The following is a 144179-nucleotide window of genomic DNA, read 5'->3' as shown; positions in this document are numbered from 1 at the left end:
CCTCTTTTCTTCCTTCCTTCCTCCCTCCCTCCCTCTCTCTCTTTCTCTCTTTCTCTCTTTCTCTCTTTCTTTCTTTCTTTCAAGACAGAGTCTTTCTCTGTTACCCAGGCTGGAGTGCACTCGCACCATCTCAGCTCACTACAACCTCTGCCTCCCAGGTTCAAGTGATTCTCCTGGCTCAGCCTCCCAAGTAGCTGGGATTACAGGTGTGTGCCACCACACCCAGCTAATTTTTACATTTTTACTAGAGACGGGTTTTCACCATGTTGTCCAGGCTGGTCTCCTGACCTCAAGTGATCCACCTGCCTCAGCCTCCCAAAGTGCTGGGATTACAGGCATGAGCCACCATGCCCAGCGTTAGCCTATTGTTATAGCAGAAAATTCTTAGACTGACCCCCTATTTTTTTCTACTCCTTTGTCAGAGATGCCTGAAATTTCTTTCACTGAATAAAAAGGTTCTTGGTTCATGATAAGAGATAACACTTAAAATACAATTGCCTGGTCACCATCATCACTTGTAATGGTCAGAGTCCTTAGTTGCAGGCAACAGTGTCCATTCTAGCTTAGATTAGGTAGAAAGGGATTTATTGAAAAATATTTGACAACACTAGAATCTCCAGGAGAACTAGCCAACTAGGCTGTGTGTTCATATGGTCACTACAATGAAACCAGAACAAAATGCCTAGTTCTCGTTCTAGTGAAAATGCTGCTGCCTCCACTGCCTGCCAACTGTGATGTCACAAACTCGGCCTTGACTGCTTGGGAGGACCTGACTCCTCTGCCACTGTGCTTGCTGGAAGGCCCAGTTCTTCTACAGAAGAATGGTCCTGTAGTTTGCTTCTACATCCAGGTCTCACAGGCGTGCACATGATTGGGAGGTTCGAGGTCATATGTTTGCATCATAGCTGCATAGGAGTCTAGAAAAGATCATATTGCACACTCTCACCTCTATGACATAGGCAGACAAATCCTATAGGGATTGAAATAGGAATGTGAGTTGAGCTGGCAAACCTAACAATAGCTGCCGAACTCCTGGACTGAAACTCAAGCTGAAATATAAACAATGAATCAAGAAGCATAAATAGGCCGGGCACGATGGCTCACGCCTGTGATCCCAACACTTTGGGAGGCCGAGGTGGGAGGTTCACTTGAGCATGGGAGTTTGAGACCAGCCTGGGCAAAATAGTGAGACCCTGTCTCTACAAAAATAAATAAGCTGGGTGTGGTGGTCCGAGGTATTGGAAGGCTGAGGTAGGAGGATCACTTGGACCTGGGAGATTAAGGCTGCAACCACTGCACTCCAGACTTCACAATAGAGCAAGACTCCGTCTCAAACAAAAATCAAAAAGAAGAGGAAGAAGAAGAAGATGAAGAGGAAGAAGAAGGAGGAGGAGAAGGAGAGAGAGGAGGGGGAGGGGGAGGAAGAGGAGGAGGAGGAAGAAAGAGAAGAAGGAGAAGGAGGAGGAGAAGGAGAAGAAGAAGGCGTAAATATAATAGTTAACTTTATATCTTTCTCAACTTCAGTAAGACAGGGTCCCAAGAAGAGACTAGGGTTTCTTGGATATCTGAAGTGAAGGAAGCATCAACCTTAGAGGAAGAAAAGGAACCAGACAAAACAGGGGACTAAGGCTGGAATAGACAAAACCTCCCCATTCATCATTTGTTATAGGAGAGTCTGTTATCTTTAGCAAGATAGGACAAATAGGAGTTGTCATCCATTCTAAATCCAAGCTCTGCCAAGTCTGCATTATGAAGTTTTCCCTCAGTTTTTAAGGGAGATTTACTTATACATTGACTTCATTCCCAAAGGATTCATTGAATGAATCACACAAGGAGTACAGCATATAATCTTCTTATCAGGTTGGTGTAAAAGTAATTGTGGTTTTTGGCAATAAAAATGGCAAAAACCACAATTACTTTTGCTCCAACCAAATACATTAGACACTTGTAGCTCAAGAGATATTTTTTCCCTGAAGATCTCTGATAATTTACAATATTTGGGCTCCATGAAGCCAGGTATCAAAGACATCTGCAGAAGTCACCACACACCCCACCACCTTGAAGACCTGTGGCATGACTTGGCCTCCAGAGAGATAGCTGACAGCTTTAAGTCAACTTCATAGAGGCACAATTTACATGTCATAAAATGCTCCATGTTAAGTGTACAGTTTTGATAAATGCATACACCCATGTGATCACCACCACAATTAAGAACAGCCAGCATGGGCTCTTAAAAAGAGAAGCAAGTATTTGTAATGTGTCTTCTCCATGTTCCCAGTCAGAGTATAAAATAGATTCATTTGGCATGGATATTCGGTTTAGTGGGGAGAAATGCACAAGGCCATCACAGAAATGCCACCCACTCATTCCCCTTGCTGCATTCTTGCTTGGCAAGTTATCTCCTGACTGTGGCTGGCTTCCCTTGTGGCCATCTTGGACTTCCTCAGAGCACGGTGGCTTCAAGGTAGCAAGACTTTCCATGTGGCGGCTCAGTCCTCCGAGAGCGAGAATTCCAAGAGGCCCAGCCAGAGCGGCAATGCTTCTTATGACCTAGCCTTGAAAGTCACTTCTGCTGCATTCCGCAGTTCAAGCAAGTCACTGGGACCAGCAAGGGGAGGAGGATGAGACCTCACCTCTTAATGGGTACAGTTGCATGTGTATACAACAGAAACTATCACAGAGCTGTATTTGGAGATTCTCTACAACAATAGGCCACAAAATGGCTTAAAGACTTTTTGGACAGAGCATTGGACAGACCCTAAGGATCTGGGCTTCAGGCTCTGCCAGGCGTACTTGGGTGACACTCACTAAGCCCATAGAACACATCAGGGTTTCCTCTCTCCAATCGCCTGGGGTCAGACGCAAATGAGGTGCATACAAATGGGGAGAGCCCTGTGAGCCTGAAGGAGGAGCCCGGGCCTCACCACTGTTCTTAATTGTGGTGGTGATCACATGGGTGTATGCATTTATCAAAACTGTACACTTAACATGGAGCATTTTATGACATGTAAATTGTGCCTGTATGAAGTTGACGTAAAAGTGGTCAGCTCCCCCACCAAAGCAGAGTGCGGGCATTTCCCATAGGAACTTGGCGTGCCACAGCAGAGAGTCTCAGAACTGGCCTGGCGACAGCAGCATGAACTCTGGATGAGAAAGCCACCGTGAGAGCAGGGCCTGGGCTTCCTCTGACTTCAGCCCTCTGAGGCCACCTGCTGCCTGGGACCCATCTGTTCCCTGCCCTGAGGGTTACTGTTGGGGACGTTCTGCTAAGGCTGAGTAGAGAGGCCTCAGCCATGCTGGATATTGAGACCAAAGTTGAAAAGGAGGATTGGATTCTGGAATAAACAAATCGGAAAGAAGAATTCTCTGGAAGACTCAAGGGTGAGATTCCAGAGGCCTGTGCATTTGGGGAAGCCTGAGAAGCAGGGAACAGAGGAGCAGAGCTGTTGGAACAGCCTGCAGGTGAGCAAATGGGGAGAAACGAAAAGATACCAGGCAGGCCCCAGCAACAGAAAAGAAATGTCTCCCAGGAGCGAGGCCAGAACCATCTGGAACTCGGGGAAGTTGTCCGCCTCAGCCCCAGCCTGGCCGCCACAGGAGGAATCTCTATGCACATACTGAAGGCGGCACCAGGGGGTGCACACGGGGGAGGAGCCCTTCGTCTGCAGCACATGCAGCAAGGCCTTCAGTCAGGGCTCCAGCCTCACTGTGCACCAGGTGTGCACACAGTGTGAAGCCATCCATGTGCCCTGAGTGCAGCAAGACCTCAACCACAGACAGCTCTTGCCTCCTGATGCACCAGAGGAACCACACAGGCAAGAGGCCCTGTGAGTGCTCTGAATGCAGCAAGGCCTTCACCTGCAGCTCTGACCTCCTAGTGCCCCAGCGGACGCACGGTGGGGAGAAACCCCATCGCTGCATCCAGTGCCCAGTGCCGGAAGACCTTTGGCCAGAGCTCCCACCTCATCTTTCACCAGACCACTCATGCCCAGAGGAAACACCAGCTGGCTTTCCTGATGAGAGCCCAGTGTTGATGCCCCAGGGCTTCAGGTCCAACACTGAATCCAAGTAAGAGCAAGCTGAGCCTTTGTCAGCAACCTAGCTCTGTGCCAGGGCTGCAGAACAAGGCTGGGGCAAGCTCCCCCAGGGTCTTTGGAGAGACAAGATACACGCACATGTAAACATACACAAGTGACCAAATGCACCAGGTGACAAGACAGGATAAAGGCTGATGCATGTGAGAGACAGCCAGATTGGCCTGGAGTTGGGTGCTGAGGTGAGGCCTCAGTGGGCTGGTTCTGAGAGAATGGCTTGGGACCAGGTTGACGGGAGGCAACCCAGGGAGGGGACCAAGCTAAGCACAAGGATGACTGCATGTGGGCCCCAGTGAAAGGAGAGACTGAATATGGAGTCTCAAGTCAGGCTTGAGATGCACATGGGGAAGTGGAGGATTCAGGTCAGAAGCCCTGGTGTGTGAGGGCTACAACCAAAGCCACAGTCCCACCCACACTACTGGGCTTCCTGTGCCAGGGTGACCCGAGATGAGCCACTGAGCATCACTGTCATAGCTGTCCAGGACAAAATGGATGTTGTGTGCTCTGATTCAATGCCCTGGGTCCTCCACTGACACTGCCATAAGCAAGCTTTCAGCCCCAGGAGCAGCGGCACAGCTCTGCCTGCTTCCCACTCTCCAAATCTCTTACAAGCACATCTGATTAGTAGGACCTACCTAGAGCACACCAGAACCCTAGCTGCAAGGGAGTCTAGGAAATGTAGTGATTTGCTTTCCATGCTCTGTAGTGTAGGTAGACATACCAGAAGGGGCTGGAATGGATGTGGAGTACCATTCTACCATATCCACCACAGAAATCTGCCGGTACTGGTCCTGGAATACATTTGAGAAGGATTGTTCTCGTCAGGGAATGAGGGGTAAATTCTGTGAGTTTGAAGCACTAAAATCGACCTCACTGAACCCTGTCCTTAGGGACCCATCCCTGCAACTCCCCAGCAGAGGCCAATCCAGGGTCTTCCATCAACATGGGAAAGCACACTTTCTCCAGGCATAAACACACCAAGGCAAATCTTGGTGGGTTTACCTTACCTCACACAGATGAGACCCATAAAATCTCCTGCATTCGCTACCACTGGGACTTGGCTATCCTTGAACTTTTCATTTCAATGAATTGCTTTTCTAAATTTACTATCTGTACTGCTCAAGTGAGCACAAGGAATTGTTTGCCTAATTTTGCCTCCATTTTAAAGGGTCACCATGCCCCTCTGTCCCCTGACTTTCCCCATTACCATGTGGTTTAATAGCTCAGCATGGACTTGTGTTACCAACACAAGATTTATTCAGGCCCCAGTTCTTTATTTGTAACAGCTAGTAAGCCGCCGCCTCCTTTTCCTCAACAAAAAAACAAGGAAACCAAACAACTACCAATCCTGACAGCTTTTATCCAATACTCAAGCTTTCGTCCACTCTCGATATTCCTGTCACTAACGGCTGTGTCATTGGCAGAGTTCTTCCACAACAATCAGATCTTGATGGCTCACACTGGCAGAAACACATTTAAAAACACTGCATTAATTCCAGCCCCAAATGCAAGTAGATAAGGATGATATGACTCAAGAATTTACCCCAAGTGACAGAAACTGAACTCCTCCTAAGGAAAGACTCTTTAGCATTCAGCAGCTGAAATTTCAAGTCTCACTGCTTTTGGTGGTGGTTTTTCAAAAATCACCTGGAAATCTCCAGCTCCTTAAGGTGGCTCCCTTTAAATCTTTTTGAATGACATGGTGTGTCGATTGCCTCCTTCCACTGACGTCTTCCATGTCCTCAGGCAGTCCAGCCACTGACACAGACTAGTATTTGGTGACAGATGGTTCCATGAGCTTCTGGGAAGGCCATATCTCACTTTTGGAATGCAAGTGATAGCCGAGTTCCTCCAGAGCCTTGTTTATTATACTATTACTGCACACAAACTCATTAGATGTAAAATCCTCTGCCAGTCAACTTGATCCTGCTCTTCCCCAGCTGTCCCACTGGCAGCCTGAAGATGATGACAGATGATGAGACTGACAGACAGCCCGACTGCCATCTTCTGCCTTCCCAAATTTAAAGCCAGGCATTACTCAAGAGAGGGATATGCCAGGGAAAAGAGCTAGAAAGCCTCTCTGGAGCACGCTGAGGTTTCATCACCATAGTAGTTCATGAAATGGTGTTCACAGGGTGCCACTGGCCAAGCCTTCCCGACATTTACAAGCACACTCATTGCCACTGTATGAAATCAACCAAAATCGGACGCATCTCTCCCTCCAGTCCCCTGGGAATGCTGTCAGTCTTGCTCCTGGTCCCAATTCTCACCAAGGACCAGTCTTTCTCTCTGTTCAGATATACCTGCATCTAGTCTCAATGCACAAACATTTCTCATTGGCATTTTTGCAGCAATATAAGAAGTAGCACTTTACTTATTCGCACATTCAACAGGAGCATCACTGGGGAGTACTTGCTGTGCCCCAGGCACCGTGTCAAGCTGGATACACGGAGAAATGAGTTTGGCATGATCCCTGACTTCAAGGACTTCATTGTCTTGTAGGGAAAAACCAGATCATCTCAAGGTGAATTGTTGAGGGCAATGTCTCAGCTGCTGTGACAAACAGGCCCTGAAATACAGTGGCTCAGAGAACAGGGAAGTTCATTTTGCTCTCATCCATTACCAGCCTCCAGTTTGGCAAGTGGCTCTGCTCCGCACGTTCTGAAGCCCTTCCATTTCATTCCATTTCATCCCTCCACCAACCCCAGGGGACCATCCTGGTCTGCATGGCCAAGTGAGTTCCAGGCACTGGAGAAGGGAGAGAGTGGAAGTCCTAGGAAAGAGATGTCCTTTTAAGGAGGACCATGGGAATTTCTCCAGTTCTACTGGTGAATGCTTGGCTACTTGGTCACACCTAGCCATGGGGTAGGTCAGGAAACATTTACCACCTGAACAGCCATAGTCTCAGGAAGAACAGCAATGCGAATTTTGGTGGAAAACTGGCAGTCTTTATCACACAATGCTATGTGCTAAATACTGGTAGGGGAACAGCTCAGGAGAGGCCAGACCATGCAATGGTTAAACAATCTGGTTCAGGAGTCAGACAAATCTACATTCAAATCCCAGTACTCAGCACAGTGTCATATACATAGTAAGTACCCAACAATTATTAGCTGACAGCATTGTTATTTACTATTCCATGGAAACGCACTTGGATTGGATAGACTGCTTGTGAGTGGTTCCTATTAGGCTTAGATAAGGAAGGAAACTTTGGGCTGAGTCTTGAAGGTCCAGTAAGAGTTCAACATGTGCACAATTGGGGGTTCAGTCATGCTGGGCATGGGTGTGCCAAGGGAAGTGTGTGACCACGATATTATTTTTACCTGTGAACAGTAAGAATTTTCTCATACCAAGGGAGCTCATATTAGGTTCCTGAGGTTCACATTCTCACCCTGTAATAACATCGAAGCTCAGCAAATCCCCTTGGGAGGATGGCAGAGAAGAGAGACTATCAACATACATCATGAGAATCAGTGAACAGGAATGTGCTGAAACTGAGGACAGACAGCAGAAAACCCAGGACTGTGATCTAATGAGAAACTCATCCTCCATGTCTTGGAGGATAAGAATCCAAACTGGAGTCTTTATAATCCTGATGTCTCAAATGACAGTCTTTTTTTAAAAAGTGTGCACTGCAGTCAGACAGGTTTGGCAAATGCTTTATTTTTTAAATTTTTATTTTAGAATTAAGATATTTTATTTTAGAATTTAGAATTAAAATATTTTATTTTAGAATTAAAATACATGGGCAGGCTTGCATATAGGTAAATTGCATGTCCTGGGGGTTTGGTGTACAGATTATTTTGTCGCCGAGGTAATAAGCATAGTAGCCAATAGGTAGTTTTTCAATCCTCTCCTTCCTCCCACCCTCCACCATCAAGTAGGTCCCAGTATCCGTTGTTCGGTTCTTTGCTACCATGTGTACTCCGTGTTCAGCTCCCACTTATAGGTGAGAACGTGCAGTATTTGGTTTTCTGTTCCTGCATTTGTTTTTTTGGGATAATGGCTTCCAGCTTCATCCATGTTGCTTCAAAGGACATGATCTTGTTCTTTGCTATTGTGAATGGTGCTGTGATGAACATACGTGTTCATGTGTCTTTATGGTAGAATGATTTCTATTCCTTTGGGTGTATATTCAATAATGGGATTGCTGGGTCGAATGGCAGTCCTACGTTCTTTGAGAAATTGTCACACTGCTTTCCACGTGGCTGAACTAATTTACATTTCCACTAGCAGCATCTAAGTGTTCCCTTTTCTCCACAACCTCTCCATTTTTTGACTTTGTAATAATCGTCATTTTGACTAGTGTGAGATGGTACCACATTGTGGTTTTGATTTGAATTTCTCTAATGATTAGTGGTGTAGAGCATTTTTTCATATGCTTGTTGGCTGCATGTGTGTCTTCTTCTGAAGAGCGTTCATGTCCTTTGACCAGTTTTTGATGGGGTTGTTTTCTGATTTTTAATAAGTTCCCTATAGATGCTGGATATTAGACCTTTGTTGGATGCATAGTTTGCAAATACCGTCTCCCATTCTGCAGGTTGTCTGTTTACTCTGTTGATAGTTCTTTTTGCTGCGCAGATGCTCTTTAGTTTAATTAAGTCCCAGTTGTCAATTTTTGTTTTTGTTGCAATTGCTTTTGGCATTTTCATCAGGAAATTTTTGCCAGGGCTTATGTTCACAATGATATTTCCTAGGTTATCTTCCAGAGTGTTTATAGATTTAGGTTTTACATTTAACTCTAATCCATCCTGAGTTGATTTTTGTTTATGGTGTAAGGAAGGAATCCAGTTTCAATCTTCTGCATATGGCCAGTAAGTTATCCAAGCACTATTTATTGAATAGGGAGTCCTTTCTTTATTGTACTCCCAATGTGTGTGAGCTTCTTAAATTCTTGGAGTAGTCCTGTAATAAGGAAACTCTTGTTTTCCCCATTTTTCACTGAATGGTTTGATCACTGCATTCAACTTAGGCGCCTTGGTAGGGCCAATGAGCAAATAATTTTGAGACACGGTCTTATCGAGTACCCTGTTCCTGTGGATGTTGGCCTACGGTAAATTTCCACTAACCATAGCTCCTCATCCCTATGTGTGGTTAACTGTCTGTTTAGTGACCCCCACCCGCATAAGCCTCTCCTTGTATCTAACTCCTTTGAAGCTGGCCCGGCTCTGTGACCGTGGCAGAAGTGACACAGTGCTTGTTCTAGGCCTAAGCCCTGTGAAGCTCTGGCAACTTCTATTTTTGCACTTTAGGGGAAGCCAGCTGTCGTATAAGAAGTCCAGCTACTCTGAGACCACCATGCTGTGTGGAAGCCCAAGCTCACCACATGGAGAGGACATGTGGAGAGAACCCAGGAACCCAGACAACAGCAAATGACTCCTTTCAGCCCCCAGCACTGGAGCACCAGAGGTGATGCCACAGGACCAGAGAGGAGCACCTGCCCGAAGTGCAGACTGGGAGCAAAGAAGCAATTGTTGTTTTTTATGCTCCATATTCTGGGCTGGTCTATTACACAGCAACAGATATTCATAACTGTGTTTTCCATCTAGCTGAGTGGAGTCCTGAGCAGACCAGCTAGGTCCTCTGATGCCTTCACTCTCCTTTCCTCTGTGGTCACTTCTTTCTTTATGGCCTAAATTCCCCAGCCAGCATCTCCAAAGAACAAGGATGGGTCCTTCCTAGTCACAACACGATCATGACATGAGGACCATTGACACTAATTCAAGAATGCCATCCAACATATAGTCCATTCACAATTCCCAATTTGCACAAAAATCTTCTATTCTAGTACTTTTTTTTAACTCAAGGAGCTACTTAAGGCTTCCTCATTGCATTTGGCTTTCATGAATGTGAAGAATTCCTGAAAGGCATTTATTTTACTAAAGAAAAAAGATCCTCACTAGAAGTCAGCTGGGAGTAGTGACTCACACCTGTAATTTCAGCACTTTAGGAGGCAGAAGTGGGAGGATGGCTTGAGCCCGGGAGTTTCAGACCAGCTTGGCCAATATGGTGAAACCCCGTCTCTATTAAAAATACACAAATGAACCAGGCATGGTGTCATGTGCCTGTAATCCCAGCTGCTCAGGAAGCTGAAGTGGGAGGATTGTCTGGGCCCAGGAGGTTGAGGCTGCGGTGGCTGTGATAGTGCCACTGCACTCCAGCCTGGGTGACAGAGCCAGACCTTGTCTCATGGTGTGATTGTTACCTGGGCAACTCTTTGCTGCTCTCTGAACTGGGAACAACACCTGTTCTACCTATTTCTCAGGTTATAAGTTTCAGTAAAAGTCATTTACTTGTGGCAAACACTATTCTAACTGGTCTTGTCTGGGTGAAAATGTGCTTTCACAGAAACTGTTTTCATTTCCCGTCACACATACACACCTGGTGTGCTCACTGTTTGGCATATTGGCTTCTTCATGGGCCTCATCCACATTCTCACTTTACTTCTTGATGGCTCACGTATTTCTCTGTATAGTAATTCCATGCTGTGCATTTCTCCTGTGGAAACATCTGGTTCCTTCAGTGGATCTTTTCTGGGTAGAGATGCATCACTCTGCAGGGGGTTGCTTAGAAGGAATGAGACCTCGAGTGGGAGAAGGGAAGAGGAAGGTAAAACAGTTTTTGCAGTGCAGTATCAGGAGAGAGGGATAGTAACTCAACACAGGGCTTTCCTGCCCCTGTTGGTGGAAGAGGCAGTAGGACATTTCCAGAAACCCGGAGGAGTCCAGGATACATGAGTCTAGAAACGCTATCATGGCATTGAAATCAATTTTTTGTTTGCATGAAGAACCAGGCATACACACACTAATTCTCCTTGGTTTGTGCATTATCTGCTCTGCTCCCAAGCTGAGTGAATTCACAAGCTTCTTATTGACATCGCAGAGGAGGACGCTGAAGCTTACCGGTGAGTTTACACTGCCTTTACATGGTGTGGAAGTCATTATTTTACTGTAATAAACATTAAACAGTTCACAAAGATATGCAAAGGTTGACTGGTGATCTCAATCCTTTTATGTTGTGAGTCCCCATTCTGCAGTCCTCTAAGGAGGAAAAGGAACCATCACCCTTGGTTTAGATGGCTTCCCTCCTCCATGCTCTCCCCCAGGAAACCATAAGTAAACAGAAGGCTGTGGGACCCCACTGGCTATAACTAGGACCTTGGGAGTCTGATGTAAATGTTTACCTATGTTTTCCCAAGGAAACAGTGTTGTCAGAACCGGGAAAGGAATTAGAGAAAAGAAGGCGAAAGGACAGATTGCAGTCTCCATCTTCTGTGTGGCCTCGGGGGACGAACCACTGATTAAAAACGGAAGGTCAATATCATCTCTGCTGGGTAAACTTGAGATCCTTGAAGAGCCTCTCAGCCCAGTAGGACTCTCAAGCCCTGCTCTGGAGTGAGCAGAAAGGAGACGCAGTGGTTTCCCCTTGAAGGCTGATCTTGGCCTGAGCTCATCATTAAATAAGAAGCACGTAGATCTTTACACTGCCCGTGCTGCCCTGGTCAGAAAGGCATTCGTCACAGCTCCAGGCTTTAATTTCCTAAAGAGGCTAAGGTGGAAGTCACTCCAAGGCTCTCTTTTCAGAAAATGGGAAGTGACATTGGCCCTGAGTCCAGAATAGCACATGGGTGCCTATTTGCATAGCTTGATCACAAGGCTTGTCTGTGACCACTCCTGACCCCTCCATGCAAACTCTGCCTCCATCTGCTGAACACAGCCAGTCCCTTTTCTAGGGCAGCCAAAGCTTTGTTCTGAGATTTCAAAATAGATGTCAAATATTATTATAGCTGCAGTTTGGGATCATGGCCATCTTAGTGGTTATAAACAGAAGTTCTGAGGTGGCCACATTCCCACTGTGGGGTGAGGGTCCAGGAGAAGCTCCTCCCTCTTTGCCCCCACCCACCATCCCTGAGCCCTTGAACGTCTCCCCATAAGGATGTTCTGCAGGACTTTGCATAGTTGTTTGCTCTGAATTCCCTGCTTCCTATTGTGCTTCCTGTCAGATGAGACACAATCAGGCAAAGAACCAATATCCCAACAAGATGGCTCTGAAAACAGAATCAGGTGTAGCATGGGGAACCACTGGAGACAGCAGATACCCACGCACCTTGGCTTGCCCCATCCCGTGTGAATTTTCTGTGAACATAACCGCTTCCTGGTGATTTCTCCTGCAGGTCCTGGGTCACCTGAACACTTGGCTCTGGGCACACCTGGGAGTGGCCAAGACCTGAGGCAGGAACAGTCCCCGTCCCCGTGGTAGAAGATTCTTCCCTTTCTAGATCCCTGGCTGGCTGCTTGCTGGGACGCTGGCTGGCTTTTTAGCGGGTGCAGCCCTGACTCTCCACCCTTCTTTGAGCAGCAGTTCCCAAACCTGAGTGACACTGGGGTCTCCTGGCGAGCATATTAAAACCTGGATCCCTGGGACCCACCCCAGAGATTCAAATCCAAAAGTCTGGTTTAGGGCCTGAGAATATGAATATCTCCTACAAGTTCCCAGGAAACACTAATGCTGGACAAGGGACCACACTTTGACAACCACTGCCTTAGATCTCCGTGGTATCGAGTAATTACCCTCTGTCTCGTTTTCTGAGCACATCCTCACACTGTGCACAAACTAGGACCCCAAACCATGGGACCCTTTTCTCTCCAGAGTTCATTTGACAGGTATTTTCTGAATTGACTCCTGGTGGAACGTGGAAAGGAATACAAGCGCCACCAACCGCAGAAGTTGACCTTTGAATTGGTTTCTGGTCAAAGGTAATAATAGATGAATAAAAGCAAAAGAATTTTATGGCCGGGCGTGGTGACTCACGCCTATAATCCCAGCACTTTGAGAAGCCAAGGCAGGCAGATCACTTGAGGTCAGGACCAGCCTAGCCAACACGGTGAAACCAGTCTCTACCAAAAATACAAAAACTAGCCGAGAGTGGTGGCGCATGCCTGTAATCCCAGTTGCTTGGGAAGGTGAGGCAGGAGAATCATTTGAACCTGGGAGGCTCAGGTTGCAGTGAGCCAAGATCATGCCACTGCAAAACACAGTAAGACTATGTTTCCAAAAAAAAAAAAAAGAATTTAGGAAAGAAGGAGAATTTAAACTTCACTGACTAGTTTAACCACCTGTGAGCCCATCTTATAAATATCCCATCTTCCAAAGTCCATTTATAAATTGGTTGTTTCATGCTCAGAACTCATCTCATGCAATCAGGATTCTACATGATGGCTAATTGAATGTTTAGATCAGTTCACAAAAGCTTAGTCACCCCATAACATGGCTACAATTACTAATTTTGCACAAAAACAAAAAGTAGGAAGATAAATTTTATTCTAACTTTCATAAGATGTTTAAACATATAGAGTAAATCAGAAGTTTATCTTCTAGGCAGGGAGTGGTGGCTCACGCCTGTAATCCTAGCACTTTGGGAGGCCGAGGGGGGTGGATCACCTGAGGTCAGAAGTTCGTGACCAACCTGACTAATATGGTGAAACACCTTCTCTACTAAAAGTACAAAAAAACAAAAAATTAGCTGGGCATGGTGGTAGGTGCCTGTAATCCCAGCTACTCATGAGACTGAGGCAGGATAATCGCTTCAACCCAGGAGGCGTAGGATACAGTGAGCCGAGATCGCGCCATTGCACTCTAGCCTGGGCGACAGAGCAAGACTGCACCTAAAAAAAAAAAAAAAAAAAAAAAAAAAAAGAGGCCAGGCGCGGTGGCTCACACCTGTAATCCCAACACTTTGGGAGGCTGAGGCAGGCGGATCGCGAGGTCAGGAGGTCGAGACCATCCTGGTTAACATGGTGAAACCCTGTCTCTACTAAAAATACCAAAATAAAAATTAGCCGGGTGTGGCGGTGGGCGCCTATAGTCCCAGCTACTCGGGAGATTGAGGCAGGAGAATGGTGTGAACCCGGGAGGCAGAGCTTGCAGTGAGCTGAGATCGTGCCACTGCACTCCAGCCTGGGCGACAGAGTGAGACTCCATCTCAAAAAAAAAAAAAGAAAAAAAGTTTCTCTGTTAATAAACAATCATTTTACAATGTGTCATATTACACATAATTAAGATACAATAAAATTAAATGAGATAAAATTTAATTTGATATGGCATGTTAGTGGGAAGCTCAGTGGATATCCCACCAGAGCAGCCAGCGCACTTTTGAGAGCTTTAGGCAGGGACTAACTTCATTTCTGAACATGTAGACTTCTAGGGCAACTTGGAGAAATGGCTGATTCCAGAGCTGGCACAGGGAAAGTTCAAGATGAGCCTGGAACATCTTATTGTGTCAGAAGAAAAGGGCAAACTCTAAAAAGGTTGGAAACATCGAAAGGATGCAGGAGCTAATTTGAAGGGGCTCCCACTGACCACATTTGAGACAATATGAACATTGACATAAGCCAAAATAAGACCGAGTTCAGTGGGTCATGCCTATAATCCCAGTACTTTGAGAGGTTGAGGCAGGAGGATCCCTTGAGGCCAGGAGTTTGAGACCAGCCTGGGCAACACAGACCCTGTCTCTACAAAAGAAAAAAATTTTTAACTAGCTAGGCATGGTGGTGCGTGCCTATAGTCCTAGCTACTGAGGAGGCTGAGGTGGGAAGATCTCTTGAGCCCAGGAGTTGGAGGCTGCAGTAGCTATGACTGCAGCACTGCACTCCAGCCTGGATGGCAGAGCAAGACCCTGTCTCTATTAAAAAAAAATAAAAAATAAAAAAAATCAAAATAAAAAATGACAGCAAAGGATTATAACCCATAAATAAAAGAAGAATCCATCTGTCCATGGTTATTATACACACATACACTCTTTGTGTGTGTGTGCGTGTGTGTATATGACAACTAATAACAAATACATATAACATATATATACATATACATTATTAGTATATTATGTATATTATTTATGTGTGTATAGTAGTATACATTAACATTCTGCATTATACTACATAGTATAATGTAGTCTATATATAAATGGTAAATATAAATATAATTTTTAGTATATTATATATGTGTGTATAATATTATACTACATAGTATAATGTGTTTTAGTATATTTAGTATATTACGAATATGTATATATGTGTGTTATTTTTGTATATTATGAATATGTATGTACGCATGCATATTTGTATATAGCAGTTATACATTATTAGTTGGCATTCTTCTATGAAGAACTTTCCCTTCTGGCCGGGTGCAGTGCCTCAAACCTGTAATTCCAGCACTTTGGGAGGACAAGGCAGGTGGATCACTTGAGGTCAGGAGTTTGAGACCAGCCTGGCCAATACGGTGAAGCCCCATCTCTACTAAAAATACAAAATTTAGCTGGGTGTGGTGGCAGCACCTGTCATCTCAGCTACATGGGAGGCTGAGGCAGGAGAATCACTTCAATTCAGGAGGCAGAGGTTGTGGTGAGCCGAGATAACACCACTGCAGTCAAGCCTGGGCAACAGAGCAAGACTCCATCTCAGAAAAACAAAACAAAACAAAACTTTCCTTTCTCTCCTATTTAGGTAACAAATGTAGAAGGAATGATGAAGTTAGAAACATCACCATTTTGGACCGGGTGCAGTGGCTCACGCCTATAATCCCAGAACTTTGGAAGCGGCCAGACCAGGAGTTCGAGACCAGTCTGGCCAACATTGCAAAATCCCGTCTCTACTGAAAAATACAAAAATTAGCCAGGCATGGTGGCACACACCTGTAATCCCAGCTACTTGGGAAACTGAGGCAGGAGACTCACTTGAACCTGGGAGGCAGAAGTCGCAGTGAGCTGAGATCTCGCCACTGCGCTCCAGTCTGGGTGACAGAGCGAGAGCGAGAACTCTATCTCAAAAAAAAAAAAAAAAGAAAAGAAAAGAAAAAGAAAAAAAGAGAGAAAGAAAAAGAAAGAGAGGGAGAGAGAAAGAAGAAAGAAAGAGAAAAGAAACATCATTTTGCAGCCATCATGATATTGAGTCACACAGGAATCATCAATGGATGTTAAAAGTAGTGCATGAACATATGATGAAGAACAGGACATTTACATATTCTCAAAATATTAACTCCCAAATTACTTATTAATTACTTATTAATTAATTACAAAGAGAAAAATAATGACCTTCCAGTGGAGAAACCTGGGGGTCAACACCTTACCCAAGAGATCAATGTTAGTGCCGCCAGCAATGGGACATATCGACCTTCAACACACTACACAGACAGCAGTGTACTGCTGTGCTGTTCCTCCCCAAAACGCATGATCTAAAATTAATCATGAGGAAATATCAGACAAGCTCACATTGAGGAACAGCCTACAAAAGAACTGTTCTGCACTTTTAAAAAACATTAAGGTCAAGAAAGGCAAAGAAGGAAGAAGGAGCAGTCCCAGATGGAGGTAGGGTAAAGAGTCCCAGCAGCTCAGTGCAAATGTGTGACCCTGGGGTCCCAGATTGGAAACACTGCTGTAGAGGGCATTATTAGGGGACAAAGGACAAACACTGAACATGGACTGTTTATTTAGTAGTAACAATGTATCAATAGTTTTCCTGATTTTTATCAAAATCAGGACAGAGGTTTAGAAAATGCTGTCAGATATTCAGGGATAAAGGGGAGCACGATCTCTCTGTCTTAGTCTGTTTAGAGTTGCTATAAAGGAATATTTGAGGCCAGGTAATTTTTTTTTTTGAGATGTGGTCCCAGTCTGTCACCCAGGATGGTGCAATTTCGGCTCACCGCAACCTCTGTCTCCTGGGCTCAAGTGATCCTCCCACCTCAGTCTCCTGAGTAGCTGGGACTACACACCGGGCTAATTTTTTTTTTTTTTTTTTTTTTTTTTTTTTTGTATTTTTAGTAGCGACAGAGTCTTACCATGTTGCCCAGGCTGGTCTCAAACTCCTGAGCTCAAGCAATCACCCACCTCAGTCTACCAAAGTGCTAGGATTACAGGTGTGAGCTATTGCACCTGACCAAGGCTGGGTCATTTGTAAAGAAAAAAGGTTTATTTGACTCTGTTCTGCAGGCTGTAGAAGAAGCATGGCATCAGCATCTGCTCAGCTTCTGGGAGGATCTCAAGCTGCTTCCACTCATGGCAGAAGGCAAAGGGGAGCTGGCTGTGTAGAGATCACCTGGCAGGAGAGGCAGCGAGAGAGAGTGAGAAGGGGAGGGGCCAGCTCTTTTTAGCAACCAGTGCTTGTGGAAACTAACAGTGAGAACTCGTTCACCCCCTCCCAGGGCATTAATCTATTAATGAGGGATCCTCCCTTGTGCATGACCCAAGCACCTCCTGTTTATTCCCACCTCCCACACTGGGGATCAAATTTTAACATGAAGTTTGGAGGGAAAAACATCCAAACTATAGCGCTAACTTTACTCAAATGGTTCAGAAAATATGTGTAATGTGTGTGTGAGAGAGACAGAATAACAAAACAAATGTGGCAAAGTGTTTACACGTCATCAAACTGAATAAAGAGTATATGGGCATTCTGTGCACCATTCTTGCAGTTTTTCTGAGAGTGTGAAATTACTCCAAAATAAACAAGTTTTTCAAAGCATAGGTTTTCTTTTTTCCTGATGTGGGACACCACTAACCCTCTTTTGTGCTCAGAGGTCACTGTCAGTGTCTCCTCACTCCCAAATAAAATCAATGTGTAAACTACTTTATTCAGATGGCAAAGCAATTTCTTTGCCTTCCCCCAGGGCACTGTTTATGCTCCTTCCACCTTGAATCTTTCTAGCCTTGAGGGCAAGCTCTCTTTTAATTCAGGATTTATTTCTTTTGGTCCCATCCAGGATCTTTGACTTGGATTGGAAACCAGGTCTTAACATATGGGTGTTAATGCTCAGACCTCACTTTCTGTTTACACTGTCCAGACACACCCCATAGTCGTGCACTCTCACCTTTGAGTACTACCAGGGTCCAAGGCCATTGGTCAATTAATGTGTAACCAGGACCATTAGAATCCAGAGGATGAGGCAACTAGAGATGGGAATGTGGAGGCCTGGACCCCAAACTAGTGCTAGTGAAAAAGTGGGCAGCCCTCACTCAAGGGAGGACATGGCTTTACTTCTCCTGATCTCAGAAGATCAGTATTATAAGAAGGGAACAGAGAGGGACAGAGCATGTCATCCCTGTGCAGGGGCAGGCAGTTCGCTGGCTTGCATAGCAACCCTGCCTGCTGAGCAGACAGGCAGGAATAGAAGCAGAGGGAGAAAGAAGGGAAACAGCAGCCTGGCAGTGGGTGGAGGTGCAACTCCATCTACAATAAGGTAGTGGTGTTGATCAGTCCTCCCTGTGGCCAACAGCTTTGCACTGAAGCAAGGCTGGTCCTAGCTACAGTTTATTGTCTGTGGAACCCCTGTTTTCTCTCTGGATCAAGACAACTAGTCCCACAGAGATGTTCCTACCACCTGGCCATATTAGGCTACTGTTCCAATTCTGAGTCCACAAAGAACAATGATTTCAGAGGCCCCTAGCCCCTTTTCCACCCCTGCTGCCTTATACAAACTCTCTGGGAAGGATTTATACTTAATGAGGAGAAGAGTCTAGAACACGCTCAGGAACTCTCACTGCACAATTTCATCTCCTTTAATGAGCATATCTTTCTTTTTTTTTTTTTTTTTTTTTTTGGTGGTCTTGTTTCTTGACCCATTATTATTTCACCACTGTCTTTTTTCCCATATAAATAATCATTCTAAAAATGTACTCAGTGGAAAAATAAAAACACAGGGGAAAATGAACACAAAAGTCTTACCTTTCCAAGCAGGCCCTATAAATATTTAGCTTCACTTTCTTCTAGTTTCTCTACCAAATTTTGTTTTAAATGCCCACATATTAAGTAGATTCTCGTTCTATAATATTCAAACCATAAATAGCTAAGTATCCTTAGAGATGTTTTGGTGTGCATTTACAAACATATGCTTACATTTAGGAATTTTAACTTTCATGGTTTGTTACAAAGGTGCTACAGATTACAAAATATTACTATCTATAGATCTACCTTGGTCTTTAAAAATTGCTAGAGTATTTCGATATTAACATACCATGTTGACCTAACCATTCCTCCTTTATTTTTGAGATAGAGTTTTATTCTGTTGCCCAGGCTGGAGTGCAGTGGTGCAATCAAAGCTCACTGCAGCCTTGAACTCCTGGGCTCAAGCGATCCTCCCACCTCAGCCTCCCTAAGTAGCTGGGATTACAGGTACACACCACCAAACCTAGCTAATTTTTATTTTTTAATTTTTATTTATTTATTGTTTTGAGACAGAATCTTGTTCTGTTGCCCCTGAGCTGGAGAGCAGTGGCGTGATCTCAGCTCACCACAACCTCTGTCTCCTGAGTTTAAGCGATTCTCCTGCCTCAGTCTCCTGAGCAACTAGCAACTGGGATTACAAGCACGTGCCACAATGCCCAGCTAATTTTTTTTTTTTTTTTTTTTTGTATTTTTAGTAGAGATAGGGTTTCACCATGTTGGCCAGGCTGATCTTGAACTCCTGACCTCAGGTGACCTGCCTGCCTTGGCCTCCCAAAGTACTGGGATTACAGGCATGAGCCACCGCGCCCGGCCTATTTTTTAATTTTTTTTAATAGAAACTGGGTCTCCCTATATTGCCCAGGCTGGTCTTGAATTCCTGACCTCAGGTGATCTACCTGCCTCGACCTCCAAAGGCACTGGGATTACAGACATGAGCTACCACACCCAGCCTACTCTCTTCTTGAAACATGTTCCTTCTCTTGGCCTCCAGGACACACTCTTGATTTCCCTCCCATCTCACAGGCTATCCTTCTCCGTCTCCTCTGAGATTTCTCCTTATCCTTTTTTTTTTTTTTTTTGAGATAGAGTTTTGCTCTTGTTGCCCAGGCTGGAGTGCACTGGCACAATCTCGGCTCACTGCAACCTCCGCCTCCCAGGTTCAAGCAATTCTCCTGCCTCAGCCTCCCGAACAACTGGGATTATAGGCGTGCGCCACCATGCCCAGCTCATTTTGTATTTTTAGTAGAGACAGGGTTTCTCCATGTTGGTCAGGCTAGTCTTGAACTCCCGACCTCAAGTGATTCACCCGCCTAGGCCTCCCAAAATGCTGGGATGACAGGCGTGAGCCACCGCGCCTGGCCTCTCCTTAACCTTTAGAGTTCACAATATTGGACTACCTTGGGGCTCAGTCTCCAGAACTCTTCTCTTCCTTTTTAACATGAAACCAAAGTAATTGCATCCATATTTGTAGCTTTAAATCCACTTATATGCTACTGACTTCCAAATTTAAGTGTCCAGCCCAGATTCCTCCCATGGATTTCAGATTCACAGATCCACCTGCCTACTCAGCATCTCCATTTGGAAGTTTAAGTTAAATGTCAGACTTAACAAGTCCTAATTTGAATCCCTGATTTCTCCCCCAAGGCTGTCCCTCTGTCATTCTTCCTGTCTCAGTAAATGACAACTTCATTCCTCCAAGTATCAAGACCTAAATTGTTGGTTTCATCCCTTTTTCTTTTTTTCGTATTCCACAGTTACAAATCCTGTCATCTTTTTCCTCACTGCCTCCACCCCTGCTAACCTAGTCCAAGCCACCATCATCTCCCACCCAAACTAACAGTCTCCTCACAGGTTGTTTCAGTTCTCTATTTCTGTGTAATGATTTGAAATTTAGTGGCTCAAAGCAACAGCCCTTCATTTATTATTTCCCATGATTCTGTGAGTTGATCAGGTAGTTACACAGCTTGATGTGATGTCATTTGGGGTACTAGGATGGCTGGAAGGATGAGTATGGTCCCACTTTCATGGCTGGGATTTGGGGATGACTATCAATGGAAGCTCAGCTATAGCAGTTGGCCAGGGGCCTTGATTCTTCACCTGGATCTCACCTTTCCACATAACTGCTTGGGCTTCCTCACAGCATGGTGGCTAGGTTCTAAGTGGGAGCATTCCAGGCACCGAAAGGGAAACTGCATATTTCTTAAATCACAGACTGGGGAACCACTTCTGCACATTCCTTTAATCAAAGCAGTCACAGAATCTGCCCAAAGTTAAGTAGTGAGAAATATTATCCAGCTTTCAATGGAAAGAGGCAAAGAATTTGTGGTCATCATTAGTCCACCACACAGGTCTCTCTGCTTCTACCATTACTCCACATAACTTCTAGAAACTTCCTTTTAAAATCATAAATCCCTGACTGGGTGTGGTGGCTCGTGCCTGTAATCTAATCCCAGTACTTGGGGAGGCCAAGGCAGGATGACCGTTTGAGCCTGGGAGTTTGAGACCAGCTTAGGCAACATAGTGAGACTCCGTTTCTACAATTTTTTTTTTTTAATTAGCCAGGCATGTTGGTGTACACCTATAATCCCAGCTACTCTGGAGACTGAGGCAGGAGGATCACTTGAGCCCAGGAGTTTGAGACTGCAGTGAACTCTGATCACACGACTCCACTGCAGCCCGGATGACAGAGCAAAACCCTGTCTCAAGAAAACAAACAAACAAACAAAAACCTACAAAAACAAAACATAAATCTTAGAGCTCATCAACAGCTTCTCCTCTCCTGGCTAATTAGACAACTTAATCTGACCCTTGCCCCTTCTCCTGGCCCCTCTCTCCTGCTTACTCCATGCAGTCCATGTTAGACTCCACTATTTCCCAACCTCGCCATTCACATTCCTGTCTGGAGGTCCTGGCAGTGGCTGTTTCCTCTGCCTGGATCCCATGGACCTTGGCACGCATAATCACTTCCTTACTTCCCATAGGCGTCTAATCAAAGAGCATTTCATTCAAAGGGGCTTTCCTCTCTAGAATAAGCAAAACTAGTTAATGCCAGTAGGAGAAGAATGTGGTGTCTCCAGGTGGAGGAGAAATTGCCTGGAAGGGGCGTGAGAGAACTTTCTGGGGTAATGAAAATGTTCTACATTTTATTTTGGGTGGTAATTACATGCATTTTTTTTTCTGTTGTCTATTGCTGCATAACAAATTGCTCCCAAATTTAGTTGAAGAAAACCATTATTTTTTACCTCTCGGGATTTCTGCAGTAGAGGAACTTGGACAGGGCACAGTGGGGACAGGGTGTTCTGTGATGTCTGGGGCCTCAGCTAGAAAACTTGAAGGCTACGAGCTGCTATTATCCAAAGGTTCATATTTGGTGGTTGGTGTTGGCTGTCGGCTGACCTCAGCTACGGCCAGAACACCTACTTACACATGGCCTGTCCAGGGCCACTAGGCTTCCTTACAGTGCAGTTGGGTGGGTTCTGAGGATAAACATGAGGTTGGTGGTGGTGCAGGTCGGGGGTAGGGGGGATGGATGGAGAGAGAGGAGGGGGTGGGGGAAACCCCAGGCAAGCATGTGCCAGATGGAAGCTGTCTTGCTTGTCTAACCTAGTCTCAGAAATCATACCATGTCCCTTCTGCTACATTGTATGCATTGACATCAAGTCACAAGGCCAGTCTAAAATCAAGGGATGGGGCCAGTATGGTGGCTCACGCCTTAATCCCAGCACTAAAGGAGGTCGATGCGGGTGGATTACTAGAGGTCAGGAGTTCAAGACCAGCCTGACCAATATGGTGAAACACCACCTCTACTAAAAATACAAAAAAGTTAGCCAGGAGTGGTGGTGTGTGCCTGTAATCCCAGCTACTCAGGAGACTGAGGCAGGAGAATTGCTTGAACCCGGTAGACAGCGGTTGCAGTAAGCCAAGATTGTGCCACTGCACTCCAGCCTGGGTGACAGAGCAAGACTCCATCTCAAAAAAAAATAAAAATAAAATCAAGGAATGGGATGGGAATAGTGGGAAAGATGGGAATAGTGTCATAGAATTTCAGTTCTGTACAACTGTCACAGCTTATCAACTGAACACATAACTGTGCATCATATGGTAGGTCAGTTACACTCCAATTTAAAAAATAGAAAAATGGGGCTGGGTGTGGTAGGTCATGCCTGTAATCCCAGCAGTTTGGGAGGCTGAAGCAGGTGAATCACTTGAGGTCATGAGTTTGAGACCAGCTTGACCAACATGTTGAAGCCCTATCTCTACTAAAAATACAAAAATTCACTGGGCAGGGTAGTAGGCACCTGTAGTCCCACCTACTCGGGAGGCTGAGGCAGGAGAATCACTTGACCCTGGGATGCAGAGGTTGCAGTGAGCTGGGATTGCGCCACTGCACTCTAGACTGGGTGACAGCATGAGACTCCATCTCTAAATAAATAAGTAAATAAATAAAAATAGAAAAATGGGCCAGGTACAGTGGCGTATACCTGAAATCCCAGCACTTTGGGAGGCTGAGGCAGGAAGATTGCTTGAGCCCAGGAGTTCGAGACCAGCCTGGGCAACAAAGCGAGACTTAATCTCTACAAAAAAAATTTTTTAAATTTACATTTTAAATTTAGAATTACATTTAAATTACATTACATTTTAAAATTACAAAAAAAATTTTTAAATGTAGTCAAGCATGGTGGTGCAAACCTGTAGTCCCAGCTACTCGGTAGGATTTGTCCCTACTCGGTAACTGGGACTACAGGATGGCTTGAGCCCAGGAGGTCAAGGCTGCTGTGAGCCGTGATTGCACCACTACACTCTAGTCTGGGTGACAGAGCAAGTCCCTGTCTCAAAAAAAAAAAAAAAAAAAAAGAAAAGAAAAGAAAAGAAAAAAGGCCTTTCCTGATCCCAAAATAGAGTCCCCAGCCCATGGTTATTCCGCGTCCCTTTGCCCTGTTTTATTTTAGTTCATAGCACCTATCACAACCCATCACAGCATGACATATTGTCTTTCCCACCTGTTCGCTGTCTCTCTCTCCCCCAACCTGCCACCCCAAGAAGACCGTAAAATCTAGATGAGCAGGCACTTTGTGCTGTCCACCCAGCACCTACAACCACATCTGGTGCACATCAGCTGCTTAGTCAGGATTTGTCGAAGGTAATTAAATGAATGGAGTAACTCCAGGAAGGGAGGCGGAGCCTACATAGCTGAAAACAAGTGGCAATCAGACCATTGATAACACAGTTATCAGTGTGTTAAATGCAGATCACCAGTGTCACAGGCATTCAGACAAGGGAGAGAGCATCTCATCCTGACTCATGAGAGCTGGAAGGCTCCTTAGAGGTGACTTGGTTTAGCTACTCATTTTCTGGGTGAGGGTAGTGAGATCTAAAGGAGATGAGAGGCTCTTTCAAGGACACATAGCAGCAGGCTTAGAAGGCAGGCCACGTGACATGGGTCACTAGCAAGAGCTCCAGGCTCTCGGTCTTCTGCAGCAGGGCTGCCTCCTCCGCCAAGTGCAGCATCTTTTAGGAAAGGAGTGTTCCTAGCCTAGCAGTGCAGTTAGGTAGAAACGAATGAGATGTCAGAAACAATATTGACTCTGAATTGGATGTTAAAAGTCAGGCTCATACTTTGAGGGTTCTCTTTGTACTAGACAGAAGGAAAATGCATTTTCTTTGGAGTTTTAGGTCTTTTGATTTACCTTTTGTGGTGGGATCAGCCACATAAAAATATTCCTCATCTTTGGGTGTCATAATATCCCCTTTCTTTCTAACCATACGCTAAAGTGCTCTCTGTAAAAGGTAGTGATTTCTAAGCTGGTTCTCTTTAAGCAAGTGATTCCATGATAAACAGATAGAAACGTGTTCCTGCCATTCACTGGAAGAAAAGCTTTTTGATCCTTAACTTTGTTACATTTCTGAGAGCACTAATTCAAGGCATTCTTCTATTATGCTGGACTAAATTCTACAGTATAAGCAGCTCCCACATTGTCAACCATAGCCAGATAATGACTCATTTTTGCATAACGCAAGTGTCCAATTCCCTGTTTTAGTTATTATTCAAGTTTATTGACTGATTCTATTTAAGTAACGTGTGTTAGGACAAAGAAATACACTAGTCCAGGTGGAAGACTCATTTCAGAAAAGAGTATGGGGATTCACAGAACAGTGCAAATCAGGTTTTAAAAAAAATAGAAGAAATGAGAAATGGTGGTTAAACACGTTGTACACTAAATTCCTAATGTATTTTCTCCTTCAAATTGATACCATTGTCTACTAAGCAAAATTGGCCATTGGTGATTTAAAAAACGCATAATTTTTCTCCCCTCACTCCCCTCCTATCTTGTTTTCATCTTCATGACTAGCATTACTTGAAGAAACCACAGCTGAACCCAGGAGACATTATGGAACCAAATCTTGCCCATGATGATGCTACTAACAGGCACAGACTTCATTCAAATTCAGTATCATCCAAATAGATGATTTAAGTTGTTTGCTTAAGCAATGAATGAATAATGAGACAGGGTGGGCTGCATTCTTCTTTTTCTTCCTCTTTGTAATTGTCATGAAACATACATTCCAATTTTCCAGTTTGTGCTTCAGTTAAAATCACATCAGTCCACTTAGTTTCTTCAGGCTCTCTATGAGCCTCTGCTGGTTTCAAAGGCAGTGACTCTCAGCCATCCTGCAGAGACAGCACATGTTTGTATCTCCCACGAAGTTTTGCTTATAGTAGATGCTCACCAAATGGTTGTTGAATGAATCTTTGAAGAGAGAATGCCCTCTATACTCCCCTCCTTTCAAAAAACAAGATTTCTGGCTGGGCGAGGTGGCTCACACCTGTAATCCTAGCACTTTGGGAGGCCAAGGCAGGTGGATCACCTGAGGTCAGGAGTTCAAGACCAGCCTGGCCAACATGGTGAATCCCTATCTTTACTAAAAATACAAAAAAAAAAATTAGCCAGGTGTGGTGGTGTGCACCTGTAATCCCAGCTACTTGGGAGGCTGAGGCAGGAGAATCGCTTGAACCTGGGAGGCAGAGGTTGCAGTGAGCTGAGATCACACCACTGTATGCCAGCCCGGGCGACAGAGTGAGACTCTGTCTCAAAAAAAAAAAAAAAAAAAAAAAAAAGAAAAAGAAAAAAAAAAGAAAAAGAAAAGGGGGATTTCTAAAATCCTAGAAATATGTTTGGTATGCCTCTCCTTAGAGACAAATAAAATTTCAAGATGGATAATGTCTGTGAAATTTGTCTTAAGAATATAGTGAGTCATATTGGCCGGGCGCGGTGGCTCAAGCCTGTAATCCCAGCACTTTGGGAGGCTGAGACGGGTGGATCACGAGGTCAGGAGATCGAGACCATCCTGGCTAACACGGTGAAACCCCATCTCTACTAAAAAAATACAAAAACGAGCCGGGCAAGGTGGCGGGCGCATGTAGTCCCAGCTACTCCGGAGGCTGAGGCCAGAGAATGGCGTAAACCTGGGGGGCGGAGCTTGCAGTGAGCCGAGATCCCGCCACTGCACTCCAGCCTGGGTGACAGAGCGAGCCTCAATCTCAAAAAAAAAAAAAGAATATAGTGAGTCACATACCCATGCTGATGCCTAACCTAGATCCTGTTGAGGATCCTGTTGATCTTAACCCTGACCTTTTGGTTGGTCATTCTGTGTCATTGGCCACGTGGAAAGTCAGGCAAAAAGCAGCACTGGGCCAGGCTAAGTCCACTTGCAGCCCTGGAAGCACTGTAATGTATGGCTCAGTTGTGGATAAGCAAGTGGTTCAATGGTGAGTGAGCAAGTGAAGCAAGCATTTACCAGGTCAGAGGAAGGCCAAGTCTGGAAAGTGAAATAAGGGCAGACAGTGGACAGCCAAGGATGCTAGACTTGGGAGTGTGAATTCCAGCCTACAGATAACCAGAGAGGCTTCCACAGTTTTTTGTTTTGTTTTGTTTTTTTGAGATGGAGTCTCCCTCTGTTGCCCAGGCTGGAGTGCAGTGGCACGATCTCAGCTCCCTGCAAGTTCCACCTCCCGGGTTCACACCATTCTCCTGCCTCAGCCTCCTGAGTAGCTGGGACTACAGGCGCCCGCCACCTCGCCCGGCTAATTGTTTGTATTTTTAGTAGAGATGAGGTTTCACCGTGTTAGCCAGGATGGTCTCCATCTCCTGACCTCGTAATCTGCCCGCCTCGGCCTTCCAAAGGGCTGGGATTACAGGCATGAGCCACCATGCCCGGTGGCTTCCAGAGTTTTTGACAATGGCAGTAATGCTCATGGAGGCCATTCCTATAATCACCAAGCAGATATTTAGGAAAAACGGCACGAGTACTTTGGAAAACAGTTTGGTAGTTTTTTACAAAGTTAAATATACACTATTATGCAACCTTTATTCCTAGGTATTTGTTCCAAAGAAACGAAAATGTATTTCTACAAAAAGACTTGTGCGTGAATATTCATACTAGCTTTATTCCAAGAAATCCAATAGCCCAAATATCCATCAATGGGTAACGGGGTAAACAAATTGTGTTACATCTATACGAGATACCACACAGCAAAAACAAACAAAAAACAAACCAAAACCAAAAAACTACCGATTCACACAACATGGGTGAATCTCAAAAACATTACACTTAATATAGCCAGATATAAGACTATAAATAGTATGACTTCATTTACATGAAACTCTAATGAAACTAATGTATAGGGGCAAGAAGCAGATCAATGGTTGCCTGAGACTAGGGCTAGGGAGGGAGTTTCTACCATAAAGAAGCAAAAGAGACCTTTGGGGGTTACAAAATTGTTATATATCATGATTGTAGTGGTGGTTGCCCAAGTGTATACATTTGTCAAACCTCATTGAACTGTACACTTCAAATGGATGCATTTTAATATCTGAAAATTACACCACAATGAAGTTGACGGGTTATAAACAAAGAGACCTATATTTGGGCATAGCTTTACACGAGGCCAAGGGGAGGAAACAGAAGAGACTTTCCTAAGGTGTTTATGGTTTAGTACGAAGCTGAGGTGCAGATCCATGGCACAAGGCCCTGTACTTAGGAGCAATGGGTGGCAGAATGGATTAAGCGGCCAAAGAAGCCTACTGACAAGAAGTAGAGAAGGAGGCAGAGAGAGAGAGAGAGAGAGAGAGAGAGAGAGAGAGAGAGAGAGAGAGAGAGAGAGAGAGAGAGAGAGAGAGAGGTGGGGGAGTAGATCCACCATGGCCTGGAGTTAAAGAATGATACATCATTTTAGAGAAGGTCTTATTTATTTCACTCGTCCATCAAGGCCTGTTCAAATCCCACATCGCAAATTCTTGCTTGAGTCCCGAACCAGAGCAACCTTTTCATCTTTCCCTCTTTTGTACTGTTATAGTAAGTTCTGTTTGTTTAATGTATGTGTAAATAGCTATGGCCTCTTTTCTCTTGAACTGCTATTCAAATTGCTTACTGCTAGTTAATTTCAAATGTGCTTATGGCTTATCTCATACATAGAACACAAGTTCCTTAAGAGAGTCCTGTACCCTGGATCTCCCCACAGTTCCTTAACTACAGCAGCTGGGCAGTTTTTGTAGATGTTCTTGATTCATCGATTTTCAGTTCCTAAAACTGGACTGGGTTAACATTTTGGGGTAAGGAAGAGAAACCTACAATTCTATTATGATTGTACCTAGGGACTAAGTAGGGGGGTATTGTGGTTTGTGAACCCCTTGGTAATTCATTCCACTCCTCCTTTAACTGACAGACCATACTTTCTATCACAAAGCCAAGACCCTCTTCAGTCAAAGACTTCTGTGAGGCAAACTGAAATTGAGTTGATATAGTTACCCCATCCCATGATTTTATATCTCAATTTTTTGTTTTGTTTTTCCAATCAGGAATTTCAGCCAGGGCAGTCATATTTGTATTCGAAGCCTGCCAACTCTGACCAGAAATCAGGTCTCCGTTTAAGACACAACTTGACAAGTGGATTACATGTTCTAGTGAAAGGCAGATAAATGTCACTCATGTCACTATAAATAAAAGTCTGGCCTGCTTATCAGCTTGTAGGGTTGAGGTCTTACCTTCAACACTTCTCAGAGTGCTTTATACTTTATTATCCTTTAAACAAGCTCTTTTCCATCCAGCTTCTTCCAGGGAATTATTACTGTTCAGCTCTTTGAAACATATGGCTCCTGTCAACTCCCTGTCTTTTCCTTTAAGGAACAATACAACCTGTGGCCTTAAACAGGAATCTGCCAGAATTTTCTTAAATGTCGTATTAGGGAATGAAATGTAGTAATGGATCTAGGACACCTTTCATAGTAATGGATCTAGGATCTTGTATCTGCTTTACAAGCAAATCATGTTCTAGCAGGCTTTGGTTGCTTGGGGTTATGGTTTAGAGCATGGGATTTGTCATCTAAATCCATGTGATAACAAGTATGGTTTGCAAAAAGGGATTGTCATGGTTAGAGAAATTTAGAAATGTGCAATCAAAAAGGCTCTAAGATGGTTGCAGAAATGTAGTCTGTTTAGCTCGATTTAAGCCAGAATTCTCAAAGTTATCTGACCACAGAACCTCCTTTTTACATATTTTTGGATACATTACTCACAAAAATGTTTTTGGGTGACTTAAGGCATGAACATAGATTGAGACAATTTAGAATTGAATTAAATAAATTTTCCTTTTTTTTTTTTTTAATTTGAGGCAGGGTCTTGCTCTGTTGCTCAGGCTGGAGTGCAGTGGCACAATCTCAGCTCACTGCAACCTTGACCTTCTGGGTTCAAGCTATCCTCCTGCCTCAGCCTTCCGAGTAGCTGGGACTACAGGCACGTGCCACCATGCCCAGCAATTTTTGCATTTTTTGTAGAGATAGGGTTTCGCCTGGTCTCAGGTGATCTACCCACCTCAGTCTCCTGAAGTGCTGGGATTATAGGCAGGAGCCACTGCACCAAGCCAGAATTAAATAATCTTTCTATATTTATCAATGTACACTTATTGAGGCCCTAAAAAGGCACATTTTTGTGTCTATGTATCTGTATTACATTTCCGTACTGACATTTCTGAGCTATATTCTAAAGTTCAATGAGGACAGAACTGGATATACACAAAAGTGTTTTGTACGTTTGCTCACCAATGTCTTGTTCATTTGTACCTGTGAATTACACTTGGTGATAATCACTGCAGACTGTTTTAGGTAACAAGGAACATTTGAGACAAGATCTGAATATAACAAAATCCTGGAAATGTGAAAAATTAGCTTTGGATGGGTTCTAGGAGGAGAAACTGGTACATTCCACTTCCAGTTTTACATTCTAAGACAGAGGTTCTCAAATTTTTGGTCTCAGGACTCGTTTACACTCAAAATCCCAAGGAGTTTTTGTTTAAGTGGATTATATCTATTAACTTTTATTGTGTTAGAAATCAAACCTGAGAAAATTTAAAAATACAAATTTATTCCCTTAAAAATAAGAAACCCATAAGATCTTACCATAAGCAACATTTTTGTGAAAATAGCTATATTTTCGCAAAAAGATCAGTGAGAATATCGGCATTGTTCTACATTTTTGGAAATCTTTTCAATGTCTGGTTTGATAGAATAAAACTGGATTGTCACATCTGCTCCTGATTCAATTTGCTGATATTGTATGTCACAGTCTCTGAAAATTTTCACTGTTACACTTAAGAATGGGAACAAAGAGGGTAAATAACATCCTAATATTATTATGAAAATAGTTTCGACCTCACAGACCCTCTGAGAGAGTCTCTGAGGCCCTTGGGGTCTCTGAAACACACTTTGAGTACTGCTCTAATAATTCCATTCAATAAAAGTATTATATTTATTGAGAACCTACTGGATGCCTACCACAAAATAAATACAAAGACACGTCCTCGCCTCCAAGGAACCTGCAGTGTCCCCTTCCACACTTCCTTATTTCCAACCAAATCTTAATATTCCAAGACTCAGTGTTATTCCATAATACTTCCTCCTTGTCATTTTTTTTATCCCATTAGATGACAAGAGCTCTACTTTTTTCCTAAGTGTCTGTAGCAATTATTATCTGTGCAATTCATTTGGGATTTTAATCATACACCACAGAGGGAGACTTGTTTATTATTGATCAAACTATGCTTATTAATAGTTCATATTTCATGGTTATATTTTGTCCTTGCTACTGATGGTAGACTCTTTCAGAGCAATAACTTATTTTACTTATGGTGCTCAAGGTAAGTAGTGAAGACTGTGGATCTTACACCGGTATTTAGTAGTTTCATTTGCAACTATTGAGTGTGGCAGAGACAAAGCTATGTGCTCACCAATCCTATTTCCTTTTCCTGTTTTTGAGCACTCAGACTCTTTCCCAGTCTCTCCTGCAATTGGGTTAGGGCCATGTGACTGGGTTTGGGCCAGCAGCATATAAGTCACCACGAAGCCTGGCCCTTAAAAACACCCAGTGTGGCCCTCCTGCCCTGTCTTCCCTTTCGGTAGTGACTGTGGTGGCCATGTTGAGGTGGCACAATCCCAGGAGGAAAGCAGCAGGATGCCTGAGTCACCACACGGAGGACAGCTCTGGAGAGTAGCCTGATATCACATAAACTAAGCTAATGAGGTTTCAGGCATTACTTGTTATGACAGCAAAGCCTACCTTATCCTGGAATATTAGTGGAAAAAGAATGTTCATAAATGAAATAGGAAATAATGTAAGACACAACACTATGTATGAAAAGAGTCAGGAGTGATGTGGAAGATGAGAGTAGGCAAGAGCCAGTTTGGGCTCATGTGCTGGGACAGACTTTCTGGAGAAGAGGGGAAGAGATAATTTGAATGAGTAGAATTTGAACTGTAAAAAAGGTGGTGGGAAGACTAGGAGTGTAAACTTAGCAAAGAGGGAATAAGCAGGAAATATAAGTGAGGGAAAATGAAGACAGAGTCAATATTAGAAAGTTAACACCATAGCAGTGTGGTGGCAAGCCTGTAGTCCAAGCTACTTGGGAGGCTGAGTTGGGAGGATTGTTTGAGTCTGGGAGATGGAGGCTGTGTTGCACCACTACACTTTCACCTGAGTTAGAGAAAGATCCTGTCTGAAAAAGAAGAAAGAATGAACGAACGAAAGAAAAAGAAAGAAAGAAGGAAATATAGAAAGAGGGAGAAAAAGAAGAGAGGAAGGAAGGAACGAAGGAAAGGAAGGAAGGAAAGTTAATACTAGCTGGGGAGTGGCAAAATGAGGCTCTGTTAGATTATTAAATTGTCCAAAATAAGTGAAACATGCTAATAAAATAGTGAGGCTTCTTCAAAGCAAACAGTGTGGAGCACAACAGATAGCCATACAATGGCTATCACTTCGTGGTTCTGGATCACAGCCCAGTTTGCGCTGTGCACTGGGCATGGTATCACTCAATTTCCACAGAAAACCTATGAGGTCTATGACCCTCATTTTACAGATGAAGAAACTGAAGCTTAGAGAGGTGAAGCATCTTGAAATTGCATTAGTCAGAATTCTCCTGAAAAACAGGACCGACAGGATGTGAGAAAGTTTTATTTGAAGAAATTGGCTCACACGATTGTGGGGGCTTGATGAGTCCAAAATCTGATGGGGGAGGCCAGCAGGCTGGAGACCCAGGGAAGAGGTGCTGCTGGCAGAATCCATTCTTGCTCAGGGAAGGTCAGTCTCAGGGGCTGTAACGCCACAGTGTCCACTTTCAGGTGGTACCTGCACATCACGCAGAACTACCAGTAAACCAGCCCTGAGCTTTCTCTTCTCTACATTAAACCCAAGTCGGCCTGGCATTTCTCACTTACTTACTGTGGTCCACCTTTTCTCCATGTTTCAGTCAACCAACCCATCAGTTATAGCACTAACTCCCTGAGTTGCAACATTAAATGCAGAAATCCTGCTCAATTGGCCCCTATCAATAAATTCAACCTGATTCAATTTTATGTTTCTTCCATCTTTATCCCACACCTTTAATTTCCATTCTCATACATATTCCCTGAATTTCTGGCTAAATTAGAAAACTCAAGTAGTTCTTTTGGAGTGTAGTATGCCTCGTGGATCACATTTTGTGCCTCACTTTTTGGGACTGCTAGGACTTGAGTCTAGCCGTAGTTCTAGAAGCCAAGCGGGGTCATGGGGGTGTGTCCTGAGGAGAATCAGCATTGTCTTGTGAGACAACTGCATCAGGGGAGGTCACGATAGATTCCTTAAGCAATGAAAGGTTAGTTCCCTCAGGTGGGGGTGGAGAGGATATATCTACTGGGATGGAGAAAATGCTTTTACGGGCAAAGATGACTCATTGGAATTTAGGAACTCAATGTCCCCAGTGCCATCAAGGTCTTTCCATATGCCCCCATTCCAACTTTCAGGATCCTATTAGTTCCCAATCAATGCCCTCAATTTAGAAGTAGACAACCTGCAAAGTCGAGAATTCAATCTGCATTTTAATTCAGCCACTTACAGGATGTGATTTGGAGTTGATTTTTAACAATCTTGGCTCTGCAGCTACCGGACATAAGGGTCTCTTTCAGGGCAGAAATAGAAAGTTTCAGGTCACTTATGTTACACTTGAGCGGGAATTTGAATTCCTGAGCTCATCCTTTTCTTTTCCCACTTTGTCCAGCAACATTAGGGGCAACTAATCTCATTATACTTGTTATTTTGGCAAATATGTTATAAAGTATCATACGCATGGTCACCCAGATCCTGCTTCTTTTTAGTTTTGGTAGTATTTTGTGCAATTCTATTACTTCATCATGCCATAGACTATCAGTGTTTTATTTACTACTAGAAAGTTATTCCTGTTTTTAATCTAATCAGACTAGAGAACCACTTCCAGAAACCTCAGAACCAATTGTGAAAATGCATTCCTAAGATTGTTTCATTTGAGCCACTTCTAGTACCAGAATCTGTAGCTGTCAGCATTCTCTAGAGACATGGAATCAACAGGTGGGTATATACAAAGACATTTATTATAAGGGATTTGGCTCACATAACTATACAGACTGGCAAATCCAAATCTGCAGTGTAGGCCAGCAGATTCAGGACTCAGGAGGCAGATTACATCTCAAGGCAGTTGGCTAGAGAAGTCCCTCTTGCTTGGGAGCCAGACTTTTTGTTCGATTCAGGCCTTCAACGGATGAAATGAGGTCTACCCACATTATGGAGGGCAATCTGCTTTACTCTACAGATTAAAAATGTTTATCTCAACCCAAAACGGCCACAATTTCTGTTTTAAATACATCAGGTTATTCACAATGAATATTTCAAGGATAAAGAGGGAAAGGAAGCACTGAATAGAGGGACCAACAGTAAGCAAAAAAAACTGAGATTTTTTTTTTCTACGATAATCACAATGTTAATGGGGCTTAAAAATGAATTGATGAATATTTTAAAAATCCTAGTTTCGGCCGGGCGCGGTGGCTCAAGCCTGTAATCCCAGCACTTTGGGAGGCCGAGACGGGCGGATCACGAGGTCAGGAGATCGAGACCATCCTGGCTAACACGGTGAAACCCCGTCTCTACTAAAAAATACAAAAAACTAGCCAGGCGAGGTGGCAGGCGCCTGTAGTCCCAGCTACTCGGAGGCTGAGGCAGGAGAATGGCATAAACCCGGGAGGCGGAGCTTGCAGTGAGCTGAGAACCGGCCACTGCACTCCAGCCTGGGCGACAGAGCGAGACTCCGTCTCAAAAAAAAAAAGAAAAAAAAAAATCCTAGTTTTTATATACTATATATTTGTCATATTGCTTTTCACATTAATGTAATCCAGGTACTAGCTGTGGCCTTCCTCTCTCCCTTGGAGATCTAGGCAAAAATGTTTCAAAACCTCTGGGTTCTCTGCCTGCATAAGTCCGAAGTCTGGTTCAGTATTTCTGCTAATTTCTTTTCTTTTTTTTTTTTGAGATGGAGTCTCGCTCTGTCGCCCAGGCTGGAGTGCAGTGGTGGGCAATCTCGGCTCACTGCAAGCTCTGCCTCTCGGGTTCATGCCATTCTCCCGCCTCAGCCTCCTGAGTAACTGGGACTACAGGCACCCGCCACAGCGCCCGGCTAATTTTTTGTATTTTTAGTAGAGATGCGGTTTCACCGTGATCTCGATCTCCTGACCTTGTGATCTGCCCGCCTCGGCCTCCCAAAGTGCTGGGATTACAGGCATGAGCCACCATGCCCGGCCTTCTTTTTTTTAAAGATAGCATCTCACTCTGTCACCCAGGCTGGAGTGCAGTGGTGCAATCATAGCACACTGCAGCCTTAAACTCTTGGGCTCAAGTGATCCTCCTGTCTTAGTCTCCCAATTTGCTAGGATTATAGAGGTGAACCACCACACCTGGCCTCCCTGCTAATTTCTAACACTAATAAATTCTCACCTCTTCTGCTTCTAGAGCTCTGTGTTGTCCAACCCGTGGTGGTTCCAGACCACAGTGGCCCCAACTGGAGACTTTTAATTTGACTTCTACAAGAAAAACCCATATCAAGCCTGAGTCTGACAGGCTTTACCAGACACATTGGGCCAGGGAAAGTGTTACAATACTTAGTCCATATCCTCCTGCCACCTTTCAAGTTTCTTCTCTCTTTTACCCGCCCCTTCTCTGAGTGCCAAAACTCCAATTTTTGTACTTCTATGCAAACCAATTTCACCACCCAGGTGAATTAGCTTGCACTCTCTAAATTTTGTTACTAGACTCTTTCCTTTGCAAGGGATAAGAATTTAGTCTAAACCAGCTTAGGGCAAAATGAAACTTTTGGCCGGGAGCGGTGGCTCAAACCTGGAATCCCAGCACTTTGGGAGGCCAAGGCGGGTGCATCACGAGGTCAAGAGATTGAGACCATACAGGCCAACATGGTAAAATCCCGTCTCTACTAAAAATACAAAAATTAGCCAGGTGTGGTGGCACACATTGGTAGTCCCTGCTACTCGGGAGGCTGAGGCGCTACTCAAAGGCTGAGGTGTGAGAATCGCTTGAACCCGATAGGTGGAGGTTGCAGAGAACCGAGATGGCGCCACTGCACTCCAGCCTGGCAACAGAGAGAGACCCTGTCTAAAAAAAAAAAAGAAAAGAAACTTTTTTGGCTCACAGAATCAAAGGACAGACTTAATCAAACTGCAGGAAGAGAGGGATTTAACTGGAACCAGGGAATTAACCCTGCTTCTCTCATTGTCTACTGGCAACATGTCCCAATTCTTATCTTTTAGCGTTCACGCACTGGAAAGATGCAGTCTTAAATTTCTTACGGTTCAAAGCTCAAAAATGCTGGTAAGGCTGGGCGCAGTGACTCACACCTATAATCCCAGCACTTTGGAAGGCCGAAGTGGGCAGATCACCTGAGGTTAGGAGTTCGAGACCAGCCTGGCCAACATGGTGAATCCCCGTCTCTACTAAAAACACAAAAACCATCAGGGTGTCACGGCAGGCGCCTGTAATCCCAGCTACTCGGGAAGCTGAGGCAAGAGAATCGCTTGAACCCGGTAGGTGGAGGTTGCAGTGAGCCAAGATCTTGCCACTGCACTCCAGCCTGGGTGACAGAGCGAGACTCCGTCTGAAAAAACAAAAACAAAACAATAACCACCCCCGCCACACACACACACACCAACATGCTGGTTGAGGATTCTAAATGGCTTAACTTGGCCAGCTATCCCTGAACTGCCTATGGTGTACATGTTCCTATAACGCACCTCCCAGAAAAACCAGAGGGGCTGTTTCCAGGTAAAAGGAGGCATTTCACCACAGACATAATACTTTGGAATAGTTTTGACTATCCTTAAGTAAAACACGGGATGACAATTTCTCTAATTTCCACACTAGTAGTTTAAACAAAGTAGTCATCAGACCACAGAGGAGGGGCAATAAATACTGCCTGCGAGGTAACTCGGAGAAATACTTTCACAGAGGCCTCTTGAGGTGAGCATTTAGCACTGTGTGTGCGCTGTGTGTCAAACCAAGAGGGGATTCTGGGAGACTTCCAGGTTTGAGCAAACGGACAAATAAACCTCCTCGTCTAGACCTCTCCTTACATATGAAAAAAATTCGTTTGAGACCACCAGAAAACAAAAGATAAAAGTATCGTGTTAGAACAAGGACGGATTAAGAATGACCTTTGCTTGAACTGAAACAGAAGCTATGTGCATAAGTGACTTAACCCTTCTATAACTTGGCTTTCTTATTTACACGAGGGTGCTAACAGTACCCTCACAAGGCTCAAGTGATGATTACATAGGGCAATCCCTTAGTCAATGTCTTGGTACACTGTAAACGCTCAGAAAATGCTGGAAAATCATATTAGCAATTAGTTTATACCCATAACTGTAGCTAGAAGGTTGTATTGGATGCTAAATGCCGGCTAGATTCCATTCGGCAATTATTATAATTATTTATTTGCATAAATAACAAGCAAATTGTTGGTGCAAACCAGCCATTATTACTGTAAAATACTTTAAAATGCTCCTTTCGATAGTCCAGGTACGTACTGTGGCACAAAACCAGGAGAAACCAGGAAATGGAAATAACGAGTGAGTTTTGATGCTTCGATTCTATCCTAGATAGAGATGGGTGAGAATGGAGGCAAAAGAAGACATGTTCTTCCAAACAAGAGGTAACCAAACGGGCAAGGGAGACCTCCCCCCGGGCAGGCAGAGTGCAGAGATTCTGTGCCCAGGGAGCCGGAGGGCTTGGGGCTGGGAGACCCCGGCGGAGCCGCGGCAGAGTAGTCGCCCATGAGCCCCCGCGACTCAGACGCGCTCAGCTTCGCGCTCCGTGGCTGGGACCACCGAGGGCGAGCTGCAGCCTTCGCCACCCAGTCCGCTGCCGGACCCCGCCTCCGACAAGCAGCCCGGCCAGGCCCTTTTCCGCCGCTCCCTCGCCCAGCCGAGCCTCCTTCCCACAGCGGCGGCGCCGTGACGTCACCTCCGGTCTCAGGGGCGCACGTGGGAGGAAGTGCTGGTGCCCTCAGCCGCCGCTCCCGTCTCTTTGGTTACGCTCGTCAGCCCGCCGGCCGCCGCCTCCAGCCGTGTGCAGCTATGGGAGTCCCGGCGTTCTTCCGCTGGCTCAGCCGCAAGTACCCGTCCATCATAGTCAACTGCGTGGAAGAGAAGGTGAGGAGGCTCCAGGCGGCCGCCACACTCGAGCCGGGGGTCCTGGCACGTCTAGGCCGCGGCCCTCGGGCTCCGCCGCCTGCCCCCCGGGAGCCTTGCCGGAGCTCGCGCCCTGCTGCCAGCCTCGTGAGCAGTCGCAGCCCCACACGCGGTGGGACGCGGGCTGTGGGATTCAGGACCCCGGGGCTGGGGATTCGGGACCCTCGGCTGGGCAAGGGCCTATCCGGTTCTGAACTCGCTGGAGGGCCGCTCCTCCCTTACCCGCTTTTTCCCGGCACCGGAAGACCCCGCCCACTGCTTTGTTTCCTCTCGAGACCGCGCATTTTGGGTCTAGGAAGAGCTCTTGTTCAGAGGCTGTTGAGCAATGCATGCCAGGTCGGCTGAGCTAGCGGGGTGTGGATGCACGAAATCGGAGGCCTGCTTTTTGACAACCTTTTAAAGGAATCCCTGGCGGCGAGCTTTTCGTTATCAGTCGTGCCTGAAAGGTTTTCTCCTAGTGTTCAGGACCATTTGTTGTTCTGGTTAGATTGGACGCTGAAAGCAGTATGTCAGGTCCAGGACGAGCGCTATAGAATTCTGAGAAGTTACCCTTCTCTGTGTGCCCCGACTACTAGACAGGGTGGATGCTAGTTGAAAATTTCAAGATTACTGGATATACTTGAGCAGTACAATTTTTGTTCTTAATATGTAAGTAGATTTTTGGCCATTATTGAGTTTTGTTTTTATTGTTTTCGTCATTTCGTGCGAATTCGATTTTGTACTCTTAATTAGAATTTCTGGATTGGAAATGTTCGGAGGCACATCATGCGTATCTCACTCATTGGTTTTTGAAGGCAGTGCTTGCCTGTCAGTGTGAACTTACTTTTGCTTTTTTTTTTTTTTTAACTTTCTTGGCTTCTATCCAAGGAGGAACCAAAAGGCTTGTTTTAGTGACATTCCCACTATTTCTTGTGTCTTTTTTTCAAAAAGCAACTGCTGAATTGAATGCTTGCTTCCTTTGTAAAATTTTAATCGAACTTTATTGAACTTTCACGTGGGTTAAACAAAAAGCAACAGTTTTTGCTCTACCCCTTCTCATCCCATTTCTCCACTTTTTAACTGTTTTGGTTCTAAGTATACTTATACTTTATCGCTTTTAGATCTGTTGAATTCTAGCTGGATAGGAGAGGATTTAGTCACTTATTCAGCCTCCCTCTATACTCTTAATGGAGTAAATCACTATATATATTTTATTGGTAAGCGTTGTAAAGAAGTAATTTGCCTTTTTCATTCCATCACCTGTGTAAAGTATCCCTTGACTTAATGCTTTCTAAGGTCGATCTTAGCTTTTCTTCCCTTTCACCTCAAGTTTGTCAGCTATACTTTGCGTTGTGAGCATCCCCAATTAAATGATCAGGGCTTTGACTATACAGATTTAAAAAGCTGAAAAATCAAATCGGATAGTTGAGTGTTGACACTGTGTGGATTCAAGTTATGTACTGCGATTTTGTTTTTTGTGCTGCTTTTGTCTTTTTACCTGGGTGTGCCTTTCTTTTTCCACTTTACATCTTTCTGCGCCCAAACTCTGTTTTACCAGGTAGTCTATCAAGAGTCATCTTTCTTCTTGAAGAGTCCTCCTTGGGGTCTTCTTTATTTTTGTTGCTGTCACACCTGGCTATTCTGTAGGCTTGCTGGAAAGTTGCATCTGGGATTTTGTTATTATTATTGCTGTCATATCTTTCTTCAGTGGGAGGTACTGTTTTCTGGATCAGCATCTTTCTTCATTTGTTTTAGAAACGGAGTCTTCCTCTGTCTCTTAGGCTGGAGTACAGTGGTGTGATAGTGGCTCACTGCAACCTCCGGCCTCCTGGGTTCAAGCCATTCTCCTGCCTCAGCCTCCGGAGCAGCTAGGACTACAGGTGTGCGCCACCACGCCCAGCTAAATTTTTTTTTTTTTTTTTTTTTTTTTTTTTTTTTTAGTAGAGACAGGGTTTTGCCATGTTGGTCAGGCTGGTCTCGAACTCCTTACCTCAGGTGATCCACCTGCCTCAGCCTCCCACATTGCTGAGATTACAGGCATGAGCCAACACACCTGGCTTTTTTTTTTTGTATTTTTAGTAGAGACGAGGTTTGCCATGTTGGCTATGCTGTTCTCTGTCCTGACTTCATGTGATCCGCCTGCCTGGGCCCCCTTGTGCTGGGATTACAGGCGTGAGCTATGGCACCTGGCCCATCTTTCTTCCTTTAAATCTTTTCTTAGTTTTTATTCTTAATTCTTGAGAAATGCTGTGTGGGATGTGAGATTTCCGAGTCATTGTAGGCCCCAAAATAGCTCCATTCTACCCTTATACACGTGAATGATCATTAGCTAGGCATGGATTTCGAGGTTTTTTTTTCTTTGAGACGGCGTCTAGCTCTGTCACCCAGGCTGGAGTGCAGTGGTGTGATCTTGGCTCACTGCAACCTCTGCCTCCCGGGTTCAAGCCGTTCTCCTGCCTCAGCCTCCCAAGTAGCTGGGACTACAGGTGCGCCACAATGCCCAGCTAATTTTTGTATTTTTAGTAGAGACGGGGTTTCACCATGTTGGGCAAGCTGATGTTGAACTCCTGACCTCAGGTGATCCACTAGCCTCTGCCTCCCAAAGTGCTGGGATTACAGGCATGAGCCACTGCACCTGGCCAGGAATTCGAGTTTTAGTATTAGGTTCCCTCAAAACTTTGAAAGAAATTGTTCTTTTGTACTCTCTCATCTAGTGGTGTTGATGACAAGTTCGGTGTTAATGTGATATATTTATTTAACCAGCAGTTATATAGCATTTACTGTTGTTTTAAGAACTTTATTAACTTGTTTGATCCTTACAACCACATGACTCCTACTGTTGTAATTATTTTTATTATGTACAAATAATAGAAGCATGATATTTAGAGACGACCAATATTGTTATTATGTTATGGTGGCTCACACCTGTAATCCCAGCACTTTGGGAGGCTGAGGTGGGTGGATCACGAGGTCAAGAGATCCAGACCCTCCTGGCTAACATGGTGAAACCTGTCTCTACTAAAAATACAAAAATTAGCTGCGTGTGGTGGCGTGCCAGTAGTCTCAGCTACTTGGGAGGCTGAGGCAGGAGAATCCCTTGAACCCGGGAGGCGGAGGTTGCAGTGAGCTGAGATCGGGCCACTGCACTCCAGCCTGGTGACAGCGCGAGACTCCGTCTCAGAAAAAGAATGATTATTATTGTTTATTATTATTACAGATGAGAAAATGGAAACACAGCAGGGTAGAGTATCATGACCAAGGTCACTCAGCTGATAAATGTCAGAGCTAGTGTGGAAACCAGAAGGACTTAATTTCTATGCTTGTATGCTTTCATTCTTTTGTGATCAGTTTTCCTTTCTAGATTTTAAAAAGATCTTTTTCTTCATAGTGTAAACTTTCATTATTAGGTACCTAGGTATAGATGTTATTTTAAATTCTGAGATCCGGCCACTGCACTCCAGCCAGGGCGACAGAGCAAGATTCCGTCTCAAAAAAAAAAAAAAAAAAAAAAATTAAATTCAAATTCATTTTGATCAGTACGTGGCTCACTCTTTGAGTCTGGGGTCTTATGTTCTTCGGTTTTAGGGAATGCTGTTTAATGATTTCTTCTTGACGTTTTTCTCTTCCCTTTCCAGACTCAGGATACTGGTCCTCCTTGACTCATGTGTTCTTATTTTTATTTTCTCTCTCATTCTCTGGCTTTCCTTGAAACCTCCACCAGCCTTTGGCCTTTTTGCAGCTTTGTTGAGGTATACTTGACATAGAATCAACTGCAGGTAATTAAAGTATACAATTTTTTTTTTTTTTTTTTTTTTTTTTTTTTTTTTTTTACTTTCTTTAAAGATGAGATCTTGCTCTGTCACCAGGCTGGAATGTAGTTTGCAATCACGGCTCACTGCAGCCTCAAACTCCTGGGCTTGAAGTGTATAATTTAATACAGTGCATACATCTGTGAAACCAGCATAACCAAGACAGTGAACGTGACCTCCAAAACATTCCTTCTGCCCTTTTGTAGTTCCTCTCTACCATCCCTCCCTGCCACCTGTCTTGTCAACCACTGACTGATTTGCTTTCTGATCCTATCGATAAGTTTTCATTTTCTATAATTTTTTATAAATGAGATTATATAGTATATACTCATTTTTTGCCTCAGTTACTTTCATTCGTCTTATTTACTTTGAAGTTCATCCATTATTGTATGTGTAAGTAGTTTCTTTTTTTTTTTTAACTTGTTTTTTGAGACGGAGTCTCACTCTGTTGCCCAGGCTGGACTGCAGTGGTGCGATCTGGGCTCACTGCAAACTCCACCTTCCGGGTTCAAGCAATTCTCCTGCCTCAGTCTCCCGAGCATCTGGGATTACAGGCGCATGCCACCACACCTGGCTAATTTTTGTATTTTTAGTTGAGACGGAGTTTCACCATGTTGGCCAGGCTGGTCTTGAACTCCTAACCTCAAGTGGTCTGCCTGCCTCATCTTTTAATTTTTGGATAGTATTCTGTGTGTAGATACACCACATTTTATTTATTTATTCAGATGATTGATGAACATTGGGATTGTTTCCAGTTTTTGACTTTCAGAAAAAGAAACCTATGAACATCTGTGTACAAGTCTTTGTAGGGACATACACTTTCGTTTATTTGGGGGAAAAAAGATTAGGAGTGAAATGGTTGGTTTGTATAGTAGGTGTGTGGTTACTTAAATAGAAAAACCTGCCAGACTTTTTTTTTTTTCATACTGGTTGTGCCATTTTACATTGGCATCAGCAGCATATCAGGGTTCCAGTTGCTCAACTTCCTCACCAACACTTGATATGGTTAGCCCTTTTAGTTTTAGGTATTCCAGTGTACTGTTACCTTATTGTGGTTTTAAGTTGCATTTCCCTCAGATGCTTGTTTGCTTTCTGTATATTATCACAGGTGAGGTGAGGCATCTCTTCAGATCTTTTGCCCATTTTTACCTTCGGTTGTCTTACTTAAATGTAGAGTTTGTTACAGATTCTGGATGGAAATCTTTAGTTTGATATATCTTTTGCTAATATTTTCTTTTAATCTGTAGCTTGTCTTTTTACTTCTTAACAATGTCTTGGGAGCAAACATTTAAAAATTTTAATGAAGTCTGATTAATTTTTTCCCTTTATATTTCTGCTTTTTGTATTTAAGAAATCCTTTGTCAAAGCCAAGGTCTCTTGTGTTTTCTTAGAGAAGTTTTGTAGTTTTAGTTCATTCTGTGGTTTCCATTTTTTGGTCTAATTATATGGTGAATTATCGGTCTTTAAATCCTAAAGCCACCTTGCATTCCTTGGATAAACCCCACTTGATCATGTTGTATTATTTTTATATACTGTTGAACTCAGTTTGCTAAAGTTTTCTTGAGAATTTTTATGTCTCTGGTCACAAAAGATATTTGTAGCACTCTTAATGTCTAGTTATAGATGTCAGAATAATGTTGACCTCAAATTGAGTTCCTTCAGTTTTTGGAAGAGTTTGTATAGAGTTAGTGTTGTTTCTTCCTAAAATATTTGATAGAATTTACCAGCGAAGCCATCTGGACTTGGAGTTTTGTGGGAAGGCTTTAAGCTGCAAATTAAGTTTCTTTAGTAGATCTAGAACTATTGAGATTACCTATTTATTTATTTTTGGATGAGCTTTTTTAGTTTGTATCTTTCACAGATTTTTTCCATTTCATCTAAGTCAAGCTTGTCCAACCTGTGGCCTGCAAGCTGCATGTGGCCCAGGATGCTTTGAATCCTGCCCAGCACAAATTCTTAAACTTTCTTAAAACATCATGAGATTTATGCACAGACCTTTTCTTTTTTTTCAGCTCATCAGCTATCGTTAGTATTAATGGCCCAAGACAGTTCTTCCAAAGTGGCCCAGGGAGGCCAAAAGATTGGACACCTCTAATCTAAGTAGTTGAATTGGCTGACATAAAGTTGTTCATAGTATTTTCTTACTATCCTTTTTTTTGTTATTAAAATGTTTTCACTCCTTCTGTTTTTACTTCTCTTTTGTTTTTTCTTCCTGACTATTAACTTATTATTATCCTTTTAATATTGTTAGAATCTGTAGTGGTGTTACCTCTTTCATTCCTGATACTTGTAATTCTACTCTCTTTGTTTTGTCCCATTATCAGTCTGGCTATACTGTTCTCAGATAACTAGCTTTTGGTTTCATTGATTTTCTTTATCGTTTTTCTGTTTTCTGTTTCTTTGATTCTGCTCTTATATTTATTTCTTTGTTATGTTTACTTTGGGTTTAACTTGTTTTTTCTCCTCCTTGTTTATTAAGGTAGAAGCTGAGGTCATTGTTTTGAGACATTTCTTCTTTGATACAGATCTTGAGTGCCATAAGTTGCCTTCTAGATATTGTTTAAACAGTGTGCCACAAATATTGACATGTTGTATTTTCATTTTCATCCACTTAGAAATATATTCTAGAACTCCCTTTGGCCCATTGGTTATTTAAGAGTGTTACTTAATTTTCACACACGGGAGATTTTGCAGGTATTTTTTCCTGATAGTGATTTTTAATTTAATTCACTTATCAGAGATCATACTTAATTTGAGTTCTGCTGAAGTTTATGAGACTGGTTCAGAATATGGTCTCTATAAACGTTTTATGTGCATTTGAAAAGGATAGATTTTCTGCTGCTGTGAAATTTTGACTATAACTTTTGGATTTTCCTGTTTCTCCTTTCAGTTCTATTGGTTTTTGCTCCGTGTATTTTGAAGCTCTTTTATTAGGTACATAAGTGCTTAACATTGTTCTAGTTTTTTGATGAATAATACGCTTATGAAATGACCTTCACTATTTTTGGTTAATATTTGCTCAGAAATCTATTTTATTCATCATTAATACAGCCAGTTATTCTGATTAGTGTTAGCATAGTGTATTTTTTTCTATCCTTTTATTTTAGTCTGTTTGCATCTTTATGTTTACAGTGGACATTTTTGTAGGTAACATAACAGTTGGGTCTGGCTTTTTAATACAATTTGAGAATCTCTGCCCCCTCTTTTTATTGGGATAAAACATACATAACATAAAATTACCTTTTTGACTGTTTTTAAGTGTACAATTCAATGGAACAAAGTATGTTCACGTTGTTGTGCAACTGTCACCAATGTCTTTTTCCAGAACAATTTTATCATCCCAAACAGAAATTCTACCCATTAAACAGTAACTCCTTGTCCTCCTCCCCACTTTCTGTCTTTATAAATTTGCCTATTCTAGCTACCTTATGTAAATGTAATCGTAATATTTTTCCTTTTGTGTCTGGCTTATATCTCTTAGCATAGTGTTTTCAAGGTTTGTCCATGTTGTTGCATGTCTCAGAATTTTATTCCTTTTTAAAGCTGAATGATACTCCCATTGTATGTGGGAGTATATGGGAGTATATGTCACACTCTGGACACTTTTGACTGGTTCTACCTTTAGGCTATTATGAATAACACTGCTGTACACATTGGTGTACAAGTATCTTTTTTAGTCCCTGCTTTCAATTCTTTTGAGTATGTACCTATGAGTGGAATCATTGGATCATGTAATTCTGTGTTTAGCATTTTGAGGAACCACCAAATTGTTTTTCTTTTTTTTTTGAGACGGAGTCTTGCTCTGTCGCCCAGGCTGGAGTGCAGTGGCCGGATCTCAGCTCACTGCAAGCTCCGCCTCCCAGGTTTACGCCATTCTCCTGCCTCAGCCTCCCGAGTAGCTGGGACTACAGATGCCCGCCACCTCGCCCGGCTAGTTTTTTTGTATTTTTTTTTTTTTAGTAGAGACGGGGTTTCACTGTGTTAGCCAGGATGGTCTCGATCTCCTGACCTCATGATCCGCCCGTCTCGGCCTCCCAAAGTGCTGGGATTACAGGCTTGAGCCACCGCGCCCGGCCTGTTTTTCTAGTCTGCTTTGTAATTGGGCCATTTAGAACATTTATATTTAAAATGATTATTAATGGCCAGGCACGTTGGCTCATGCCTGCAATCCCAGCACTTTGAGAAGCCAAGGAAGATGGATCATTTGAGGCCAGGAGTTTGAGAGCAGCCTGGACAGCATAGTGAAACCCTGTCTCTACTAAAAAAGTGACAAAAAAAAAAATTAGCCGGGCATAGTGGTACGACACCTGTAAACCCAGCTACTCAGGAGGCCGAGGCACAAGAATCACCTGAACCCGGGAGACTGAGGTTGTAGTGAGCTGAGATCCGGCCACTGTACTCCAGCCTGGGCGACAGAGCAAGACTCCGCCTCCTGGGTTCACGCCATTCTCCTGCCTCAGTAGCTGGGACTATAGGTGCCTGCCACCACACCCAGCTAATTTTTTGTATTTTTTTTTTTTTTTTTTTTTTTAGTAGAGACAGGGTTTCACCGCGTTAGCCAGGATGGTCTTGATCTCCTGACTTCCTGGGATTACAGGTGTGAGCCACTGCGCCCGGCTTTAGGTTGTGTTTTTATGATTTCATTTTATTCTCTTTGTTCACTTACTAAGTACTCATTACTGATTCAATCATCAGCTTCTTCACTTCATGTACTTTAACTGCTTGGCTCATGCAGTCTTCCATTTATCAGCTTTCTGACCATCGGAAAATGACTTTTTAAATGCCTAAACTCTGGAGAGCTGGAGCTTCTTGTTAAAACTAAACCCCAAGATAAATTTTTTTTTTTTTTGAAGATGGAGTCTTGCTCTGTTGCCCAGGCTGGAGTGCAGTGGCACAATCTCTGCTCACTGCAACCTCCGCCTCCTGGGTTCAAGCTATTCTCCTTCCTCAGCCTCCCAAGTAGCTGGGACTACCAATGTGCACCATGACGCCCGGCTAATTTTTGTGTTTTTAGTAGAGGTTTCACCACGTTGGCTAAGCTGATCTTGAACTCCTGACCTCAGGCGATCTGCCTGCCTCAGCCTCCCAGAGTGCTGGGATTACAGGCATAAGCCACCATGCCTGGGCCCTAGATAAATTAAATAACACAGTTTAATTGAGCAGTGAACAATTTGCCAATTGAGTGGCCCTCAGAACCAGAAGAGGTTTAGGGAGCTCTCAGAAACAGAAGTGAGATACAGAAACAGTTTGATCTTCGGCTTATTTGAATATGGCCAGGTAAGTTGGCAACCTGTGATTGACTGAAGCTCAACTGCTGTGATTGGCCGAGACTCTGCTTTCTGTTACAAAAGCATGCTCCTAAGTTAGGCTTTTCCTTAATGGACTTTATATAAGTAATATTGCAGTTCTTCAAGTGAAGAATCAGGAAGGAGCCATTCTCAGGCCAAAGTTGGTGTAAGTTATCACACTACGCTACACTGTGCTGCTCCCTACAGTTTTCCCCTCTGGTGATCTCTGTGCAAGGGCTGAAACCAGAAGGCTGTGTGTCCTCATTTTTATCAGCTGGGAATGTGTGTGTTGGGTGACTCAATTTTTTGCTGCTCTGTGCATGTCCACAAATGACTGCGAAAGTACCATGATTATTAATTTTGGGGTTAAAAATAAATTTCAGTGAGTAGACATATTTGCAAATACGGGATTCATGAATGGTGAAAGTTGGCTATGTGTGTATCACAGAGGGTGGTTGTGTGGATTAGATGTATTAATACCAGTTATACATTCCTAGTATAGAAGCATTTGCTAAATGGCAACTATTTGGGAAATCTGATTTCAGAATTTTATTTGGTGAATTAATTTTTAGTACTTTATGTGTCCAAGTAAAGGCAGAGATGTTTTTGAGTCTAACTCTTGGTGATACTGCGTTGTAGTGTACAGTGTGGTCTTACTGTGTTCATGTAATGAAATCCAGGTTTCCTCCACTGCCTCTTTTCTCTCTTCCATTTCATTGAGTACTACTTTTGTGATAGGCATCACTCTCAGGGAAGGGAGAAAAATAATAAGACGGACAATTTATCCTTACCCTACATTCTATTTTCTCCAATATGATTTTTTTTTGGAGCTGGTTACCACATTCTTTAAACAGCTTTGTTGAGATATGATTTGTATACAATAAAGTTCACCCATTTAAAGTGTACAACTCAATGATTTTTAGTATTTTCACAAATGTGCACATCCATCGCCACAGTCAATTTCAGAACATCTTAATCACCTTGAAAAGAAACTTGTACTCTTTAGCTATTGTCCCTCTATCTGCTGTCACCTTTTCTCCCAACCTTAAGCAACCACTAATCTACTTTATGTCTGTATAGATTTTTCCTAGTCTGGACTTTCACATGAGAGGAATCTATAGAATATGGTCGTTTCTGGCTGGCTTCTTTCACTTAACATTATGTTTTCAAAGTTCACCCATGTTGTAGCATGTTTCAGTACTTTATTATTTGCTTATGGCCAAATACTGTGACATTGTATGGATATACCACATTTTGTTCATCCATTTATCTGTTGATAAACATTTGAACAGTTTCTATCTTTTGGCTATTATGAATAATGCTGTTTTAAACATTCATGTTACGTTTCTATGTAGATATGTTTTCATTTTTCTTGGGTGTATACCTAGGGGTAGAGTTGCTGGATTACATGGTTTAATCATTTGAAGAACTGCCAGCCGCTTTCCCAGGTTCTCGCTCTGTTGCCCAGGCTGGAGTACAATGGCATGATCATAGCTCACTGCAGCCTTGAACTCCTGGGTTCAAGCGATTCTCCTGCCTCAGTCTCCCAAATGTCTTGGACTAGAGGCATGTGTCACTATGCTTGGCTCTTTTTTTTTTTTTTTTTTTTTTTTTAAAAGAGATGGAGTTTGCCTGTGTTGACTGGTCTTGAACTCCTAGCCTCAAGTGATTGCACTATTTTATATTCCCACCAGTAATGTATGAGGGTTCCAGTTTTTCCACATTTTTGATGTGAAGCATGTTTACTGTGTGCTGCTTACCAGCTTGTCTGAGTCTGATGAGATAAGGACATCCATGTACAGTGTTACAACAAGAGGGTTTATTATTTACAAATAGACACTAAAGGACAACAGAAGCCTAGGATTCATTCTGAATGGGTCCCCCATGGCTCAGGAAATGGGCCCAGGGCAGATAGAATCTTGACTGCAGGGGCCACACTTGCATGGTGGCAGAGGAACCCCAAAAGGCAGCCCACTCTGGGTTATACACCTCAGGGTTCATGTGACACACTGAGCTAATGCTTTGGAAAACGTCCTGCTTCCAGGGGTGAAAGGTACAAAGCCCACCTTGTCCCAGGCAGTAGTGCCATCACTCAAGATGTTACATTCCTGGGAGGGACAGGAGCAAGGCTGGACAAGGAGCAAGGCTGGACATTTTCAGGCAGTTCTTCCCTTTTTCAGGATATTGCATTCCCATCACATTCTAATTCCCATCACATTCTACAGTCACTTTTGAGAACTATGAGCAAGAAAAGGAACTGAGTTGGTCCAAGGCCAGCCAAAGAAGTATCCCACATTTGCCAACACTTGCTACCTGACTTGGCTTTAGCCATTCTAGTGGGTGTGTGACGTGGTATCTCCTGTGGTTTTGATTTGCATTTTCCTGATGACTAGTGGTATTGAGCATCTTTTCATGTGCTTACTGGCCGTCTGTGTATCTTTTGGAGAAATGTCTATTTAGGTTCTTTGTCTCCTCTTCCCCCTTTTTCTTTGAGACAGGGTCTCACTCTTGTTACCCAGGCTGGAGGATAGTGGCACAATCTCAGCACACTGTAACCTCCATCTCCTAGGGTCAAGTCATCCTCCCACCTCAGCCTCCTGAGTAGCTGGGACTACAGACAGGCACTACCACGCCTGGCTAACTTTTTGTATTTTGGGTTGAGACAGAGTTTTGCCATATTGCCCAGGCTGGTCTGAACTCCTGAGCTCAGATGATCCACCTGCCTCAGCCTCCCAGAGTGTTGGGATTACAGGCGTGAGCCGCCATACCCGGACTCTTTGCCCTTATAAAATTGGGTTGTCCTGTTATTGAATTGTAAGAGTTTTAAAGAATATATTCCGAATATAAGCCCCTTATGAGATAAATGATTTGCAAATATTTTCCCACATTCTGTGGATTGTCTTTCCACTTTCTTGATGGTGTCCTTTGAAGAATAAAAGTTTAAAATTTTGTCCGGGTGTAATCCCAGCACTTTGGGAGGCTGTAATCCCAGCACTTTGGGAGGCTGAGGTGGGCGGATCACTAGAGGACAGGAGTTTGAGACCAGCCTGGCCAACATGGTGAAACCCCATCTCTACTGAAAATACAGAAAAATAGCTGGGCATGGTGGCGGGCGCCCGTAATCCCAGTTACTCGGGAGGTTGAGGCAGGAGAATGGCTTGAACCCAGGAGGCAGAGGTTGCAGTGAGCCAGGATTGCGCCATTGCACTCCAGCCTGGGAAACAAGAGCACAACTCAGTCTCGAAAAATAAACAAAAAAGTTTAAAATTTTGATGATGAAGTGCAGTTCATCTGCTTTTTTCTTTTATCGTTTGTGCTTTTGGTGGCATATCTAAGAATTCCACTGCCGAATTCAAGGTCACAAAGTTTTACACCTGTTTTTTGGAAGAGTTTTATAGTTTTAGCTCTTAAATGTAGGTTCATGATCCATTTTGAGTTGTTTGAGTTGAGTTGAGTTAAGGTGTGAAGGTGTGTCCAGCTTCACTTTCTTGCATTGGCTCTCCAGTTGTCCTTTGCCATTTGTTGAAGACTGTTCTTTTCTCCATTAAATGATCTTGACACCACGTAAAAATCAGCTAATAATAGCTACGTGCATTTATTTCTGGACTCAGTTCCATTCCGTTGATCTAAATGTTTATCCTTGTCCCAGGACCACACTGCCTTGATTACTGTTGCTTTGTAGTAAGCTTTGAAATCAGGAAATAGAGTATGATTCCTACTTTATTCTTTTCCAGGATTATTTTGGCTATTATGGCTGCCTTGCAATTTTATATGAAATTTTATAAGCAACTTGTCAGGTTCTACAAATAAATCAGCTAGGATTCTGGTATAGATCACATTGAATTTGTCAATCAGTTTGAGGAGTATTGTCATCTTAATGTTGAGTCTTCTGTTCCATAAATATGGGATGTTTTCTATTTATTTAGAACTCTGTTGATTTCTGTCAACAATGTTTTATAGTTTTCAAAATATAAATTTTGCATTTCTTTGTTAGATTTAGCCCTAGTTTTTTGATACTATTTTGAGAATGTTTTAATTTTATTTTTGGAATACTCATTGCAGGTGTATAGATATTTAATTTATTTTTACATATTGATTTTGTATCCTATAACCTTGCCGAAGTCGTATATCCTAATAATTTTCTAGTAGATTCCTTAGGATTTTCTATATAGAAAATCATGTCATGTGCAAATGCAGTTTAATTTCTTTTTTTCTAATACCAATACGTTTTCTTTTTCCTGCCTAATTGCCCTGGCTGGAACCTCCAGAATAGAAGTGGCAAGAGCAGGCATCTTTGTCTTGTTCCTGATTTTAGAGGGAAAGCATTTAGGCTTTGACCACCAAGTGTGATGTTAACTGTTGGATTTTTTGTTTTGTTTTGTTTTGTTTTGCAGATGACCTTTATGTTAAGAATTTCCATTCTATTTCTAGTTGAGTATTTTTTTAATCATGAAAGTGTTAGGTTTTTCTAATGCTTTTTCTGTATAAAGATGATCATGTGATTTTGCTTTGCAATCTGTTCATATGATATGTTTCATTGATTGGTTTTTGGATGTTCAACCAACTTTGCATTTATAGGATAAATCCTACTTGGTTGTGGTATATAATATTTTAGTATATTGCTGACTTCTGTTTGCTAATCCAGTCATCTTGCAGTATCTGTGAGGGATTGGTTCCAGGACCTCCTTGGATGCCAAAATCAATAGAGGCCCAAATTTCTGATATATAATGGTTTAGTATTTGCATATAATCTATGCACATCTTCTCGTATATTCTAAATAATCTCTAGGTTACTTAAATACCTGGTACAATGTAAATGCTGTAGTTGTTGTATCGTTTAGGGAATAATGACAAGAAAAGGTCTGCACATGTTTAGTACCAACACAACTGTCCTTTTTTTTTCCTGAATATTTTCGATCCGTGATTGGCCTATTCCACAGAGTAGAATCAACAGATATGGAGGGCTGACTGTATTCTGTTGAGGATTTTTGCATCCATGCTCGTAAGAGACGCTGGTCTGCAGTTTTTTCTTTCATGTTTTTGTGTGGTCTTGGTATTGGTCATATTGGCCCAATAAAATGTGTTTAGAATTGTTCAGAAGAATTCATGAAGAATTCCTACTAATTCTTCTTTTGAATGTCTAATGTAATTCAGCCGTGAAGCCATTTAGGCTTGGTCTTTTCTTTGTGAATAGTTTGTGGATTACTGATTTAAACTCTTTAACTTGTTATGGGTTTATTCGGATTATCTCTTTTTGAATCATTTTTGGTAGTTTGTATCTTTCTAGTAATTTGTCCATTTCATCTAAGTTATCTAATTTGTTGGTGTATGACTATTTATAGTGTTTATTATGCTTTTTTTGTTTTTATAAGGTTAACTGTAATGTCCTCTCTCGTCTCTGATTCTAGTAATTTGAGTCTTCCTCCTTTTTTCCTTAATCAAACTAGCAGAAGGTTTGTCATTTTTGGTTGATCTTTTTAAAGAACTAGCTTTGTTGGTTTCACTGATTTTTCTCTATTTTTAAATTTTCTTTTTTTTTTTTTTTTTTTTTTGAGACGGAGTCTCGCTCTGTCACCCAGGCTGGAGTGCAGTGGCTGGATCTCAGGTCACTGCAAGCTCCGCCTCCCAGGTTTACGCCATTCTCTCGCCTCAGCCTCCCAAGTAGCTGGGACTACAGGCGCCCGCCATCTCACCCGCCTAATTTTTTTTGTATTTTTTTAGTAGAGACGGGGTTTCACCGTGTTAGCCAGGATGGTCTCGATCTCCTGACCCCGTGATCCGCCCATCTCAGCCTCCCAAAGTGCTGGGATTACAGGCTTGAGCCACCGCGCCCGGCCTAAATTTTCTTTTCGTTTATTTCTGCTCTAATCTTTTATTCTTTCTGCTTGCTTTAGGTTTAGTTTACTCTCTTTTGGTATCTTAGGTGGAAAGTTAGGTAATTGATTTGAGATTTTTTTTAATTAACTTTTTCAGAGCCAAATACTTCTGAATAAATATTTCTTAATCTAAGCATTTACAACTATAAATTTCCATCTGAACACTGCTTTATATGTATTCTGTAACATTTTGTATATTGTGTCTTCATTTGTATTGATCCCAAAGTATTTCCTGTTTGATTTCTTCCTAGACCCCTTGGTTATTTAGGACTGTGTTGTTTAATTTCCACATATTTGTGAATTTGACTTTTTTTTTCTCTTAGTGGTTTCTAATTTCATTGTGGTCAGAGGATATACTTTGTATTATTTCTATGCTTTTAATTTTTTCAAGAGCATATTTCATGTACACCTGCGAATATATATTCTGTTGTTAGGTGTAATGTGCTATAAACATCTGTTAGGTCTCTGTTGATAGTGTTGTTAAAGTTATCTGTTTTTATGTTGATCTTCTGTTTTGTTCTATTATTGAAGGTGGAGTATTGAAGTCTCCAACTATCATTGTTGAATTGCCATATGTCTTGTTTTGTGTATTTTGGTGCTGTTATTAGGTGCACCTGTATTTTTAATTGTTACATCTTTTTCTTGATGGATTTACTTTTTATCATTATAAAATGACCTTCTACCTCCAGTAACATTTTTTTATTTGTTTTAGTCTATTTTATCTGACATCAGTATAGCCACTCTAGTTTTCTTGTGGTTGCTGTCTGCATGATTATCTTTTCTCGTCGATTTACTTTTACTCTTTTGGGTCTTTGAATCTCAAGTATATCTCCTGTAAATAACACATAGTTGGATCATGTTTTAAAATCCGCTTTGACAAGCTACTTTTTCGTTGGATTGTTTGATCCATTCACATTTTAATGTAATGATTGATAGAGCTACGTTTTACTTTTTGTTTTTTGTATGTCTCATGCCATTTTTCTCTATTTCTCTTTCATGCTTTCTTTTGCATTGAGAGGCTATTTTCTAATATAGCATTCTAAGTTTTTTCTTTTCTTATTCAGCGGCCAGTTACTAGAAGGATTCTAATTTCATTAGTAATTTTTTCCCACTATATATATTTTTCAAAGTCATTGTTCTAGAGATTACCCTATGTTTCTTATCAGAATCAGATTCAGATTTATACTAGCTTAATTTCAGTAATATATGCTAAAATTTATTGAACTTTACTGCTATATAGTTCAATTCCCACCCCCCCTTTGTATATTATTGTTATTTGACGTAACCCAACAATACTTTTTTTTTTTTTTTTTTGAGGCGGAGTCTCGCTCTGTCGCCCAGGCTGGAGTGCAGCGGCCAGATCTCAGCTCACTGCAAGCTCCGCCTCCCGGGTTTACGCCATTCTCCTGCTTCAGCCTCCCGAGTAGCTGGGACTACAGGCACCCGCCACCTCGCCCGGCTAGTTTTTGTATTTTTAGTAGAGACGGGGTTTCACTGTGTTAGCCAGGATGGTCTCGATCTCCTGACCTCGTGATCCGCCCGTCTCGGCCTCCCAAAGTGCTGGGATTACAGGCTTGAGCCACCGCGCCGGGCCCCAACAATACTTTTTTTAAGTGTTACTTTACCATCTGCAGCCATTTCCTTAGCCCACTGCAACTTTGTTTCCATCCACCCCTTTTGTGCTATTAGGGCAAATATGTTACACATATATTACATTCTACCTTATAAGCTCAATATTATACTATATAATATTTACACATTTGCTTTTTAATTCAGTTAATAAAGGAGGGGAAAATATACTTGTGTTTATTGTTTGCATGGACTTGCATTACCGTCTGGAGTCACTTGCCTTAGTAACTTTAGTAAACTTTTTGTAACTTTATAGCTGGAATAACTTGGTTTAGTAGTTTTTGAAAGTGTGGTCTGTTAGCAACAATTCTGTCAGCTTTTTATTCATCTGAGTCTTTATGTCACCCCGGTTTTGAACCATAGCTTTCCTGGACTGAGAATTCTTGGTTGACAGGGTTCTTTTGTTGTTGTTTGTTTGTTTCTCCTTCTTCACTGCTTTTTATGTTATCCCACTACCTATTGGCCTTCTTTGTTTGTTTGTTTGTTTATTTATTTATTTATTTATTTTGAGATGGAGTCTCACTCTGTCATCCAGGCTGGAGTGCAGTGGCACGATCTTGGCTCACTGCAACCTCCATCTCCTGGGTTCAAGTGATTCTCCTGCCTCAGCCTCCCTAGTAGCTGGGGCTACAGGCATGCACCACCACACTTGGCTAATTTTTTATATTTTTAGTAGAGATAGGGTTCCACCATGTTGGCCAGGCTGAACTCGAACTCCTAAGTTGTAGATCTTTCTGGGGATTAGTTTCTGAGGTCAGTGTTTGGTATTTGTGCCAACCCCAGGAGGGCTCCTCCCAGCCATTTTAATGCCTAGTTTTCTTCTGCAAACTAGCTTGTAGTCCAGGCCTGTATCTTCATTAGATCCATTAGTCTCTTTCCAATTGCTTTTCACCATAGCTTGCACTGTTTTGGTTTGTTTGTTTGTATTTGAGACAGGGTCTCACTCTGTTGCCCAGCCTGGAGTGCAGTGGTAGTGGTGTGATCTTGGCCTACTGCATCCTCGACTTCCTGGGGTCAGGTGATTTTCCCACCTCAGCCTCCTGAATAGCTGGGATTACAGATGTGCCACCACACCTGGCTAATTTTTTGTAGAGATGAGGTTTCACCACATTGCCTAGGCTGGTCTCAAACTCCTGGGCTCAAGTGCTCTGTCTGTCTTGGTTTCCCAAAGTGCTCCAAGTATAGTTGTGAGCAACTGTGCCCGGCTTTGTGTGTGTGTGTGTGTGTGTGTGTGTGGAGGGTCTCACTTTGTCACCTAGGCTATGGTTCTGTAGTGGCGCAATCAGCTCACTGTATCTGCCAACTCCTGGGCTCATGCAGCCCTCTGCCTTAATCTCCTAGGTAGCTGGGACTACAGGTACATGCCACTGCACCTGCCTGATTCTTGGTGGGGCTCTGGGACTCTCTATATTCCCCAGGCTGGCCTTAAACTCCTGGTTGCAAGTGATTCCCCCACTTTAGCCTCCCAAAATGCTGATGACCGACCTGAGCCACTGGGCCTCACTCTACTTTCACTGTTTTTGAGAACAGCTGTTTTTTTTTTTTTTTCAAACTTTACTGTGCACTTTTGCAAATGAATTTCGTTCTAAAATTTTTACAGGTTTTCTTGAGTTGCTTGCTGTTTGCCCTCAGGATCATTTCCAAAGGCTTTGAATGTTTTTGTTTTAAAAGTAATATTTACCAGTTTCACTGGGGAGCAGGTCATTGAAGCTCTTCATGCTGTCATGTTGGAATAAAATCTTCTGATAAGACTTTATGTAGGGAATGATGATCAATGTCACACACCTTGCCTATTTTGTATCCTGTGTTACTTGATATAGACCTCAGCCCACATCACTTTGAATCTAGTGAAATTACAATTAATTAGTCTAACATACCGGTTAAGGTACCATCTCTTAGGCATGGTTTTAAATCCTAGTTCCTGAACCTGGCAGTAGTGTGACTTTGGAAAAGCCACTTAACCTCTCTAAGCATTTGTGTTCTTAATTGTAAGTGGAATACTTCACACCTCACAAGGTTGTTGTGAGTATAGAATGGAATAATCCATGAGTAAAAGCCCTTGTAACAGTGCTTATCACATGTTAAGTGCTCCATAAATGCTAGTGGTAATTATTAGTCCTCATTCACTAACATCGTATAAAAATGAAGATCTAACACACGTACAACTTGAAAAAATACTAATCATGCACAAGTGTCAAAATGTCTTATTATAGGTTGAATTTTTAAGCCAAAATACTGTAATTTAAAGTTTTCATTAGCCCTTTGGCCATTTCTCTCTAAAATGTCACCCATGTTTTGAATTTCTTTTCCTAGTTCAAGCTTCTTTAAGGGAAATCTAAATCTGAATTGTATGGTTTGGCATGTGACTTCCCTCAGTGGGATACTCCTATGGCCCTGGAATCTCAGACATGATTCGTGGTTTTTCTAATGTTGCTTTTAAATCCTTTGTAGGTTTAAACAAAACTAATGCATCTACTGAGCTATTGGTGGTGGTTTATCTTCATAAGGTTGACTGGGACTGTAGGTTGGCATGAAATTCATTTTAGGACTTCAAAACCTGTGTAATGTATTTTATACAAACATCATTATTTGTATATTTACTTCTTTAAATTCCTTCTTTATCTTGCTTTCTTGGCATTTTCATGCACAATAGAATGATATCCCAACTGCCTATTTGGAATAAATATATCCCCTGCTTTATTATCTATGAAGTCACGAAGGAGCAGGCTTTCTACTAGGCAGAGCTATCTTGACCTGCCAGCCTTCTGGTAGGGGTGCTCTCTGTTCCTTCCTGGGAATTGCTACTCAGCCAGGGCATTGCACTGCCTTTCTAACCTAAGCCTTCACGTTCTCTGGGAGCTCCTTTCTCAAGTTGCCTGGCTCACATGGGACCTGGCTGGGTGAAGGGAGAGGAGAGGGCAGGAGTTGACCCACCTGGCTGTTCCTGTGACTGGCGCTGATGAACCATCCAGAAGCTGTTCCTTGAGTCTCCTCTCTGGGCCTGGAGCCCACTTGTGTTAGCCCACCTTTGGCAGCATATCTCTTCTCACATGTTGGAGGTACTGCGCTCCATCTTCAGTTAGGGCTATTGGTTCCCCATATTTTAGGTATCCCTCATCATTTCTCAGCCACAGAAATTCTGGTTTTCTGCTGTAGTTATACAGTAGATTTGTTTTTTTGGTCCTTCATGCATTCTCGGGGTAGAAAGGGAAGACTGCAGTGTGTGCTCAGTCCTTCATCTGGGGAATCCAAAAAATAATTAAAAGTCATTACTTGAGGCCGGGCGCGGTGGCTCACGCCTGTAATCCCAGCACTTTGGGAGGCCGAGACGGGCGGATCACAAGGTCAGGAGATCGAGACCATGGTGAAACCCCGTCTCTACTAAAAATACAAAAAAAAAATTAGCCGGGCGTGGTGGCGGGCGCCTGTAGTCCCAGCTACTCAGGAGGCTGAGGCAGGAGAATGGCGTGAACCCGGGAGGCAGAGCTTGCAGTGAGCCGAGATTGCGCCACTGCACTCCAGCCTGGGCGACAGAGCGAGACTCCGTCTCAAAAAAAAAAAAAAAAAAAAAGTCATTACTTGAAATACATTGGTTTTAGGGTTCAGAGTGGCTCTCCTTTTAGCTGCCCTTTGATTAAGGATCTCTCTTTAACTGAACAGGAAATGTGTTGGTATAGCATTGGACAAGGTTCATTTTTTTTTTTTTTTTTTGAGACAGAGTCTTGCTCTGTTGCCCAGGCTGGAGTGCAGTGGTGCGATCTCAGCTCACTGCAAGCTCTGCCTCCCGGGTTTACGCCATTCTCCTGCCTCAGCCTCCCGAGTAGCTGGGACTACAGGTGCCCGCCACCTCGCCCGGCGAGTTTTTTGTATTTTTTTAGTAGGGATGGGGTTTCAGCGTGTTAGCCAGGATGGTCTTGATCTTCTGACCTCATGATCCGCCCGTCTCGGCCTTCCAAAGTGCTGGGATTACAGGCTTGAGCCACCGCGCCCGGCCGGACAAGGTTCTTGAGGAGTCAGTTCTTTGTTGAGCATCAGTCTTCTCTTGATGAAAGGAATTATAAATTTACATAGTAAGTGTGTTGGACATGTCTACAGTACTCTTGAGGGGAAAACATACTCAGTTTTCTTATTGGGTATACCCGGAGCTCTTTTCTCAAAATTAGGACCCACCTACTCCATACTTTATTTTTTTCCTAGATAGCAGAAGTAGAAATTCTCATGTAGCTCCACTCCATATGAAGAGCTGTGCCTTCTCTTGTGCTAGGCACTAGGGCAGGGATTAGCCAGCTAGTGACTTCCTGTTTTTGTGAGTCCGGTTTTATTGGAATACAGCCATACCCGTTCATGTTGTGTTGTTTATGGCTGCTTTCACTCTTCAAAGGCAGATATTCGTTGTTGCAGCTGAGATCGTATGGCCAGCAGGTCTGAAATATTTACCGATTGCTCTCCTGGGGGACACAAAGAATGAGTTTTGATTTTCTTGAGTGTGGTGGGCCCTTGGACAGGATGAAGGTAGATGTGGACTTTGCGGTATAGAAGTTAGCCTCTTGCCATCATAGAGGTTGTTTTAATTTTGGGGTCATCAAATTATCTTTTTCTACAGACTCCACCCCCGCCCCAAGAATTGACCTGCTTTTTTTTCTTTACCACTTATTCCACTCACTGTTCCTGATCAAGCCTTTTTTTCTTGATTCACAGCATGTGTGTACACAAGATTATCTAATGGCTTCTTCTCTGTTCTGCCTTAAATCCCTTTTGTTGTTCTTTCCCTTCAGTTCTGAATGCAACTTGAAGTTCCATTCCTGTGATTCCTTCTCAGAGATAGTCAATATCCTGAAGTTGGTGTTTTATCATTCCTTTGCTTTTCACCATGCTTTTATTGCGTATGTATTCGTCCCTGAGCAATATTGAATGCTGTTTTATTTATTCATAACTTTCTGTAAATGGTATACTGTGTATGTTCTTTTTTTTTGTTTTTTTGGTCTTGGCAGTATATTTGTGACCATCTAGCTCTAGCTTTTCCAATCTCACTTGCATCTCACAGGTATATGGATGTTATATGAGTGGTGTGATCATAGCTCACGGCAGCCTTGAACTCCTGGCCTCAAGCAGTCCTCCCACCTCAGCCTCCGAAGTAGCTGAGACTACAGGCACATACCACCATACCTGATTTTAAATTTCTGTTTCTTTTTCTAATAGCTTTATTGAAATATAATTTGTATATCATGAAATTGACCTGCTGAAAGTATATGATTTAGTGGTTTTTAGTATATTTACAGAGCTGTGCAGTCATCACTATTATCTGATTTTAGAGGGTCTTCATTCTCAAAAGTAATTATCAGTTGCTACCCATCTCCCTCCCCTGTCTCCACCCTCACATGAAGCAACCATTAATCTACTTTTTATATTTGCAAACATGTCTATTTTAGACTTTTCATATAAATGGGATTGTATAGTACTTGGTACCTTATGACTGGCTTCTTTCACCTAACATAATGTTTTTGAGCTTCATCCATGATGTAGTATGTACATGATGGGCTTTTAAATTGCTTATAGTTTTTGCTGTTACAAGTGATGCTTTATATGTGTTTGAGGAACTGTTATTTTAAGTGACTTTTATTGTTAATAGTAAAAATGAGATCTCATAGTCTTAATCTTTCGCTGAGGCTCTGGGAGAGAAAAACAAAGGCAATAACATTTACAAAAACATAATTGAGTATCTCTGGCAGTGAGTAAGCCCTTGCCTTTCGAAGAACTCTGTAGCTGGGGTAGATTGACTAATTGTAAAACAGTGCAAGTGCCACGAGTGAATAAGCAAAATTATGAGGAAATTCAGAAGGAACAATTAATTTCTTGGGAGATACGTACAAGATGTTATAAAGTGAGTGACATTTGATTTGAGTCTAGACCCTGGAAATTAGTAACATTTCAGGAAGTGGGTGTTGGCAAGGGAAGAAGGAGGTGTTCTGAAAGAAGCATCATGTGACCACATTGAGCGATTGAAAGGCATTTTCCAGGAACTTACAAGAGAGTGAGTGGGCCTCAACAATAGTATGGCAGGATAGGAGACTAGGAAGGGTCCAGGCTCATTGGTAAATGCCTGCTGTGAGAATCATTAGAAAAATTAGGTAAGATTAAGACATACACTTTTATGTTTTAGAAAGAGAACTCTGACAATGCAGAGAATGAGCTGGAGACCAGAGAGTCTAGAGGTTGGGCAGACTAGATGAAGGTTGTGCTCTTTTAGGTTAGAGATGGTAACTTCTTGTTGTTCATAGTGGTGGGAATGAAAGGAGATGAAGTAGGTAAGCATTTTTTACGTTACTTTGACAGGACTTACTGATGTGAGTGGTGAGGGGAATGAATTTTAAGATGACTCCCATGATCTCTCACTTGAACAACCTGAATGATTTGGGAATTTTCTATACATCTCCTACATTGTCAAAAATAACTGTGTTAGAAGCCATCCACTTCCTACAGATAAAATACCTGCTTTAGTTTGCTTTAAGGAATAAAATAACTTCTTATAATTTAAAGGTTACTTGAAGTGTTTTGTTTCCAGTTCAGAAATGAAACACAAGTTCATACTGAGCCTAGGATCTGTCATTTTTAGACTTGAACAATCAAACTACTATTAATTATCACTTCCTCATAGCCAAAAGAATGCAATGGTGTAAAGATTCCAGTTGATGCCAGTAAACCTAATCCAAATGATGTGGAGTTTGATAATCTGTATTTGGATATGAATGGAATCATCCATCCCTGTACTCATCCTGAAGACAAGTACGTAACCCGTTTTTGTCACTGATATAGCAAATCACAGAGGAAACACTATATTATATTACATTGTTTGGTTGTCATTATAGACCAGCACCAAAAAATGAAGATGAAATGATGGTTGCAATTTTTGAGTACATTGACAGACTTTTCAGTATTGTAAGACCAAGACGACTTCTCTACATGGCAATAGATGGAGTGGTAAGTGCTAAAATAATTAACTTAGAAGCCTCCATTTTGGTTTTTGCTGTGTTACCAGTGTCTAGAATGAAAGTCCGCTAAATAATGAAAAATGTTGACAGTGATGAACTTGAGAAAGAAAGCCTCATCCTTCAGTCATTCGTTCAGATTTTTTTTGTGTGTGTTTTGTGCTTATTTTGTGCTCAGTACTGTGAAATACTGGGGATGTTGGTGACTGTCCTTGCTTTTGAACTTTTGGCTTACCGTCAAAGGGAAGGAGGCATAGATAAATGAGTGAGCTTAGTTATTTATAGCCATTATAAGCACAATACATGCAGGGTATTGAGGGAAGAGGAAGTCAGTGCTGCTAGGGAAGTTAGGATATAGAGAAGAGGTGACTTTTTTTCCATTTCTTTAACAATGAAGAATAATTGGGAGATTGGTGGGTAGTGGTGGGAGATGGATGGGACAGGATTTGGGGAGGGAGGACCTTCCAGATTTCTCAAATGTGGCAGGTAAACACAGTTTCCATGCCTTTGACCACACTGACATGTTTTGGCAATTACCGGTGGTTTGAATTGAGAAGCGAAGTATAGCAAAAGCTTGAGAAAGCCTTACCATCTGGAGTTTGGATTGTATCCTCTAGGCAGTGAGTAGTGATGAAAATGATTTGAGAGGAATAAGTTACTGACCTATGATAATAATACCAAGTAGCTCATTTTATAAATGACCAGCAAACTGTATCGAGGTGTAAGGTAAGATATAACTCTAAATTTATTTAGCTATGTGCAAGTAGATTCTTTCTTTTAATTTTAGCGCATCCTAGCGGCTAATGGAATGATTTTGGAAATCCAGAGAACTTTGAATCCAAGAAGATTAACTTTTCTGTGAGATTCATCTTACTCAGTGAAAAATCTTAGCTATCTGATAACTTGCTAAGTTGCAGTTAAAATTGAGTAAAGAGCAAAAAGAAAAGGAATATGTCTTGTTTAGAGCACATTTCAGTTTATATTCAGCTAATTTTTTTTGAATAAATCTTTAGCTTTACTCCAGTGTGTTCTTTCTGCTGCATCAAGTATGTACATGTTTATATGCATATGTGTGTGTACATGTTTATACATACTTTTTTTGTTAATATATAAATGTAGATAAAGAACTTTGTACTTGAGAGGGCTACATTAGATGGTCTTGTTCTACAGAAAAGGAAATTGTTTAAAGAGAATATTAAATAACTTATATTTAGATGTAAACAGGATGTTTCACAGTTTCTTCCCACCTCAAAACTCAGTTCAGTAACTTCCAAAATCTTACAATCTCGTTCACTTTATTTGGACTTTTCCAGTGAAATTGCATTTGGTTAGAGTGATTTAAAAGTACTTTTGGTTAAAACATTATTTCTTTTCTAACTGCTATGCTGTATTGAAAAGACAGACTAATAATTATAAACCTTATTATGGGAAAAAGAAGTGCACCGAGATTCTGCAGATAAAGAAATAGTTTTCTGTTGCTTTTTTATGAGACATTGTGGATTCCATCTGGAGACCATTCTTCCTTTTAGGTGTGGACATAGAGAAGGTCTTCCTGATCTTAGTTCAATAGTAACTACTCATCAAATGCTGACTGGGTCTTTTGAGTAAAGTGAGCTTTCTTTCTTGGGTGCCTTGAAACAAGCACCCTAACTGAGGGGAGCTGGTGTTAGACTGGGAGGACTTGCAGTATAAGTGCTAGGGCTTCATAGGATGTTTGTCCATTTGACATGGCACTCATTCACCTGATTGAGCTCAGCTTTTAGGTTCTTGGTCCAAATTTAAGTTCTCACGATCTGGTATCTGTCATGAAAGGATTATTCGACACACTACTTACCTTTCTTCCATTTTAGTATACTACTTTTAAAAGAACACCTGATTCAAAATAATGTACAGATTTATTTGTGAATATTTTGATTAGTATTATGGAATATGAAATTTTCAGGCACCACGTGCCAAAATGAACCAGCAGCGTTCAAGGAGGTTCAGAGCATCAAAAGAAGGAATGGAAGCAGCAGTCGAGAAGCAGCGAGTCAGGGAAGAAATATTGGCAAAAGGTAAAGAATATGTATCTTGAAGTTGGATTTTTTATAAGATGTATGCAGAATGAGGGGGTGGTGGCAACTTTTTCTTACAAATAGGCAAGCTTTTAATTTAATAAGGATCCCAGAATATCCAGTGTTCACTGTTGAGGAAAAGTAGTTCATGAAATCCTACCGATAGGCTTAATAGGCTTGTTTATTTTCAAACTCTCCTGTAAAAGGAAGCCTTGGGAATAGGGAATTCTGGTGGAGAGTGCAGATTGTCAACCCCTCTCAGGGCCAGTGCAGCTCTTTAACATAAACTTTTATGTCTCTGTAAAATAGAAATACAGTAAGTACTTTTTACTACTTTTCTCTGTGGCAGCTGTCAGAAAGCTATAGTTCTGTAAACATTTTCTTCAAATCAGCTTTGGTTTGCTTGCTTTTTGAAACTCAGGTCTATCTGAGGAAGCCAGAGGTGATTCGATCCACATTTACAGGTTGTTGCCAAGTCATTGCATACTTTCAGCATAGGTTGATGGAGCAGGCACAGCACTTATGGTTCCTTCAAGTTTGGAGGGGTTGGGGTGGGATGTCTTCATTTTTGCAGTTCCCCAAAGCCTTACAATTCCTGGTGGCAGTTGGGCGCGGTGGCTCACGCCTATAATCCCAGCACTTTGGGAGACCGAGGCGGGCGGATCACGAGATCGGGAGATCGAGACCATCCTGGCTAACACGGTGAAACCCCGTCTCTACTAAGAAAAGCACAAAAAATTAGCCGGGCGTGGTGGCACACGCCTGTAGTCCCAGCTACTTGGGAGGCTGAGGCAGAAGAATTGCTTGAACCCAGGAGGCGGAGGTTGCAGTGAGCTGAGATCGCGCCACTGCACTCCAGCCTGGGTGACAGAGCGAGACCCCATCTCAAAAAAAAAAAAAAAAAAAAAAAAAAATCCTGGTGGCTACACGGGTAGGAACTGACTAAGCCTCAGAGAAAAGGAAGATCAGGGAGTGTTGATGCCAGTTGGGACAATTCTTTCCTACCACACCTGTGTGTGAGGTAGGGTATGGTTGTAGCAGAGTAGTTTGTTTGGTGTTCTGCTACTTACAGGGTTATAATAGACCAGAAAAGCCACAATGTCTTGGCTCCAGATAATTGCACTCTGCAGTTGAGAAAGGATGCCATAGTATAGTCACCTCAGGCCTCTAATTACAATACATTTTATATTACTTTAATTTTGCTGGAAGTGTACAAGTATATAGTTCCTTTAGCTGCAACTTGTAATTAAGACTGTAAAACCAGTTTGTATTTATAACAGTGTTTCTGATTTTAAGAATGTCTTTTTTTTTTGAAGATGTGATGAAATATATTTGTTTCTTGAGAAGCAGCTAATAGTGATATGGAGGAAAAAATAGGATTTTTATATTCCTCTGTCTGATAATTGTATTTCTTATCCTGTAAAGCTGTGATGAACTTGGCCTTTAAAATCTCATTTATCTTAGGCACCTTTATTTTAGGAACTGTTAACAACAATATGGCCCCTAACTGGTGTATATGTATATATGTGTGTATGTGTGTGTGTGTATATATTCTCTTGCAGAATGAATAACTTCATAATTTTTATGTAACAGTATAATATATTTTGTGTACCATATATTGTTTTACAGTCTTGTTAAAACATAATTTAAAAGGCTGAGCACGATGGCTCACCCCTGTAATCCCGGCATTTTGGGAGGCCGAGGAGGGCGGATGACTGGAGGTCAGGAGTTCAAGACCAGCCTGGCCAACACAATGAAAGCCTGTCTCTACTAAAAATACAAAAATTAGCCAGGCGTGGTAGCAGGCACCTGTAATCCCAGCTTCTCAGGAGGCTGAGACAGGAGAAGGAGAATAGCTTGAACCCTGGAAGGCGGAGGTTGCAGTGAGCCGAAATTGCACCACTGCACTCCATCCTGGGTGACAGAATGATACTCTGTCTCAAAAAAAAAAAAAAAAATAATAATAATAATAATTTAAATTTGAGAGATGGAATCTTATTTTCTTCCCAGTGAGGGAACATTGTTCCTCGGATGACAAGACTTCACTTCCTTTTGTATTTGAACTTTTTGTTTTTGTTGTTCTGGCTTAATATTGAGTAATGTATCTCACTTTTTATGGGGAGAACAAAATGTTGCCTCTTTTCTCTAGGTGGCTTTCTTCCTCCAGAAGAAATAAAAGAAAGATTTGACAGCAACTGTATTACACCAGTAAGTAGTCTCATACTTTGCTAGCTATTGCTAACTCGTAAATGATAGGTTAATTTGTTTCTTTCTATCGTTTTAGGGAACTGAATTCATGGACAATCTTGCTAAATGCCTTCGCTATTACATAGCTGATCGTTTAAATAATGACCCTGGGTGGAAAAATTTGACAGTAAGTTTCACATTTTGATACTTCAGAAAGATTAGGGTGATCATTCAAGGCTGTACTTTGATATGACTGACATTATTTATCCTTCTGCCCTGCCTCATAAAATGCTAGTTGACTATCGGAGGAAAGAAAAGCTTCTAGGGTTATTGGAGATGGGGTATCCTTACATGGTTAGGTTTTAGATAGCTGAATTTTCTCTTAAAGCCAATTTTGTCATCTTGCCATCACTATGAAGCCATAAAATGGGATTCATGATTTAAAAAATATATATAGGAAAGTAATTTTTAAATGGAAATTTCCGTTATTACATATCAAAATACAGCAAGATTAGTAAGTTGTGGGGCTGCCTTAAATGGCTATGTTCCCAAATATTTAAATAATATTTAAATGAATTTGTTTGTAATTTTAGGTTCATAAGCTGGCTTCCCTAATAATGAAAAGTGGTAAATTATATTTAATAGATATCTGTTATTGATTATTCTTGGGGCATATATGGTCCAGCACTATATCCTTGCATGGCAGTGAAAATAGGAACTTGTGAATGATAAATTTTTCTGATGGCTAGGTCTGACCCAGACATTTCATTCCTTTCTATTCCATGTAGTAAGTTAATCAGTGAAGTAGTTTTGGTGTCTCACACACACACACACACACAGACACACACACCCCTACTTTACTCAGAAAATGTTCAGTGAAGTAGTTTTGGTGTTACACACACACACACACACACATACTACTGTATTCAGAAAATTTTCAATGAAGTAGTTTTGGTGTTTCACACACACCCCCACCCACCCAGCCACCTTATTCAGAAAATTTTCCTGTAACACTTTTCTCAGTTTATCTTGAGACATATAATTCATTTGATATTTGTGCCTATAGAAAATTGGGGATAAGCTGAAAGTGTTAATTTTTTTATAGGTTATTTTATCTGATGCTAGTGCTCCTGGTGAAGGAGAACATAAAATCATGGATTACATTAGAAGGCAAAGAGGTAAAGCTTACTTAACCAATATTTGATTGTATGTTCTATTTTTAAAAAGCCATTGAATAGAAAATATTTGGTATGAAGTGATATTCTTGTGGAATATAATATATTAATATAAATATTTGTTTCTCTCTTGTTTAGCCCAGCCTAACCATGACCCAAATACTCATCATTGTTTATGTGGAGCAGATGGTAGGTTTCTTCTTTGGGATTTGCTTCTCTTGGATTAAACCATAGCAAGTCTATGGGTTGGTGTGCAGTAATGGATTATTCATGGTTACCTGGAAGTTCCAGAATGCCTTGGTTATTTTATGTTCGACAAGGAACTAGTATTGAGTTGCTGTTTAATCTGTGATAAATGATCTTTAATTTCTTTTCTTCTTTTTTACGTTTTTCAACCTTTTAACTCCCCATACCTTTAAAATGGAAAATTTCCGAAGTGTTTAATCCTTAGTGGCAGTCTATGTTGTAGGTCCACATATCTGGAGGACTTCCTGTTAACTGGGAAGTGTCAGGCTTTGGGGCTTTGCTGCTCATTTGGGTGTTCATTTGGACTTTTCTTTGTGTTGGCATCTCATAGTAGTTTATGGTAAGAATCCTCTCAGAATACTCACTGTTCAGTGTTTTTCTCATTGTCGATTGATAGCTGATCTCATTATGCTTGGCCTTGCCACACATGAACCCAACTTTACCATTATTAGAGAAGAATTCAAACCAAACAAGCCCAAACCATGTGGTCTTTGTAATCAGTTTGGACATGAGGTCAAAGATTGTGAAGGTTTGCCAAGAGAAAAGAAGGGAAAGGTAAGAACTTTGAGATAGTAGTTGCCTCATTAAAAAAAAAAAAAATCTATTGTAGTAAAGTATACATGATATAAAATATTTCAACCATTTTAAAATATACAATTAAATAGCATTAAATATTTGAGTTACCTTGTTTTTAAAATGAAGAGAAGATTGTGGTTGATTAGTTTTTTATGTGCTTGTTCTGTTACCCTTCACAGAGATGTTTTTTCTTTTCTTTTTTTTCCTTTTGAGTCTGAGTCTCGATAGAGATGTATCTTTTAAAGTACTTTAAAATATACCTGCATTCAAAAACATGCACACATTCATCCTTTCTACTTAGCACTTTTTCTGACATCACCTATATCTACACGGGCTTAGTTCTCATAGATAGTAATGCCCATAGCTTGTAATTTGTTTGTGTAAGTTATTTGTTTGAAATACTCTTAAAAGGAACTACAGCTTCTTGAGACTTTTAAGTTACTCCCACTTTTTATGTATTTTAGGTTCACTTGGTTATGTGCAGTCCCCTTTAAAGGGGCTTCTGTTTCAATAATACGGTGCCTCTTGAGTCATATACTTTATGGGGGGGAAAAAGACGATGGTGCCTCTTTCAAAGACATCGTTAAGTGAAAAAAGAGATAAATAAAATATAGTGTATTATTTCAGATATGTAATACAATAAAGACAGTATACATGTATCTGTGTACATATTTCAGATAAGTAATACAGTAAAGACAGTATACATGTTATCTATGCACGTTTGTTCACAAGGAAGGGGTAATGGTTGGTTGGGTATAGCTCATCAGTTGGCAAACTTCAGTCCTCCAGGTTTGGCCTGTGAGCTATGTTTGTTACATTTTTAAAGTCTTGTTAAAAACAAAATAAAACATGAAAGACTATTCAACAGAGATCATATATGTCTCCCAATAGCCAAAATAATTTACTGTCTGGCCTTTTGCAAAAAATGTTTGCTGACCCCTGGTCTAGATGTGGTTGATTTTATGGGTAATTTTTATTTTAAAATGGATTAGTGAGCTTTTAAAAATTTAATACTTGTGATGTTAAAATGGATCTTGTGTTAGAAAAAGCCTTAAAATTTGCTTGGTTGGAAAAAATTAGTGAACGTAGGGTAGACTTATTTCATCTTCATTCCTGTTCTTGCAGCATGATGAACTTGCCGATAGTCTTCCTTGTGCAGAAGGAGAGTTTATCTTCCTTCGGCTTAATGTTCTTCGTGAGGTATGTAGCAATAATCATTGAAATCAGCACTCAAAGCAGGGTGCCTTTGATAGCTGTAATGGCAGCATTCCTTTTTGGTTGCAGTATTTGGAAAGAGAACTCACCATGGCCAGCCTACCATTCACATTTGATGTTGAGAGGAGCATTGATGACTGGGTTTTCATGTGCTTCTTTGTGGGAAATGACTTCCTCCCTCATTTGCCGTCGTTAGAGATTAGGTATGTGCATTTGTGTAGCTTTTCAGACTACTGTTTTAGGCTTCTTGACTTTACTGTGCCTAAAGCATAATGGTCCTAATGTATAATGTTTGTCTCTTGCTGACAGGGAAAATGCAATTGACCGTTTGGTTAACATATACAAAAATGTGGTACACAAAACTGGGGTAAGTTCATTCTTGAATGATTTCAAAACAGAAGTATTTGCTTTTATAAGAAGATCATTTTACATATATTTTATCACTTACAGGGTTACCTTACAGAAAGTGGTTATGTCAATCTGCAAAGAGTACAGATGATCATGTTAGCAGTTGGTGAAGTTGAGGATAGCATTTTTAAAAAGAGAAAGGATGATGAGGTAAAGTGTTTCTATTGCAGTAGCTAAAATTGCTCCTGTCTCTAATAGGCTATGATGATCCTGTGATTACTTTTAATCTCTTTGAGTGTGTTTTTATATCATTATGGTGTGTCAAGACTAATGTAATCGTCAGTGGTCAGTGCTTTGATTATTTTATAAAGGTTGTGCTGCTTCCTCTGTAAAACTGTGTATTGTATCCTGTTTGAGTTGCATTGTAATGTTTTTTTCTGTCTTCATAATCTGAATATAAATCCAAACACATTTCTAATCAATAGGATTTGAAATGCCGGTACCAAGGCTGGAAGACTACTGGGATCGAACTAGTGACTGTCATGTTTTGAAGGCAGGAAGACAGGTCAAGAAGAATTGATAGTGTAGGGAGTGTGGGTTGGATTATATCAGCCAGGGCAGAGGGTTGGGAGAATGTAGAATCTGTGGAGAGCTGCATCTCTTAAGTAAGAAATTGAAACACAAGAAGGAAATAAAGTAACAAAGCATTTGAAAATTAATTGCTTATTATGGATGAGTGCTTACATGAAAAGTCCAGGTTCTGGCTTGGGCAGTTAGGATTTTGCTGGTGCCATTTACTAAGATAGCAAGCACTAGGGGTGGAATGGGTTGGGGTGGGGACAAAGTAGAAATGGAGTTTCATTTTGGAGATGTTTAATGAGACGGGCTATAGGACACCTGAGAGGAGAAAAGTCCATTAAGCAGTTGTTAAATGTGTGTAAAGCTCAGGGCAGAAGTCTTGAAAAGAGATTTGAGAACCATTAACTAATGGAAGGTACTTGAAACTGTGAGTGTGACCCTGGGAGCTTGTGTGGAGTAAAAGTACCCTTAACAGAAGTCTAGGGAACCATGGACATTTAAGGAGAAAGAGGAGCCAGTTCTAGAGAGGTAGAAGGAAATTCCTGAAGAGATGAGAAGTCATGCTCAAGGGGTCACAGTGAGATGGACAGGCACTTCGTCTGTGGACAGGGTTTGGGAGCCCCTGGTGAGCTGATAGGATTGGAGGGGCAGCAACCTGGAGGCAAAGTGGTTGGAGGGTGATTGCCGGGTGTAGCAAGGGAGACCAGCAGTGGTCAAAATAAGCATCAATAGCTTCTTAGAAACAGTAAGGAAATCCTTTCAGAAACTGGTTTTTATAAAAGTCACATAGCTATTTTAAGCAGATAACAACATATATTACTGCTACATTGCTTCACGATCTCCCAACACATTAAAATGTGTCATTGAATCTTATTTTCTGTTTTCATCAACTTTGTATACTGTAGCTAGTGATCTCTTATTTTTAGAACTTTGGGCATCATTTTATGTAACATAGTGAGTTGACTGTAAGCATTCTTTCCAAAAGCCTTCAGTACTTGGTAATGTTTTTATGTGATGTCAAGAGTTTTTTTGCATATAGAATTCAAATTACAGAACTAGCTTTGTCGGGATGATCAGATGACAGCTGGAACAGACATTTTTAACTACTTTTTCAACAATTAGAGTGGCATCCCTTGATCTGCTGCTACATACTTTGTACCACTTGGTTTGAAAACCTCAAGTTACATGAGCCTTCTACTTTCTCGTTAGCAGACTCTGCACCATAAGTTGGCATTAGAGGAGGAAGTATGGGATTTGGTAGATACCATAGTGTTACAGATTTAATTAATACTATTTTTCAGCTGACCTGGCAGGAGAGGGCATTTTAAAGCTTTGGATCTTTGTTGGTGTCCCTGAAGTCATGAAATGTCCTTCAGCATGATTGGACACCAGGGGAAACCCTCAAAAATGCAGTAGGAAAGTTTCCAGATGTATGTATTTTTCTGGGAAGTGTGTCCCTGGCATTTGACAGATTTCCAAAGGAGTTCATAGCACAAAAAAGGGAGAGATCCATGAGGTCCACCCAGGTGGTCTTCTGTTTGTGTGTGACTACCACCCTTAGAGATAGGCATTTAACAGACCAGCAGAACAAATGGTAGAAAAGGAATAAATTAATATTAGTTATTGGCTAAGCATGGTGGCTCATGCCTCTAATCCTACACTTTGGGAGGCTGAGGAGGGCAGATCACCTGGATTTAGGTGTTTGAGACCAGCCTGGCCAACTTGGTGAAACCCCATCTCTACTAAAAATACAAAAATTTAAGATGGGCTTGGTGGTAGGCACCTGTAATCCCAGCAGCTTGGGAGGCTGAGGCAGGAGAATTACTTGAACCCAGGAGATGGAGGCTGCAGTGAGCCGGGATCATGCCACTGCACTCCAGCCAGGGCGACAGAGTGATACTCTTGTCTCCAAAGGAAAAAAAAATTGCTTATTAAAGTTGAGCATTTAGGCAAGAAATGTGTTGCTTTTTATTATATGAGCTTTGATGTTTGCCTTTTATCTTGGAAATGTTGTTCATTTATTAAGCAAATACTTAAGTATTTACCATGTGCCAGACAGTGTTCTGAGTGCTAGTGATACAGCAAAAAACAAAAAAGCAGACAGAAATCCCTGCCCTCATGGAGTTTACATTCTCTTGGGTAAACTGGAAGATAAACACAGTAACTAAGTAAACCTCATTAAATGTTAGAGAATAAGTGCCACAAAGAAAACTAAAGCAGGTGAGGAAGCATCTGGGAAGGGAGAGGTTGGGCATTACAATTCTAGAAAAAGGTGGCGAGAGAAGGCCCCTCTGACAGCTGACCTTGATTAAAGATGTAAAGGATGTGAGGGAGCACACTGTGCAGATGTTTGCAGGAAGCACTTTACAGACAGAGGGAATCACCAGTGCCAAGGCCCTGGGGCGGGAGCATACTCAGGATTTCACGGAACACCAAGCAGCCACTGTGGAAGGAGCAGAGGAGGCAAAGGAAGAGCAGTAGGAGATGAAGTCAGAAAGGAGATGGAGAGCCCAGTCTGGTAGGACCCAACAGGTCATCATAGGACTTTTAACTTCATTGTGCATCAGTGTAAGGTTTTGAGTAGAAAAGTGACAAGATTTGACACATACTATAAAAGGATCACTCCAGCTGCCATGTTGGAAGTACTGTGTGGAGGGAAAGGTCAAAGCGTGAGCCCAGCCCAGTGAGGAACCTTTTTTACAGTAATCTAAGGGAGCCTGGATGGTAGCAGTGGAGATGATCAGAGGCAGTTGGATTATGAACATATTTTGAAGGTGGAACCAGTGGGATTGGCAAATGGATTCAATATAGAGTGTAAGAGAAGGAAAGGTGACAAAAGACTGAAAGATGTTTTGAGCAACCCTCATGAAAAGACTGGGAGGTGCAAAGGTGGGGTGGGGATTCTATTTCAGACATGTGAAGTTTGAGATAGCCAAATGGAGATGCTAAGTATGAAGAGGCCCTGGTTGGGGAGCCATCAGCATGTAGATGGTGTTTAAAGCCATGAGACCAGGTGATGACTCCCATGGGAGGAGAAAAGTGGAGGTACTTGGCCCAGGGGAGCACCAACATGAACCCATTTGTGCCCAGTATTACATTATTGGAATGATAAGCTTGTGGGAGTTATTTATATCCTACTGCTCAAGGTCATCCCCAAGGTGTGATTTTTCACACAAAAAACTTGCAGCCTCCGGCATAAATGGGTTAAGAAGTTGGGGAGTTGAGGAGGTAAGACATAGCAAGAGGGAAGGAGATCAGGTGAGTGTAGCTTCCTGGAAGCCAAGTGAAGACTGTGATCCAAGGAGGAAAGAATCCTGGTCAGATAAGGACTGAAGTTTCACTAATGGATTTCATAGTCTGCAGGTCATTGGTGACCTACACATGAGAAGTTTCATTGAAGATGGGACAGAAGCTTGATTAAATAAATCAGTGGTTTCTACATCAGAGGAGATTTTAGGGTAGTTGATCTCCTGGGCTCCACTTCAGAGCAGGAGACTTAAGTATCCAGCATTCAGCTTTTTGCCTGGCAGAAAGCACCAATTTCCAATTTCCTTAAGGCCTTATATTGCAGTTGGTAGGACTGACTTGGAAGTGTACCTACTAGGATGACCGTCAGTATAGGATCCACTGACCCCTGTTTCAGGCTACAACAGCAGCTGTGGCCACCCTAGCTGTCATTTCAGTTCCTTGATACTCAGGGAAACTTGGGCATGGGCATGGGAGGCCCACGAATGACCCAGGGTTAGTAGGGAACAAGGTGAACACAAAATTCTGTCCAGTTGAAACCATGGCTGCAATTTGGAAATGAGTAGGGGGAAAGAATCAACGTGGGCTAGACCCTCGCCTGTGAATTAAATTGGCACAGAGTAGTAAGCTGTGCATACATCTGAATTTCTTTCCTTTTTTTCATTGGATTGATGGAATCTGGCCGGGGTGGGGGATAATGTTTGCATAGAGTCCCACTTCTCTCTTTTCTCTATTGTGCCATGCACGCTACAGAGTAAGAGCCCTTTTTAGGTAACAGAGTCTAATTAAATTGTCTTGCTGATTTTTAAAAAAATGGATACCTTAGTTATTAACTACATTCAACTAAACCTTAAGAATTGTTGAGTTTTTTTTTTTTTAAACTTACTTGTGTCTTCTCCATATTGACAGCCTGTTTGCTCCAGGATAAAACCAAGGGTCTTTGTAATGGCTTTGCATTTTCCTGAAATGATTCAAAAGCTTTCTGAACAGAATTACCAAGAACAATTAAATTGTTTCTAAATTCAGTCTTCTATTGTTAAGTTCTGATAAGCAGCGTTTTGAACATATAGTCTTGTTGCCTGGTTTAATCATATACCTAGATTTCTGGTGTCGTCCTTTAAAACTTAAGTTGTCTCCCAAATCATTCCTGGTAATGCTTAACTCTGACATTTTTGTGTAATTATTTGACAGAATATGTGGATTTTATACTTTTAGGACAGTTTTAGAAGACGACAGAAAGAAAAAAGAAAGAGAATGAAGGTGAGTTTTAATTGATTTCATGAGATTGGCAATAGCGTAATTTTACAATTTATGAGGAAGATGTTCATTACAGTAGCTTTATTCTTTGTCCAGTAGGACTTGGTCAGGGACGTAAGTGTCCACCCAATTGCCTTTTTACCTGTAGAAAGAACACTGGTGTCGATTTTAAAGAAGGTCCTCTAGGCTCTGGTGTCTGAAGGGATACACTTGGGAGGTGAGAGGTGGGTGGCATTTAGCTATTTGAATGGTTTACAGCAATCAAGTATTGTTTTTTAAGTAAAAATGGTCAATCTTTTGTATCCCCTTGAAAGTTTGTAGAAACTTGTAGAAACTCTTGTTTCTACATATTTGTCAGGTTAATCTTTCTAGAACATAACACTCTAAACTTGTTTCTCTGCTCTAAAAGCACCACTGACTCCTTAATCCCCTCAGAATCCAATTCTATCTTAGTTTGGTGTTCAGAGCACACTGTCATCTCGTTGAATTCCAGCTGTCCAGCATATCCCCTGTTGTCTTCTAAATACACTATGTCCCTGCTAAGAGTGTTGTGTTCATTCGTAACATCTGAATGGATTTCTGACTTTGCAGCTCACTGACATCTTACCTTTTCTACAAGGCCTCCCTTCTTGGTTATGCTCATAGTACAGATTGAGCAATCCTTTCTTTTAACTCTGGTGCTTCCTACCTCTGATACATGTTTTCTTACCTACTTGCATAATGCTTTGTAGACATTTAACTTCTTTAGTTCTTGTTTTCTTATCTTCCCTACTAGATTTTCAAGCTTGTGGAGTTTAAGGACTGATTTTTACTACGTTTTGTTAGAATTAAGCAATTTCAGGAAACAAGAAGGGAGAAAAGTAGAGTTATTTATTGTTGCAGTGGGTTCAAAATCATTTAGATTGGGAGGGGCTTGTTTGGTTTCTACTTATATATTATTATTTTAGTCAGTATCTTTTATCAGTCAGCCAAGATTATCACCTATGTTAGCTATAATTATATCTAATTAATTGGAAATAAAGAGTTAAATTCTAGCAAGGTGAAGGTAAATAAAAGTTGTATTTCCACAAAAATTAGCCGGGTGTGGTGATGTGCACCTGTAATCCCAGCTACTTGGGAGGCTGAGGTGAGAGGATCGCTTGAATTTGGGAGGCAGAGGTTACAGTGAGCTGAGATCGCATCACTGCACTCCCAGCTGCACAACAGAGTGAGACTCTGCCTCAAAAATAAATAAATAAATTTAAAAAGTTGTATTTCCTAAGTATAACTCAAACTCAACTTTTTTTTAACCTAAATTATATTGTTTTTATTTGCCTGAAATTGTGTCTTGAATGTTTTCTGTAATTGTAAAAAGCAGTGGATTAGCATAATGAGACTTGAAAGATTTTCTCTATGTTTCAGGACAATGTATTATATGTACTTCAGGGCAGAGTTATTAAGTATTATACGCTATTGTTTGGAAGGTATAAGTTACCATCAAATCAAAGTGTAGACAACCTTGTAATTAAAATGAAGATCATTTGGTCTTTTAGTGGGTTTTGTAAAGTGCTTACAGTTTGGACTTTATTCCATTGCATTCTTTGTGTCATCTGTGTTGTGATTTAATTTTAATTTCTGCATTCATTTCCATTTATGTTAGAGAGATCAACCAGCTTTCACTCCTAGTGGAATATTAACTCCTCATGCCTTGGGTTCAAGAAATTCACCAGGTTCTCAAGTAGCCAGTAATCCGAGACAAGCAGCCTATGAAATGAGGATGCAGAATAACTCTGTAAGTGGCTTACTTTTATGTGGTATTTAAAAGGGGTGAATATCACATGCCTCTTGCAGGGGGATGTGTGTGTGAAATTTATCACAGCCTGGAGTTTTGTTTTATAATTTTTCTTAATTGCTTTTCCTTGAGATATTTTTAGTTCTGTTAAGTCCATCTTTATCAATATGAAAATATCCAAATGATGTGAAAGAAAAGCATGTAGGATTGTTGATAACATGCGAATATAAAGAGATAGCTAATTCCAGTTTGGGTGACAGAGTGAGACCCTGTCTCAAAAATAAGCCAAGTGGCTGCAGTGTTTTTGTAATGCAGATGAACCACACGCTACTTCCCCCTTCTCCAAAGAACACGCTACTTCCCCCTTCTCCAAAGAACACGCTACTTCCCCCTTCTCCAAAGAATAGGGTGGTGAATGGTACTAGAACCTTGTCAAGGGACATCCATATGTCTCCAAGCTGGGGCAAGAGGAGGAGGATGGGTTTTATTCCCTTATTTCCCCTTTCCTTCAGTGGGCAGTTGTGAGCATTTTGCAAAATAGTATTCCTTAGGTGTAAGCTCTGGCTCTCCAATTCAGCATGAAATAGATCTGAATAAATATCTTAAGGTAGCCCTTACTATTCAAACTCTGGTTGCTCCCTGTTTGTGAACTCAGCAACTGCATGCATTTATTTGCCTTGTATTCTTCCATATTTGAACTTGGTAATCCAAACTCCGGAAGCAAATCAACCTATCCTGCAAGGCTGTACTTTGTCCACCACCTTCCTATTGTAGTGAAAATAAACCATGAGCTCTCAGAATACCCAGTGGGACAGCAGCAGGGCTGAGGGAACAGACCCTGATCTAACAGTAGAGGAAGGAACATACACTTTTGCTATGATATATCCAAGGAAATTGAATAAGCTTGGATGTTTAATTTTTGTTATTCTGTTAGTTATCCTATTGATGATCATATGGAACGGAAATAGCTGATGCCCATCATTCAAGATTTTAGTGACTACCATACCTGCAGAGCAGAACTGAGAGTGACTGGTGTTGTCATATGCCCTGTTGGGGGTAGAGTACTTTTTCTTTTTGATCTTGGGAGGCAGGCAGGTTTAAAATTTGCCAGCTGTGGTTGCTTCAAGAAGGATTCCAGTGTTACCTTCAGGCTCGTAGGATTACGCTGCAGGACCAGACTGTAGATCGATAACATCTGCCACAGGAGTAGTAATGGGGAGATTGGTGATGAGGTTGCTTCTTTGATTCTGTCTTAGTTAACTCCCCTTGCCACAATTATTTCTATATAGAGGAGGTATGGAATTCGAATCTTTGCAGAGTGGGATTTTCACCTAGAATGTTCTAAATTTAAGGAAATTTTGAAGCCAAATTACCAGTTTATTTAAAGGGAGCCATTTAAGTTTCAGATTTCTGTTGTTTTATTTTTCTGAGCTGTTGGGTTGTAGTCTCTAGTACTTGTCTACTGATGATGAACATTCTTAGTGTTTTATTAAATAGCTTCCATTTCCTTATATATATGGTTTTATATTTAGCATTCTTCAGTGTGGTTTCATTATATCTAATTTGATTAAAAAACAGCTTAAGAAGAAATTTGAATTTATATGAATCTGGTTATATTGAGAAAGGAATATTTTTGTTGGTAGAGGCAGAGCAGTGGAGATTTAGCATTAAATGGTGAACAGCATTTTTTTCTAGAAAGTATATTATTATTTTTGTTTTCTAAAGGTAGAGTTTACATCTTGTTAGTCAATAATTAATTTTGTTAAAGTTTGCGTTTTACACAACTTCTCTGTAGACAATTAATGGGAATGTCGCTCTCATAATTTAATCGAAATGGATTAGTGTAGTGTTGAAAAAACAATGGTGATTACTTACTGAATGATTAACCACCATGTACCAGGTAGGCAGCATGCCAGTTATCTTTCACATGTATTGATGCATTTAATCCTTGCAATAACTTGTAAGGAAACAGAACATTATCATCCCCATTTTAAGATGAGGCCCACGAGGTTAAGTAATAAATTGTTCAAGGCCACACAGCCAGTAAAGGTTGAATTTGGTATTTCAGACTCAGATCTGTATAACTAAAATACAGTAATACCTGCCTTGTTTTCCAAGTACAACAGTGCCTTCCTGTATTTATTTTTATTGGGGTTTTTTTTTTGACTGTATTGTCTGTACCTTTTCATTAATAACATTGACATTATATGTTTTTAAAAGAGAAGTGCTCTAAGTTCTATGTGAAATATGATTTCGTATTTTGTTAACTTTTCTTGACCCGTGGTATGAACTGTGTTTATGCTGTGGATACTGTAATTGTTAAATAATTTAAATGGCCTTCTGTGCTCTCAGTTTAAAAAAAATTCAATTTACTTGAAATAGCTAATACACTGTGAGTAACAGAAGAAAAACTTGACTGTGGAAATGTTTCTGCCCCTTATGTTTTTGGTGATGTGGTCCTTTAGCCTGAGTAACTAACGTTGCAGAAGAGTTTCTTTTAATTTTTAGATTAAATATTAAAATGTTAGTTATATTAAAATATGTTAATTAAAATTAAACTATTATGTTAATTGAGTTAGGTACAATGGGAAGATAATACTGAATTTAAAGTGACAGCTAAGTCTTTGAAATACTAATAAAATCTGCATTTTTCTAGGATGACTAATAGATTTGTATTTATAGATTGACTTTTAAAACAGAACATATAAAGTAATTTAAGTTTTCTTTTCTTTTTTTTTTTTTTTTGAGACAGAGTCTCGCTCTGTCACCCAGGCTGGAGTGCAGTGGCCGGATCTCAGCTCACTGCAAGCTCCGCCTCCCGGGTTTACACCATTCTCCTGCCTCAGCCTCCCGAGTAGCTGGGACTACAGGTGCCGCCACCTCACCCGGCTAGTTTTTTGTATTTTTAGTAGAGACGGGGTTTCACCGTGTTAGCCAGGATGGTCTCGATCTCCTGACCTCGTGATCCGCCCGTCTCGGCCTCCCAAAGTGCTGGGATTACAGGCTTGAGCCACCGCGCCTGGCTAGTAATTTAAGTTTTCTAACACAGTCTCATTAAACTTGCTTTTCAGAGTGGTTGTACTAGGTTGAAGACTTAAGTAAACATTTAACTGCATTCTCACCAGCATTGACTATTTGATATATTATTACATCTATTTTATTGTATATTATATGCTATATATGTAATACATTTTATATATAACATAGAACTATACATATCTATAAAATATATGTATGTTTTTTCCCCTCATAGCTTTGCCATTTGGTAGGTGGCAAATGATTGTGAATTCCTAGCAGGAATTGTTACAGTGGATTGTCACAAATGAGTGTGAACCACCAAGGGAAAATAAAATTCGAGTACTATAATTTTTAAAAATCTATAAAATTAAAACCTTTTTTTTTGCTTCAGAAACTTTTTTTTTTTTTTTTTGCCCTAATAGTGTTAATTCTTTTCAGTTTAAGCATGGGAAGTTTGAGTATTACATTACTTCTTTTGAGGAGAAGTGAAATGGAGCAAGATCAGTCTCTGTACTTTCTAAATATATTTACCATCTCTACGTAGTAGCTTTAAAAATGTTACTTGAAACACGGTAAGTAGTGATGGTTGGATGTACCTTCTTATGTAAAATGAATAATGAAATCCTTCTTCTGTAATGTCATCATTATCTGCAGAGTCCTTCAATATCTCCTAATACGAGTTTCACATCTGATGGCTCCCCGTCTCCAATAGGAGGAATTAAGCGAAAAGCAGAAGACAGTGACAGTGAACCTGAGCCAGAGGATAACGTCAGGTGAAGCCATTTTTTGGTAGCACTTTGTTAGCAAATTGCTGAAATAGATGCAGTCTAATTAATGCTATTTAGCTTAGAGCAGCAGTGCCTTCAGATGCTTGCCTGTGATCTTTTTATCCATCAGTAATTAATGTGGAGGGTTAGAATAGTCAGTAAATTCCAGTGAGATGTGTAAGCTATAGCTGTTAAACCTAAGTGTCTAGATTAGTATGCGTGCAGGCTTTCGTCCTCCAATCCACTTTTCCCTCTGAGACCAGGCACAAGATCGGCTAGACATGAGGTGTTTAGCTCTGACTATGTGATCTGAATGTTGCTGTTTGGAGACTGATTAAATTTTCAAGCTGCTTAACCTAGAAAGTTCAGTTATACTTAGACACTTAATATAGGTTGCCTTAGTCTTCTCAATTGAAAGAGTTCTTCCTCAAAATGAAATATGCAGAAATCATTCTGTTAAGAGATCAATATGTATGTTTTTTAAAAACTACAAACTTGCATATGCACAATTGTATTTCATGAGAGGAGTTTCCCTTTAACTGTATACTTCAAATTTAAAATAGGAAGCTGATTCTTTAATTCATCCTGAAGTTTGAGATCATTATATAATAAGATTAACAGCCTCTCATGTAATTAAATCCAGATTTGAACCGTGGGCTCCAAGTGCAAAAGGCCAACAATCTCAATAATTGTAGCTCATTAAGAATTTAGGAAAACGATCTATTTCAAAGGTAAACAAGACAGTAGTCACCTACAGCTCATGCTTCTTTTGCAGGACATGGAAAGTGTGTGATTTGTGTTTATGATTAGAAACTTTGCAAGGGTCATGTGTGGTTCTGCATTTTTCTAACATCCTTTGATTTCAAATCCATGTCTACTTGTGATTGAACATTTACTTACTCTGTATATCTTTAGTTTCTATCCTCTACTTTCTGTACTTTGGATTTTCCTCTCACAGCATGTCTTTGGTTTTGTTTACTATGTAGCCATCATGATCAATACTAGTTTAATAGGTAACTTGATTTGTTTAGTATTTTATTGTTTAATCCTAGAGGATAATTAAGGGTGAAAATGCCTCTACCAAGAAATGCTTGGGGCTTTTAGCATTTTTTCATTAATATTTTCTGTAAAATAGTGATAATCCACCTTATGGATAGGGTATTTCTAATTGTTATTCTATGAATCGTTTGTGTTGTGGGAGGGGTAGATTAAAACTGATATGGTATATTCTGAAACATGACTGCAATTAATATGTGAAATCTGGCACGTGGAAAAGAGGCCTAAATGAAGAATCATCTTGATGTTCTTGATCTGTTCTGATGTTTTTAAAAGTGTTCTTTGGCTTCTTCATGTTCCTTAAATGTTAAATCTTAGAGAATAAGAAATGGATTCTTAAAAAAAAAAAATACATTGGGTGAAAATGTGGTTGGTCACATTGTATTTTCAGTGATGAATGATAATTTAGTGGATTCATTGACCTGCTTCTAGATTTTACCATAACATACATGTTTGTGTGTGTGTATGTATACATAGATATATAGAGATATAGAATGTGTATGTCTCTCTATATATATCTCTATCTCCTTTCCTTAAGCCATCAACAGCTCTTAGCTGAAAGAGGGATAAGGCCCAAGCAAGGATAGAGAGAGTAGGTATACACATAATTTCTGCCTAATGTCTAGATTATTCTTTTATAAATTTATTTTTTACATTTAAAAAAGTTACCTGTGTGAGTCTTAAGTAATTTAGTTGACTTTCTTTGTATGGTTTAAATATATTTTAACAAACTAAGGAACTTGAACTATATAAAATATCTTCAATATTTGAATCTTAACATGTAGCTTTAGAATTGTACAAAGAAACATGTAAAGTAGTAGTAAAATTTGAGCAAACGTGTTCTATATCTTTTTCACTAACATTTTTAAAATGTGGTTTTATAATGGTCTTACCAGAATCAGTGATTGGGGTGTGTTTAACTGTCTTTAAGTTGATAATAAATCCTATGAAATTAGACTTTTTAGAAATAATTAAATGAATCTGTGTTAGCATGACTGTTTAACTCTTTCACATTTCCCCTGGATATTAAATATAAATTGATTTGGGGTATAAATTGGTAGACAGCCTGTTACTGAAGGTGTGTTAATTCAGCATACATGAGCTGTGCCTGGTTTTAGGTTATGGGAAGCTGGCTGGAAGCAGCGGTACTACAAGAACAAATTTGATGTGGATGCAGCTGATGAGAAATTCCGTCGGAAAGTTGTGCAGTCGTACGTTGAAGGACTTTGCTGGGTTCTTAGATATTATTACCAGGTACAAAAAGAATATTTTCCTCTGAATTTGTAGTTAATCATTTAAGAAAAATAGTGATTTTTTTTTTTTTTTTTGAGACGGAATCTTGCTCTGTCGCCCAGGCTGGAGTGCAATGGCGTGATCTTGGCTCACTGCAACCTCTGCCTCCCGGGTTCAAGCGATTCTCCTGCCTCAGCCTCATGAGTAGCTGGGATTACAGAGCGCACCACCACGCCCGGCTAATTTTTGTATATTTAGTAGAGATGGGGTTTCACCATGTTGGTCAGGCTGGTCTCAAACTCCTGACCTCGTGATCCGCCTGCCTCGGCCTTCTAAAGTACTGGGGTTAGAGGCATGAGCCACTACGCCCAGCCAGGTAATTTCTGTACTAATAGTATTATTGAGCTGGATCCTGAAAACAAACCCAGGCTCATTTTTTAAAGCTCACTATTCAGAAGTCCATAATTGTAAATACTTATTTGTGAAGACTTGGAAGCTTCTTAGATATTAATATAGAAACAAAGCTAATTTTTGTTAAAAGTATTTTCAGCATCAAGAATGTGGTTGACTGCACTTTAAGATGATGAAAGGTTAGTGCTTTTTAAATTGGAGTATAAAATTAACTGAGTAATGAATTGATAGTCACTAAATGACTGAACAGAGGACAAAGCCTGGAAAATACCAGTAAGAATTCTAAAGGAATTTGAATGCTACCCTTTTCATAATATAGTGATGATACATGAAGCACATTCTAATTGGAATAACCTGTATCCTACGTTTTGATAATTGGTGAGAGATTAGGTAGACATATTGAGGATTGTAACACTGATAGTTAATATCTGGTTTTGTGCTTAGAGAGCAAACCAAGTTAAATTTGGTGTGACCTGGGAATAGATGAAGTTTGTTGACAAGTAGACAGTAACACAGTGCACTGAGTATTGACTATTAAGTATTCTGTTTGCATGTTTTTCTCCTACTGTCAAGATTTAAATTTACTAGACACTGTCAGAACACATCTTAGATATCTTTCCTATGAGTATAACTTGCTTTTGTTTTCTTGTTGGTGTGTTTACTCACGTGTTTTTATAGTCAAAAGAAACTTGTCAGGTGAAAATATGATGGTGAATTTTAAAATGAAACTCATGGCTATTTTACTCTCAACCGCTGTTCCAATCATGTCTTGTACCACCTTACATGCTCAGTAAATGTCAGCTGTGACTGCTTTTGGTTTTACTTGATGATGACAGCTCTAGAGATGGAAAGAAATGTCACCAAATGTATTTTAAGGATAGAAATTTTCACCAAATTGTGTTTGTGAATATGAAGTTTGGCAGTAACTACTGATTTTTCAAAGATGCTTTGTAGTATTTTTAAAGTCAAAGAGCCATTGATATGAATTAGAAACTTCAAACTTAAACAATTTTTAGGAGTCATGGAAAAGATCAGTATTTGGAATATATACCAAAAGTCATGTGTTTTATGAATAGAGTATTATAGGTTAACAGTCTAATTTTTGTTTTTTTTAATTGTGTTCATCATTAACATAGGTTTTTTATTTTGTTGTTACTTTTTAATGATTCTAGGGCTGTGCTTCCTGGAAGTGGTATTATCCATTTCATTATGCACCATTTGCTTCAGACTTTGAAGGCATTGCAGACATGCCATCTGATTTTGAGAAGGGTACAAAACCGGTAAGCTTAATTACTTAAAGTCATAAAATTTATAGAATTTTGGATTAGGTAATAATCTTGGGTCTTTTAACATTGTTTTTTTTTTTTTTCAGTTTAAACCACTGGAACAACTTATGGGAGTTTTTCCAGCTGCAAGTGGTAATTTTCTACCTCCATCATGGCGGAAGCTCATGAGTGATCCTGTGAGTCTCAGTATTTTGAATGTGTGGGTGACAGGATTTTTGTCATACGTTTTATTACTATTAGTTACAATTGCTTTTGCAGCTGATAGTTAAAACAGTGAAGTACAGAAAGAAAGTATGTTTTTTACTCCAAACACACATATATTTCCTGCTTTCTTTGGCCCTACATAGTAGATCGGTTTGTTTTGGGGAGAAATTTTTGTTTGTTTGTTTGTTTGTTTTGTTTTGTTTTGTTTTGTTTTTCCAGAGGGAGTCTCGCTGTGTCGCCCAGGCTGGAGTGCAGTGGCACTATCTTGGTTCACTGCAAAGCTCCGCCTCCTGGATTCACACTATTTTCCTGCCTCAGCCTCCTGAGTAGCTGGGACTACAGGCGCCTACCACCATGCCTGACTAATTTTTTATATTTTCAGTAGAGATGGGGTTTCACTGTGTTAGCCAGGATGGTCTCGATCTCCTGACTTCATGATCTGCCCACCTCGGCCTCCCAAAGTGCTGGAATTACAGGCGTGAGCCACTGCACCTGGCTGGGGAGAAATTTTTATAACAGTCATTTTGTTCTCTAGCTACCTGTAAGTCTTTAATTTTATTTGTTCCAGCCATATATGGTAGCCACCAGAGATGAGGAGACTGCCTTACCCAAAATCACCTGTGAACTTGTTTTGTATGCTAGCTAGAAAGAGTGAGACCCAGCCAGGAAGTAGGAAGTGTTAGAGTACGTAAACCCTTTACTTTCTGCTTGCCTGAGGCCCATAGTTGTCAATTCTAAAATTCTTCTACAATAATGCTTTTTCTTTTCATCTTTTAAAATAACATTGTTCATTTTGTTTTACTCTACTTGGGATTAATGACCTAATATCTCCTAACATTTTTTTAAAAAGGAATGCACTTTATTTTCTCATCAGACCTTTTTTTTTTTTTGAGACGGAGTCTCGCTCTGTCGCCCAGGCTGGAGTGCAGTGGCCGGATCTCAGCTGACTGCAAGCTCCGCCTCCCGGGTTTATGCCATTCTCCTGCCCCAGCCTCCCGAGTAGTTGGGACTACAGGTGCCCGCCACCTCACCCGGCTAGTTTTTTTTTTTTTTTTGTATTTTTTTAGTAGAGACGGGGTTTCACCATGTTAGCCAGGATAGTCTCGATCTCCTGACCTCGTGATCCGCCCGCCTCGGCCTCCCAAAGTGCTGGGATTACAGGCTTGAGCCACTGCGCCCGGCCTTTCATCAGACCTTATACTTGAATGAAAGTCATATCAAATTCTTTATAACAGAGATGTGTGACTTCTGTTTTGATTCTTTACTTTTCTCCCTGATACAGGATTCTAGTATAATTGACTTCTATCCTGAAGATTTTGCTATTGATTTGAATGGGAAGAAATATGCATGGCAAGGTAAAATTTAGATGTTCTTTTCTGGTAAAACTATGAGCAAACATAATTTTTGAAATGAAAGAATTCTGTAAAAGATAAATATTTTAGCCTGGGCAACGTGGTGAAATCTCATCCCTACAAAAAATACAAAAATTAGCCTGGCGTGGTGGCTTGCACCTGTAGTCCCATCTACTTGGGAGGCTGAGGTGGGAGGATTACTTGAGTCTAGGAGGTCTGGGTTACAGGCAGCCATGATTGCACCACCACATTGCAGCCTGGGGGACAGAGTGAGGCCCTGTCTCATAAATAAATAAATAAATAAATAAATAAATAAATACTTTAAAAGGTAAATATTTTAAGAGTTATATGTGAAATATTGATATTTCTCCATCCAACTTGGGATTAGCAATGATTAATAGTAAATTTAATTATAACATTCTTAGAAGCAGTAAATTGGGTTGAAATAGGTTGATAATTACATCTTTTGTTTCCTTTGTGATTAATTAATGGGGCTTGTTACATTCAGTGGTCAGTAGCTCATTATCACCTTTTGAGGTTGCTGAGAAATACAGAAACACAGGAGTGTCCATATGTAGATTTACGTATACGCCATGGAAACTTTTGAAAAATATGCCAGAAACTTTTATTTAGTTTAAATACTTGATGTTGATCATTACTTTTCCTGCTACTTTTTCATTCCATTAACAGATTTTGTAGGAATGGCTATATAAAATTAGTACTAACTTTAAGGTGTTGTTTACCACTCAACCAATATGTGATGATTGAATGTAAAATACAATAAAGAAATATCTCTTACACTGTAAACCAGCTGTTGTTTCACACTAAAGCCATCCTGCAGCAAATTATTTAACCCTTTCTTCCACCAAACATTTTCCTAGGGTAATAAACACATTTGGTAAAATCATATTTTCGTTTTTTTCTTATTGTTCCCTGTGGTTGGAATGGCCAATGAAATGGCTTACAGAGAGTCTTGAGACAAAGGGGAATAAATAATATAATTTACGAATTGAAAAATCATGAGGCTTTGGAGTTGGCTTGATTTATGTATTAGCGGAAGTATCATATCACTTCAGTGGAATGATCATGGAAATGCACCCATTGGGGTTATATAAGTGTTGTGTGCTTCATGATCATGTATTATTCCATGTTAAATGGATTGGAGATTCGGGTTTTTCAAGATGCTTTGTGGAGAATGTCTTGATTAAAGCAGAGAGAGAAGATACATAGGACAGTGAGAGATATAAAAGTACTAAGTAAATTAATTAAGCAAATATATATTTGTGTGTGTTAAATAAGTAAATTATTAAATCATTGGGTTTATTAAGTAGATAAGTATATAAACATGCAGGTGACTTGTCAACTCTGTCATTGTGGTATGTATTATTTCTTTCACTGACGGGATATTTTCAATATAACTTAACTCTAGGGGAAAAGTAAGATAATGTACAAGAGTTTAGATTTCTTCACATCCTCTCCAACATTTGTTATTTTGTTTTCATTAGTAATAACCATGCTAATGGGTGTGAATGGTATTTCACTGTGGTGGCGATATGTATTCCCTAATGATGAGTGATACTGAACATCCTTTCATTTGCTTTTTGGCCATTTCTAAATCTTTGGAGAAATGTCTTTTCAGGTCCTTTGCCCAATTTTGAATTGGGATTGATTTTGTTTTTTGCATTATAGAAGTTTTTTTTATATATTCTGGACATTAATCTTTTATTGAATATATGATTTGCATATATTTTCTCTCATTCTGTGGATTATCTTTTCACCCTGCGATGATGTCCTTTGACGCACACAAGTTTTAAATTTTGATGAAATCAAATTTATCTTTTTTGTTGCTTCCTGTGCTTTTGGTGTCATATCCAAGAAATCTTTACCAAATCCAACATCATGAATCTTTCTTCCTATGTGTACTTCTAAAAGTTATACAGTTTTAGCTCTTACATTTAAGTTTGTGATCCATTTTGAGTTAATTTTTGTATATGGTGTAAGGTAATGGTCCAGCTTCATTCTTTTGCATGTGCCTATCCAGTTTTCCTGGCACCACTTGTTGAAAAGACTATTCTTTCCCCCATTGAATAAGTTGGCACTCTTGTTGAAAATTAATTGACCATATATGTAAAGGTTTATTTCTGGGCTTTCTATTCTAGTCCATTGAGCTATGTGTTCTTATGCCAATGCTATACTGTTATAATTACTGTAGCTTCGTAGTGAGTTTTAAAGTCAGAAATTGTGTTTTCCAACTTTAATCTTTTTTTTTTTTTTTTTTTTTTGAGACGGAGTCTCGCTCTGTCCCCCAGGCTGGAGTGCAGTGGCCGGATCTCAGCTCACTGCAAGCTCTGCCTCCCAGGTTTACGCCATTCTCCTACCTCAGCCTCCTGAGTAGCTGGGACTACAGGCGCCCACCACCACACCCAGCTAGCTTTTTTTGTATTTTTTAGTAGAGACGGGGTTTCACCGGGTTAGCCAGGATGGTCTCGATCTGACCTCGTGATCCGCCCGTCTTGGCCTCCCAAAGTGCTGGGATTACAGGCTTGAGCCACCACGCCCGGCCTCCAACTTTATTCTTATTCAAGGTCCCTTGAGATTTCACATGAGTTTTAGGATGGGTTTAAATTTTGACCTCAAATATTTTTGTATTTTATACAATGTTTTATATAAATATTTTTACTTAGCTCAGTAGCGAGAACACACTTTTCTTGAGGTAAAATTTAGTACTGTTGGGAAATACAGTTTCTTCCTCATACATGTTTTTAAAACTTACTTAGTGAAAGTAATGATAATACTTAAACTCTTACCTGGATGAGTACATCTTAATGGAAGATAAAATATATCTGGATACTTCAACATTTTTAAACTTGTGCTTATCAACATTATATGTAATTTTTTTTTTTTTAAAGACAGAGTCTCACTTTGTCGCCCAGACTGGAGTGCAGTGACGTGATCTTGGCTCACTGTAACCTCTCTCTTGCAGGTCCAAGCAATTCTCCTGCCTCAGCCTCCTGAGTAGCTGGGATTACAGGTGTGTGCCATCACACCTGGCTCATTTTTTTGTATTTTTTGTAGAGGTGGGGTTTTGCCATGTTGACCAGGCTGGTCCTGAACTCCTGACCTCAGGTAATCCGCCTGCCCTGGCCTCCCAAAGTGTTGGGATTACAGGTGTGAGCCACCGCACTGGGCCCAACATACGTTATTTAAAGGCAAGATCGTTTTGGTCCATTTGCCTAGTACTATATAGATATATAGTATAGTAGTTTTGATTGCTGTATATTTTATATATGAATAGAAAATTTAAGTTAAGTCCATCAAGTCACACAGTGGCAGAGTTAAGACCTGAACTCAGAAAGTCTGATACTGAGCTCATGTTTGAAGTGACTGTGTAATACCTAAGTTATTACCACTACTTGGGCTCCCTCTGGGTATTGAAAGAATTCAGTGAGATAATGCATGTAACATAAGAAGTGTTCAGAAACAGTAGCTGCTATTCTCATGTTTACTATCAGCTCACTCCAGCTCTGTCATATCTGGATGTAAGGCATTCCTTTCTATGCTGGTCAGTAGGGCTAATTTATTGCTTAGTAACTTCCTTGCTGTTGAGTAGCACTTCATATTGTTAACTGATTGGATTTAGCTTCTGGAATTGATACTGTAGAAAAGTCTTATTATATATATGTATTATATATATATAAATATATAGCATGGTTTTTTATATATATATATATGTACTGGGTAGGACATATATATATCTTAAATGTAGTGGGTAGAAAACAAGCTACATGATGCTGTAGTTTCCCCTTGAAATATTTCTCTGAAGTGTATGACTAAATAATATTTTAGCAATTTCCTAGGTTTTCTTCATGTGTTTACCAGTAATTGAAATAACCTGACTCACATGTGAGATATTAAGATCCTTAAAATCACTCTTTTAGGCCATTCAAAATTCATACTAGAACTTAGTTTCTTTTTAACTTAAAAAAAAAAAAAAAAAAGATCAGGTGCAGTGGCTCACGCCTGTAATCTGAGGACTTTGGGAGGCCAAGTTGGAAGGATTGCTTGAAACGAGGAATTTGAGACCAGCCTGGGTAACACAAGGAGACCTCATGTCTACAAAAATTTTAAAGATTAGCTGGTTGTGGTGGTGGCATGTGCCTGTAGTCCCAGCTATTCAGAAGGCTGAAGTGGGAGGACTGCTTGAGGCTGTGAGTCTGAGACTGAGGCTGCGAGTTTGAGACTGCAATGAGAAATGATCATGCCACTGCACTCCAGCCTGGGTGACAGAGTGAGACCTTATCTTAAAAATTAAAACAATATATCTTACTAGGTAGTAAAATTGAACATGTTTCCTAACTTTGAAAATGCAGTAGCTAAATAATTAAGACTTGGAAACCTTTTCATTTCTCATAATTTTAAAGGGAATAGTCACAAATAACAGTGGTTTTGAGTAGCAGTAGTTTCAGAATTATTTAACACTATTTAGCATTTGTCTTTGCTGTGTATCTTAAAATTTTTATTTAGCCAAAATACTACCTATACTGTGTATAGCAGAAAATGCATATGCTTCAATAACTTTGTATATTTTTCTTATAGCATTGTATTAGTGATGTGTTTCTTCAAAAATTATGCATCTGGGTCCAAATAAGTGCCCTTAATTTCAGCATACTCCAGAGGATCATTTTAAGCCCCAAATGAATAGCCTCTGTTCTATCCCCTGCCCCCAAGTTACTTAAGCAAGTCTTTAAAAATTTTTTGTATATAATTAGTAGGCTTTAAAATGTAAAAAGAATACTATGGAATTTTAGAGCAGGAGGAGATCCTTGAATTCTGGTTGAACAGAATTGAGTATTTTAGTTGAAATGCTCTCATTTTACAAAAGATGAAACCAAGTACTAGAAAGATGAAAGGACATGCTTAAGCCCTAGGGAGAGTAACTGGCTTGCTTGGGGGCATCTTAGTAACTAAAGTGAGAACATATACTGGTATCTAGGTAGCCATTTGTTCATTTATTTAAAATTTTTATCACCATGGAGTTAAGATTCAGAAAACATGATTTTCCATATAAGCCATTAAAGAAGAGAAAATATGTAGAATTTTTTCTTCTGCCACTACATGGAAAATATTAGCATCTGAGTTTTGGCTTAATGAGACAATAAGAGTTCAATTCCAAAATGTTTTTGTATCAGCAAGGAAACTCTACTAGAAAGGTTGATTTCGACCAATGATAAATTGGAATTTGGGTGATCCTGGTAGCAGGGGTGGTTCATTTGCACTTGTTTTCCCAGGTGTTGCTCTCTTGCCATTCGTGGATGAGCGAAGGCTACGAGCTGCCCTAGAAGAGGTATACCCAGACCTCACTCCAGAAGAGAGTAAGAATTATACTTCCTAGTTAACATTGATCTGTGTAATATACACTTTATATTTCTGTATAAAATTAGACCTTCCTTCCATTTGTCAAATTTCCCATAAAGGGGGCATAAATCATTGATTTTATTTTCTTATTACAGACGTTGACTTTGCTTCTTAATTCATTATCTGTAAGTTGAGTAGTAGTTAAATAAAATGTTTTAACTTACAAGTATTTGTTAAATTTTTAAAAAAGCAATACTTCAACAATATCCTTTGGCATTTTGATTCTTATATGATATGCATGCACGAAAGTATCTTTTGCCTGTTGGGAAGATATTATTCATTTTCTTCATCTGCCTTCTCCCCTACTCCTCCTTCCCCCCAATAATTACTTTGTTTAAAAGGTTAGGGTGAAACAAAAGCATATACTCTTAGAGTGCTAACTTGAAATATGACGTAAAAGGAGGTATTTTGTAATTAATACTGATAATAAAATGTATTCATATTCAGAAATTGCAAAGCTGGGCTCTATTGAAAAATTTAATACCATTATAATAAGCCTCTAGAAACAATTTCTGTATCAAAAAGATTGTCTTTTAGAACAATCTTTTCATCAGATGACACTGTTTATGTTTCCTCAGGGAATGATTATGTATTATACTAAGAAATTGAGTTTATTATAAATAAGAAAACATTGTCCTTTATCTTGCAGTATATTTATATATATTTCAGTGGGTTTTTTAATGATAATTATTGATCTTTTTGAAACTTTTTTGTTAAAATATTTTTTTTCCCATAGAGGCACATCACACATTTAGATTATCACTATAATTAAAAAATTGGTTTTTAATTGATATGTAATAAGTTATATATTTTTGGGGTCCATGTGGTATTTTGATACCTATATACAATATGTGCTGATCAAAATAGGGTAATTGAGATATCCATAACCTCACATTTATCTTTTCTTTGTGTTGGGAACATTACAGTTTTTTTCTTCTATTTTGAAATATGTAATAAATTACTAACTTCCTCACAGTACTATCAAATACTAGAACTTACTGTTGTCTAACTTATCACTTTAAAATTATTTTTCATAAATTTTATAATTAAGTTCTTAACATTTAGATGCTTTCCCTTGTTTTATGCTCATAAAAATTGGTCTTGCAGTTTTTTATGTGTAGGTGTTATTCTTTTCTTTTCCCCTAGCCAGAAGAAACAGCCTTGGAGGTGATGTCTTATTTGTGGGGAAACATCACCCACTCCATGACTTCATTTTAGAGCTGTACCAGACAGGTTCCACAGAGGTATGTTACGCAATTTAGTTAATTAGAAATGCACTTTTTAAAATTGTGGTAAAATGTGCATAACATAAAATTTACCATTGTAACAATTTTTAAGTGCTTATAATTCTGTGGCATTAAGTATATTTACAGTGTTGTATAACCATCAACACTTTTTCAGAACTTTTTCATCTTCCCAAATATGATTTCTGTACCTTTTAAATAATATTAAATAATATCTCCTCATTCTGCCCTTCTCATTCTCTAGTAACTTCTACTTTCTGCCTCTGTGAATTTGATACCTGTGTTCTTGATACTTCATATAAGTGAAATGATACAGTATTTTGTATTGGCTTTGTGTCTGGCTTATTTCATTTAGCATAATGTTTTCAAGGTTCATTGATATTGTAGCATGTATCAGAATTTCATACCTTCTTATGGCTGAATAATACTCTATTTGTATGTGTACTTTTTAATCCACTTATCTATTGGTAAATATTTGGGTTTGTTTCTGCCTTTCGGCTCTTACGAATGATGCTGCTATGAACACTCAAGAATCTGCTTGAGTCCCAGTTTTCCATTCTTTGCATATGAGATCAGAAATGCATTTTTCCACAGCCAGTGGATGTACCCCCTGAACTATGTCATGGGATTCAAGGAAAGTTTTCTTTGGATGAAGAAGCCATTCTTCCAGATCAGTAAGTTTCATTTTGTATATAATTGAGGTGACTGGAAGGAAGTTTAGTTAGGATTTTTTTCCTTGTTGTCTAAATGTTTATTTTCTAATAATAGTGAGAAAATTGTGTTTAAAATAAGACAAAACCTTGCTGACTGAAAAAGGCTTGCGTCCAAAGCCCAGCTCTTCATAGTAGCTGTGTCACCTTGTGCAGGGAGATCTGGGAGTCCCTTGCAGGATATCCCGAAGGTCAAAGCTCTTTTCATAATGATACTAAGATGTTATGGTGTTACTTGCTTTTCTTATACTTCCTCTCTTGAGTGCACAGTGGAGTTTTTCAGAGGCCTCTCAAGGGATAGGAGCAGAGGAAAGTAGCTATTAAACAGATACTAACCAGATATTAATGAGATTTTTGAAAGTGTACAACAGTGACATTGTTTTGCTTTGTAAAAAATAGCTTTTCATAAGAATTATTTATGTTAACATGTAGGGTTATCTTTAATTATTTTAAAATTTCTTAGTCATAATTTTTAATGGGTAAATGTTCATAAATATAACCACTATAAACAAAAGCCCTTTGAGATTTAAGAATGTAAAAAGGTTCTGAGACCAGAGTTTGTGAACCACGTCTCAAGGGTACATTTCCAGGAATGGAACTGCTGTATGTGTATCTTCATTTTTTTTCTAGGTAATATTTCTAGATGGGTTTTCAAAGTGGTTACACTGTGTTGTAATCCCAGTGGCAGTTTGTGAGAGATCTTGTTTCTCTACATTTTGGCAAACCCTTGTCATAACTTTAATTTCTGTCAGTCTGGTGGATGCTTATTGACATCTTGTGGTTTATAGTTGCAGTTCTCTGAGTGTTAATGAGATTGAATGCCTTATGGTTAATAGTTAGCCATTTCATTTATGTGGTACTTACTGTTTTTTTAAAGATATAAATGGTTTTATTGTTTGTGTTAGTGCATTCTAATGATTTATCTTTTCTGAAGACTAACAAATGTAGCAACATCTTATTTTCACTTACCTAAAAGGTTACAGTTTACAGATAGATGTTTCTTCTCTTGTTTCCTTCTAGAATAGTATGTTCTCCTGTTCCTATGTTAAGGGATCTGACACAGAACACTGTAGTCAGGTAAGTTTTCCAAAATTCATGGCATTCACTGAGAACACAGCTCTGAACTTGCAAATCCATTTTAAAAGACCTCTGATTCACAAGGAAATGGCAGCTGTTAATCCACCAGTGCTTTGAGATTGGAGAGTCCCTGTGTTGCAGACCTTAGAGCAGAGCCTCTTGACTCTAAATTATGTATATTGTTAAGGTTACTGATTTAACATGCTTGCTTATCTGTTTTCTGGTTTCCCATGACAACCTGTAATTCTTCCTGGATTAGGCAAGTGGGAAGTAAAGAGTAGGAGTATCTAGCAGTTTGTTATATAGGAACAAACAGAACTCTACACCCCAGAGGTTCACACAGCTTCCCTGCATTACAACAGATTATTTTACTTATGTTTATAATCGAGGCCCTGCAGGGTTTGAAAACAAAAATATTCTGTAGTATATTTTAGTTAAGATGACATAGAACAGAATATATTTGTGAAAATTTTTATTAGCAATTATAAACTTAAAGGGCTGATTTCTTCTCTCTGGAAAACTAATTTATATCTCAGTTCTTTGGTGCCGACAGCATATTCTATTGAGTAAAAGTAATATAAAATGTAATATGACCGTTTGGACTAAAATCCAACAAATTGACTACTCTTTTGTATTATATAATGACAAATTTTGATGGCAGAATTTAGTTGTCATTTTCACCAATCTTTAGGTAAGACTAAAGCAAACACATCTCAGGTATTCAAGAATTTGATAAAAGCCTGCTAATCCTGAATCCTCCTTTTCCATCCAGTTTTGTTTATCTCCCCCTCAGGAAATATTTTAGATATTTTTTTTAGATTTGCCTTTGTGAAGTATAAACATGTTTATTTCCGATCTTTAATGGATTCAGGTAGTAAATGATTGCCATTCTGGAAAGGCTTTTATTTAAAGAAAACTATTGTGAATTCGGAAAATCTTTCTGGATGAGTTGCTTACGTATATCTTTAGGTATAAGTTTTTGTTTATCTTTACACCTAATTTGTCCTGGCTCTTTGTCTTTGTGCTCTTTTGTTAAGGGTGGGGTACAGAATTGAAAGCCATGCTCCTAAACCCATCACAAACAATCTGGCTCTGACAAATTCATTGTGAACACTGTATTAACCCTTGGGGTCTCTGGCTTGCATTAAAGCATTGGCGCTTCAGGCCAATTAATTCCACGGTTCTCTCTTTGGATTGTCACGTTTGCTTGTGCTTCTCAATTTTTCTGCATGTATTCAAGGGCCTTCCTGCCTAACCCTCTAGAAATAGTTAATTCTACTTGACTATCTAATTAGGATAGAGAGGCTTGCCTAGAGGAGAGTTACAGAATTAATGGACACATTTTGGAATTTTTGTTTGGATGATGATGTTGTTGGTTGGCTGTTTCTGAGCCTAAAGGGGCCTTTGGTATTTAGTATACACTGTGTTCACAAGATTATTAAATTTATAAAACAGACCAGGCACTGTGGCTCACACCTGTAATCCCAGCACTTTTGGGAGGCCAGAATGGGTGGATCATCTGAGATCAGGAGTTCAAGACTAGCCTGGCCAACATGGTGAAACCCTATCTCTACTAAAACTACAAAAAATTAGCCGGGCATGGTGGTGGTACACACCTGTAGTCCCAGCTACTCGGGAGGCTGAGGTGAGAGAACTGCTTGAACCTGGGAGGCCAAGGCCTCAGTGAGCCAAGATCACGCCACTTGGGCAACAGAGCAAGACTCCATCTCAAAAAAAAAAAAAAAAAAAAAAAAAAGTATAAAACAAATCCCAGATCTAAATGCATATTCAGGTATATGTTGAAAATAACTTTATAATAAAATCAATTAAATTAGGTTAATTTGCTGAAGATTTGTGGGAGACTGAAGTTAACTTCCCTTAAGTAAAAGTAATTTTCAGTGCTTTCTTTGAAGGGTGGCAACATTAGGCTGAGATCCAGTTTTTACAGCAGATTTTTGTGTGTTTGTTTTAGGGCTCATTGTAGATTCCAGTGTTAAATTTGCTTTATAACTTTAAATTATAATTTTCAGATTTAAAAAAATCTCAAAATATACTCACCAGTCATTTGCCAGTTATTTCTCTTTTGACTCCTGGCATTTTTTCCTTTTCCTTATTTAAAAACGTCTAGTATCCCATTTGATATTTGAGAAATCGTTTCCTCAAGTTGAGTTTAGGTAAGTTCTTCCCATTGTATTCATTCTTATCTGTAGTGCTCAGAAAGTATGTTATACAGGCTGTTGAAGTCCCTTAAATTCGTAGACAGACCCTTAGAGAATATGGTCAACTCTAACCTAGGAGATCATATTTTTTTTCCCATTTCTAATTCCATAAATTACTCAACATATTAGCTTCTGCATGTGACTTTAAAATCATAGAAGAGTTTTCCTCCCAATCTGTCATCTGAAGGGTAAGTGCATATGTGTGCTTTTACTTTTTCAAGGCCTGACGTAGCTTGGCAGGGCCCTGGCTCTGTGCCTGAACCCCCAAGTCCTCAGGATGCTTCCTTCCTGCCCAGGCTGATCCCTTCAGTCCCCTTTGACCTCTGCCCCTCTCTCCTGTTGTTTGAAGTGCTCTTCATTTCTTTTCTCCACCTGCCCCATAGCCTGCCGTTTATTGCTTTGCTTTTCTTCTAAAGCATAATTTATACAGTTTTTATGTATGTAGTTTCCAGCAGTAGTGTCGTTAGGTTTTTTTTCCTCATAGCACCCAGCAGCATAGTTCTAAACCCATATTTAAAAAGCCCAGTTGTTCATAATGTTGCAACAAGTGTTTTCCAAAGTCTTTGAAGAGCCTAAACTTTTTTCTTCAGAGGAGTGTTTCTCAGACTTTTTGTATTCATTTTTGGATGAATCAGACAAGGTATAGAATGTTTTGTCTCTTCAAGGAGATTTTTTGTTTTAATGTGGATGTGTATGAAGATGGATTTTTAAAGTAACTATTTCTGTAGCATTTGCAAGGCTTGTGCTTGGCAAGCAGATAATTCGAAATCCAAAGCCTGAAGGAAGTGGAATACATGTAGTCAGCAGTGGATTTGATGGTGGAAAACAGTTGGGAAAGTTTCACTTTCATTGCCTGCAGTACTTTATAGGATGCTGAATTGGTTAACCTCTTCTGATAGAATGTCACAATTCTATAAACTCTTTAAGTGTTTTAAAATGTCGAGTATATGAATCATGAAATTTCCCTGCAAGAACAGTTTGCCTTTGTATGCCAATTTAGCATTAATTATGGAATGTATCAGGGAAAGGTTGTGTAAAAATGAAACTTGATATTTGGAGTTTTCTGCTTTCTTTGTGAAGTGTGCTAACACTCTCTAACAGTAATACTTAAAATAGCATTTCTAAGGATAATTCTTTTTATTTTTTCTAAGGATAATTCTTAAAGCGAATCAGAAAAAGGCGTTCTATATTCCATTCCTTTTCTGCTGAGACTTTGCTACAATATTTTCTTAACAGCAGTGCTGAAAGTGCTACTTGTGGTATAAACAAAAGCACTGTTCAGTTTTCTTATTTTCAACCATGCTTAGGTTTTAAATTTTTATTTACTTTTCCCTTGGTGTGTTTATGAAGACAATCAAGCGATTAAAATAGGTTACCTGTCAAGGAAAGGATCTGTTATGCTGCTTGGGGAAAAGCTGGTCTGGTACATAAAAGCTTGATGCATCAACAGTGTTTCACCTGCATTTGGAAAAAGTGGATAAAAATACTATTGTTTAAAAATACTTCAGTTTACAGAATTAGATGAAGTAATACAAATCTAAACACAAGTCTCTTACCTCAGCTGGGCAGACTGTTGAGTCTATAGGCTGTGTTAACTCATTTCCTTCCTCTGCTTTTCAGAGCTTGTGTGAGGGTGCTTCTCTCTTTACCTCAGTGTTACTTACTACTTCCCTAGATAAGCTCTCCACAAGTAAACCCTTTTGCGTCTGATGATGGAATTTAAATGACATAGACATGAAAAAAATAAAAGACCTTCAAAAGTTTGGATCCATATAAAAAGTTACCTTTTGAGTCTGTGCCTAATGGGTTCCTGCTTAGTCTGTGTGACTTTTAGGAAGTTTGTTTGAGTCTGAGTCATGGCTGTTATCACATTGGAAAAATACATTTCTAAAAACATAATAGATCTTAGCATACATTTTTGGGAACAAATTAAAATACTACAAATTGTTCAACCCTTGGAAGCTTAATCCATTTTAGGAGAGAGTGTGTCTTCAAATTGTTCTCAGAGATCCAAGGAAAAATGGTATTATTACTTTGTTGTCATTAGTGTCCTTGTCTTTGAATGGAAACTTCCAAACTTATTTTTAGATACTCCTTTTCTATCTCCTAATGGTTTGTATTGTATTAAGTGTGTAGATCTTTTTGTTGAGTGTGGTTCTGAGGGGAAGTAGGGATGATCTTGGAGACTGTCCTGTTGACTTGGAAAGTTTTTCCCTTTCAGAGCAGGAGCATGAATAATGGAATTTTAAAAACAATTTTGTTAAGGAACAATTGGGAAATAAATGGATCTGTTTTCTCAAACTTTAGTTTCAGCTATCTTATTAAATCTCTTGTTATAACCATTCTCCTGCAGAAGTGAGTATCTCTGTGACCCTGGGATTTTCCCTTCTCCCTGGGAGCTTACTACCTTGGCTATTTCCTTCATTTTCTTAGTTTCGGGTCTTTCTGTGCATGACTTGGAGATCTTCTTCTGAGCTCCATCTCCATTCTAGTTCCAGCCTTACTATTTTATTTACTTTCCCAACATTCCCATCCCAGATGTGTGTCGAAGACTTGCTTAGGCTCTGTTGGTGACCACTTTGTGGGTGTCCCTCTGCTCTCGCACACTGCTGCTGAGTTGTTCTTTCTGAAATGATCTTTGATGATTTTTACGTCCTTATTGACTACTTGCAAAGGCATTACATTATATTCACACAAACCCTCCATGACCATAACCCGCTTCAGTTACCTTTCTTCCTGCCCCACTTCTGCCTAAATGCGTTTTTACTTTAATCTAGCCCTTCTCAACTGGAGTTCCATGGGAGAATTCTGCCTTGCGATCTTAAAGCATCTGTTGTACGTATCAGATTGTAGGTAGCAGTTTGTGTCCTGTATCTCTAGAATGATACTAACTATGTTTTTTCCTTGGGAGAATTGAGAATGTACTCACTCATCATTTTTTGTAGGGCTTAATTCCCTCCCACGTCCCCACTGAGAAGGGCTGCTCCAGTAAAACTGTGCTGTTCCTTGGTCCTGGGACCCCTTTCCATATCTTTATTCCATTTGTTTCCCTTGCCACCCTGTAACCCATCCTGTCTCATCTTAAACCACAGCCTCTTGGATGATGTTTTCCTCGGTCCTCGGGTGAAATAATTCCCATCCTCCCCCTTCTCTCCCGCCAGTACACACATACCTTTAGCCTACACTGACAAAGATGTTTGTATGGAAGGTGTATGCACACACATGCTTTGACTCAGCATCTTTTCTGTGCCTGTTGTTGCATTTTTCCACTTTCTTCCTTATTTCTCTTATTAGAAGGGAAGGCAGGCTTGATGCCTGGCGGTGTCCATAACCCCCCTCCCACCATGAACCATACATGCAATAGATATTCTAACAGTTTGGCAAACTGCTAAAAAAAGCCCTGCTGAAACAGATACCTGCTTCAAAACACTATTTGCAAGTCTTGCTTTGTTACTTGACTTTTTATCTGCAAAGCCCTAACGAGCCCAAATACTTAAGTACCATTTTCTGTCATCCTCTCAGTTTATCGCTGTCTGTCCTACCTTGCCCTGCCCCATGCTATCTTGCCAGTAGAAAAAAATCTGAGCTAAAGACAGTTGCCAGTGAAGAGTGAGTTGTAAGAAGAACTAGTTGAGTAATAAGTATTGTTCAGCTGTTCTTGAGCTCATGGTACATTTATTGTAAGTGAATCCATTTTTGTGTACTTAAATTTAAAATGAAAATTTCTGTAAAGCGGGTGGACTCTAGTTAAAGCGGCAGTATTCAAAAAGAAAAGAGCTAACTAAAAATGTCAACCAGGTTAATAAAACTTTTTTTAAAAACCTTTTTAACTGACTGTAAGTGTAAGTGTAATCATTGGAGGAATTTTGAAAAATATAAAAAAAAGGAAACAAGTTACTAACTTATACAGAAAAATCACTGATAATCGATTGATGAATATGTCTAGTCTGTTGTATATATGTTTCCCATGTCATTAAGGTCATTCAGTATTCTGTTACAAAATTTTTGGGGTTTTTTTGTTTTTGTTTTTGAGACGGAGTCTCTGTTGCCCAGGCTGGAGTGCAGTGGCATGGTCTTGGCTCACTGCAGCCTGCACCTCCCGGGTTCACGCCATTCACCTGCCTCAGCCTCCCGAGTAGCTGGGACTACAGGTGCCCACCACCACACCTGGCCAACTTTTTGTGTTTTTAGTAGAGACGGGGTTTCACTGTGTTAGCCAGGATGGTCTCGATCTCCTGACCTTGTGAGCCACCGCGCCCGGCCTTCTGTTAGTAAATTTTTAAAAACATTATCTGAGTTCTTCCTTTTTAGGAAGTTTTTTAACCAGTCCGCTATTATTCATACCCTTGGGTTTTACGTCTTTGAAACATTATGAATAATAGTGTTATAAGCATCCTTAAGTATAAATCTGGTGTATAATCAGAGTCCTGGAAGAAGCATTGCTGTGTCAGAAGACAGACTTAGGTACTTACCAACCTTTGGGATAGGTACACACACACACACATACCGCTACCACCGCCATCACCACCAGAAAAGAAGTTCAGGCCATCTTATACTCAAAGCCTGAGTGTATATCTTTTAAAAATTGTCATATTGGGCTGGGCGCGGTGGCTCAAGCCTGTAATCCCAGCACTTTGGGAGGCCGAGACGGGCGGATCACGAGGTCAGGAGATCGAGACCATCCTGGCTAACATGGTGAAACCCCGTCTCTACTAAAAAATACAAAAAAAAACTAGCCGGGCGAGGTGGCGGGCACCTGTAGTCCCAGCTACTCGGGAGGCTGAGGCAGGAGAATGGCATAAACCCGGGAGGCGGAGCTTGCAGTGAGCTGAGATCCGGCCACTGCACTCCAGCCTGGGCGACAGAGCGAGACTCCGTCTCAAAAAAAAAAAAAAAAAAAAAAAAAATTGTCATATTGGCCGGGCGCGGTGGCTCGTGTCTGTAATCCCCTTGCTTTGGGAAGCTGAGGTGGGTGGGTCTTATGAGTCCAGGTGTTCAAGACCAGCCTGGGCAATGTGGGGAAACCCTGTCTCTACAAAAATTTTAAAAATTAGCCGGGCATGGTGTTGCGTACTTGTAGTCTCACCAGTGACGGAGGCTGAGGTGAGAGGATCTCTGAGCCTGGGAGGTTGAGACTGCAGTGAGCTGTGAGTTGCCACTGCACTCCAGCCTAGGCAAGAGAGTGAGACCTGTCTCAAAAAAAAAAAAAAAAAAAAAAAAAAAAGCATATTTGTGTAGTTGTCAAATGGTGAAAATTATTAAAATCACACATTAGGAGAGAAGGATACAAGGGTCCAACTGTGAAGTTCAATTTTTTTTTTTTGGAATTCCGCTCCCCCCACCCCCATAGATTTCTTAGCTATTTCTGTGCATTTTTTGATTTTGCAAATATTTCTATTGGTATATCATTTATTAAAATAGGGGCTAATCTGCCTCAAGATGCTTAGGGGTTTTTGCCATGGACTGAACAAAATTAAAGGTTATTTTATTTTTATTTTTTGTTGTTATAAACCTCTTCGACCTGTCTACAATATCATATTGAAATTTGAGTTGGGGCAATGTCTGTTACTTCTCTGTCATCACCAATAGTTAGCTAGAGCATGACTTTTCCCACAGAGAAAGTTACATGAAGGTTATATGTACCAGGAATTAGAGACAGTTTGGTGAGGAAGATATTTAGCCATTTGGCAAACCCATTTATTAACTAAAATAATTTTTGGAGAGGACTTAAACATGAAAAATACCTCAGTCGACATGATAATTAAGACAGGCTAATATAATCAGATCATTGAATTGTTTCTTGTTCTTTTCCAGTATTAATTTTAAAGACCCACAGTTTGCTGAAGATTACATTTTTAAAGCTGTAATGCTTCCAGGAGCAAGGTAACAACAGTAAATTACCTAGGTTTATTTTGTACAAATGGTTTTCATCCCTATTACTAAGGGTTGTCTTTTTAAATGGTCAGAAAACCAGCAGCAGTACTGAAACCTAGTGACTGGGAAAAATCCAGCAATGGACGGCAGTGGAAGCCTCAGCTTGGCTTTAACCGTGACCGGAGGCCTGTGCACCTGGATCAGGCAGCCTTCAGGACTTTGGGGTGAGTTGTCAGTTTCTAGCCCTTGTATATTTTGCGTTTTCTGAATCATCTCTCAAGACAAGTCAGTATTTATGCCATAATTTTTTTTTTTTAACTTTATGGAAATACGGGGTTTGGGCCGGTTGCGGTGGCTCGCTCCTGTAATCCCAGCACTTCGGGAGGCCGAGGCAGGCAGATCATGAACTCAGGAGATCGAGACCATCCTGGCTAACATGGTGAAACCCCATCTCTACTAAACAAAATACAAAAAATTAGCCGGGTGTGATGGCGGGCACCAGTAGTCCCAGCTACTCGGGAGGCTGAGGCAAGGGAATGACGTGAACCCAGGAGGTGGAGCCTGCAGTGAGCTGAGATCACGCCACTGCACTCCAGCCTGGGCGACAGAGCGAGACTCGTCTCAACAGAAAAGAAAAAAAAAGAAATACTCAGTTTGTTTCACACATACATTTTTGTCTCACCACCATGGCTGACCACCACTACTATTATGTCCTCTCATAACATTGCTTACATACTTAAAACCAAGCAAAGAGTGGAGCTCCATCTTTAAAACCTAAACAGGCATTTTGGACAACACATTATTGTACGCCACAAATATATAACAGACCATAAAATACAACTGTTTTGTAGATATTTTAATAACTTTGATACTGCTCTGCTTTTCTTCATTTTTAAAAATTCACTTCTCCATTTATGTATTGCTGTATGTGTTGCATGAGAATTCTATTGCTTTGTCTAAGATGTTTTACTATTTTTCTGACTGTTACTTCAAGGGAATAAAACCTCCTTTTTTTTTTTTTGAGACAGAGTCTCGCTCTGTCACCCGGGCTGGAGTGCAGTGGCCGGATCTCAGCTCACTGCAAGCTCCGCCTCCCGGGTTTATGCCATTCTCCTGCCTCAGCCTCCCGAGTAGCTGGGACTACAGGCGCCCGCCACCTCGCCCGGCTAGTTTTTTTAGTAGAGACGGGGTTTCACCATGTTAGCCAGGATAGTCTCGATCTCCTGACCTCGTGATCCGCCCGTCTCGGCCTCCCAAAGTGCTGGGATTACAGGCTTGAGCCACCGCACCCGGCTAAAACCTCCTCTTTACCCGCAAGAAAGTTTTAGCTGAATTAATTAATGTATGATGGAGACTCTTTTTCAAGTATTGACCGATACAGTGGTATGGGAGCCTCCAGTCTCTTAAATATTTGTTTGCCCAGTGCTTGAACAGTGGTATCTCATAGTTGCTTGAATTGGCATTTCCCTGCCTACTGAAATTATCTTTTAATATGTTTTTTAGTCATTTGTATTTCCTCTTCTATGAATTTTTGATTTTTATCCTTTGCCCTTATTAGTTACTGAATTGTCTTTTTCCTAGCTGTAGAAGATACTATAGAGAGGGGGGACTTGTAAACAGTAGTAGATAAAGCTGGTATAGAAAGAGCAACAGGCTTGCCATAATATTAATGAGTTAGGATTCATGCATTAATAATGATAACTTATAAATAGGTATTTCCAATTAGTGGGGAAACCTTAAGATTCAAAAAATTATTTAGGCAGAAGGTCACCATCAGCATGTAATTTATACAACAAATATTAAGAGGGATAGTGTGGCAGAGTGATTAAGAGCATGGGCTTTAGATCTTTTTTTTTTTTTTTTTTTTTTTTTTTTGAGACGGAGTCTCACTGTGTCGCCCAGGCTGGAGTGCAGTGGCCGGATCTCAGCTCACTGCAAGCTCCACCTCCCGGGTTTATGCCATTCTCCTGTCTCAGCCTCCCGAGTAACTGGGACTACAGGCGCCCGCCACCTCGCCCGGATAGTTTTTTGTATTTTTTAGTAGAGACAGGCTTTCACCGTATTAGCCAGGTTGGTCTCGATCTTCTGACCTCGTGATCCGCCCGTCTCGGCCTCCCAAAGTGCTGGGATTACAGGCTTGAGCCACCGCGCCCGGCCTGGGCTTTAGATCTTAAATGCCTGGATTCAGATACCTTTTTTTTTTTTTTAACCACTTAATATATTTGTGAACTTTACTGAACCACTCTATGCCTCCATTTCTTTATGCCTGAAGTGGAGACGGTAATTATACCTACATATTCTTAAAATTATGAAGTTGTAAGAATTAAGTGAGCCTAATGTCTGTCACGCGCTTAGGGTAGTTCCTAAACACTATGTAAATGTTAGCTGTTATTGTCATTGTTTTGGAAAGTCTTCATTCTTAGTAGCAGTAAAAGAAATGCAGATTTAAAATAGTCCTAAGATAACTTTTTGCATTATTTTAGCTATTTTGGAAAGCAACATAGCATTTCCTCTGAATAGAGCGGCGAGTTCAGAAGATAGTCTTAACCTTTGGTCCAAATTCCTACCTCTTGGATTTGTAAGGAGGAAGTAATTTTAGGTGAGCATAATTATATGCTCAAATATTTCTGTTGTATTGTAATCTATACTACTAGTACAAAATGAGAGAAATGGTTTAGTAAAGTGTAAGACGTCAACATAGTAAAGTATTCTATAGGTTTATGTGTTAGAATTACAAAGATGAGCTGGGCGCAGTGGCTCATGCCTGTAATCCCAGCACTTTGGGAGGCCAAGGCGGGCGGATCACAGGGTCAGGAGATCGAGACCATCCTGGCAAACACGGTGAAACCCCGTCTCTACTAAAAAATACCAAAAAAAAAATTAGCCGGGCATGGTGGCGGGCATCTGTAGTCCCAGCTTCTCGGGAGGCTGAGGCAGGAGAATGGCGTGAACCCGGAAGGCGGCAGAGCTTGCAGTGAGCGGAGATCCGTGCCACTGCACTCCAGCCTGGGTGACAGAGTGAGACTCCGTCTCAAAAAAAAAAAAAAAAAAAAAAAATTACAAAGATGAAGAAAAGATATAGGCAAATATTTGATATAGTAAATTAAAAATAGCAAGATGTAGAGTAGTCATGTATACAGTGATAGCAAGAACATGGATCCTTAAGGACAAAAATGAAACATAATGCAAAAAAAGAAAAAACATTCAAATTATTTTTTGTATGATGTAAGTTGTAAATATTTAAGTGGTTATCAATTAAGAGTCTTGGTGTGGCAGATGAACATTTGCTTTCACTATTACCATTATGTAGTTTTGAGCTTTAATTATAAACCACCTTTTTGTTTGTATTATCTTAATCAGATCTGTTAGTGAAGACATGGCTGTGAGCATTTGTTTTATTTGTGTCAGCTGTGTTATGATGGGTATATCACTATACAATTTTTTTTTTTCTTGTGTTGGGTCCTTTTATAGCCATGTTATGCCAAGAGGCTCAGGAACTGGCATTTACAGCAATGCTGCACCACCACCTGCGACTTACCAGGGAAACTTATACAGGCCGCTTTTGAGAGGACAAGCCCAGATTCCAAAACTTATGTCAAGTAAGCTTTTACAAATCGGTTATTTTACATTATGAATTAAATATCACAGCAAAGGTTGGTTTCTAATCTTTGTTGCTGAAAAAGATTTGTTGTATCAGTGCAGACAGTGAACTTTAAAAACATGTTAGTTAGAAGAGTCGTAAGAGAATACCTTATGCAAAATCTTTCATATATTCTTTATCTTTATTTTTGTGGGTACATTGTAGCTGTATATATTTATGGCATATATGAGATATTTTGACACAGGCATACAATGAGTAATAATCACGTCAGGGTAGATGGGGTATCCATCACCTCTAGCATTTATCCTTTGTGTTAGAAACAGTCCAATTATACTCTTAGTTATTTTGAAATGTACAATTAAATTATTGACTATAGTCATCCTGCTATATGCTATCAAATACTAGATCTTATTCATTATTTCTAACTATTTTTTGATAGCCATTAACCATCCTCTGCTCCCTAACCATTCCCCTACTACCCTTCCCAGCCTCTGGTAGCCATCTTTCTACTCTCTGTCTCCATGAGTTCAATTGTTTTAATTTATAGCTCCCACAAATAGTGGGAACATGCGAAGTTTGTCTTTTTGTGCCTGACTTGTTTCACTTAACGACCTCCATTTCCATCCACGTTGTTACAGGTGACAAGATCTCATTCTTTTTTGTGACTGAACAGTACTCCATTGTGTATATGTGCCACATTTTCTTTATCCAATCATCTGTTGATGCACACTTAGGTTGCTTCCAAATCTTGCCTACTGTGAATAGTGCTGCAGTAAATGTGGGAGTGCAGATGTCTCCTTGATGTACTGATTTCCCTTTTTTGGGGTGTATACCTAGCATTAGGGATTGCTGGATCATATGGTAGCTCTATACTAATTTACATTCCCACCAGTGGTCTATGAGGGTTCCCTTTTCTCCACATCCTGACTGGCATTTGTTATTGCCTGTCTTTTGGATAAAAGCCATTTTAACTGGGGCAAGATGATACCTCATTGTAGTTTTGATTTTCATTTCTCTGGTGATCAGTGATGTTGAGCAACTTTTTATGTACCTGTTTGCCATTTGTATGTCTTCTTTTGTGAAATTCTGTTCAGATCTTTTGCCCACTTTAAAATTAGGTTACATTTTTTTCCTATCAAGTTGTTTGAACTCCTTACATATTCTGGTTATTAAACTCTTGTCAAATGGATAGTTTGCAGATATTTTCTCCCATTCCATGGGTTGTCTCTTCACTTTGCTGATTGTTTCCTTTGCTGTGCAGAAGCTTTTTAACTTGATATGTTCACATTGGTTCATTTTTGCTTTGGTTGCCTGTGCTTGTGGGGTATTGCTCAAGAAATGTTTGCCCAAACCAATATCCTAGAGATTTTCCCCAAGGTTTTGTTGTAGTAGTTTCATAGATTTAAGTCTTTAAACTATTTTTATTTGATTTTTGTATATGATAAGAGATAAAGTTATAGTTTTATTCTTCTGCATATGGATATCCAGTTTTCCCAGCACCATTTATTGAAGAGACTGTCCTTTCCTCAGTGTATATGCTTGGTTCTTTTATCGAAAATGAGTTCACTGTAGATATATGGATTTATTTCTGGGTTCTCTATTGTGTTCCATTGATGTGGGTTATCTGTTTTTATGCCAGTACCATACTGTTGTGGTTACTATTGCTCTGTAGTATAATTTGAAGTCAGGTAATGTGATTATTCCAGCTTTTTTCTTTTTGCTCAGGATAACTGATTATTCTTGGTCTGTTTTTTATCTTGACTATATATAGTTAAATGAGTAAGATAATTTGGATTTCTTCCTTAGTCTTCACTTACAAATCTGTTTCTCAGTTAACAGGCAAAAAAAAATGTGTGGAAATGATTGCAATTTATTTCATTAATACAAGTGTAATTAAATCAGATGTGATAGATATGGGTTGTCATCACTTAGTTGCCTGAAAGACAAAGGTGTCCCTTTCTTGATTCAAATTGTATCTCAGTATTACCTACAGTATAGCCAGGCACTGCTCTAGGTGGACTATACCTTTAACCCTATAGTTCTGGAAGACCTTAGTCTTTCCTTAACCCCTCATAATCTGTTCTGTGGACAGGTCAGAAATGTTGACCACAAAAATAATTAACATGGCATTTGGATTGCAATGGGAAAGAGAAAAGATAGTTGAATGTTAGACTTCGTAGATTTTACATTAGTTTTAAATTGTATCCCCATTTAATGTTATTTTTGAGCTCCATTGTCATGCCCATTTATCAAAAAAGTATAAGTCATGTGCCAGTGTCTCAAAACAAATGTCGTCATGAAGGCTTTGTTTCTCCATTCCTGGTTGTCTGGTTGCTACAAGGGCAGCATAGGGGAGAAGGAACAGTGTGGCAGGATGCTCAAGTTTGTTAAATCTGAGTGTCATATCATAAAAACATTTTTTTCTGATTGTTTGAAATATTTCATAAAAATTTGATTTCCAAAAAACAGAGTGATATTTTGTTGTAGTCACCCCTCAGAGCTGTTTTTAAACCGAAGCTGTACTTATTAAAGAATGTGCCAGGTTAAAAATGGATAATTGATGGGAAATATTTGTACTATGCACCTAGCACTGTTGTAATGCCAGTTAATTTACACACCAGAAGTCCAGATTTTCTGGATGTAGTACCCAAGAAGAAATTGGTTCTATAGATCTTACTCTTTCAGTGCCCTCTGTTTTTAAGGGCCCTCTGTTTTTAGTGTATTCACTCTGTATCTCTGTCCCTCTCTCTGGCGGTATAGCTTTGCTATATGGCTTAATGACATTGAGTGGAGCTTTGTGAGACTCTATCATGAAAACTATGGACTTCTATTCAGTGAAGCACAGAAGGGGTACAGAAGTACAGAGTCAGTGGTCCTGTGGGAATCTGCTTGGTGCAGTGGTTAACAGCTGCTTCCCATAAGATTTAGCAAATAACATTTCTAGGTATTTCCGTATATGCAGTATCAAGTCATACCATGTACAACAGGAGAGTCTAATCATTTTGAATGAACTATCTGTGCCGTAAGATTTTACCAGTAAATGGTGAAAGCATATCCAACATATTTTTAAAGCCAGCTGTTATTGACACATTCCTATCCGTTTCTTTTTTCTTGTTACTCTTTACCATTTACATGGATACTGTAGCCTTCTGCTTCTAGCAGAAGGATCCTGTTCCAATAATAGGGAAAGATAGAAGCCAGGTTCTTTTATTTATTAGCTTTACACCAAAGGAGAGAATTTCATGCCCTTAGGGGCCTACAGTCCTATAGTTCTTGGTCTGCCTTCTTTGGAAACAGACAACTCTTGTTTGCATCTGTGCATTTTATTTCAAATAGTGGAGTCCCCTCTCTACTTTTATTAATATTACTTTGGTTAAGTAACTCCTTATTTGCCATTGTTGTGGCTGTTACTAGATTTAATGTGTACTTACAAAGTACAAAATACTTACAGACTTTAATTAGAATCTATTCCAGTTAGAATATCTTTATTTCAGTTATGTCATGAAAAAATTGGGAGATATGTTTTGTAAAGTAGGGATTGATTTAGAGCAAGAAACAAGTACCCTCTGCCTGGTGACTTGTAAACACTGACTCAACTGAGGATTAGTGCTGGGACTCTTAATGACATTTAACATCTTTTCAAAGGGCGTAGGAATGGGAGGAGTGAAAAAGTTTATGGACAAAAAATTGGCAATTATGTGGTATTTAAATTGAGCCCAAAAGTAGGGAATTTGGGCTACTCTAGGCTGAGAGAAAACAATGAGCTTTGAAGTACATGGCAAGTAGTTGGGTGGTATTAAGCGTAGCATAACTGATACAAAATTAGACTGGGAGCATACTTGGAACAGATTACGAGGGGAAGAAAACTAATTTTAAAAATGTTTTTAAAATGCATTTTTAACTACAGTACATGTTAATTGAATAAAATGTGGCATGTAGCAGTAAAACATATAAAACACCAATAATTCCATAGTCCTGAAATAAGCAGTGTTTCTTTTTATTATTTCATGTGTCCAAGTTTTGAAAATTAGATTATTGTATATGTATTTTTACATATACTTTTTTATTGAAATGTAACATATATAAAGTGCCAAATTGAACTGTACAGTTTAGTTTTTATGAAATGGATATATTCATGTATCCACCATTCAGATTCAGTAGAAACGCATCAGTCCTTAGAAGCCCCCCATTGTGTCCTTTCCTGGCACTACCCCCATTAAAGGGAACCGCTATCCTGACTGCAGTATCATAGTATCATACATTACCTTTTTGTTTTTCTAACTTTGCCTAATAGTTTAAAAAGCTACTACATGACTACCCTTTTAAAAGCTTGCCTTTTTTTCAATCTTTGTCTCTGAGATTTATATTGCTTGTGGCAGTAGTTCATCCATTTTCTTTTTCTTTTTTCTTTTTTTTTTTTTTGTCTCCCTGAGATGGGGTCTTGCTCTGTCGCCCAGGCTGGAGTGCAGTGGTGCGATCTTGGCTCACTACAGCCTCCACCTTCTAGGTTCAAGCAGTTCTGCCTCAGCCTCCCGAGTAGCTGGGATTACAGGCTTATGCCACCATACCCGGCTAAGTTTTGTATTTTTAGTAGAGATGAGGTTTCATCGTGTTGGCCAGGCTGGTCTCCAACTCCTGACCTCGTGATCCACGTGCCTCGTCCTCTCAAAGTGTTGAGATTACAGACATGAGTTCATCCATTTTCATTGCTTATAGTGTTGAATCACAGGACTTTATCACCATGTATTTACCTATCCAGTAGGAATAACATTTGGGTTGGTTTCTGGTTTAAGGTTGCTGGGTTGGACTGCTGTGAAACCTGTGCGTCCTTCGATGCACATATGTAAACACTCACGATAGGTATGTACTCCATAGGAGTGGAATTGCAAGATTGTAGGATTGTGTGTATGTTCAGCTTTAGTGAATGAAAGTGTCAGGCACATTTCCCAAATGACTTTCAGTTTGTATGAATTTACACTCCTCCAGCAGTGGAGGAGAGTTCTGGTTGCTTCATATTGTTGCCAACCCTTGATGTCATCAGTCTTTCCACTTTTAGCCATTTGACTAAGCAGGGAGTGGGTATCTCACCGAACTTTTAGTTAGCATCTTCCTGGTGACTAATTAGAGCAGTTTAAAAAATGTTTATTAACCATTTGGATATTTTTGTTTGTGTGATGTAGTGTTCAAGGTTTGTGTGGTTTTTTACATTGGGTTGTCTGTCTTTTTGTTTTGTAGACGTTCTTATATTCTGGTTATGAGAGTAGTTTTATATTGGAAATATCTTTTTCCACTTGGCAATTTGCTTTTTCGCTTTTTTATTGGTGTCATATGATGAATAGAGGTTTATGCCAGCATTTATGGAATGTGGGTGAAGGGGATGTGGGAATTCTTTATACTCATCTTGTAACTTTTAAGTCTGAAATCATCACAGTAAAACATTCAGGACAAAAATAATCAATACTATATAATTGATGTGTTTTGATGTTTTAAGTAACAGTGTCTTAAATATCATTTTGTAATTGCTTGTTTGTATATAGAGATAAAGTTGATTTTTTTCAACTTCGTTGAAAATTTGTTTTCAGTATTTGTTTCTGACATCCTTACTAGATTCATTTCTTCCAATAGTTTGTATGTTCTTTTTTTTTTTTTTTTTTTTTTTTTATTGAGACAGTCTCGCTCTGTCGCCCAGGCTGGAGTGCAGTGGCCTGATCTCAGCTCACTGCAAGCTCCGCCTCCCGGGTTTACGCCATTCTTCTGCCCCGGTCCCCGAGTAGCTGGGACTACAGGCCCCCGCCACCTCACCCGGCTAGTTTTTTGTATTTTTTAGTAGAGACAGGGTTTCACCATGTTGGCCAGGATGGTCTCGATCTCCTGACCTCGTGATCCACCCGTCTCGGCCTCCCAAAGTGCTGGGATTACAGGCTTTAGTTTGTATGTTCTTTTGAATTTTTTTGTGTACACAATTACATCATCTCCAAGTAGTGACCATTTTATTTATTTATTTTCTAATCTTAATGCCTTTTTTGGTTGGTTTGTTTTGCTTTATTGCACGAGCTAGGACCTCTCATAATTAATAGAAGTGATGATGGTAGATATACTCATTTCATTCCCAATCAGTTTCAAGGGGGAAACTTTTACTATTTCATCATTAAATATGTTTGCTGCAGTTTTTTTCTTTGTAGATAACCTTTATCAGATTGAGGAAGTTCTTCTATTCTTTGTTTCTAGTGGGTATTGAATTTTATCAGATGCCTTTTTTTTTTCTCTAAAACCTGGGGGTTTTGTTTGTTGTTGTTTCTTTGTTGTGTTAATATGGTAAATTACACTGATTGATTTTCAAATAGTAAACCAACATGGCATTTCTGGAGTAAACCTAATTTCTGGAATATATCATCATTTTTTATATGTCACTACATTCTGTATGTCACTGTATGGTGGGATTTTTTAAATCTATGTGTTATGAGAGAGATTAGTTTTATTACTTTCCCTTTTTTGGATGTTCTGGGGTAGAGTTTTTTTTGGCGTTATAAAACAAGTTAGAAAATATTTTCTACATTTTTGTTCTCTGGGTTATCGTAAGAATGTTATCATTTCTTAATTTTTAGAAGAATTCAGTGGTCAAGCCAGTTGGGCTTAGAGATTCCTTTATGAAAAGGTTTTCAATTATAGATTCAAATTTTTTAGTACTGGCTTTTCAGATTTTTCAGTAATTCTTATGTTGGTTTTGGTAAGTTCTTTGTTGTTGTTGTTGTTGTTGGGAGTGTGCCCATTCTAAAATTTCAAATTTATTGCCAGAAATGTTCGTAAGATTTTAAAATATATTTTTATAGCAGCATGATTTATAATCCTTTGGGTATATACCCAGTAATGGGATGGCTGGGTCAAATGGTATTTCTAACTCTAGATCCTTAAGGAATCGCCACACTGTTTTCCACAATGGTTGAACTAGTTTACAGTCCCACCAACAGTGTAAAAGTGTTTCTATTTCTCCACATCCTCTCCAGCACCTGTTGTTTCCTGATTTTTTAATGATTGCCATTCTAACTGGTATGAGATGGTATCTCATTGTGGTTTTGATTTGCATTTCTCTAATGGCGAGTGATGATGAGCATTTTTTCATGTGTCTGTTGGCTATATGAATGTCTTCTTTTGAGAAGTGTCTGTTCATATCCTTTGCCCACTTTTTGATGGGGTTGTTTGTTTTTTTCTTGTAAATTTGTTTGAGTTCTTTGTAGATTCTGGATATTAGCCCTTTGTCAGATGAGTAGATTGCAAAAATGTTCTCCCATTGTGTAGGTTGCCTGTTCACTCTGATGGTAGTTTCTTTTGCTGTGCAGAAGCTCTTTAGTTTAATTAGATCCCATTTGTTAATTCTGGCTTTTGTTGCCGTTGCTTTTGGTGTGTTTATTGCGGCAGTATTCGCAATAACGAAGACTTGGAATCAACCCAAATGTCCATCAGTGACAGACTGGATTAAGAAAATGTGGCACATATACACCATGGAATATTATGCAGCCATAAAAAAGGATGAGTTCGTGTCCTTTGTAGGGACATGGATGCAGCTGGAAACCATCATTCTCAGCCAACTATCGCAAGACCAGAAAACCAAACACCGCATGTTCTCACTCATAGGTGGGAATTGAACAATGAGATCACTTGGACACAGGAAGGGGAACATCACACACCGGGGCCTATTGTGGGGAGGGGGGAAAGGGGAGGATAGCATTAGGAGATATACCTAATGTAAATGACGAGTTAATGGGTGCAACAAACCAACATGGCACATGTGTACATATGTAACAAACCTGCACATTGTGCACATGTACCCTAGAACTTAAAGTATAATAAAAAATAAAATAAAATATTTTTAATGACTGTAAGACTTCAAAATTAAGTGCTGATACTGATAATATACAGTCACTCTTCTTGATTAGCGTTGCTAGAAACTATTTTTTTTTTGAGAACCTATTTAATTTTATTGTTTTTTTTCCCCCATTGAACTAACTTTTGGCTTTCTTGACATATATATATATATATATATTTTTTTTTTTTTTTTCCTTTTGCCTCCTCCATGTGCATTTGTTTTCTATTGATTTTACTTTTGTCTTCATTATTCTCTTCTACTTTTTGGGGGGATTAAATTGGTATTCTTTTCTAAGTTTTTGAGATGGAGAATTAGGTAATTTATTTTTGGTCTTTTCCAATATATGCACTTCAGTGTTACAGATTTCTCTCTAATCACTTCAGACTTGTCCCACAAAGTTTTGTCTCACATATTTATTATCATTTAGTTCATGGTATTTTCCGATTTTTATTTTTCATTATGTACTCATGGATTATTTAGAAGTATATTGCTTAATTTTTTTTAATATCTAGGGCTTTTCTAATAATCTTTTTAAAATATATTTATTTCTTAACTGCAGGCTAAATTTCTAGAAATGGTATTGCTGGGTCAGAAGGTATGGTGAATTTCTAGACTTTTGGTCAATATCACCACATTAACCTCTAAATAAGAGTATACCAATTTATACTTCCTACAATAGCATATGAGAATGTCTAATATCCCACTCCCACCAATACCAGGTGTTATTTTTTAAAAGTTCTTGGCCGGGTGCAGTGGCTCACAACTGTAATCCAAGCACAAGTTTAACCAGGCTTGGTGGTATGTGCCTGTAGTCTCAGCTACGCAGGAGGCTGTGGTGGGAGGATTGGTTGAGCCAGGGAGTTTGAGGCTGCAGTGAGCTATGATAGCGCCAGCCTGGGTAACAGCAAGACCCTGTCTCTTTAACATAAAGTTCTTGCTAATTTGATAAGGAATAATGTGTCTTTGTTTTAAGATAAGATTTTTCAATTGCTACTTTGGTCATATTTTTACTGACCAGTTTTTCTTTCGTAAGTTGGCTGTTCTTATCCCTTGCTGATTTAATTTGGGCACTAGTCTGTTTGTTTATGAGGTTTTAAAAACTTTAGCAGAAGAATGAACCAGATAACATTTCCATTCTAGAACCACAACTCTGTGGGTTAAGGAGAGATGAGGAGGGTCTGAACTACACTGTGGCAGAGTGGATCCAAAGTCCGGAAGGTGGGAGGAAGGGAAGGCTGAAAGTCTGGATAATTGAATATGAAGAGTGAGGAGGAGAGGGAGAAGGGAATGAAGAGTCCTATGTGTCCACTGTGGATGCCTGGGTGCTTCCTGAGGCTTTTCACAGACTTTGGAAACCCAAGACGGTGAAGGAATATGAAAGAATGTGATGAGTGATTTGTGAGGGTCGGCGTGCCTGAAAGACATTAGAGGCATCTGTGCTAGGTGGTCATAGGAGTCGGGTTCTTGCTCAAGAGAGAGAGGACGTAGTTGGGGAGAAATTTGGGGATTGTCTGCATATAAACTAGAAATGTAAAAGCTCAAAAAAGATTTGAATAGTTGAATGGATTTTGATTGCTCTTGGTTATAAGAAAACCTTGGAAAGCTTGAGTTAAGAGTTTGGACTTCCTAGAAGGCAACCATGTCATTTCACAAATCATTCCCTGATACTTTTGTAAGAAATGTATTGGATAAATAATTAGCTTGATCTAGAATGGTCATTAAAGTATGATAAGCTCAGGCAAATGCTGCAGACAATAAAAAAAGGAAATCTGATGTTTTCCTAATATTCTTTACACATAATCCAACATATGATTTGTTGGTTTTTTTTTTTTTTTTTAGTCAGAGTCTTGCTCTCCCACCCAGGCTGGAGTGCAGTGGCACAATCTCAGCTCGCTGCACCTCTGCCTTCCAGGTTCAAGCGATTCTCCTGCCTTAGCCTCCCAAGTAGCTGGGATTATAAGTATGCACCACCACGCTCAGCTAATTTTTGTATTTTTAGTAGAGTCAGCGTTTTGCCATGTTGTCCAGGCTGGTCTCAAACTCCTGGCCTCAAGTGATCCACCCGCTTCAGCCTCCCAAAATGTTGGGATTACAGGTGTGAGCCACCACGTCTGGCCTGTGGTTTTTATTTTCTTTTAGTTTACTGTCATTAAGACTTCTGACATATTTGTCTTGTGATCTCATTACTTCTAGATTCAATATTTATATAGAACCAGTCCTCACCTGTGTATCAATCTTTCATCCATTCTTCCATATCTAGCTATAAGAGGAAGAAAAACACAAAAGGGAGGAGATAGAGGGCAAGGAAAAGCATCTTTAGGATGATTTGGACTTGGATGGACGGGATTGTAAAGTGAATCTAAGCGCCACATCTCTCCATTGCTTCCTCTGACTATGAGGGCAGAGAGGTACCCTTTTGTCCCTAGGGAGGTAGGCTTGACCAGGAAGGGGACCTGGTTCATTTCGCCCAGGCTGTCACAGCTTCGAGAGTGCCTCTCCGCTCTTTCCGTCCCTCGACAGACCAGCTGAGCTCTTTGGAGTGATACTGGGTTTTGGTTTGCGCTTCAGGAACCTCTGATACTGATTTTTACCTGATCCCTTCTCTCTTTATATTTTAAGTGCCAGATTTTGAGGGGCAGTATTATCCTTTTAAAAAGAGCAGAGATTCCTGTGTTTTAGCCAAGGTGTTTTCTTATTTTCTCCCTATAAATCCTGTATTTGCCTAGATGTTTACAACTAAAATGTGTGTTATTTTTCTTTCCTGTCCTAATTGGATATGAGTAGTAATGTCAGTTGTAAACTTTTAAGATGTTGAGAGTAGTTGTTAAACCCCCCCATCCAACCTTGTTGAAACCCTAAGTTTCTGAATCTCCTGATTAAGAAGCACAAAATCATGGGTGATTCTCCTCTGCTTCTTCTGAAATAAATTAATGTGAAGTGCCATCTCAACCGACAGCATAAATGCATGTGAAACTTTGAGATTGCACAGTGTAGTAGAGAGTGGTTACCAGAACATAGCCCCTGGCCTCACTCTGACCCTTAATAGCTGTGTGACCTCTGACAGGTTTGGTCATTGCCCCAGTGTCCTCATTTCAAAACTAGTACAGAGGATAAGAATATTTATCTGACAAAATAACCAGACTAAATGAATTTAAGAAGCTAAGCACTTAAAATAGTACCTTGTATATAGTAAATACTGTGAAAGTATTAAGTGACAAAAGATCATCTTTTATAGAATTTTGAAAAATTTAGTCAGATAGCTCAGCTCATTTTAGTAAGATTAAGTTCTAAGGCATTTATTCAGTCTAAAGTATTTTTAGTATAATCATTTTCGTGTAGTATGAAATTGCACTCAAGAAGGGCCATTTGGTCAAACTGACAACTCTCTGTCAAATGTCTGCTGTAGGTATTTCTTATTGTTGGTGTATGATTTGTCTTTGATGTGTCAGTTTTGACTGATGAGTAATTGTCAGAGTACTGATAACTTGTTGGAGTCGAGTGTAGCCCTGAGTACTCAGTCTGAATAAAGCATTTGGTTTTTGTAGCCCAGAGAACCTTAAATGTGACTTCTCTTCATTTTAGTCTGTAAACTTGTCAATTAGTCACATTGAAAAGTGATTTTTGCCTAGTGCAATCAGTAAACATGGAATCTTTTCTGTGATTGCCACGCTGATTAGGTAAATTGTCACTTGAGAAGCTATTGGCGAAGCTTGGTTTACATGGCCTTAAAGCTCTAGAAAAGGGATAAGTTTTTAAAGACCAAAGGAAAAAATTAACTGTCATTTTTCTACTCTTGCCTGTACCTTCTGAAGTGCAATTCACTATCTTAGAATTTTTTTTCTTCCTCTCAAATGGATCTTCTGTTAGAGCCATACAAATGAATAATAATGTTTGTTTTACCATCTACTTCATTACAGGTCAGCCAGGAAACATTTCTACTTTATGAATACTTCCAGGTTATATATGTTACTAAGAGCCATATAAAGAAATTTGGTTAAAAATAACCTTGAAATATTTCTTTGAGCCTTTTTATTTTTCTTTTTGGATTGAAAACAAGGAGTGTTTTAAAAATTGCATCAGAGTTTATTGAAAGTTTTGGAAAATTTGCTTAGGTTTTAACAAACAACTGTTAATATTCGTATGTGCTGAATTTATATGGAAAAATAATTGTCCTGGCGGTGAGAGATAGAAAATGGAAAATAGAGAGGCACCTGGCACACTAGAAGTGATATATTAGGAACATCTGCTGTTTTTTAAGACATTTCTAGGTGTATAGGTTAGACAATTATTTCCTCCTCCAAAAAAAGCATTTATATTAGTAAACTTTACATTCCAGTTCTACTTAGAAATACTGCTGTGCTTAATCTAAGAATAGCATGTTTGAGTCTAATGAATATATATTATGGGTGTTGATGGCTTCATCTGCATTAGCACAGTTTCTAGGAGAAAATATACAAGTTTTTTTCCCGTCTTTATTTTTCTTAAAACATTAGATTGTTTCTGAAGGTTTCTCTTAATGTAGCTGTATCTTTGTATTGTCTTCATTCGATTTTAATATTATTAGGGAGCCACCGTGGAAGCTTTCATAAGTACCATGGAGAATGTGTATCCTGCGATTATACCATACATAAAGAGACACCAGGCAACCACAATATGGAATTAAGTCCTAATGGTAAAAAAGGGTGTGTTTCCAGGGTAACCAAGTGATTCCAGGGGATGTGAAGTACAGAGGTAGACAGGGGTCCGGATGAATATTTGCTGTACTACTTTTGACTTCTGTTACATTTGTAAATTTTGTATATATAAGGGCACTAAAATGAAATTCTTCTGGGAACATTTTAACTGATTCTCACTAAACTAATTTTGTATATGAGCTGAAAAAGTGCCTCAAACATTGATTTTACTTTCAGTAGATTACTTTCTCACAAATGGTAACTCATTGAAAGTCATATGTAACTGTATCTTAAGTTTTCGCATAGAAATAAACCATACAAATGATTGCCATTATTGTAAGAATTTTTTACTTTTACCTCTTCAGAAAATTGATTTTTTGATAGTGTATAGTCTGTAGTAATGACTCAGAACTTACTCTGGGCCTAGGGTGGGGAACTGTCTTCCTCTGTTTTCTGTGGAGTGTGTGGTAATCAGCATCCTCCACATTGTTACTCAGTTTGACTGCTAGTAGTTTGGTTTTCAAGAGATGAAAAAGGAACTTAATTCCAATTGACTAAAGATACTACCTTTTAATTCACAATGGGAATCTGCCTGGAAGTGACAGCTGGTAAAGGGCTTCCTGCACCTTTCTGAGAGGTATGTTTGGCACCCATGGGTATGGCTGCAGAAACTTTTCCAGCTGGCCATGGACTGAGGTGGGAGTGGCGGTGGCAGCTGCAGATTGCCCGCCTTCAGGTAGTTTGTCCACATAAATAAAACTTTCTTTAGTCTGGCCTTCTCAGCATGTCAAGATGGGAAGGAAGCCCAGAGCTGAGGCCGCCAGTTGTGAGCTAGAATCATTGTGAGCAGCTAGATATTTTATTGATTCCATGTTCTTTGTCATGGGGCTTTTAAAGCGTGATTCTCCTTTTTTCTTTCTCTCTCTCTCTTAAGTAAAAAACCATATATATTTTTGGTTTCTAACCAGAGATAAGCTGTCAACTCTTCTATTCTTTAAGAAAGTAATTTTGAAAAGCATTTTTTAGTTTTTGTTTCTATTAAAATGTGAGCCTGAATACATTATGGTAAGCCTTGTTGTCCTTGGTCTCGGGAGTCTAGAGGAGGTTACTGTCCTCGCAGGGTGATCTCATTAGACAACTTCTGGAACCAGCAGTTTTAATTAGGTCACAGCAGACCCTGCTGAAGGTGAAGTGACTGCAAGCTGTGGTTCGTTGATATAGACAGGCCCAGATGTTTCTTTCATCCCATATCCGTCAGTTTACGTAGAAGAGTAGGAGCCATTTAATTGTTTCTTCTAGTTAGATGATGTTATCAGAAAAGATGGAGAAATGGGTGGTCTCTTCATTAACCTGTTTTCTTGGTTTGTGTTGGAGAGATTGTGTGTGCTTTGTTTAATGTTAATGATAGCAATTTGTGCCTTCAGAAGGAAAATTTCAGGATTTCTGTTGTAGATACTATTCATTCAGTTTGTATTCTATTTATGGAAAAGAACTAAACCTTTCCTTTTGCACAGCATTTAAAATATAAATGTAAAAACTGTGTAAAATATATGTATCTTTACTTACACACACACACACACACACACACACACACGATTATGTGAGTTTAGTGGCCAGGGATTACTAAACCTATTTTGTTATCAAAGGAAAAATAATAAAACAAAAAATTTGCTGACCCTGTTAGTTACTTATCTTTATACGTTTGTGGCGTGTGTTATTATGATACTAGTTTATTTAGTTTACAGTTTTTCTCAGATTCTTTTCAAGAACTTTTAATTATAAAATATTGGGTAGTTGAATATTGGTTACTTTAAAAAATCTTCTTAACCCTTTCTGTTTCTTTTTCAGATATGAGGCCCCAGGATTCCTGGCGAGGTCCTCCTCCCCTTTTCCAGCAGCAAAGGTTTGACAGGTAATATTAAAGTAGACATGACTTTTAAATACTTTCTGACACCAACATTTGGGGCTTACGGGTTTTATGGAAGCTAAAACCTCCATGGTTTGAAATGCACTTTTTCCCACCAAAAACAGTTTCCCTTGTACCTATCCTTTAAAAGGAAAGTATATAGCTAATACTTTGAATTAAAAGACTCATGTTTAATATACTTTCTTACTTTTCTTGGTTCTTTGCCTTTATTTTATTGATGCTTTTGAGATGCCCTGAAAAATGCAACACAGCTTAAAACGGTATTAGGTTTTGGTCAGGCTAAACAAATTTCTTTTTAGAAGGGTTGTGCAGCTTAATGAGGCATAACTAATGGTGTTCCACTTTTATCATTTCTGTGCGGGCAATGCAGCGTTAGTACAGACCAACCATTGATTCTTGCTGCAAACCTCTTGAAGTCCTAATCAGCTTCTTTGGTACAACTTTTTCAGGGCTGACAAGCCTATTGTAGGGCAGTGTCACTGTAGGTCAGTAGTTATTAGTTGCCACTGAAAACAGTTTCTTTAACTACTTAAGACTGAACTGAATTAAAGGCAGAAGGGACTCAGAAGAGGATTATGGGATCTGCAGTCTAATAAGTACCATGGACTAGGAAGAATGTGACATGGTTTAATAACAAGGGATGTTTAACATGTATTCCTTCATTGATAAGTTGTGTGCTCCTAAGTCAGATGGACTCTGTACAACAAGATAACTAGGCACGTTATGAATAATTAACTTCTGTAGAATAATTTTTAAAGGCCAGCTTTAAAATGCATCATTTCACGATGGTTTTGCCAACATCAGTAAATGCAAAAACAAATTAAGCCACATCATAATAAGGCTTTCTTTTTTGCCTTCCCAGTTTTAATCTGTTCTATTATCTTCTCCTCTGCCATGTTAACAATCTCTAATCTGTTCACATCTGAAATGAATAAAGTGTTTCTATAAATGGGGTTCTAAATGCAGCTCCCCTTTTAAGAAAACTTTATAACTCTTTAGAGACTCCAAAACTTCATTTCACTGTTATCTTCAAGAGGATAAAAGGAATCATGTTATTCGATGTTTACTGACAGTATCAACTTAGTGCAAGTCTCATTAAATGTAGTATGACTAGCGATGTGTGTATTAATGTTTTGATTTTAGTATATTTTCTGAAAGCACACAGTATGTGCTGTTTCATTTTCCTCGGTACCACCAATTTTAAGCAGAAATTAAATGAGTAAGGGGTAAATTTTTCCTAAATTATATACTTGGTTTCCCTATCTTATTGCTCACTTTCCATACTGATAATAATGGCAAATGTTTGTCTGCTTACGAAGTGTTAACACTGTTAACATCCTTTAATAAGAATGATTTCATTTATTCCTCCCAGCAATGCATTGAAATAGATGCTATTATTTTTATATTTTTGCAAATGAAGAAAGTGAGGCACAGAGAAGTTCAGCAGCTTACCTGAGGTCACTCTTTTGTGCCATTCTTTACCAAGAAACTTTTCACTGGAACAAAACTTACCAGAATATTTACTCTGAGCATAATATAAAGACATAGGGACTTCAAAGGAAGTAAAGGATCTGTTTCCACTTCTAAGGCCCCAACAGCTTTCCTCCCCTCTGTTGACATTAAAAGTTTTCCTAAGATCATCATCATTGTCTCTTCCCTTGGCCTGCTGTCCATCAGGTTTTGTTCTTATTCTACCCTAGCCAAGTACTAGTATTATTCTGACTTTGTGAACCCAGCTGGTTAGTGACAAGTTTTGTGGGGATGTTTTTTGGTTTAGTTTTAGTCAAATACTTAAAATTATACCTGAAAGCAAAAGGTAAATGTGAGCATAATAGAGTTCTATCATAAAAGTCCTACAGATATTTAAGAAATACACCATTTTGTTCCAGAACCAGGTTTTACCAGTCCTTAGTTCAGTATGTTTCCATGGCACTATTCTGAGTGTTCGTTGAGAATCCTATTAAGAGACTTTTGAGTGTTTTTTTTTTATTACATTGCATTTCTTGAATAATTTCCTACTTTAAGATGGTATGTATAATCCATATATCCAGTAGATTTAAAAATACAACAGGAACATCCTCCCAACACAGACACAGCCTAGAGTCAATAGATACCCAGCATTATCTTTGTCACTTGAGTTCTGCCACATTGTTTGGATTCTTCTTGTTGATGGAGGCCTCTTTTTCAGTCATTTGCAAGGCAGCCATTTAATTTTTTTCCTATGGGTGTTAAGCTCAATCATGAAAAATCCTTTAAAACTCCAATTTTACCATATGTATACATTTAAAATATCCAAATTCATAGTAGTTCACATCTCCAGTAACTTTCCAAAACAATTTGGAAACTTAAGAATATTGTCGTCATCTGTGATGCCAAATGGCTCAAATAAGTTGCCTTATTTATTAACTTTATTTATTTATTTATTTATTTATTTATTTATTTATTTATTTATTTATTTATTGAGACAAGGTCTCACTCCATCACCCAGGCTAGAATGTAATGTCATGATCTTGGCTCACTGCAGCTTCTGCCATCCAGGTTCAAGTGATTCTTATGCCTCAGCCTCCCAAGTAGCTGGGACTACAGGTCCCTACACTACCATGCCTGGCTGATTTTTGTATTTTTATTAGAGACGGGGTTTCGCCATGTTGCCCAGGCTGGTGTCAAACTCCTGGGCTGAAGTGATCTGCCTGCCTCGGCCTCCTGGAGTGCTGGATGACAGGCTGAGCTACTGTGCCTGGCCTCATTGCTAATTTTTAGAAGTTAGGATATGTCAGTCTCTGTGCTTCCATCCCAGATTTTAAAACATAATTTCCTAGGCAAATTTTTAGTTTTGTAAGTGTTTGCAAATTATATAATTAGTCTAGACATATAGATAAACTTGTTGAAAATAAAGGCCTTTCTGTCATAAAAGTCAGAAGAGGGTAGTACATGACATCCTTGCTTTGTTCTTCTGTTTAATTTTAATTATTGATTATTTTTTCCATAAAAATTATCTTTGTCAAAAAACATAAGTAATCAAACAAAAAGAACTTGCGTTTTTAAACTGTGGCTTTGTTCTTAATCTGTTTTTGGAACATAAAATAGTTTTGAATTGCATTTATAATGTATATTATTTATGCCAGCAGATCTTCCTAAAACTCAGTTGAATTTTATTATTGTAAGACTCAAAAGAAAAACTGATCACAGTTAAGATATGAATTGTATTTTTAGCCTATGGGTTTTGCATTAATTGGCCCAGTTTTGAGGAGACTTTGGTTACAGCACAAACCTTAGTTTAGCTCTTCACTTCTGCAGAGACTGAAAGAGACCATTCCTATCTCTGCACATGGAGCTGTTCTTGCTAAAATAGATGGAGGCATTCTTGCTAAAATATATTTGTGCTAGTAATTATCCTGAAAAATAATTAAAAGCCTTAGCCATATGATTTTCTTTCTGAGATAAAAACTTATTTTTAATTGTATTCTGAATTACTTATAACATATGGTTATTAGAGCTCTGGTTTCAGCTACCAACTGTACAGAAAAGCTTTAGTCTTTCTAGAGTTCTTTAGAGAGCAGTTCATCTCTTCGAGCCATCACACAAAAATAATTATCTCTGGTGTTGTTTTAATAAAAAGAAGGCAAGCTCCAAGTGAAGGGAGGAGAGTGGGGGTAGAGAGGATGGATTCAGGCTTGAATAGATGTGAGAAGAATGCTTTACCCAGTGAGCCCAGCACCGGGCTTTTCTCCCCTAAGACCTCAGAATTGAAATTCTTATGCTGCTATGGTTATAACTGATTACCAGCTAGTCAGCACTTCAGTGAATTTAAAGTTTTATTGAATTTCTCCTAACATGGTCAGTGACCCCAAAGCTTTTAATGTTCAAATATACTGGCGCATTTGCCTCTGTTTATTCTTTATAGTGCCTTCCATAAAATGGAAGTTATGGAAAGTGCCTTAAGGGGAAAGTAAAGTCTTAAATGGTGATTGCCTTTAGAAGGTATATATCCTTGCTACATTGTTTATGTGACAGTTTTTAATTAAGTTATGATTTAGTACATTACACCTTTTGCTTTGCATCTACAAAGTTAAAATAGGCACTTGAAGACAATTAAAACATTTCTTTCGACTAGTAATCTGGGACAGCAAACTGGGTTATAATAGCCGTTGAATCTGTGTTCCCATGTAAACTGTACACCAAATGCCAGTCAGCCCATGCCAATTAGTGCTCATGTTGCTAGGTCACCGTGGTCAATTGAAAGCTGCATCAATAGAACTTGAAAAGGTTTCCTCCCAATCAGACCTTCTGACATATTGAACAGAATAATGGATGGGAAAAAACAGCCAAGTCTCCTACCCTGGATTCAAAATACTCAGCTGTAAGAATTCATTTGCAACCTGCAATTAAGTAGAGAGAATGGATCCAAGAATAAGTCTGGACATTTTTGAAAATAAAGCCTCATTCTCCTGTCGTGTACATGTTTACTGTTTGGATAGCATCTTAAATGTAGCCAACTTGGTGATCTTGGGTCTACATCTTTAAGTGACTAAAAAGGAAATTTCCCAATTGAAAATGAACAAAATAATTTGTAAAAGTCAGAACTTCTCAGCTGAGTTTAAACATCCATTGTAATAAATGCTCATGCTTCATGAAATATGTTAGATTATACTGGATATAAGGGACCCAAAGGCCATTCTGATACTCTGTATCCCATATGATAAATCCAGGTAAATTGGATTGTACTAAAATTTGGAGATGATACCTGCCAATTTTAGGCTTTGTGCTGTATAGTAGGCGTGGCTTCTGATATAAACCTGGTACTTTTCTACAGAGGCGTTGGGGCTGAACCCCTGCTCCCATGGAACCGGATGCTGCAAACCCAGAATGCAGCCTTCCAGCCAAACCAGTACCAGATGCTAGCTGGGCCTGGTGGGTATCCACCCAGACGAGATGATCGTGGAGGGAGACAGGTAAATGGGTTGTGGGATGAAAAGCATACTGCTCACTTTATATTTCAACAAGCCTCACAGGACTCCATATTTTCTTACCAACATTTCTGGAGAAGATACTGATAGAGTAGCTTGGCTGAACTTTGGTCTGTCATTAAAAATGTATAGGGGTTGAGTACCTACCTGCCTCACTAAATAGGTTATATACCTTGAAGATGCCAAAGAATAATTTCTAACCCAAAAGCCCTTTAAATCGTAGCAGTCAGTGATAATTAGTCCAAATAGAGTCAGTCACCAAAACATTGTTTTTTCTTTAAGGGTATTGTTCTTTAGTAGAACCTAGATCCCTCGTAATGGGTGATTTTCTGGAAGTTGGAAAGTAAGTCTACTTTTTCAGCTGTTGTCTTTTAGAAGTCATTTTAAAATGTTGTTATTTTAGAAGTCTCCTGTCTTGATTCATCTGATATCCCTCCTCATAAAAGAAATCTCTGCTTGATAATCTTCTACATATTTTTCTTCTCAATGTAAGCAGCTGTATCACTGAATGTCATAATTCCTAGACAAATTTAGTATATGTAAGCTTCATTTCCTTCTCTTTACAGCATCCAGTTTTAGCATTTAAGACAGAGGTCTATTTGACATAATTTCCTCCAGCAGTTTGACACCCTGGCCCGTATTTACATGCTGTTAATGGAATCCTTACAAGAGAACAAGATTGGAATGCTATGATTCAAAAAAGTGTAATGTTTATGGAGTTTGGCACCTGCAGTGATGTGAAGTGGTTTTTAAATTGCTTACCTGGTGTTGCCTCCAGGCCTTCTGCAGTGCTTCACATATTAATTAGTAAGACCTCTCTTCTCACAGCTAAGGAACATATTTTGTATACTTTTTTGATGTATTCTTACAAGTATCTCCACCTTACAAGAAGATAATCACCTTAACTGCAAATAGTTAATGTCTTCTGAGAGGATTTTTTTACAGTTTATTTAAATCAGTTTATAGAATTTTGCTTTGAATTCTTTCAAACCAGGACCTCTAAAAATAACATCAGTGAATTAAGGCTCTTTATGTTACTGCGGTTAGATGGCACTAGGCAGTTTCAGTGATGAGCATTTTTGAAGTGAGGACATATTTGTAACTGAAAGAAACTTGGAGAATGTGTAGTCTAGTCACTTCATTTTCCAAGTCAGGAACTGAAACCCTAAAAACCCCACACAGTTGTGCAGGAGAGCTGGGGGCTGGCTGCCTAGACTGCTGACCCCAGTGCATCCATTTTCCTCCCTCCTTTGGAGATCTTCCTTTTAAAGGAACTCTCTGCTGTTGTAGGAGGTAAAATTCTTATTTACTTAAAAGATATAAACTAATTGGTAAATTTATTATTCTTTTAGGACTTTTTGAAAATAACATTTCTTCTTTCTCAGTCTCTTTTCCACGGAGATACTTTTTGTTAAATCACAATTTTTGAAGCACTATTGAATTGCAGAAGTCTGTTGTTAAAAACATAAAATCATTACTTCATTGTATGTTTAGTAAAGTTTTATATGACCAAACAAGGCCTTAGCCTACATTCTGGCCTTGAGTCTGCACATGTTCATATTTAAAGTACTGAAGTGCTGTCTGGGTGGCAAAATGAGGTGGGAGGGGGTTCCATTTCAAAACCCTAGAGGCCTAGAAAAGGACTTACAATGAAGAGGTGTCAGGTTTATCTTTTGTTATACAGAAATGTTATTTGCAAGCATTCTAGGATATGTTTGTTATAAAGGTCATTGCTAATGGATTGTGTAATAACCTTAATATATCATTTAATGTCCTACTTTTTGTTGCTAAATAAAAAAATCCCTAAAATCAATTTGGCCTTAACTGACTTAGCAAGCTCTTGCCTTGGTTAAAGCACAGTTACTTTCCTTGTGTAATAAGTCTAAATTGATGTGGGTATCTTACAACAAAGTGACTTGAATTACTACTGCTAGGACGGTGGGAAAATTGAGAACCACTGTCTGTACATGTTGTTTACACAAAACACTTAACTCTAGTGCATTTGTGTGCATTTGGTGATTGTTAAGGTTTTTTTATTTTTCAGTAATAGCATTTGTGCTAGCCTCCAACTTTGCAACAACTTTGTGTTAAAGCTCTGGATCAAAGCACCTGTTTATGGGACCTTTCCATGTGCTGTACCTTTAACACATACTCAGTTTCCTTATGATGTATTTTTCCATAGAAGTGTAAAATTAACTGACTTGCAGGAGTATCGGTCCAGAAAATAAACTCTTTTCTTTTGTTTATTTTCAGGGATATCCCAGAGAAGGAAGGAAATACCCTTTGCCACCACCCTCAGGAAGATACAATTGGAATTAAGCTTTTGTAAAGCTTTCCCAAATCTTTTCATCATTCTACAGTTTTATGCTATTTGTGGAAAGATTTCTTTCTCAAGTAGTAGTTTTTAATAAAACTACAGTACTTTGTGTATTTCTTTTAACTGTGTATATTTCTACTGATCTGATCTCACTGTTTATGTTGCTTTCCAAAGATGTATGTTGCATAATACAGTGGATCTGAATTTATTATTGCTTATAAAACACAATTTAATGGAATAGGAGTACTGGTTTTTCATTATGGTTAAAAACGAAACCAGCTGTGGATTTCAAAACACAGTGTATTCTAGATCATCTAAGATCCATGCTGATTTTTATTGCACAAGAATTAGGTTTGAACTCTTGAGCTGGAACCCTCAGCAAATTAGAGTATATATATTGTTCAGTATTTCTTTGGAAACATTTCATTAATGTACTTGTCTTACAGAAATTTCTGGACTTTAGTAAAAAAAAAATAAAGTTAAACTTTTGAAACTCTGTTTTGTGTTCTTGTTATTTTGCAGTATTTCTACTTTGAAAATCTTGACCAAGCATGGTTTTTTAAAACTAACTTTTGCAGAAAACTATTTATTTCTATAATCAGATGTCCAAACCAAAGGACAAATAAGTCAATTTGAAGAAGCAGATTTTAAAAGATAGGGTCAGCAAGACATAACAAAAGCTTTAACTTTGTTGTTAATACAACAGTGACTAATCTGGCTAACTCAAAAATCTCTGTGAGATAAATAACATTTTTAAAAATTTAATGTAGACTTGTGCTCCAGTTTTAAGGACTTGTTTTAAATCTTCAAGTTGACAATTAATGGCCAAATAGTCTATGCTCCTTAGCATATTTTTTGTATTTCATTAGATTGCAGTTTGTACTCATGTTTTTCCTTGCTACTAAGCACACTATAAATTGCTTAAATGTGTGTTTGGAGTTCACATACAGCACTTACATATGCATTTTCATTTGATTACCAAAACATATTTAGACACACATACAAAGACTATTGCTTTGTTTCAGTTTTTCCCTCCTAGCCCAAGATTATGAGGTAAAGTTTCTCTTTGACCTCCTGACTTAGGGCATTTTTGCTTTAATATTCAACTGAAGCATACTTGTTAAACTTAGTCCGTGGAGGAAAAAAAAAATCTCACCTCAACCTTGAATAGGAAGGTATTTTGTAGCTATTGAGTTCATTGCTAATGATGGGTGACCAGAGCAGGATCCTTTATTGTTGAGACAAAGAGTCTCTCCATCAGGAATTACCAATCCAACCCTTACATAATTGCCTTCGCTCAACATTCAAGGGATAATGTCTTCTATTAAATTTCTCTGTAAGTTTATCTCCCAAATATTAAAACTATAGATAGCCATCTCGGTAAAGCATTGCATATTCCAAAGGAGTAAAAGTTTTACTGTTCATAGTTCACAGTCAAAACCCACAATTCCACTCTTTATATTCTCAGACCTTTAGTTTTGACTTAGTTTTATTTTAAGCTGTCCTGAGAATTCAGTTTTTGACTGAATGTTTAAAGCACTGTTTGGAAGACATCTGAGGAAAAGGCCTGATGGAGAAACTGATGACAGCAGATTTCCTCTGCAGAACTGGCAGGTGTTCCCTTGCTGAGCCAGCTTCAGGCCCTGCTCCTGACCTCACCCTTGCTGCTTCCTCTCCATCCTTAGTCTTCATCTCTTTCCAACTTGTCTCCGCGTTTGAATCTTCCAGGAAAGTGCCCTGCCCATTTCAATAAGCAAAATGCTTTTTAGAACTTTAATGTTTAAAGCTGTAAATATCTCCTCCAAATTCTGATGTAAGAATAAATTCGTTGGGCCAATTTTAAGTAGTTATTTGTACGCAATTATATTCTCTTTAAACGGCACATTTTTTCAGGGTCTTCTATTAAAGTTAAACAAAAAAAATCTTAGAACCTGGAAACAGCTTGACTACTCTGGGGCTAAGGGCCCGTAATGAGCAGTTGTCTTCCCTTTAAAGATCAAATGGGGTAATGTATGTTAATGTACAAAGCCGTCTACAAACTGGTATTAGATTGCCATTTAGCGTTACAAAGGCAAATTGGGTGTAATGAGCGATAGGTTAATTTTCGTACGATGACGTGGGATGTCAGGAACAGGCCGGGTGAGGCTGGGGTCCCAGCACTCCCTTGCTGGGCGCGCCTGGACCGAAATAAGGGCCCGGGCGCGGCGACCTCGCAGCCGGGGGCGGGATGGTGGCGGCTCCCGGGACCCGCGGGCTGCTCAGAGCTCAGGTCCTAGGTGCTTGGCTCAACTTTCTCCCAGCAGGGTTGGGAAGTGCCGGGCCCTCGATGCACATGGGGCACGCGCCCGGCGCCTGGGTCTCCCCAGCGGCTCATTAGCCGCCCGGCCCAGCCCGCAGACCCCGCGACTGGCCCTCCCGGGAGCCCCGCGAGCCGGCCGCACGCACAGGATGGGCGCGGAAAGCTCCTTCCTCCACCCTCGGGCGCACCCTCCTTCCTCGTCCGCGTCCCCCCACGCGGCGTCGCAGCTTCTCAACCTGCCGCTGCATCTCAACTCCCTGTACAGATGCAAGCAGCAGAGCTATAGAATATCAGAAATAGTCTTCCTTCTGAGGCTGCTGTTTTAAGTTCCAAGTGTGAAAGTAACCGAATTTAGCTATGCTTTGAAATCTAAAATCCGGACATTCCCTGAAGAGTCAAATTAGAGCTCCCAATTCCTCGATCTGGCTCCGTCCCACTGACTGACGCCTCCTGCCCATCCCGAAAGGGTCCTGGAGCTGCGATCTCTCCAGACTCTATTCCTGGTGATCCACTGCTCTGCTATTTCCCATCAGGAAAAAGTCACCAAACGAATGAACTAGCAAACGGCCCATTCTCGATGGATTTCTCCTCCACCCAGTAAAGCAGAATCCTCCTGTGGCTTGTTTCTCCATGCCTTATTTATGCAATGAGGGCCAAAAGAGAACAGGCTTTAATTGATGTGTATGAAATAGGAATACAGCTGTTCACTACTGCAAAATAGTTTGCACAACTTAAATTTAGGCAATGTTCCTAGTGAAACTTTTTTTTAGAAGTCACCTAAACAATTACTGAAGGTTACATGGAATTTCAAAAAACGAAAGGCATTTCATTCAATTGCAGGTAAACATTCTAAAGCAAAACCAAAACCAAACCCACCTCTCCCAGAAACTTCCATTACCTCTAAAGTTAAAAATAATAAAAACAAAAGCGATATTGAAATCACAAAGTTATCTCAATACTTACTGGAGAGCGCAAATTCCTGATGGGATGCGAATGCAGTTCCCCCGTCTAGGCATCTTCTTTGAAACTTCCCCAGATGTTCACCAAATCTCACTAGTAGTAGTGAAAGGGTATTTATATGTTTAAAAATGTATCATTGTTCTCTCACTGGGTTGCAGGGTAACAAGTAATAGTGTTTCAAAAAACTGTACTGAAATAATTAACATACAGGGTTTCATCCACACATTAGGGTTATGGTAAGCAGTGAGGGAGTATTATCCATGCTTTGAACTCTGTCTGAAATTTGTCTTGCCACCACATAATGCAGTATGTTCTCTTCGACACAAATTCACATCTAAAAATCCAATTGATAGGTCTTTATATAATTATGGCTCACAAATTTATTCTAAAAAGTCTTTTAAAATAATCAGTATTCAATGCAGTTAACAAAGCAAGTCTATGGAAGATGCTTGCATTCAGTGAACAGGATTGAGTCTCTGATTTGCTTTAAATTGAAAGTAAACAGTCGCTAGCCGAATGGAGTATGAACACAACATCTGTGTTGATAGAAGTCTGACTACTTGTTCTGACCATTAAGTTTTAGCTCTAGGCAAAGACTTAAATAGAAGACAACTGGGTTACACCCCCATCCTTCCATATACAAAACACCCTCCTTGTGTCCTTCTAAACTGCACACACTCTCGCACACACAGCACTTCAATATACATCCCAACACATATTACAGAAAAGTACCTGCAATCCCTATGTTCCTCTCTGCAACTTTGATTCTGGCTTTTGGTTTCCGTGCCTCAATTGGAAAAGGTAAGTCAAACTGTTGTAAAACCCAAAAACATTTAGGAAAAGGTCACATCTGCTGAGTAAGCATTTTTGAAACAGGTTTGCTGTGGCCTCTGCCAAACTTTGAGGGGCCTTTGTTTCACTCAGACCCTGCGCCAGTCCTCCCTCTTAGTTGTGGAGACACTTATCCTCCTCTTCAGTTAATGAGTTTCACCTAGTCCGGCCGTTTGTATTTTTATAAAAGATCTGCAAAGCACTAATTGCAGAAAGAAGAAAACAGCTCTTGTTTTGCATGAATCAGAAGGTGGGATTCTATGGTAAAAACATTTCTATTTTAAGCTGCAAGAATCAAACTTTTCCCTAATTTCAGGATATGCACACATACACTCAGTAAGTCTCTGGGTATAGAATGTTAAGCCCTTTGCAGCAATTATTTTTGGCTTGGGGTTTTTTACTGCTTAAAGGAATGCTGAAAGGAAAAAGATATGCCCACACAAAATACACTTTCAGAAAATACTATATATAAAAGTTGTTTCTTCTTAATGTGACATATTTTTAAAAGAAAGTGCACGCCTTCAGTCTAAAGGATTTTTTTGTTCCAGAAATAAACTGTCCATGAAGACTTATTTTCTTTAAATATGTTACCCCGAGCCCTTGGACTATAAGCTATTACTGTTTTTGTAGGTATTGGACTGTAACAAAAAACACTGCCAACCATGTGGACTTTTAGAACGTTTTCTACAAGTAAAATTTCAGAATTATGGTACTATTGTGAGGAAATCAAACTAATATAAACAAACATTCTGAAATCTGGCACATCAATAATAGTCTTACTAGCTTGGTTAACATTTCTAAAGTCATTTCCATTAATATGCCAAAAAACCCCTAAGTTGAGAGAATTTTCTGTGGGTGTATTGTAACATTTTCATACAAATTTGTCTGCTCAGATTATTTGTTCTTACATAAAATGTTTCAAAAATTAGATCTCATTTTCTAAAAATTCTTTTACAACCCCTTGATAAAGGGTGATTTCCTTGCTTCTTTTAATGTTTTTCTACCTCTGTGAAAGAAACTAGAGTTTTAAAAAATTACTATACAAAAGAATCTAGAAAAAGTGCAAGTTTAACTTCTAAAACACCTTCTTATGAATTCAGGTTGCATATTCAGAAAAACGTTCTAACAATGAAGTGAAACACAATGTTTCAGCCTCAAGCTGTAATTCTAAAATCTCAAACGTAGAAGAGGTTTGGGGTCTCCGGTAACTATTTGTTTTGATCATTTGCAAATCATGCTTTATCCATGTTATTTAATTTTCATTAATTTTATAAACGCACATTCTTCAGCTTTTAGTATTTTTACTTCAATACCAGTCATTTACGAGTTAACTGTGTTGTCACATCATGACAACTAGTATTTTAAAAACGCATCAAGTCCTGTATAAACTTAATGAAAAAGAAATGACCACTTGACTTTTAGAAAAAAGAACTTGTTTAAGTTATATTTAAATATCCATTTGAAACATAGGAAATATAAATCGGCATAGTAAAGAGTAAATATATTATTTGTACAATAAAACACCAACAAAACCAGGGCAACTCCTAGGTTCTAAATACGGTGGGAAAATTATAAATATTTTAGTTACTTATTCCTTATATCTTGATTACAATTCAATAAATCACCTTTCTTCTTCTCATGCTTTGAATATAGATTAATTGGTGTAAATTCTAGAAATTTTGTTTGTTCTAGTACTTTATCAAGGTATTCAAATTCAGACAAGAAAATACCTCAAAAAGAGTATATACCATGTTTACAGAAGGATAGGGTTATTTATTTTCTCAGTTGATTTTGGGAGACCAGATTGCATATACAAATAGTATACAACCTTTCTTTCTTATGGTGAGCTGCATCTTAAGGGGGAAAATCCTCTTTTAGGGTAACATACAAACACTCATTTGCCAAATAACCATCAAAACACTTTGAAATCAGCATTAAATTTAAAAAGCTCCATCAATCCATATAATCAGTATTCTATTTTGATTCCAATGCTCTATTACCTAAATGGCAATAATTCCTCTGCAATAATGTTGCTATGTGTATGATCCACCTTGAGCTACAATTCAATTTACTTTCAATCAAACATTAATGAAATTGCACTTAGGGGGCCCTTCGAAAATTAATCTCCCAAGATAAATTCCACTTCAGAAAGGACTCATTGTTAAAGCTGGGTTGATTTTTAGAGTTACAAACGCCAACAAAGTTTCCAACTTTGAGAGCTGTGGTTAAGAACGCCGTGTGAACTTCTCCATCTTTTCGCGTCATTTAAGAACTTTTAGGAGGAGAAAATCACCTCAAAGCCTCTCGGTTTCCGGGCTGTCGCTGTCCCCCGCCCCCAGCAAAGAGGTTCACAGCCTGCCCCTCTCTGAGACCGGTTCGTTTTGAATCGCCGTTTACACGCGCGAGTCAGTTTTCGCATGCCTCCCCCATCCGTTCTAGCAGTTTCTTGCAGACCCTTCGGCTGCACCAGTTCCCAGCCCCGGGGCGCCCTCGCTGTCACCACGTCCTGCCATAGAGCAGGTTGGCGCCCAGGACACCACCGCCGTACTCCCCGGCGGCCGGGTCCAGGGCCGCCAGGCCGCCCCCCGGGCCGTGCAGCGCCGGTGGGCTGGGCGACAGCTCCTCCAGCTCAGGCGCGGGCGTCGGGGCCGGCGGCTGCGCACCGGCCTGGCCAGGGGTGGGCGTGCTGGCACCGTTCTGGCACGGCTTGCCGTCCTTGACCAGCACGGGCACAGCCACGCGGCGCGGGGACGGCGGCGGAGGCGGCGGCGGGCCCAGGCCACCCTCCTGCTGCAGCTGCTGCGCCGCCTTGTCCTTGGCCTGCCGTTTCATCTTGTAGCGGTGGTTCTGGAACCAGATCTTGACCTGCGTGGGCGTCAGGTGGATCATGCTGGCCAGGTGCTCGCGCTCCGGCGCCGACAGGTACTTCTGCTGCTTGAAGCGCCGCTCCAGCTCGTAGACCTGCGCCTGCGAGAAGAGCACGCGGCGCTTCCTTCGCGGAGCGGCTGCCGCCGCCGCCGCGTGCAGCGGCGCCAGCGACTTGGCGGCGTCCGCGATGCCCGTCAGCGACCCCATGCCGGCCACATTCACGCCCGCCGACGGCCCCATGAACCTGGAGACTGGGGAAGAGGCCCAAGGGGGAAGGCGAGTGAGCTCCAGGCCCGCCGAGAGCTGCTCCAGCCGCCGCTCTCTTCACGCCGCGGCGGCCGCGACGCTGCCAGGCCCTAGCTGAATCCCAGGACCCCCTGAGCGCCGCGGCCCCGGGCCCCAGCACGCCCCGCGCTCCCTCGGCAGGTCCCAGGGCACTAGCGCCTCAGCGGGTCCCAGGACCCCACGCGCGTTCCCAGTCGTGTCCCAGGACCCCCCGCGCGCCCGGAGTCCGCGGAAACCCCGCGCGTCCGGGGCCGCGTCCCAGAACGCCCAGCGCGCCCGCTCGGCCCCAGGACAGCCTAAGCCGCACGCACCCCGTCCCGCGCCCCCGCGCCCCCGCGCCCCTCGGCTGTGGCGGGAAATGCCTGAGCCGCCCGCAGTCCCGCGCTCCTGGCCCCTCTCACTTGACGAGTAGCGTGGGTCCGGGTTGGCGCCGTACCAGCCGGTGGCCGCGCCGCCCCGCATGCCGTCCGTGTAGGCGGGCAGCTCGCCCATGTTGCCCAGGCCGCCGTTGCAGTAGCCACCCATGGCGCCGTGCGGGAACTGCGAGACGCCAGGCGGCATGTGGTAGGTGGCGGCCGCCGCCGCCGCCGCTGCCGCCGCCGCCGCCGCGGCCGCCGCGTTGTGACCCGCCATGGCGTGAGGGGGCTGCATGCCTGCCACGGTTGCCGCCTGCGAGGAGGGCCCGGGTGGCGGCGCGCGGTAGGCGGCGGCGGCCGCGGCCCCCAGGGGCGCCCCCAGGCCGGGTGGCGCGCCGTCCATGGCGCCGCCGAACTTCTTGTAGGTCTCCTCGATGGGGCTCAGGATGTCGGACACGGAGAAGGGCGTCGTGTGCTTTGGGCTCAACGACATGGCTCGGCGGGCGACCAGGTAGGGGGCCCGGGGCGCGCGCCGGCAGGACGCGGCGGCCGCTCGTCGCCGCCACCTCGGCCACGGCAGCAGAGCCTGTGACGAGGAGTCGGCGGCTCGGCGAGCCCCCCGGGCTGCGGGATCTGGAGTTTATTTTAGTCCGGCGCCAGGTTTACGACAGACTCGGGGGGCGGAGCAACATCCCAAACGAGCAAACAATGGTCATTGACATCTTTTTCTCTCGCCCCCCCCAGCCCCCGCCCCATAATGGAGGCAAAAAAGGAAAAAGCGGCTGTTGGGTGTTTCTTGGAAAGATCACCCCCCGTTGCTTTTCCCATCCTTCGCTCCTCCATCTGCGGCCGTTACCCCACCCCTCGAGCTCCAGAAATAGAAACTCGGAGGTTGGCGTCGAGGCTAGACATGAAGGACTCCTCGCCTGGTCCCGTCCAGACCCCAGTTTTCTAAAGCGACTTCGATGCAAAGTCTGGTATAATTGCGGAGTGGGGAACATGCTGCTAAGTTTGGGGGGAGGGTGTTGCGGGGGCTCGCTTCGTCCTCTCCAGTTACCAGTCCCTCATTCGCTCCATCACCTAAAGTGTTAAAAAAAAAAAAAAAAAAAAAAAAAAAAAAAAAAAAAAAGGCTCTTGGGTCCCACCGTAAGAGCGCATAAAGAGAGGAGGTACAATGACCGTCCTTTGCCATTGTAGGGCTCCCTAATTTATGCGTCTTTAGACCCTTAAGCATCATTTTGTGGGCAACCAAACGGGCACTTCCAAATTAGCTCAAAGTATCCAAGCCTAAAGAAGAGAGAAAATATACATACACTGATAAATACGCAGATACTAACTTGTAAGTATTCTGTTTTTCCTCTGTGGGGATGGGGATTGAACAAGGGAAAGAGGGGGAACATTTTTATTTCCTAAAATATTTCATACTGAGTTTACACTTGAAAAGTTGTTTTTACTGCTTTCTTTCCCTTTGTGTGTGTTCTTTCTCTCTTTCTCTCAATAAATATCTCTAACTTAAGTTTATTCTTCCATCACTATCATGATCAAAAAGAAGAGAAAGACAAAACATCAAAACTTCCAAATATTTCTAGTTGTTTGCAATGGGTCTTTTTGTTGTTATTGGAAAAATATAACCTGTTCAAGCGGTATGAAAATGGATGCAGAAATCAGGTGAAAATTGTAGTTTCTTTGGAAAAATACAAAACCATAGATAAACAGATTTTTAAAACTTTGTCATCCTTTGACTTGCAGTTTTATCCGAATACTTAGACATTACGAACTCTCTACTAAATACTGAACAAGACAAAGCGTAAGACAAAAGAAGTGCAAAGCATTTGATTAAATTTTGAAAACAATCTTGCAGCAATAATAATGATAACGGGGAAATGAAGATCAAATTTGTAAGTTTTCTTGGAAACTGGAGCAGGAGAAAGGAAAACACGGAGAGTGCTTTCTTAAGCAATATTTTACGTGTTCCCCCCCCCCCCCCCCCAGAAAAGGGTGTGTGGAAACGATTTAAGTTTAACCTGACAGTACATGTTTTGAAGGCAAGAACAGTATTACATATTCCTTTTTCTGTTTGGTTTTAGCTCTTTGGTGGCAATGTGCTCCTTGGTTTTGTTCTTACGATTTAAATTATTGTTTTGTTAATCTCAGTATAGTTTTGCAAAGAATCTGCCCTTTCTAGGGGGGAAAAAGTCATAGGTCACCTATGGGAATGAAGTGACAGACGAATGTTAAGAGTAATGTTTTAATATACTGTAAAAATAAAATGCAAGGTTACAAGAATTGTTTACAGACATCAGTATTGACTTAGCAAGATTCATATTGCTACAGTTTTAACACGATGCTACTTTTACAGGCCTTTTATGAACTTGAAACACTTGGGCTAGGTCTTCATCCTCACCTGCACTGGAATTACCTACTTAAAAAAACAAACTAATGATACACAAAGAAGCATTTATGTATGTATTTAAACACTTGCTGGGATCCTTCTGAAAACTACAGTTTGGATTTTACGTTTCCAGTTTAAATTGTATTGTTTACTTGTATGTATTAGCTTAAATAAAATAGAAAGTCATTTCAAACGTTTCTCAGAGACAACAGGGTGAGTAAAAAATAATTGTGTTATGACATCTGTGAATATAAAAGTTATTTGTAGACCATTATATTTAATTTTCAAGTTCAAATGTATTTCAAAAATGAAATCCATTATCATAATCTCCATATTGATTAGTTGTCCAAATTGAAAGGTGTTTACAATTCTAATTTCTTCCAGATGATTATTAGTTACTCTGTTTTCAGGCTATACATTTCATCTCATGTAATTTTCTTTGTAGAACTTTGACATAGCAGTTAACATTAAGTGGTTGTACTACAATTTTTGCTTATTTTGTTTTTCAACTGCATTGGGTCCTGTTATAAGTGCATATACATCTGGAATGCTTCCATCTTTAAATTAAAAGCACTTTATCACATCTGAAGGTTCTCTGCAGAGAGTCACTTTCTGACTGCGTAGGAATTTGATAAGTCAAATAGTATTCCATCACTATAGGTGAACAGTTCTGGGGAAGAAAAATCTACAATTTTTGACATTTCTCCCTGTCAGTTGTTTGTATCTCATTCTAGAAATTACGTATCTTCATACCGGAAACACTATTTGGATGTGTGTGGATGATTCTGAAAATTGATGTAGTCTGAAGGATGTGTATGTACATTTATATATAGATACAGTATAACCTAATTGATATTCCATTGAAGCTTTGTATTCATTTCATCAGATTATCGTGTACCTAAATTATACTTAGTAGATTTTTATATCTTAGTAGAAATTTATACTTAGTAGATTCTCAAATATTATTGACTAAACTGCATTTCACAGGAAATGTATTTCTCAGGAGTGTTTTCTTATTGTTTTCCTTAAAAAACAATGCTGGCACCCAGCAAAGTAATACAATTAAAAAATAAAATAAAGTGCAAATACTACCTAAGGGAATACAGTGAAAAGAAATGGTTCTCACTCTCCTATCCTTCAAGCCTCCCAGTTCTTCCCCTCAGAGTATTTGGTGTTACCTGTTTCTTTTGGAATAGCCTGTCCATCTAGAAGGATACTACCATTTTACACACAAAGGATAGCATGCTCTATGTGATTTGGTACCTGCCTTTTTCATAGTTTAGGTTTTTATAGTTTCACACATTATAACATTGAAAGCAGACTAAGATAGGCTGTGGCAGATACAGAAATTTTTTCTAGACAAAAAGACAATATTTTTCTAGATAAAACACTCTCCTGGCTTTCTAGCAAAAATGTGGAATTTATTGAAAATCTCTGATGTGTTCGATAGCCTTAGGGCCAAAAATATTTAGCAAAAAAATTCTGAAGAAAGAGTCTTCAGCAGTTTGGATTTGCTGTTGGCAAACAGAAGCTCAGCAAAAGGGACTTGGGAGGAGTTGAGAAACTTCTGACATACCCACTTTGAAGTGGGGGTCCAGCCAGTACTTAGAGGGAAATACTGTTTTTCTAGGTGGTGAATAGGTTTCCAGTGGGTCTTGTATTTCCTCATCAAGACTAACTGAAAATATAACTTTCTGCTTGATACCCAAAAACGTAAGTAAGTGCCTTTTAGAAACGGAGACACTTGCTACATTTGCAGTTAAACTAGTTGTGAAATAATTTGATTATAAAAGTTTTATGTTGTAGAAGTAGCCTTAAAATACTGTCTTTGCAGTTGGGAAGGTAATAAAGAAACATCTTAAGGAAACTAGTGTTTTGCAGCAAAATTTGAGGTTATAAAGAGGAAAATAAAACTGCCATAGAGATGAAACACAAAGTTTATTTGAATTATTTTACTTTTTTTTTTTTTTTTTTTTTTTGCTAAATTCATCAGTTTCTGAGATCTGGTTCTCATTTCTTTTTAGTCCCTCTATAAGCCTTTTTCCAATAGTGTTCATTTCAATTATTTTAAATGTCTTATGGTAATTTTACACTTGTGTTTATAAAGCTTTGTTATTTCTATGTAACACAGTAATCCTTTCATATTTTCTTCACAAAATAGAATCTCCTGGAAGTTTACTCAAAAAAATCTTGTGATCCTTTTCCTGAGATTCAGATATTTTAGATTGAAAATTGTTTTCTGACCAATGATAATTGGTACCAATGAACATACTTTAAGCTAACACAATTATTAGTACAGTGTGAGAATGAATAGTAGGTGATGAAGACATTTTGTTGTCAAAATTATTATAATATGGTCCAATGAAACGATTCCTCCTCCCATCCTCCTAACGATAAAAACAAAACAAAACAAGAAACCTCCCCTTCTAGGATCAAACTGTAACACCAGTTTTTACAGTCAGAGTAGAGAATAACATTGGGCTATAACAGGGGAGTAAAAATAGGGAAATTATCCAGTATGTCTCAATTATTTCACCCTAGACTTAGGAGCCTGAGCCACAAATTCAAATTTTTCTATGTTAAAAATTATTTTTTAGACTAATAATACATGTATGGGAAAAACAATGGCAATACTGAAATACAATTTTTTATTTCTGAATTACAAGTTTATTGTATATTTTGTGCATATAGAAAGTTTAAAATATTTTAGAACATAGTGGTATTTCCATTGAACAACATTTTTTAGATGTTTTGGAATGTCATTAAATGACTCTTTTATAGGAAAAAAGAGTCCTTTGAATTTTAAGCAAAATTATATTTCTGTTGGTTATGTCGTGTGAGGGATTAGTTTTTCTAACTGTTCCACCATGTTTCCAACACAACCTAATTAGAGTAAATACATAAAGCTTTTAAAAATACATTATTTTATAACTTCTTACGCACTGTCACATTTTTCAAATCTGAGATTTAGTGACTAATGTAAACTCTTTTTCTCCTACAAGTCTCATTAAAGGTGTGTCATCTTACATTTACAAATTACTTTGTAATTATCAAGGAAGGTGTCAGTTTTTAACATCTGGGCTAAGTAATTGGGTTATTTATTGCCCCCATCACTTACTTGAAGGAGAACTCCAATATTTGATGTTTTGGTAAATTGATTATTAGGTTGTTGGATTTGTTAATAAAAAGTTTTCCTGTGTACATTTTAGAAGGAACAGCTATGACAATATAGTAATTAGAGAATAATTTGCCCAATTTTGTCCCCTTTTGTTCTTCTGTGTACTATTAATGTTGAGGGAATAGTTGACAGATACTTGTATTCATATGTATCTGTCTGAATTGTTTGAGAATTGTTCTTAAAAGGAAGCAATAGGCTAATGTTTACCTCATAAATCAATGCAAATTTTGATAGATTTTAAGCAATTTAATTATTGCTTAATAATTTGCATTAAAAAGCTTAATGTGAAACAATTCATTAAGCTACTTGATTCAGACAGTGAGTGCCACAAGGAAAACCTGACTTTTAATAAAGTTGCCTTATAAGATTTTCTCAAGAAAACCAAAACCCAAAAAAATCTAATGAAATGAGAGTGTTAAACCACAAGAGATGTGTCAGATGGACTTGAAAATTACTGATTATTGCCCCAGAATATCCAGTTTGTGAAATAAATTGTGGGATCTGACTCTAGTAAATCTAGGGTTTATTATAAAGTTTTTAAAAGTGAAGTACTAAATGTAAAAGGCAATTTGATCTTGTCACTGTATAGGGAATTATGTAGGGGTAATACTGAAAAGGTGATTCAAACCGGTGTTTTTACTTTTAGAGATTATGGAAATTACACAAAAATGTCACAAACCACAGCCATTGGAATTTGGCCCAAAATACCAAGCCAGAGAAATAAGAATTGCTTGAGAAAATCAGAACCAGCTTAAATGAAACCAGCTTATCATTGGCGTGTAGTATGTCTTTAAAAATGTATAATTATCTAACAGAAGGAAAATAGAACATTTGGAGTAGGTTACCTCTTTAAAAACAAAAAGCATATGCTATGTATCCAATATAAATTTTTTTAAAAACTAAACCATAAAAAATGGCAAACTTCAATGAGTGAAAGATTTTTTAATAACATTCAAAAAAATTTAAATCAAATTTATATATTTTAAAGTTCACTTTTTAATGAAGAACTAAATCTTGAACTGTAAAGGGTATATTAAGGTTAAATGTTTTACATAAGTTATTGTTCTAGGATTTGGATAATAGAATAATTTACAAGGCCGTTGTTTCAATACATTCTTTATATGTTTACCATTACAAATATATAAACAAAATACTCTGAAAGACCTGAATGGAAAGTTATATGAAATTTTATTTTTTTATAAATATTGAGGTATATATAATTAGTTTTTATTTTTATTTCTTAGCTACACCTGCTGGAATGAGATGTATGATGATTTAGCGTTGGTTCTCTTAAGTGCAGTATTTCTTTAGGATAATCAGTGATAGTGCATATATGATTGAGCTACCGTTGTGAAATAATTGATGGCAGAATGCCTTGATGCAGCTCTTACTAACAATTTATGGAGATTAAAAGGGTGGTAGAACTGGTGGGTTAGAAATTGCTTTCTAAAGAACTGAAGGATCGAAGAGAAACCTCAGGTTTCCAGTGCCCTCTGAAATAATCTTTACATAAAACCCAGGTTTAGTAGGTACAATTGTTGTTTAAGTGCTCTGCTCATGAAAAAAAATTTATGTGGCAGAAAGAGATTATTTGGTCATGGATATTGTATGAACAAATCAGGGCTTCTGTACCCATGTTAAAGGAAAATGGAGAATGTTCTGTATATTTAATATGCACATGTGACTGTATTTAACTTTATAGGTAATGAATGATATAGGTAAACACACTTATGAAGATCAAACATGTTTCATGCCCAAGAAAGTCTAATCACGAATTGTCCTTATCTTCCTGTATATGGATTGTCCCATTTCCACATGTTCAAGCAAGATGTATCTCTCTCACATAGATATTTTGACTTAAGAGACTCAAGAGGATATATGTAAGGCCACAAAAGAAAAACATAAACATTTATTCTTCCTCTGCCTTGATTCATAAAAAATCTGAGGCAGTTTATAAATAAATATATTTGTGTGCTTTAAACATTTAGTAAGACTCAAGACCTCATAAATAAGGATCTTATAAAAGAGTAGGAAGTAAGATATAAGTTGAAAAAACATCAACTAAATGGGCTATAAAGCCTACTGAATTCCTACAGTTGAGCCTCACATTTGGCTGTAAGCTTCCTCGTGGTCAGTTGAAAAAGTTAGTTATATTTTCCTTGCATTTAGGAAGAACACCCTCCCAATACACACACACATACACTCAACATTTCTCAAGGAAAGAGGCATTTCCTAACACTCAGCTCTAAAAAAAAAATTGTCGTGGGGGCTTCATGGAGGGAGCACTGAATATAAACATCTTAATCGTTCTATAGCAGATGGAATTATTTTTAAATATTGACTTGTTGTAGTGGCCATTCCTAAAAAGTCTGAGACTTCAACATCAAATCATCTCAATTAAGGGCTCTAAGGTTTAGGAACAAAATAAGGTTCAGGGTTGTAGCCTTCTGATTCAGGAATGCTTCATACTTTTAAAAAATGACTTCATAGAAATGATAACATCATTTGATATCCTAGTTATTAGAAAGTTCTGATACTGAGGCTAAATATGTCACCATAATTTGCAGGTAACAGTCCTAGATCAGTTGTTTGATGCCAAACTATAACTCTAGTTCCTTTCCACAAAGCACTCTTAATATAAAAGAATATTATATTATTCTACCTATGTTTTCTCCTTTTCATACTAAAAAAATCCTCCAGAGCAAAAAGATCTAGAATGAACACATACAATTATGTGTGTGTGTGTGTGTATATATATATATATATATATTTTTTTTTTTTTTTTTTTTTTTTTTTTTTTTTTTGAGACGGAGTCTCACTCTGTGACCCGGGCTGGAGTTCAGTGGCCGGATCTCAGCTCACTGCAAGCTCCACCTCCCAGGTTCACGCCATTCTCCTGCCTCAGCCTCCCCAGTAGCTGGGACTACAGGCGCCCGCCACCTCACCCGGCTAGTTTTTTGTATTTTTTAGTAGAGACGGGGTTTCACCATGTTAGCCAGGATGGTCTCGATCTCCTGATCTCGAGATCCGCCTGCCTCGGCCTCCCAAAGTGCTGGGATTACAGGCTTGAGCCACCGCGCCCGGCCTGAACACATACAATTATATTAACTAAGAATTTATTTAGTGATTACTATGCTTAAGATTGTCTTAGTGCTTTAGAAAATTGGGGAAGTAGCCCCTCTGATATTAGAGAGAATAAACTTATACCTGGCATTCATATCCTGACATTGAGCAGTATTTTAAAATTATATATTGATGTAGTTTGGATGCTTGACCCCTCCAAATTTCATGTAGAAATTTGATCCCCAGTGTTGGAGGTGGGGCCTGGTGGGAGATATTTGGATCATAGGGAGGCATCCTTCGTGAAGGGTGTGGTGCCCTCCTGGTAGTGCTTCCTTTAGTTCTTGCAAGATCTGATTGTTTAAAAGAATCTGGCAAGACCCTCTTCTCTCTCTTGCTTCCTCTTGCTCTGAGATGCCTGCCCTCCTTCACCTTCTATCGTAAATTGAAGCACTCTGAAGCCCTCACCAGAAGCAGATGCTTCTTGTACAGTCTACAGAACTGTGAGCTAAATAAACCTCTTTTCTTTATAAATTGCCCAGCCTCAGTTATTCCTTTATAGCAACAGACTAAGGCATTCCTATATAGCAAATGGACTAAGACGTGTATACATAATAT

The 144179-nt window shown here is 39.8% G+C and overlaps 2 protein-coding genes across 2 annotated transcripts; one reads left to right on the top strand and one right to left on the bottom strand.

Annotated features, from left to right (window-relative positions):
• Positions 1 to 37119: 37119 nt before the first annotated feature.
• XRN2 (5'-3' exoribonuclease 2) lies at positions 37120 to 127828 on the top strand. The gene is made up of 30 exons (XM_010369102.2): positions 37120 to 37857; positions 61133 to 61260; positions 61344 to 61455; positions 63406 to 63517; positions 65667 to 65725; positions 65802 to 65891; positions 66810 to 66882; positions 67018 to 67068; positions 67523 to 67680; positions 68827 to 68901; positions 68986 to 69119; positions 69226 to 69283; positions 69367 to 69474; positions 74305 to 74349; positions 75986 to 76117; positions 79790 to 79908; positions 82077 to 82212; positions 83775 to 83882; positions 83975 to 84064; positions 85375 to 85447; positions 90733 to 90816; positions 92006 to 92103; positions 92698 to 92777; positions 93834 to 93890; positions 101924 to 101992; positions 102076 to 102207; positions 105455 to 105582; positions 119970 to 120033; positions 124862 to 125000; positions 127269 to 127828. Exons 1-30 carry the CDS (start codon positions 37480 to 37482, stop codon positions 127332 to 127334), a joined length of 3156 nt encoding a protein of 1051 aa, XP_010367404.2. The 5' UTR covers positions 37120 to 37479; the 3' UTR covers positions 127335 to 127828.
• Positions 127829 to 133394: 5566 nt separating this feature from the next.
• On the bottom strand, positions 133395 to 135544 carry NKX2-4 (NK2 homeobox 4). Its single transcript, XM_030913923.1, has 2 exons — positions 134977 to 135544; positions 133395 to 134541 (listed from the first exon to the last, which is right to left on the bottom strand). The coding sequence occupies exons 1-2, from the start codon at positions 135422 to 135424 to the stop codon at positions 133919 to 133921; spliced, it is 1071 nt and encodes a 356-aa protein (XP_030769783.1). The 5' UTR covers positions 135425 to 135544; the 3' UTR covers positions 133395 to 133918.
• Between the last annotated feature and the right edge of the window lie 8635 nt (positions 135545 to 144179).

The sequence above is a fragment of the Rhinopithecus roxellana genome, chromosome 13 (assembly GCF_007565055.1).
Source record: "Rhinopithecus roxellana isolate Shanxi Qingling chromosome 13, ASM756505v1, whole genome shotgun sequence".
NCBI classification, from domain to species: Eukaryota; Metazoa; Chordata; class Mammalia; order Primates; family Cercopithecidae; genus Rhinopithecus; species Rhinopithecus roxellana.
Note: the sequence above shows the minus strand (reverse complement) of the source record. Positions and strands in the feature narration are given on the sequence as shown.

Coding starts and splice junctions, on each gene's coding strand:
- XRN2 (XM_010369102.2), top strand. CDS start 37,480: ATGAGCCCCCGCGACTCAGACGCGCTCAGCTTCGCGCTCCGTGGCTGG. Junction 65,726..65,801: donor ACAGCAACTGTATTACACCA/GTAAGTAGTCTC, acceptor CTATCGTTTTAG/GGAACTGAATTCATGGACAA. Junction 76,118..79,789: donor TGAGGATGCAGAATAACTCT/GTAAGTGGCTTA, acceptor CATTATCTGCAG/AGTCCTTCAATATCTCCTAA.
- NKX2-4 (XM_030913923.1), bottom strand. CDS start 135,424: ATGTCGTTGAGCCCAAAGCACACGACGCCCTTCTCCGTGTCCGACATC. Junction 134,542..134,976: donor GGACCCACGCTACTCGTCAA/GTGAGAGGGGCC, acceptor CCTCTTCCCCAG/TCTCCAGGTTCATGGGGCCG.